The 144,179-nt window shown below is 42.0% G+C and overlaps 2 protein-coding genes and 1 pseudogene across 3 annotated transcripts; 2 read left to right on the top strand and 1 right to left on the bottom strand.

Moving 5' to 3' along the window:
- Nucleotides 1-18,259: 18,259 nt before the first annotated feature.
- Nucleotides 18,260-20,091, top strand: LOC147460763 (SKP1-interacting partner 15-like). Of its 2 annotated transcripts, none has more exons than XM_086508466.1 (2): nucleotides 18,260-18,418; nucleotides 18,523-20,091. In XM_086508466.1, exon 2 carries the CDS (start codon nucleotides 18,723-18,725, stop codon nucleotides 19,806-19,808), a length of 1,086 nt encoding a protein of 361 aa, XP_086364592.1. In that variant the 5' UTR covers nucleotides 18,260-18,418; nucleotides 18,523-18,722; the 3' UTR covers nucleotides 19,809-20,091. The 2 variants fall into 2 exon arrangements, with proteins under 2 accessions (XP_086364592.1, XP_086364593.1); XM_086508467.1 differs by having other exon boundaries at nucleotides 18,262-18,418; nucleotides 18,528-20,091.
- A 26,772-nt stretch (nucleotides 20,092-46,863) lies between these two features.
- On the top strand, nucleotides 46,864-113,439 carry LOC147460761 (Zincin-like metalloproteases family protein). The gene is made up of 20 exons (XM_086508465.1): nucleotides 46,864-47,083; nucleotides 47,979-48,103; nucleotides 88,198-88,361; nucleotides 89,003-89,093; nucleotides 89,702-89,881; nucleotides 89,966-90,046; nucleotides 90,274-90,354; nucleotides 90,469-90,561; nucleotides 92,245-92,325; nucleotides 92,409-92,571; nucleotides 110,099-110,219; nucleotides 110,342-110,414; nucleotides 110,502-110,609; nucleotides 110,684-110,781; nucleotides 110,865-110,910; nucleotides 111,005-111,104; nucleotides 111,302-111,375; nucleotides 111,556-111,663; nucleotides 111,750-111,830; nucleotides 112,767-113,439. Exons 1-20 carry the CDS (start codon nucleotides 46,960-46,962, stop codon nucleotides 112,884-112,886), a joined length of 2,112 nt encoding a protein of 703 aa, XP_086364591.1. The 5' UTR covers nucleotides 46,864-46,959; the 3' UTR covers nucleotides 112,887-113,439.
- Nucleotides 67,584-68,515, bottom strand: LOC147460762 (uncharacterized; annotated as a pseudogene).
- Nucleotides 113,440-144,179: the final 30,740 nt, after the last annotated feature.

Raw genomic sequence — 144,179 nt, 5'->3', positions numbered from 1 at the left:
CATGGCCGTAGTGCCAACATGTCAGTCGTGATATTGAACGAGAACCGCCTCTAACCTGAAGTGTCTCCATGCCAAAACTATGGCAAACAATGCTCGAGATCACAAGACTCTCCCACCCGAGAGCAAACCACTGTCTCAAGCAAAGAAGGATACACAACTCCTCATCTTGGGAGAGTGGATACAAGAACACCAAACTGTGTCCAAACTAACAAAACCTGTCAAAGTGAGAGTAAACACTCGATCACAAACTATGGCGAGAATCTGAGAAAAATCCGGCAGAGTTTCCCCTGAAAACTGAGCAAAAAACTCAAGTACAATCTCTACCATAAACCATAACACTACTCAATGCCCATGAGTAGAAATGCCAAAATGGCTCCACATTTTCACATACAATGGCAATCCGCACTCAACGTACATCAACGGAGTGACCGCGCATAAGCAAGCGCCAAAAGAGTTGCAATCGGGAAACTTGATCAATGCGAAAACAATGCTCCCAAGAGAGCTCACCGGCACTTGAAAGTGCTCGCCAAAATGCATGTATAATGGGCATCAACCATGCGCCATAACCATATGCAAACCATCCGCAAAGACTATGAATCCAAGCACAAAATCACTGCCAAAGTATCTTGTGAAAACGAGTGAAAGAAGCTCCACCTATGTACTCCAAAAAAAAATTGTGTCTCTCAAGAGACCGCTTTGGTGGTGTGTAAACGCCTCCGTACTTCGTTGCCCAAGTCTACCAAAAAACCCTCAAACTACAAGCTTAACACAAGCTGCAATTGCATCTTCAGCTCAGAATTTATGCACTCAACTTCAAGCATCTTCCGTGCTTCCAAAAGTGTATCAAACTTGCACACAATGCGACAACAGAAAATCTAGAATTTCTGTATGTAGTCAGTCTGAGCTAAATATCAACAAAACGGTGAGGAATTTGCAAAACATTTCTTCTGCAAAGTTGTAGAACACGTCGAAACGGATGGGCATGATAGAATTCCCAGATCTGCATTCTACAAGGAGAAAAAAAAATCTTAAAACAGTGCTGTTGCGCACACAGTTTTTAGGGCAGCACCTTCACTTACACACAATCTTCCACACTCCTTTCTGAGCTTCCACAAGAGCATACATCACTCTCAACTGAGCTCACAAGCTCCCATTGCATTCTCACAAAGCTTCCAAGCTTTCTTAATCTCTCCACCGCTGAGAGCAAGCGAGCTATCGCCTTGAAGCTCTCAAAGCCATCGTGCTCTCCGCGGTCACCATAGCTCTGATACCAATTGTGAGTGTGCAGATTCGGTGCGTGTGCGGAGAGTAAGGAGGAGAGAGAGGGAGACAGAGAGCAAGACATAGGATGTGGGGTGGAGCTCCCAAATCTCACTTTGTGAGAATCATGTGAGAATGTGAGTGAGAGCTCCTTATTCTTTGTATGTATAAAGAATAAGGAGATAAATGTGGGCAATTGGACACTAGCCGACGGACATGGGCAAAGCACGGTGAGGCACACCGCCTTTACCTAACAATACCTTTTTGGGAGGTTGTCTGGATCCACATACATGTCTCTTCTGATAAAAGATATGCAGATATGGTAAAGTATTGGTTTCTCGCTTCGATCGATACTGCTATTATCCTTTGGTATCTCCAGTTATAGGAAGATAAATAACATTATGGTATATCTTCTGGAATCGGTTTTTGGATTGGATTATGTACAATGAGATGGGAAGGTAGTGAATAAATTCAAGGCTACCTTACCCAACTTTATTAGCTTGGAATTAACTTATCTGTGTTCAAGGCTAGCAAGAACAGATGCATAGCTGTAAACAGTGTAGAAGAAGGATGCAATACGAATTACTACACATACTAGAAAAAACCAATTCTCTTAAATTGTACTTCTATGCAGGAGCTTACTTTTGATTCATGTAAGTATATAGTGGTGAATTCACAGAGCTGTTTGATGCTATCCTTTCTTGATGGATAAATGCAATATTTTTGAAACGAAGGATTGTAATTTTCTTTGAAATTAATCTGCACACATTGTTAAAAGAGCCTTAATCCTCAAGTGAGGGTCTTAGAGGAGATGGCATTAGATTGGACTTTTGAAAATTGATCCAATTTACAAAGGAGATGCTGTTCGATTTTTTTTGGAATTAAAACATTAAAATGTTGTTATTTAAAATATTATTTAATACAATTGTCTAAGTATGGTTCAATTATGAGGGGAATTTTCATATTTAAACACACACACACACACACACATTTTCCTTACTAGTCTTTGGTCGGACTAGTGCCATGCTTAGCAATTGGAATTAGATAATATATCAGATAATAATATAGCTACTCCAATTCATCCATGACTTCAATCAAACAATTTTTGTCAGAATATGGGTATTTATACCTTAAGAATTGGTTTGCCTACTCTTTAATACAAGTTACATTATTATTAGCTTGATCCACCCTATCCAGCTCTCAGGTCCTAAATTGGTCAAGCATCTACATGTTTACATATAATCCATATACTGTAATTGTTGACCACCCTCGAGCAGGTGTGGATTTTCAAGTTATCTTCCAGGATCGGAGTATTGTATAGTAACCAACATCACGACATAATCCACAAATTTGGAGTGACATCATCCAAATCATGAGATATCAGGTATGTAGATTTCATAATACCTGACTCTCCTCCTTGGAGGACCCCTTTATCATACAACAATTGGGTGTACTTACATCTAAGTTCTATTCAAACACATTACAAATGAGTAATCTCGCATCTAAACCTTTTTAACACCGTACAAGTGATTGAGCTATACAACATGGAAATTTTTAGGAAGCAATTACTACAATTGGTGGGGGATTGGTCCACTTGGTGGACCATCCTCCACCAAGTGGATCTCTCCTTGGGATGGGGGAGGGCCACACACACACACACACACTTATCTAGCTGACAAGTTGTTGGCTAACCCTTGGAGCGGACAGCTTCCCCTTTTGGTGTGCTAACCTAGAGCTGCTACTCTCTAGAAAATTTTCACCAAGTCTCTAGAGAAGACCACATGTAATTGCTCATGGTACCAAATCTCTACCAGATGTATACCACACCCACACACACCCTTGCTTATTAAATATAGATACTATTCTCTATTTCGGCCCTTCTCTAGCCTTGTTGTCTCACTCTACGCACTGATAGTGTCGATTCCTATATCTACGCTATGATGGCATTCTGGAAGTCCTTGTGGGATCCCTTAGCTTGGCGATACATCCTGGTGTTGCCCGCCCTTCTCAATGGTGTGCAGTACACACACAAAGTCAGTAAATTTTTGAGCACTCACTCACTCGAGGAAAGGTGGTAGCCTTTAAGGTATTTATCTTCTTTATCATAAACTGAGGGTCGTGATCATACTTGGCTGGCTTGAGTAGTTGGTTTCCAACTTAAATATAGCGTAATGTGTTTAAGGCTACCCATTTGTTTAAGGCTACCCATTATCTTATCTGCACCTACCTCACCTACCTTCCTTTCAATCCCAGTAGTCAAAGGCTTTTTGGCAAAAAAACAAGGGTTCATTTGCTTTTTATAGTGCATATATCTAAACACACATATCCTCCACATGGCTTGCAATAAGGAGATTTAAAGGGATTGAACTTGCACACATGTCAACCTTTCATTTGAATAGCTTATCCGATGATTGTTCTTATGCTTTAAAAAGTGCAGTATTGTGTGAACTGCCCATCCTAGTGCAAACGAAGCTCTGTGCTAGTTTCCTGAACCTCTGAACACCATATCCCTCAGTCTGCTCCTTGCAACAGTTGGTATACATGTTCACACACACACACACACACACAGGTGCTTGAATATTTGCAACTTATGATCTCTTCCTTGGTGACGCTATCTACAGAGTATATGCTCTCTCTCTCTCTCTCTCTCTCTCTCTCTCTCTCTCTCTCTCTCTCTCTCTCTCTCTCTCTCTCTCTCTCTCTCTCTCTCTCTCTCTCTCTCTCTCTCTCTCTCTCTCTCTCTCTCTCACACACACACACACACACACACACACATATTTGGTCACTGCATTTGACCAGGGTAGCTATTTGTAGTTACATTAACTCTACCTATTGGTAGAAATCCCTAAAAATATTTTTTTCAACCCATAAATGCTAGGCTTCCTTCTTGGTTACGCGCTGCATGACTGAGTTATTATACTTTGTCGGGGCAAGACTCTTCCCCTTCCACTCATAGTGCTTCATGATACATCTCGATCTGATGATGGGTGGCTTGACACGACCCTGGGCCATTCACTGCTTGGTATGATTCTAAACAGTAAAAGTATCCTACCCTCCTATGCTAGGCGGGTGCGGCACCTCCATAACTGAAGATTTTTTGGGATTTTTCCTTGTCTCGGGTTTCAGATTGTAGCCAACATATTTTGAGTGACTTCTTACCAAACGACTACCTCTATAAAAAGGTGAGGGATTTCTTCTCCTCCCTCACTTAGACTTGGTGTAGAGAAGAATGTGCAAGTATGGTGGATCCTTGGCTCTGCAGTAATCCATAATCCGTTGCTACTATGATGATTATTAGGATGGCTTCCACTTCAAAGGTTTTTTATTCACCATGTTTAGTGTGTACAATACATTTTTACCACACTGGCTTTTTACCACTAATCTAAGTTTGACAAAACCTTGTGCTTATGATGTATAAATGTTGGTTATTGAATGGTTGATATTTTGATGAAGCAGGTTAAGGCAGTAACTCACTCAAATGATAAATTTGCAAGTTTTATCTGGTTATAATACATCCATTTTATAGATAGTACCATAATGATTATCTGGCTTAATATTTCTACTTAGGTGGGTTAAATAATGAACACTGGCTTATATTCTGGAATATTATGTGATGATTCATATTCCTTCAGTGAGTATTCTGGAGGATGATATGGTGGTTCATAATCCGTCAGTGAGTTACATTGGGATTTTTTGAGAAATGATTTTGGCTTACTAGTTTTTACAAAACCATGAGAGTTGATTTATCGATGAAATCTGAGTTTGGAAACTGCAGGTTCTAAACTAGTTATGATAACATAACTAGTGTATGTATCATAACTAGTTTACCTACACTGCTTGCTTGCTTGCTTTGATTACCTACACCTTGTTTGTTGATTACTGGTTGCCTTTTTGGCTCTTGGATATCTGGCTTAGTCCTGAACTTTTTTCTACTACAACTAGCTCACACTGGTTTGTATTTCGGTCACAAAAATCCTTAGGTCAAATCTGACCTACAGCATGTTGCTTGGATAGCTCCCTTAGATTTGGTTTTTATTAACCTTATTCATACATATTTTACTGCAGCTAGTTCTTGGTGGTGATGTTGCCATAAAATATATGTAAAACCTTATACATATTCTGGTTTTGATATTGATCTGGTTTTGATACTTAAACATATATGTACTAATCTGGTTTTTTTGGTGCTTTACTACCTGGTTTTGGTGCACAGAGGAGTTGAAGTTTTTCTTGAAATTTTTTAGATCTAGGCAGATCTGCTCACTGGGTCTCTATGGTTTAGAATTAATAGGTTGAAATTTTTTGGCTAAATATGGTATCATTTTGGATAGTTGTACTTCTGGCCTGCTCACCGAGCTTGAGAAAATACTATCTAAAAACTTTGGTTGTAATCTCAATAATATCTTATTGATGGATCATTTTGGCACTGATTAAGGGGAGACTTGAGTGTATTTTTTCCATAAAAAACTAGCTCGATTTTTTGTGGCTCTGGCTGATACTTCCCTAGGTAGATAATCCACCTGCTATTTTGATACCAAAGAAAGTCTCTTTATGGTACTTAATGTGTGCTAATAGGTGAACATGCCTATTGCAAATTCAAAGATTACTCATTAAACTCAGGTTCTTGATGGATGACCTAAACTTGGGTTTCTTCATACAATCTTTAGCTAAAGAAATACATAGAATGATATGGAGTAGTCGACTTTTTCCATAGTAAATGGTTATTATAAAGAAGAAGTTCTTTTATAACATATGGAGCAATTCTGGTAGGATTACTTTGTATGTAAACTTTGAGATATTATCTGCTTTAATGTATAGAACATTAGCTAGTCTAATAATTTTTAAGTTTGACATGGATAACAACTGTTAGGTTCTTTGAAGCCTGCCATACATAGCCAAGTCTAACATATCGGTTGTCTGGACTATATGGATGCAGGTGAGAATTCTATCTTGGCTTAAAAAGGTTTAGCTTGCTGCATTCCGACTTTGAAAACACTTGATGATTCAATTGGGATAGTTTGATACCTTTCTATAAACTCATTTGGAATGATACTTCATTCTTATTATGTTGTACAGTTATGAATCAAAGACTGAGATGTTTATGTACTTATCTTTGCCTAGACATCTTTAGCCAGTCGTCTTTTTGAACATCTTGTTCATTGGTGTGTATTTATTATAATTAAAATAGCCACACACACACACACACACGCACACACACACACAAACACAGAGGTATAGACCAACAAATGGAAGAAAACCAAAAAATGATCGTAATTGTTAGCGCCTCCTCTGTGTTTCAGGTAATAGCAATAGAAGTTTTTCCAATGCTGTGTTGATAAATCAATGGTTTTATAACCATATGTGTGAACACACACAAGCAAGCTTAATACATTACATTATGAAAGGTTTTTGATGATGACAAACAATATTAGAACTTCCTCTTCTTTCTAGGTAATGGTAGTCAATAGTTTTTTTCAATCTTGTGTGGATAAATTCAACATGATACTTTATATTATAAGGTCACACACACACACACACACACACACACACACACATAGACACACAGAAAGACAAAAAGTCCTTGCCTATTACATATGAGCTCGTTAGGTCTTGATTGCTCCCTAACTCAATCATGTATTCACACGAGGGCACTTAGTTGCATATGGTGGAAGTTTTCTCTCTCTCTCTCTCTCTCTCTCTCTCTCTCTCTCTCTCTCTCTCTCTCTCTCTCTCTCTCTCTCTCTCTCACACACACACACACACACACACACAGCCTCGCCTATAAGCGTCACGGGATAAACTCAAGGGATCTACGGTGGATGTTCAATCCACCGTTGATCCCATCTTTGGATATCAAAAAATTTAGGCCCGCATCACGACTTGACCTCACCACCTCTCGCTCTATACACACACTACCTATCCAACCCGCCTGTTGCGATTGCTTGAAACGTAAGCAACCATAGTACTATATAAGTTCTAGCCCCCACTGCTGCGTCGATCTTACGGCCCAAAGCCCTCCCCGCCCCGCCAATAACGTGCCAGCCATAGATCCCTTGAGTTAGACCCCGTGTCATTTATAGATGAGGCGCGCACACACACGCACACACACACAGAGACGATGTAAGATCCCCCATATTTTGGGTCTCTTTTGAAATTTTAAAAAAAAAAGATTCTAATTCCTGTTCTGTTAAATTTTAATTTAAGATGCTTGATTGACAGTATTGTAAGGTTCTAAAGTAAAAAGCAAGGTCGTTTCCATGTTCCAATAGATCAGACGGATGTTTGGTTCAGTTTGGAGAAAATCCGCTATTTATAGTTTTTTCATGTTTTTTATTGTTTTAGGTGTTTTTTTTGCAAAAAGCAGGGTCGGATCCTTAACCTACATGTTTTGGGGAAGCAATTTTGTAAAAATCTGCTTTTCGAGTGCTTTTCACACTATTTTTAGCTTTTCATGATTTTTTAGTGCTTTTTAGTGAAAAGCGAGTCCGCTTTCTTATTCTAGTGGATAAGGGGAACCCATAGTTCAATTTTAGAAATTTTTGTTTTTGTTTTTTTTGTCTTTGTACGTTACTTTTAGCTTCTTGTGCTTTTTAGAGTTTTTGAAAAGCAATGTACTTTTTAAGATGACCATAAAAATATTAATTTTAGTCTCCGTCGAATTTAAAAATGACCACTCGAAGGAAAAACGGGATTAAACGAGATTTTTACGGGAATTATTTTTATAAAAAGCAGTGTCATAAATATGTTGTGCAGTCTTGGAAAGTCATAATTATGTGGGGACATCACGGTGCGGCATAGTCTAGCCAAGGTTCCATTAGTTGGGCGGATATTGTTCGATTGATCAATTTTATTGTAAAAATTGGATGGTAAGTGTGAGAGTTGACCACCAAATGCCAATCCATGTTTTTAGAAAAGTTTCCCAAAGCTTGCATCTATTCCCGACTCAAAATCTAGCACTAGTTTTTTGCTTGGGGCTCACTCCGGTCTTGCATAGTGCTTATAAATTCACTTGAGTGCTCAGTTTCAGTGTTGTCTGTTGCGTCTACTACCGCAAGGCAATACTTACCTGTTATACGGAGTGGTGCAATCTCTTCATCACCATTTCCATAAGATCTTCTCTCTCATTTACGGGAAGAAGAAGAATGAGAAGAAGAAGGATATTCTCTCTCTACTTGCTCACTATCTTCTCTCTCGTCTCATAGTGTACACGCTCTCCGAAACCTCTCGTGGTGAACATCTCTACGTAGCTCTCATCACCGCTCTCTTGTGGCAATGTAAGAAGCCTTTTGACAGCCCTTAATCAAATCTAAATCACGGTGAGAATCTCTAAACTCCATGGCCATCGTCATCTTTCTCTCTATGTCATTTTTCTGAGTAGTCACCCTCTCGGTGATTGTTTTTTCATATACGAGTGCATGTATGGATTTTTTGAGTATGTATGAAGTTTCCCCATGATTATTTCATTATGTTTAACATGCTGATTTATGCACACGATGTGTTTATATTACGTGAGTGCATAAAAAGCGCTTTTTGTTTCACGTCATAGAAGCGGTAGAAACACTATTGTGGTCATAACTCACAAAACATTATGGGTCAGCCCAAACCCTTTATACCAGAGATAAAATACATCATTTAGAACATTTTCTTTCTTCGGTGTCATGTCAAAATCACGCATGAGCTAAAAGATATGGTCAAAAAACAGCTTGCTGCCCATTGCACGATCAAAATGGCTCATTGGAGAACCACCATATAGATTCACCAGATGGGAAAACCCACTTAATTAATTGAAAATATTGACTAAATGTGATGATAAATGTATTTAGGTTTCCGTTATCACCTTGGGTATGTGAGCTATTAATCATTCCATAATCGGTTCTACCTACACGTGTAGGGGTGCTACCGAGGGGGAGTACCATATGACATCGTGAGTTAACTAAGCCGCTTATGTATGATTTTTGGTTTATTTTGGTGAGTTGATTTCAGTTATTAAATGTCCATAAACTCATGTGAGGGTATATGGTTAGTCATCTCGAACCGCATAGGCAAATATGAATAATGTGGCTTTCTTTTCTGGTTACCGTTTGTTGTGTGAGTATCATATGGGTAAAGTGATAAGGTAGGGTGTTAGTCTATATTATGGAGCTGATCTTGATGCATTGGTTTGAGTTCAAACACTTTCATTTGTATGTTATGCATACTCTCGAAAATGACAAAAAGTTGTTTTTGCATATGTGTGAAGTTGTGGTTTATGGTCGACCTAAAGATCGGAGCTGTTTTGCATCATCTTTATGGTGATGGAATGTTATCATATGATGTATGGAACCTTATGGGTTGATGTGGATGTCTCATGTTCATGGGTATGATTGCTTTCCACCTTTCTAGGTCAAAAACTAGCTCTCTGTGCTAGAGAGGTGAAGTGCACATATGGTGCATCAACTTTGCATGGTTGGATGTTGTCAAAATTTGATTTTTATATCATGTTTAGTTGCTGGTCGGACTTATTTTATGCATGAAAAGCTCATGTCTAAAGAGTCATGTGTGTGGACTTCGATTGACTGCAGTGGATATGTCAAACTCCAAGTGTGGGAGTTGGTTCAGTGTGAATATGGATTTTGGTTAAGGGATGAGATTCCCTCATGGATTATAATTGTGATTTTATGGTGGAAGCCGGTGTGGCTCTTGGTTCTATTTTTGAATATGGTTATGCTGTCGAAGTATGTTATGTTCTAAAGTGGTTATGCAGGATTGGTTGTGCCTCATGCGAGTTGGGTGGAGTGCTCACCCATGTGAAGTGGTTGGATTATGGTTTATGGCTTTGGGATTAGATCATAAAGTGGTTTGGTTGGTTTATGGTAGACGTGTAAGGGTAGAGACCCTGTATAGTCTAACTGCTTGGAAAAGATTGTTTGTGCATATGGAAGGTGCTATTGTGATTGGACTCATGTGTTATGTTTCTCATGGAAGCGTCGATATAAGACTAGGATCACCTACATCACTTAGCCTTTAATAAAAGGGTCATTGACCTGGGGCTTTGCTGGATCGAGGGTGTTGCCTATGTCTTCTTCTTTTTGTTAGGCTTATCTACATGGTTAGTGCGTAGGGGGTTGAATGACCTACACGGCTAATGTGTTGGGAATTTTTCCTTGGCTTTGCTAAACACGCGGTGTTGGGTATTGAAGAGGCATGGCGCATGAACTGATATGTTTGGTGTTGATACCCTACCACCTAATGGTACTTGGGATCCTTTTAGAGCTCCGGTTCATAGAAGGAGGCAAAGCGGCCTCAACTTATGTCTAGCTCAGGTAGGTTGGAGGTATTATGGGTCGCTCCTGAGGGCGAAGTGAAATTCTCTCTGTCTATAGTAGAGCGAAAGTGGATGGTTGGACTGATTGATCCCTACACAAGGTCCGATGCTCTTATCAAAATCACCATCATTTACACACATTACTCAATGTTATAAGATCATGCGCTTGGTAAGTGTGGAAAAATTTCTAGGCTTTTGAATTAAATAAGTTTGTTGTGGATGTTACACCACAATTTTGTATTGTAGTAATTAGGGGAAAATGTCTTGCCTTTTGAATTAAATACGTTTGTTCAAGATGTTACACTACACAATAGATAATTTTGCAGATGTGGACTTGTTTCTTATAAGAAGACTGGTATCAATGTAAGAGATCTTAATTAGGTCCCAAAACCTTGGGTTTTGCTAGGTTTGATGGTGATGTGACAGGGATAACAACCAGAGTTTTGCTTTGACAGTTGTCTTCCCATATCCAAGTAAGCTAAGTACTAACTTCTTACTTGTGTGGATGGTGGTAGGTAACAACTCGACTCTCTCGCTTGCTGAAGAATCAGTAAACACCTTACTCAAAGGACAATTGGATAATGGGATGTATCTACAATAACCTTTGTATTGATGGATATCCAGAAATGAAATTGATGTACATATAAACATTTACCTGTATAATGTAATGTCATGTGCATATCAAAATCCATGTATAAGCTTAATTCAATGTAGTTTTTTCCAAATGTATTATTTAAATGCAATCATACTTGTATGGTTCTTTTATGAGGGTATTTTCAAACTTAAACACACACTATTGTTTCCCTACTAGTCTTTGGTTGGATTGGTGCCATACAAGTTATAGTCGAACAATTAAATAAGACTTACTCTATATAGTCAAATAAGCAATCCACTAATAGGGTCAATATTCTCAATTATCCAAGAAATCAAACCATTGTTAATGATTGAATTGCATCCATGTTGACATTAGAAGCAGAATTCTTCAAAAACAAGAAGTTGAACGTCCTTTGCACTTAGAGGAGTGCTTCCATAAACCCAACATGTCTTTCGTTGCAACAAAAATCTACAAAGTCCTAAAGAGAAAGAAGTTGAACATCATTTTCACTCAAAGGAATGCAACCCTTCACTACTATCTTCTTCATGTCTACGAGCCATGATGAGATACGCTTAATCATTGTATGGCTATTAGGACTCTTTGAGTCCTTGGCAAAATCTATAAAAATGTCTTCCTTCTTCAAATGCACATAGGTCTTTTGGAGTGAAAAGTACATATCATGTACACTCTTTTTTTGCATGTAGACCAACATGATGGTTTCCATATCTTGCTCATTATATGAATGCACCTATGCCAACAAATATACAATTATTATAAGACGGACCTTTAATTTTAGTGACATTAAGTGTAAAAAAAGAAAAAAAAACACCTACGTGCAGATGGAGGGGGAGAGTACATGTCACACAATTTTGATGATTACTTATGCGAACAAGGCATAAGAAGACAGATTACTTGCAGATACACACCACAACAAAATGGAGTTGTTGAGAGAAAGAATAGAGTCATAGCAGAGATTGCAAGAGCCATGATGAATGAGATGAATATGCCATTAACATATTGGGCTGAAGCAAGTTCATACAGTTGTACACATTATGAATCGAACAGCAACAGTTACCATTCATGAAATTTCACCTTATGAGAGACTTTATGGGATCAAGCCAACAGTTTCCTACATGAAAGTTTTTGGATGTGCTTGCTATGTTCATGTGCCAAATGAAGCAAGAAAGAAGATGGATCCAAAGGCAGCGAAGTGTATATTCTTGGGCTATCCAATTAAAAAGGTTACAAGTGCTATAATCCTACGACAAGACAAGTTTATGTCAGTAGAGATGTCAGATTTTGCAAGCATGAACCATGGTATAAACCAAAGCCAGTGATGATAGAAGATGAGTATGAAGAGCAAGAGAATGTGTGTCATGTTGTTGATAAGCCAGGACCATCAACAAGAACTATTTCAGGACCACATATGGTAGAGGAGAGTACAGGAAGTGTCAACCCATGGAGCGGTCGTTTGCGAGATAAGAAGCAAGACGAGAAAGGAAAGAAGAAAGTGGTTGAGGAGAGTTCTGCAGATGAAAGCTTTGATGAAGAGCATGGTTTACCACATTTGAGGACACCTGGCAATAAGCATGCTGAGAAATATGTACCCCCATATGCAAGAGTTGAAGAGAAGAGTGCACCACAGTTGTGAAGATCAGAGAGGGTGCGTTATCCAGTTGATAGTTTGACATACAACGGTTACATGCGTACACATTATGCATACATGGTTTCACGTGCAACATAAAGAGCCTACATGTTTTCAAGAGGCAATTGGAAAATCAGAATGGGAGTTAGCTATGGATGATGAGATGGATGCTCTTGTGAAGAATGACACTTGGGATTTGGTTTGCTTGCCAAGTGGAAAGAAAGCAATTGGTTCAAAATGGGTATACAGAGTCAAGTGCAAGTCAGATGGTAGTGTGGAAAGATACAAAGCGAGGCTTGTTGCTAAAGGTTATGGACAAGCAAAAGGTCTTGATTATGATGAGACATTTAGTCCAGTTGCAAAGATGACAACAGTCAAATTGGTGATAGCAATGGCAAGTATGTTCGGTTGGAAGTTACGACAAATGGATGTCGATAATGCATTCTTGAATGGTGACTTGGAAGAATAAGTTTATATGATACTGCCAAAGGGTTATCAACATCTAGAGTTTCCATATTATGTATGTAAGTTGAAGAAATCATTGTATGGTTTGAAGCAAGCATCTAGAGCTTGGTGTGAAAAGATAACTAGATTCTTGAAGAAGATCGAATTTAAACAGTCTACTGCTAATCACTCATTGTTTTTAAAGCATGTTGATAGAGAGATCGTCGTTATTGTCATCTATGCTTGATTCTCACTGGAAGTCATGATGAGCAAATTTTTCATGTCAAGAAGAGTTTGTTGATAGAATTCAACATGAAGGACCTTGGTGAGTTGAGATATTTTTTGGGAATTGAAATTGTCGACACTTTATCAGGAATTTGGATGATACTGGATATGCTTGAGAAGTATGGAATGACAGCGTGCAAACCGTTTGATACACCTCTTGATCAAAATGTGAAGTTGATTGATGATGGACATTACATTGAGGATGTCACTATGTATTGCAAGATGGTTGGAAGTCTTATTTACTTGACAATAACAAGGCCAGATTTGAGTTATGCAGTGGGTGTTGTGAGTCAATTCATGCAAAATCCATGTAAAGGTCATCTTGATGTAGTGAGACGGATTATGAGATATGTGAAAGCCACTGTCAGTTATGGAATGTTTTATGAAAAGAATGGGAAGCTTTGTCTTTATGGTTACACAAATGCAGATTGGCCAGGAGATTTTATGGATAGAAGATATACAAGTGGTTATGCATTTTCCAATCGCAATGGTATGATAAGTTGGAGTAGCAAGAAGCAATTAACTGTAGCATTATCAAGTACAGAAGCTGAATATCGTGGAGCAGCTTTGGCAGCATGTGAAGAGTCATGGTTGAGAGTACTAATGGTAGACTTTGGTTTTGACAATCTTGACAGTGTCATTATATATTGTGACAATATTAGCGCATGTTGGCAAAGAATCCAGTTTACCATGCTCGCACCAAACACATTGAAGTACATTGTGAAGACAAATGATCAAGTTGCGGATATATTTACAAAAGCTCTTGGAAAGGAGAAGTTTGTAACATATTTGTGTGAGCATTCATGTCTCCAAAGACAATGACTTCACCATGGTCTTTGTAACGAGCAATGTCTTCCTCTAGTTCAACAAAGGGCTAATCTCTATCCATATCCAAGCGAGCATAAAAGTTGAAGTCATAGTGAGGAATGTAGCAACTAGCCACAAACATGAGTTGACCATTTGGTGGACTGATTTTCAGCCATAAGTAGCATTTATACTTATCTTTGACAATGGAAACATCTTTCAAACCCTTTTTGATCATACATGCTACGCCTCCTTGGCCTCTATGTTGCTTTGCATTTTTGGCCCACATCAAAGAATGCACATCATATTTGTCAAATCCAAGAATTTGTTGCGTCTCGTGTTTTGACAAGAAGTATCACATCGGAGTCATCGGTAAGCTCATCAATGCCAATTCTCGCATTCCATGGATACCCGTTACAATTCTAAAAGCTTATTTGCAAGCGTGAGTTGGTCTCATAGATCATGTGTCCCTATTTGTTGGGTGGACTTGCATTCTCCTCAAGTGACTTTTCTTCTTGAGATGACACCTTAACCTTCATGCTTCTTTCCTCATATGCTTTGCGACGTGCATTTTGTTGCATAAGAGTGCGATCCTCATATACATTACAACCCGTTCCTTTGAGGTAGATCCAACTATTGTCAAGGAAGATCTTTCTCTTTACCTCATCAGCCATGGTACATACAATAGGTCTTTCGCTCGAGCGAGGGACTCCTAGTTTTCCAACTCGATGTGCACCATAATCCATGATTCCAGACATGCCAAAGTATGTAGCAAAAAACTCTTCAATAGCAACAGCAAGAGATTGGGGTGTTTCCATGCGTTCCTCCTTGATTCCACGAATGGCAATGTTCTTTGAGTGTTTTTGCCGTTCATGCAATTCTTGAGTGTCCACATTGTCTACATTCTTTGCTTGGACAACGGCTTGTGTGATAGGAGATGTAGAAACCACATTATTCTTACATATATCATCCCATGATTTGGATGCATTTCTCATCTCACATACATCATGTTGTATTGTATCTATCGTTTCCTCTTTCAATACATGATCACTTTCAACTTTGTTCAAGTGCTCTTTCAATACATTCATGTCAACAAGAGAGCGCTTACATTCTTGAACTTCATTCTCAAGATGCATCAAGCATGTTGTTTGCATTTCAAGAACCTTCTTGAGGTGCTCATTCTCCACAATAAGAACTCTTAAAGTGTCGTTCTCCATTGCAAGTGCGTGCAACTCTTCACCTTGCTTGTTGACGGTTTCTTGTAATGAGACCAAGTAAGCCATGATCATTGCTTCCGTTATAGACGATGTAGTTTGGATTAGCATCCAAATTCCTTGGAGATTTTGCATCATTCTCCATGACGAGTGTGGATTTTCCACCTTTGCGAGTTTTGTCTGACATTGCCTTCAAGTCAGCAACAAAAACGCAAAGTTTTGACAGTTTTTTCAATTCTGAGATGTTGTTACAGCAAAGCCTTCATTGCTCAGAAAAATCTTGTCTTTACATCAATGTGTAGAGAGAGAGAGAGAGAGAGAGAGAGAGAGAGAGAGAGAGAGGTAGAGGGAGACAGAAGGGGAGAGAGAGAGAGAGAGAGAGAGAGAGAGGTAGAGGGAGACAGAAGAGAGTGAGAGAGAGGGGAGAGAGAGAGAGAGAGAGAGAGAGAGAGAGAGAGGAAAAAGCTTCCTCAAAACTCTCTGTTTGGATCAAGCTTTCAAAGCGAGATTTTTTACTAGATTTGATTAATAGAGCAATATATGAAAAAAGCACGCTCCAAACCTCTACTCATAATGTCACGTCACCTATAGCATCAGGACCACAGAGGCAAAAAGGAGGGGAGTGTCCAAAAGGGCAAAGAAAAGAAGTTTCTAGGATGAGGAGTCCATGGAGAAAGACTTACTATAAGGCATATGCAATATGACAAGCTATATGCTCTTTTTAGTCTTGGAGAATTTTTTTAATTGCATGTGTTGACAATCATGAAGTAACGCCAAGAATGGTGGATACACAATTGTTGTACTACTAGTCACCTTGGCATATGAGATTATGAGCTGTCGCTAAGGATGTACGTGGACATGGGCAAGGAAAAGAAGTTTCGACTAGGATGAGGAGTCCATGGAGAAAGACTTACTATAAGGCATATACAATATGACAAGCTATATGCTCTTTTTAGTCTTGGAGAAATTGTTTAATTGCATGTGCTGACAAACATGAAGGAACGCCAAGAATGGTGGATACACAATTGTTGTTCTACTAGTCACCTAAACTTGGCATATGAGAATATGAGTTGTCGCTAAGGATGTATGTGTGCATGCATGATTATGATACTATGCTCTTAGCACATCTCAAAATCACATGGATTGTACAATGAAGATGCCAAGAGCAGTGATTACACAATTGTTGTACTAGCTATGCATGATTTTGATATTGTTCTCTTGGCACATCTCTCTCAAAACTAACAGAATCACATGGATTGTACAATAAGGATAGACAAAAAAGGACAATGTTTCACCACATGTGTTGGGGGGATGATGGATATGGAGAAAGGGATGTAGAGAGAGAGAGAGAGAGAGGGGGGGGGGGGGGGGGGGGGGGGGGGGGGGGGGCGCAGGGGAGTTTCGTGATGTCTCTCAAAACTAATGACATGGATTGCACAATGAATAAGACAATGTTTCACCATATATGTTGTGGAGAGAGAGAGAGAGAGACCGTGGGGGGGAGAAGTTTTTAACATCGCAAGAATTACCCCAAGAGGTCTGTAGCCCAACACATAAAGGCTTGGGTCATGTCCAACCAAGTATGAACAGACAAGGCCTCTTCTATTTATGCATGGGACTCCTACGGTTGGGTGGACAGTTTTAGGTAGTGCCCCAAGGTAGAGAGCTCTTCCAAGGGATTTTTGCTACAAAGTACTAAAGAAACCCCTTTCAAGACTGCTAGTTAGGCCAAAGCATTTCAAGCAATGGAAGACTTAATCTTCTAAAGGATGTGGTGATGTTATTCAAAATACGAATAAAAATACCTAATGCACTTTTGATACTTACCATCTACTATATTCCCGTGAAAATCCAATAGAGTTTGGCCCACCATTTAATGGCCATTACCAAAAGGGGGGGAGTGTCCAAAAGGGCAAGATGTCCTTTCCTTTTGGCAAGGGCCACTATTTTGGAAGCCTTTGGATACTAGCAAAAAGGAAAAGAAGTTTCTAGGATGAGGAGTCCATGGAGAAAGACTTACTATAAGGTATATGCAATATGACAAGCTATATGCTCTTTTTAGTCTTGGAGAAATTTTTTAATTGCATGAGTTGACAAACATGAAGAGACGCCAAGAATGGTGGATACACAATTGTTGTACTACTAGTCACCTAGACTTGGCATATGAGAATATGAGTTGTCGCTAAGGATGCATGCATGTATGCATGATTATGATACTCTGCTCCTGGCACATCTCTCTCAAAATTAACAGAATCACATGGATTGTACAATGAAGATGCCAAGAGCGGTGATTACACAATTGTTGTACTAGCTATGCGTGATTTTGATATTGTTCTCTTGGCACATCTCTCTCAAAACTAACAGAATCACATGGATTGTACAATGAGGATGGAAGAAATAGGACATGTTTCACCACGTGTTGGGGGGACTAGAGAGAGAGAGAGAGAGAGAGAGAGAGAGAGAGAGAGAGAAGTTAACTTATGACATGGATTGCACATTGAATAAGACAATATTTCACCACATATGTTGGAGAGAGAGAGAGAGAGAGAGAGAGAGAGAGAGAGAGAGAGAGAGAAGTTAAAAAAAATAGCAGGAATAAGTCTTGAACCCAAGATGTATCCCACAAATGTTGAATTCTTCTTCAAAGAGGGTAAGTGTGTGGGCGAGAAAGAGGAGAAACAGTTTCATGGAATCAAACGCGTGAGGGGGCAATTTTGCGTGCCTGGCTGAAAAAGGAGTGTGTGTCGTTTTGAAAGAAATGGACCGCACGGGTAAAAAGAGCAGGGACTCGCGTAGTTGCGACTCCGTAGAGAGCTTGTACGCTTCTGCAGCTGTGGAGTCCGCCATTGCCCCTACCTCTTCTTTTCCAGGTGTGTTTCTTTTTTTCGCTGTAAAGGTACAACAAGCCTCATGTTGAAGTAAAGCCGCCGCTCATCATCATTCTCTTCTCTGCCTTGTCTTCTCGTTTCAACAGAACAGATAATATAATGGTTTTTCTGCTCTGTTCTTGCGGAACTCCAAGAAAGGCCCTTTCTTGCCGACCATCCAGGGCTTGATACCTGTCAGTGTCATTTGCTTCTGGTGATCTGAATCATCTATCCGATAAGCAATCTTTTCATGCATTCCCGCACACTTTGAGCCGCAGATTACAGACGTGCAAGATAGCCAAACAAAATGCAAATGCCTAGGGACCTGCTTGAGTTCATCTTCCTGCGTCTCTCAGTGGTGGATGCTGCTCGTGCTCGCATGGTATGCAGATTGTGGCGACATGTGCTTTGCTCTCAGGATTTCTTGTTAAGATTTGGAATGTTGAGGCGGGAAAAGTGGGTTGCTCTATTTGACGAGAGGGGGCTAAACAAGGAGAGAATGCTGGTTCTATACAATGCCACTCTATGCACATGGCATTGCATCTCACTCAATTTTCTGCCTCCAGATTTTACTGATGCCATAGCAGCAGTTGGTGGTTTGCTGTGTGTAGCAGGCCAAGTCAATGGGAGGAATGTCATTTGTGTGTGTAACCCTTTTACTAGAACCTACAAGATTTTGCCTTACGTGGATGAAGAGCCATCTATGCCTGTAGCAGTTATGGTGGGAAGGGATGAGAAGGGAGGCAGCCATGAAAGCTTCTATCAAGTAGTAGTCCTTCGAGGGGATGCAGTTGCTCTTTATTCCTCAACATGTTACACCTGGAGGAACTTTGAAACAGGGCTTCCTTACAGGCCTCGAAGCCCGGTCGTCTGTGATGGTGTTGTGTATGGATTGCAAAACATGGGTTCACCATGGAAATCAAGCTGGAGGCTCGTGTATGCTAAGCTAGATGAGATCTACTGCAAAGAGGTATGGTGTCCGCTCTATCGACCAGAGTGGGGAGAAATCTTGGACATTTTGCATCAGCCGCGCCTTTTGGAGTCAAATGGTGGCCTTTTCTTGACAGGCGGCCTCAAGCATTCACTGGCAAGCAATTCCTGCTCGACATTCATCATTTTGAAACTTGATCTTACAACCTTAGAATGGAGCGAAGCTGCAAGAATGCCCCTGGCATTTTTTCGACATTTTGATTGTATTGCGGACTTCAAGATTTTTGGTGGTGGAGGAAGTGTCTATTTTTCCAGCAAAGTAACTTCAAGGCTTGTAGTATGTGACTTTTCCAATGGAGAAGGCGTTTGGCGCTGGGTAGGTGATTGCCCAATTTACAAATATCAGAAAATGTTCCTTTGCAAAGGGTTCCCTTTTGAACCCCGATTAGATTGCCGTCCTTAGGTTTAGTGCAACTAACTATACTTGTAGATCAGGAAACTGCCCCTTTTGCCATTGTAGATCACGAAGAGGGCATCCTGCATTAGGCTAGTTACAAAACGTCTTGTACATAGCCAAGTTTACTGTGCTGAGCCCTAATGTGTCTATGTATCCATGCTTTGGAAAGTCTTTTGGTATTATTTGTCCTGTGCCTCTTGCTGTCCCTGAGTATGTTGAAGATAAGCCGTCTCTAACCCAATAGCTCCTTTGTTTATTGAGCAGTTTATTAATGCACTTTTTGCAGGAAGTGTCTCGCTTTTGCCGTTATGTATATGACTCTCAGTCGATGAAAATCCTCATGTTGCATGCCTATATCTAAGTTGCTTTGAGGTGCCTGAGAAAGTGGCAGGATATATGTTTATACCATATGATTGGAGTTCTACCGTATGATTGGTTGTAACTGCTGGCTCTTAACTTACTCTTTCATTAGAAAGGGTGATTGTGCACAGTGCTGGCGAAATTGTGCATGTAAAAACATGAATTGAATACCTCTGGCTTTTGTGTCATCTTATGCAAACAGGGTTGAAGCCTAGTCCCTGTAGGTTGTGATTACTGAGAACTGATAATCATCGATTAAACCTACCTCTGCCACTTTCCATCTGCCTCCCAGCTTAATGGATCAGAAGAAATCAATTAGTTTCTTGCTGTACTGAGGAATTTTTAGCAAAGTAAGGCTTTCTTTATGAATTTGATATCTGTTGTGATTCAGGTGGGAAGGGGCAAGGGTTGAAGCAATTGCCATGGAAGCGACTAGCGACCCAGTAAGGTTGAGAAGTGGCTCAAAAATTTAGTTTCGAAAGTGCGAATGTAAAATGAGTGCATCTATTAAGGTGATGATGGGCATTGGGCTCTTTGAAAGGAAATGACACCAAGCAATTCCACATTGTTGAATGTTGAAGATGTGTAGGAACTTGATTGCTGTAAGTAAGAACTTGAGATTACTATTATGTAACGACTTGAAATTATGGGTAAGATTTTGCAAAAGAGGTAACTCGAAATTTTTTTGTTGAAAGCATAAAGAAACGTTTTATAAAAATTAGGATCAATCAGGACAAACCAGTTCCCAAGATTTAATGCTGGGTATGGGAGATTTTTATTCAACGCCGTCATAATCATCATATTAGTGAATACTGTGTATTTGTTTACTTGCTCAATAGAAAGAATGGAGTTTCAGGACGAATTGATGGGCTCTTAAGATGGAAGTAGTCGAAAAATGAGTACCTTCAAAATTGGGTAAACCTGGAATTTGAATCTTTTGTCAGATTGATTTCATGGGAGTGAATTTCGTGGCTGGTTCATGCTGTGGCCACTATATCATTACACAAAACCAACTATCCATAGCTCAAACCTTTAAGAACTCAACCTTACATGCGTTGAAGCTAAATTGTGACAGTACGCTTCTAATGTCGTCCCTTGGTGATGATTTGGGTCAGGTAAGAATATTTCTCTTTTAAGTACCTAGACTAAAAACCATGTCACATGTATGAATCAGATGAGTGAGTTACAAGATGGAAGTGCATTACAAAAGCCTTCATTATCGTGATCTTTCAACTTGCATTGCTATGGAGTGTAAGTTGTGCAAAATTATGCCAAATATCAGGTAATTAGCTTGAAGCTTGCTTGTACCATGCTTATGTGTATCTTTCATCTTTGTGTTCAAGGATAAAATGTATGCAAGGGCGACGGATGTATTTCTCTAACAACACCGTCTAAGCATTCAAGGAGTGGATTGGCCATCCATCAGAGGTCCTGATACACCTTTTAGCTTGATTGATTTCAGTTTCATATTCATGGACAAGGTTTTGTTCTTGAGCTAATCCATCTAAAAACATTAGAGTAAAAAGCTTCCATGTGCTGGTTTATTGTCTTAGAAGTCGTATAAATGTTTTGTGTAAAATGATTAATGGAGCTATTGTAAATCTGTTGTCGGCCTTTGCCTACATGTATACCAAGATTTGAGGAAGGCTTAGCCCTATGCTTGCATAAATGTGTGCTATGTGGTGCCTTTTTTTTCCATAAATATGGATGATTAGAAGGGAGCAAAGTGCTCCATGAGGAAAACACATATCCACTATCCACTAGTGCAACTAGAATGACACATCATTGTATACCTTGTACATATATTGGAGAAACCATGACAAGGGTCCCTAGTCCCAAAGACATGGTTATACACACACACATTCCGAAGTCGTCTTTTCATGAGCATGACTCTATCATAACAAGTGAAATGCCTCTGCTGCTTTCTCATTGTGATGAAAAGCATACAAAACAATGCTCATTAAAGGTATCATAACAAGAAGCAAAGAGTATAGCAATCAATTATTTAATTTTTCAGCTAATGTTGCAATGGCTTGGCTACTTGGTTAATGGAGGGGTGAAGACTCTCCCTCTAATCATGGGCTCAAATCCTATCTCGAGCAACAAAAGTGATACATTTTTGAAAAGGTTTTAATTGTTCATTACATTGTAAATTGTCTTGCCCCTTGTAGAGGACATGTGCACTCCTCATGAAGTACCTCACTCCCTTTTAGTGGCCACACTTTGAATTTAAAAATTGGGAAAATAACTAAAATACCTCTCAATTTTCAAAAATTCCCAAGATGTCATTGTATTAGTTTTGGATGGAAGTTCCAAGATTGACACACCTCTGAGTGCCTCAGACAAAAATTTTACCCATAATAGAGGTATGTGTGTCTACAAGTAATGAGATGCTTCATCTTGAAAGCACAAAATATAACCTATAATATGTGCTATGTCATCTTCTATAGAATCTTCCTAGAAGCTGTCAAAATAATGTCTTTGAAGATGTTTGGGATATTAGCAAGGGTTATTTAGGTCATTTCTGAAATTTGTAGGGCACTTTAGAAATTTTGCAAAACTTGCAAAATATGAGGGGCATTTTGGGAATTTTCTAGATTTGAGGGTTTTTTCGAGAATTTTCAAAATTGTTGAGGGCATTTTGAAAAAAAAATGAACTTTTGAGCGAGCAAGGGATGCCGATCAACTTGGGACAGCAATATGAGCAAGAAGAAACATAATGTCAAGGAAGCTACCAATAAATGTCATTAATGTCAATGAAGCTGGTGGCAAATGCCAAAATTGTGATCGCTATTGTGTGGATGAACTTTTCACTAGAAACTTGGAAAACCTCCATATTTAAGCTTTGGTGGTACAAAAAGGATTTTCCTTGACACCACTTTGCCTTGGTGTTTCATGTGTGTAAAAACATGGGTTTTCATTGAAATTGAGGCAGGAAAGAAACTCTTTTTTTTTAAAGGCATTTCAAAAGTGAAACAGACATCATTCCGGAGACGTGGAGGGCGAGGCCAAGCCGGAATAGGCTGGAGGGTAGTTTTGCAATTGAGACCCCCCCCCCCCCCCCTCTCTCTCTCTCTCTCTCTCTCTCACACACACACACACACACACACACACACACACAGAGTTTCCAATCAGCCTTGTAGCAACGAGGAAGCTCCAAATACACTGCACTCTCTCTCTCTCTCTCTCTCTCTCTCTCACACACACACACACACACACGCACACACACACACACACACACACACACACACACACACACACACACACACACACAGTCCGTGTGTCCACCTGGCCCCTAGCAAGAAAGCTCCATAGCCACAACTCTCTCTCTCTCTCTCTCTCTCTCTCTCTCTCTCTCTCTCTCTCTCTGGCAATGGACAATACTGCAAGAGAATATAGCTCGGTTGACTCACAGGTACTCTTTATCGATGTGGTGGGAGGCGATCCGAACATACACAAATACATTCCATCCGTAGTTCCATTAAGACAAGTCCCACTAATCAAACTATCCTTTTGTAATTTTTGGGATGCAAAGAAACAAGAACAGAGAAGCAAAGAAAGCCATCCCTCTTTTGCGCATGGATTATGAGTAGCCAAGTCAAGGAAGAACATTTGCGTAGCTATGGCACGGTGTTAGTGCAAGCAAACTCAAGGCTAGCAATGAACAAACAAAAGGAACTATTTCAGCAACTCCTAAACCATCAAACATTTTTCAAGCTGCAAAATTCAAATTTCAACAAAGTCGAAGACACCATTCTCTTGGGTGTATGCAACACTTTGACTCAACTTAAAGTCCCTCACTCTTTAAGTGAGATTTTTGTGAAGAGGACCTCTTTGACAATGATCTTGAACAATATCGTAGGCATAACCATTCTCTTGGGTGTATGCAACACTTTGACTCAACTTAAAGTCCCTCACTCTTTAAGTGAGCTTTTTGTGAAGAGGACCTCTTTGACAATGATCTTGAACAATAACGTAGGCATAACATCAGCGAACTAATCTAGAATTGCTAATGTCTTGGGTATCCATCAAAGGAAGATAGCAGTTGTGAGTTCTCGGTCAGAGAATAAAGATGAGGATGAAGTCTTGCCACTGAGTGCTTGTTAGGAGATAATTGCCTCAAGGTAGCATCATCACCAATGAAACCAAAGATTTGGTGTATGCTTTTTGGACATCAAAGACTAGAGTTTCACCTAACAATAAGGACATATGCAAGAATAGAATCGGAAGGAAATGTGTTATTAAAAATCATGTGTATCTACTTGGATGACTCTCATGTAATAACTACTCTTTGCAATTGTAAATTTTTTGGTTCTTAAGGTCGATTTGATAGAGACAATTGCAAATTCGATACTCTTTATATGGTAGTAGGTTTGTACAACTCCTTACAAAAGTTCTATACAATACCAAGCCATTCCTTTTTAGTACCAAAGTTATTTTGTATACAACCAAAGCCCTTGTGCGGTACCAAATTTGTGGTTCAATTGGATACTAGTGATTTTAAAGCCTATCTATAGAGTATCAAAGCCTCTATATAGTATCTTTTCCTTCCTGCTTAACACCAAATCCCCATATAGAACCAAAGCCTCACTCTTTAATGCCAAAGCCTCATGTAGAGAACGTCTTTGTACAATTTCAAAACTGGTTTCTCCATATAGTACCAAAGCATTCCTATATATCACCAAAGCCTTTGCAAAGTACCATTTCGGTTTTGTGTTTCCAAGCCCTAGTCATTAGTCTAGTCACCCGTGGAAACATTATCCTGAGCCATGTAGTTACACACCACTTCTAAGTGGAGTTTTCATGAGAAGGTTCAGTTGAATATATATATGAAGTGTTTAATCAATCATAATATAGCGTTTTTTAAAAATAATGTGTCAAATCTCTCTCTCTCTCTCTCTCTCTCTCTCTCTCTCTCTCTCTCTCTCTCTCTCAATCTTTGTTGCTCGCTTTCTCTCTTGCCATGGCTTCTGCACACCACCATCCACCCTAGCATCCCCATCAACTGGTATCAGAGCTCGCATTTTGATAGGTAGGTGGAGCTTCATTTGCCACATCTCAAAACGCTGCTCCCAAGAGGCGACGTTGAGCAACGTTTGGTGGCCGCTTCGTGCACACAGAGCGTCATGATCTCTAAGGCACCCATTTTGGTGTTGGGTTCCAAGCCCTAGTCATTAGTCTGGTCACCCATTGGAACATTATCTTGAGCCATGCAGTTACACACCACTTCTAAGTGGATTTTTCATGAGAAGGTTTAGTTGAATATATATATATGAAGTGTTTAATCAATCATAATATAGCTTTTTTTTAAAGAATGTGTCGAATCTCTCTCTCTCTCTCTCTCTCTCTCTCTCTCTCTCTCTCTCTCTCTCTCTCTCTCTCTCTCTCTCTGCAGCCGTTTTTTGACCTAGTAGACAGCAGTCCACTCTTTTGATCATAACTTCTTCATCCGAACTCCGATTTGGGTGATCTATAGCCTCAATCGAAGAGCACGAAGTCCTCTACGCATTGATGTAAAGACAGAAATTTTCAGAGTTATGGAAGGCGTTTCTATAGCAGCATTTCCGAAGTGAACAGGTTCAACAAAATTGATTCTCATCTCCTATTTTACATACAATGTCTTCCGGCGCTCGCAAGGGTTCTTCTTCTTCAACAAGGTCCACAACCATTGTGGAAAATGATCCAAAATCTCCTAAGTGTGGAGATAGCAACACAACCACCCAACCAACGACATCGGAAACCATGATCATGGCGTACTTGGTATCATTGCAAGAGACCGTAAACAAACAAGGCGAAGACTTACGAGCACTTGCAATGGAGAATGGCACACTAAGGGTACTTGTGGTTGAGAATGAGAATCTCAAGAGGACACTTGAGATGCAAACAACACGTTTGATGCAACTTGAAGAGGAAGTCAAGGAATGTAAACGCTCTCTTGTGGACTTGAATGCTTTGAAGGAGCGGATGAGCAAAGTAGAGCATGACCATGTATTGAAAGAGGAGAAATTTGACACAATGAGCCGGGATATATGCGACATGAAAAATGTATGCACAAACAAGTCTTGGGCTGATGTATGTGGTAGCAATGTGGTTTCTAATTCCTCACTCATGCAAGCTATGGTTCAAACAAAGAATGTTGAGAATGTAGATGTGGAGGAGTTGAAGGAACGGGAGCGACGTTCCAAGAACATTGTTATTCGTGGAATTCCCGAAGAGAAGTTAGAGACACCTCCTTCTCTTGCCATTGTTATTGAAGATTTCTTCAAAACCCACTTTGGCATGTCCGGAGTTATGGTCTATGGAGCACATAGAGTGGGGAAGCAAGGAGCTCCTCGCTCGGGAGAACGGCCAATTGTATGCACCATGCCGGATGAGACCAAGCGAAAGATTATCCTTGATAATAGTTGGATCTATTTGAGGAATACAAAATGTTTTGTATGTGAAGATCGCACTATTAAGCAACAAAATATGCGTCGCAAGGCATATGAGGAAAAGAATAATAAAAACAAGGAAATCTCTCATGAAGAAAATGTGCCCAAGGAGGAGGCAAGTCTCTCAAGCAAATAGGGATGCGTGACCTATGAGACCGAGTTACAATTGAAAATATGCTTTTGGAATTGTAATGGATACCCATGGAATGCGGGGGTTGGCATTGATGAACTAACAAGCAAAGCCGATGTTGTACTTCTTGTTGAAACTTGGGAGCATGATACACAAAGGATTAACGGCTTGGAGGATTACAATGTACATTCATTGATGTGGTCAAAGAATCTCAAGCAACGAAGAGGACAAGGAGGGTTAGCATGTATGGTTAAGAAAGGATTGGAAGATTTTGTATCAATTGTGAAAGATGACAAGTACAAACGTTATGTATGGCTGAAAATTATGACACCAAAAAGAGCACCCATTTTTGTAGCCGGTTGCTACATTCCTCATCATGATTCTCCCTTTTATGCTTGCATGGATAGAGATCAACCATTTTCTGATTTGGAAGAGGACATTGCTTATTTCAAAGGTGAAGGTGATGTTATTGTATTTGGGGATATGAATGCTCGCACAAAAACATTGCAACATGATACTCAACAATTTGATATGCTATACATTTCAAGGGAGTTGGAGGAAGTTCACTTGTATGATCGTACTTCAATGGATGAGAAAGAGCCGGATCACTATGGAAAGTTACTTTTACACATGTGTAATAGCACGGGTATGCTCATTGCCAATGGTGTATCTTTGTGGAGTGGAACCAATGGATTTACATGTAGAAGACATAATGGGGATAGTGTGATTGACTATATGCTACTCTCTGAAGCCATCATGTATCGCATAAAGAGTTTTATGTTTGGTCAATGGACCCCGGAATCCGACCATCGCACCTTATGTATTGACCTTTCATGTGGAGAAGCAACTAAGCATGATAATCTCAGCCAAAGGAAAGAGAAGTTATCACTATGTATGGATTTCAAACGGGCACCAATGTACATTGAAATGGTTGAGCAAAAATTATGGATGACAAAGCTTCAATGTGATGCACCATTGGAAACTAAATGGGAAGCTTTCAAGAAAGCTATTTGTTCTTGTGCGGAAGAATGCTTTGCCATAAAGCATCTCCATGGTATCAACAAAGATAGATCACGCAAAAGGTGGTTTGATAAAGAATGTCAAGATGCTCGAAAGTCCTTGATAAAGCTTGATGCAACTATGGACAAAGACAACTATCAAAGTCATTTGCATACATACAAGGCATTGATTCAAAAGAAGAGAAGAAGATGGTAAGTAAAGCAACAAGAATTTCAAGTCCAAGAAAAGGCACATGCATGTGGAAGATTTTGGAGAAACTTGAGAGGCAAGCGGGTTGAGAATTTTGGTAACTTGAGTCTAGTGGATATGTACACACATTGTAGGCAATTATATGAGCAAGAAAATACTGAAAAAATGCCATTTTATGGTTCACTCCCATGTATGCCGTCTTTTTTTACTATTGAGGATGTATGCGGTGGGCTTGAAAAGTTGGCCACTCGCAAAGCGGGAGATCTTCAAGGTATCAAGCCAGAGATGATCAAATGGACGGGAGATTTTACCCATGAGTGGATGTGTGATATGTTCAACCTTGCACTTCAACATGGTATGCCTTATGATTGGAGTACTAATTCGGTTAAGCCTTTGCATAAAGGAGGGGATGTAAAGAATGTAAGCAACTACCGGACTATAATGATTGGGTCTCTTATGGCAAAGTTATTTGGGTGCATAATGGAGATGAAATTGAGTGATTGGGCTGAAGAGAATGACAAGCGTGCAAAGGGACAAGCGGGTTTTCGTCGATGCCATAGCACCATTGATCATCTTGTCACTCTTCGTGTTCTCATGGAGGAAAGTCTGTTGAAAGGCAAGCGATTGTATTGTTGTTTTGTGGACTTTAAGAAAGCCTTTGATATGATTCCACGTAACAATTTGTGGAGAAGGATGGAAGAACTCCAAGTGCCAAGTGATTTTATGCTTGCGGTTTCTCGAATCTATGAGAAGGTGATTTGTCAATTGCGCATGGGAAGAGAAATTTCAGAAATTTTTTTAAGCACTATTGGGGTTAAACAAGGATGTCCATTGTCACCAACTCTCTTTGGTCTATGCATCGATCAATTGGAACAAATGGTACTTGACTTTATGCAAGAAGAAGGCATTGAAGAGGTCACTATTTGCAATGCGGTAATCATGCTTTTGTTGTATGCGGATGATGTAGTGCTTCTAGCACATACTTTAGAAGATGCACAAAAGCTTATGGTTGTCCTTGAGAACTTTTGCTTGCATAGTGGGCTGATTGTAAATGAATCCAAAACAAAGGTTATGCTTGTGAAAACCAACCATAAGGAGAAGCCATGCATTGTGTACAACAACGAGACACTTGAAGTTGTTGAGAGCTTTAAGTACCTTGGCCTTGAGGTTCCATCCAATCACAAGTGGCATGAATGTGCTATGCGTCGTTTGGAAGCGGGAAAGAGAGCATATTATGCATTTGAGAACATGTGTAATGCGGAAAACATCAAGTGTTGGGTTCTCAAGAAGTATCTTTTTGATGCATTGGTGACACCGGTTCTTCTTTATGGAGTTGAAGTGTGGGGTGGGAGCATCTCAAAGTCTACTTGGAAAGAGTTTGAGAATGTCCAAAAGCGTTTTCTTACAAACTTTCTCCAAGTTAAGACACAAACACCATATATGCTCCTACTTCTTGAGTCGGGATCTCTTCCAATTGAGGTTATGGGCATGGAAAGGGTTGTGGAGTACATGATAAAGATGCGTCAAAACCCCTCACATCGACTTCCTACAATTGCATGGGAAGCAAGCAAAAAAGTTCAAAAGACGCATAAAAGCAAGATCTTGAGCACGGGATGGATGCAAGACATAAAGAAGTGGTTTGGGAGATGGGATGCATTACACTTGCTACATGATGCTTCAATTGACTCTCAAGTGAATGAAGCTTTTCTACAACGCCAATGTATTACGGCTTGGGAGAAATCCGGTGGGTCACGCTTCATACATTACACCACCTATATTGCCCCTAACTACAAAACCATGTTCTTCACTGAGAGAGGAAACCGTACTCACACTTACATGCTTGAGCCTATTCCCTTGTCCGCGATACGCACTATCGCAGCAATTCGGCTTAGCTCCCATTTCCTTCGATGCGAGATAGGGCGTTGGGGCAATGGAGAAGAGTCAAATCGATTGTGCACATTATGCTCACTGCAAGTTCGAGAGTCTGAGTACCACACACTACTAGAGTGCTCAGCTTTTGATCACATCCGAACTTGCTTCTCTCACATTTTCAGCCATAACTTAGACCTACACACTTTCCTCTCCCAGCCAAAGTGTGGGCTCTCCATTGCGACTCTCATCACTACAATTTTGGAGCATTGAGAGTCACTCATCAGCCGTACACATACTACATCACATGTAACTTTGGTCCCATAGGTCATATTTGACCTCCGAGGACGATAATAAAATCTATCTATCTATCTATCTATCTCTCTCTCACACACACATTCAATCTTTGCTGCTCGCTTCCTCTCTTGCCTTGGCTTTTGCACGCCACCATCCACCCTAGCATCCCCATCAACTAGTATCAGAGCTCGCGTTTTGATAGGTAGGTGGAGCTTCATTTGCCGCATCTCAAAACGTTGCTCCCAAGAGGCGACGTTGAGCAATGTTTGGGGCCGCTTGGTGCACACAGTGTCACGATCTCTAAGGCACTGCCTATAGCGTTTTGATACGCTGCGACAAGTCCAGGTGAGGGCGTAGAGGTCAAGGCGACGTACACTGCATCTTGGAACGCTATCTAGGAGCTTGTGAGAACGCCATCCCCTACAACTGCAGAACTTGTGGCGTTTTGAAACGCTGCCTGCCAAGGTTTGAAGTCGGTGAGGGTAAAATCTACAGCTTATTGAAAATCTTGTGCAAAGATTAAGCTGCTGCAAATGGGCTATTAAACTAAATTTGTTGATTGTTTTCAACTATTGCCTACTCTTCGAAGGACAAATCAAGTTTGAAACTTATCGACGATAATAGTTGTAGCGAGAAACAAGCATTTGACTTCAACGACAATGATCATAGCAGAAATTTTATCAAGCATGGCATCGAAAGTGGATAAATTCAACGGATCCAGCTTCCACACTTGGCAAATCAAAGTGAAGGGATATTTGATGCGAAAGAATCTTTGGAGCGTAGTCAAGCCTCTATCAACAGATGAAGTGGGCACATCCACTGTTGTTACGAGAGAGCTATCTGTCGAGCAACAACGCAAGGACGAGCAAGCATTAGGTATTATTCTGATATCTTTAGAAGATGATTTTATTCATTATCTGGATGACGTATAATCGTCAAATGCTGCTTGGGTGGAATTAGAAAAAGTATTTGGTCCTAAAGCCAAGTGCTCAAAAATGAGCCTTAAAATGGAGTTGTATTCTCTTTTTTATGTGTGATGACAAGAATATTGCAGGTTTAGCTAACAAATTGAAAAGCATCCACACTCAACTAATTTATGTTGAATCCCCTATCCCTAATGAAGATCTTATAGCTGTTTTTTTTAATAGCCTACCTGCAAAATTTCATCAAATTGTAACTATTTTAAAGGACAAGGATCCGCTGCCTTCTTTGGATGGTATTGTTAATTCATTGCAAGAAGAAGAAAAATGAGTACCATGTGTTAGTTTTGCCATACCTAGTGCATATGTAGCCCGTGGTTGCATTTCGACTGCAACTTCAACCAGACCTACTACCAACACTCGACCTTGTGCGATATGTGGCCGCAACAATCATCAAACCAAGGACTGTTTCAACAAAAATCCTTGCATCCATTGTGGAAAGACCAATCATCCTTCGGATAAGTGTTTTAAGAAGAATAAACGACAGATCAACATTGTTGAAAGTGATGAAGATGGTGAAGCACTAATGCTTCTCATAGATAGTGATGTCTTGTAGTTTCAGTTTGTTTTATGTTTCCTTTTATGTCGGTCATTTGTCAATAAAATGTACGGGTTATAGACACTGCCACACATCAGTGGTAAGACCGCCCTTTTATGTTTGGTTCTGAGTTTTGGTTTGTCTCACACTGATGGTTGTTTGAGAGAAGTGCACACACACACCTATGTTGTTGTCAAGGGGGGGATTTCTACTCGTAGTTTCAGGTGATTGAACTCTTCCATGGTCTGTATCAAGTCCATAGTCAATGGTTTGGGCTTGGAGGGGGGGGGGGGGGGGGGGGGGGGGGGGTGTTGTTGGGTTTCCAAGCCCTAGTCATTAGTTTGGTCACCCGTGGGAACATTTCTTGAGCCATGCAGTTACACACCACTTCTAAGTGGAGTTTGCATGAGAAGGTTCAGTTGAATATACATATGAAGTGTTTAATCAATCATAATATAGCGTTTTTTTAATACTATGTTGAATCTCTCTCTCTCTCTCTCTCTCTCTCTCTCTCTCTCTCTCTCTCTCTCTCTCTCTCTCTCTCTCTATCGCTCGCTTCCTCTCTTGCCATGGCTTCTACATGCCACCATCTACCCTAGCATCCCCATCATTCGGTACTCTTCTCCATGGCATCGATTCTAGATACTCTTCTACAAACAAAATGCATTTTGAAATTGATGAAACAAGGTGTATGTGAGGTGGTGAGAGTGAAGCAAGTCGGGAGCTCCATTAAGGGTATAGTGAGGCCATGCCTACTTGCTATTCACAGAAACCATCTTTTGTATTGCCAGCACCTTGTGCACAAAAATTGCCCCCAATGTAGTCATACACAATAATCACTAGAAAATACACGAGCCTCGACTCTTCTTGAACATAGTAGCTGATGTTATAGAGCGGAAGCGTAAACCATGCTTTAGTGGAATGAGTCCACGATACTGGCAAGCTATGCATGCATATTAGAAAAATAGTGTGATAAGTCCTAGTGTAAGACTCTGGGGAACTACACATGCAACTCTCCACCCAATCTCGCATTATATAGACTCAGAGTCTACTAAAAATATATAGACTGGTAGTATTGAGTGTCCCACCGTTTACAGACAGTCCTCCAAAGTGACTGGTAAATAGGGATCACACCCCTTGCAACATTACTGATTAATCAGCATTGTTAAGAACAACCATCTTGGTTAACTTTAGTGAACTAATCTACAAGAACCCAAACCGAGCCATGACCTCTATTGGTGATTGGCAGATCTACAATGAATCTCATAGAGATATTACACATATAGTGAAAAATTCTTTAGAAGCTACTAATGACATGAATGTGCATGCCACTCTAAATCAGCCTTTGCTAAACACTAGGGCCCATAACACCTAGTGTGCATGCATTTAGTATAAAAACTAATTTGAACCTACATTTTCATGATTGTAATTGCCAATGCATATGGCAAATGTGATGCTCATGAAACATAAATCACATCTAGGTACAAACAATGAAACATTTTTAGTAACAATACATAGCCTTGCTATAGGCATAAACAACCATCCATTAATGTTGTTTAGTGGCACTTGTAATCTTAACAAGCCGTTTAAGTATCCAACATTTTTTGGCCACTGAAATTGTTCCTGTTGATACCACGTACTGAAAATGTTTTGGAAAACGGATTGACCAACCCTTAGGGACTCTATCCTGACACATAATTGAGATAACAGGCACCAATGTCAATCCGAGAGATTTATATTCTCCATATGTGGAATACGTCTCAGATTATGAGGTCGCAAAAAATGACATCCTTCAAGTACGAGGTGTACTTGTGTGTAGAGGTAATTGTAAACACTCCATGAGATCATAGACCGAGTTTCTCCCCTTGTGACGACATGTGCCAAACGAACCCTGCCATGTAGGTCTATCACGACAAGATGCAGAAATGTATCGAGTACACTACTATTCCAAAAAATTTGCTCCAAGATGACCATGTCATGTGTCTTAAGAGAACAATGGATAAAAGCATTCTAGCAAAGTCATCCCTACAAACCAAAACATAGGCTTACTTGGAGAATTAAGATAACATCCTCTTACCCCGAGCTAAGTGCACTAGCCAAACCTTAAAAGTATAACTTGAAAAGTACATCATGTAACTGATAACCTTGGGTGCTGACTTGACAATCCAAACCCCTTGATTACATTTTTCATGTAAACTATTGAACGATGATCAACTTAATCTATCGTGTCCAATAAAGATTGTAATCAACTCAAAAAGTTGAGCTTTATCAACTACTCCTTGCTTTTGGACTTTTTTCCTTGAAAGTGTAAATGTGAAGATATCAATCAATGACCATTAACACACATGGAGTGATTTGGTATTAGCTAAGTCATACCCCTAGAAATACCACTCATATAGCCACAATTGGTGCTATATATTCAACAACATATCTTTGTAAGTGGGAATTGTATACACAAGTAGAGCTTGAAATAATTATATCTCTCCATGAGTAGAAAAGAAAGATTCTCAACACCCCAAACAAGATAGTCATACTGAAGCTTCTTGGGTGTTCGAACAAGAGATCACCTGCTTTGAGGCTCTACTAGTCGACTCATGTTGTCCCATTAACTATTTGTTTGATAGTGAGGCCATGCCTACTTGCTATCCATAGAAACCATCTTCTATATTGCCAGCACCTCGTGCACATAAATTGCCCGCCGTTGTAGTCATACACAATGATCACAAGCAAATATACCAACCTCAACTCTTCTTGAACAGAGTAGGTGTTGTCATAGAGAAAGCGAAAACCATGCTTTAGTGGAATGAGTCTACAATACTGGCATGACATGCGTGAATATTAGAAAATAGTGTGATTAGCCCTAGTTTAACACTCTGGGGAACTGCGCATGCAACTCTCCACCCAACCTCGTTATATATAGGCTCATAGTCTGCTAAAAATATAGCACCCCTTGACTACATGTGAGTTCTGGCACTTGGCCTGACATGACTCCCCCCTTGAAGAAGCGTTTTCGTTTTCAAAGACAAAAGTGATAATATCTTCGTAAGAAGACTAATGTTTTTGACAATGGCATCCTTTATGGATCTAGTTGTCCCTTTAATCGAAACACGATTCAGGAGGAGGTTCAATGAAATAAAGAAGAGCATTTTGATTTTCCACATTGTTGTCCTTTTGTAGCCGTCTTGTGTCACTGGCCCATATCCAGCATAGCGTTTAGACTCCATTCAAAACTCACTTGATTATGCTAAACGAGTTATCACAACTAAGAGGTGTGTAAAATAATACCTCTTCTCATTTTCCATGAAAGTATAGGAGGTTGACATAACTCATCAGCAAAGGATAAATCCTTGACATGTTATCATTCTTCATCAGTAGAAAACCCCACCATAATTGATGTTCAAGGTTAGGAACCTGACCGAAACATGAAGGGATTAAACTTAGTCGCAACATGTTCTGCCTCACAGTGAGAAAACTTGAACTAGAGAGATAACCTTTTCCAATTGGATTGCTTGGTGCTAACATAAGCGCTTAGCATATCCTTTAGCACTAGATTAACACTTGTAATTTGCCTAACCTCTATGAATGATTGGCAATATGGAGAGTCCCACCGTTTACAGGTAGTCCTCCAAAGTGGCTGGTAAACAGAGATCACAATTCCTTGCAACATTGCTGGTTAATCAAGAATGTCAGAACCAACCATCTTGGTTAACTTTAGTGAACTAATCTACAAGCACCCAAACCAAGCCATGACCTTTATTGGTGATTGGCAGCTTTGCAATTAATCTATTAGAGATATTTTGCAAAACGCTTTAAAAGCTACTAATGTCATGAATGTGCTAACCATTCCAAATCAGCCTTTGCTAAACATTAGGGCCCATAACACCTAGTGTGCATACATTTAGCAAAAACTAATCCAAATCTGTATTTTCATTATTATAATTGCCAATGCATATGGCAAATGTGATGCTCATAGCATACATGAAAGAGGAGGAAAAATAGTTCTGAGAAGAAATTAAATACTTCCTACTGCAATCACTTGTAAGCTTTTCTAAAACATTTAAATCATAATAGAATGTGAAACATAAATCACATCTAGGTACAAACAATGAAACATATTTAGTAACAATACAAAGTCTTATATAGAAATAAAAAGGTATCCATTAATGTTGTTTAACAGCACTTGTAACCTTAACAAGTCATTTAAGTATCCGAAATTGGTGACTGAAATTGTTCCTGATACCACATGTTGGAAATGTTCTGCAAAACAAATTTGACCAGCACTTAGGGACTCTATCGTGACACATAATCAAAATAATAGGCGCCATCGTCAGTTTCAGAGACTCATATTCTCCACATGGAGGAGGTTCGAAAAAATGGCATCCTTCAAGTACGAGATGTACTTGTGCATGTATTTCAAATGAAATGTTAAAGACAAAAAAACAAGTATAACTTGAAATTGGCTAACCTTGTTGCCCCTCTGAGAGCAATTACCTTCGCTTGAATCTGGCTCATAGCTATGTTTATTGAGAAATTTAGATCTATCAAATGTACCTTGCATGCTATCGTGGCTTGCTTCATAGCGACCTTCAACAAAAAATCAGGTAGAAATGTTGCCAAGTTTCCCCAAGTTCGTATGATAATAGCATATAATTCCAAAATTTGAAAGCTTCTTGCTCTAAAATTAAGCCTTGCTTTGTATAAGTCCATTAAAAAAATGAGATAGAATGCAACGAGTGCTCATAGCTAACAACTTCTCCTGCTGACAAACATATGTCAATGCAAAAGAAAATCAACCTTGTCGAGCTATCATAGAGAATCAGCCTTGCCAAAGCGTATATCTTATTGAGAGTACTTAAATTGGCGAGTCTAGAAATATATAGCTCATGAAATAGAGCTATCCAACGTCATCTAATTGCCAAATTTTTCTTGACCAAAGCAATGTTTGCTTGTCAAGTTGGCATTGTTAAAAAAATCAGCAATACTGAACAAGTTCAAAATTTGAAACTTAAATGGAACATACTTATGAATTTTTTGGAATCATCACCCTTGGCATTGGAAGTCGTAGTGCCTCTAGTAGCATGGTTGTTGATATTGGATTCAAATCTTCGAGAGTAGAGACGTCCTTTTATTGGCCTACCATGAAAGTGGACATACAAGAGTATGTTTCAAAATGTGTGGTATGCCAAAAGACCAAGTATGATAGAGGGAAGAAACCTGGATTACTCCAGCCATTGCCAATTCCTAATTCACCATGGGAGAGTATATCCATGGATTTTTTCTTTGGATTACCCAAGTCTATCCATGGGAATACGGGAATATGGACAATAGTCGACAGGTTTAGCAAGCAAGCACACTTTATTCCTGTCAAGAAGACTATTAAGGCACACCAAATGGCAACTCTCTTCATATCACAGATTTTCGAACACCATGGATTGCCAACATCCATCATGTCAGATAGTGATCCTAGAATGACCAGTAATTTCTGAAAAGATCTCTTCAAAAATCTAGGTACAAGATTGAATTTCTCTTCGGCCTATCACCCACAAACGGATGGCCAAAGTGAGATAGCCAATCTTACGATTCTTGATCTACTGAAGACCTATGTTACAGAAGTAGATCAACGCTCACAATGGGAAAAGTACTTACTTCTTGTAGAGTATGTGTATAATAATACTATCCATACTTCTACGGGAAAAGCACCTTTTGAAATCATAGAGGGAAGACCTAAAAGTCCCTTGCTACTTAAAGTACATGGGAAGATCTTCGCTGCCGATGAGTATAGCCGTGACCTGCAAGCATCTTTTCAAAACATTAAGGAGGCTATATCCATTTTCCCAACTAAGGCAAAAAGTTGATGCTGACAAGCACAGAAGGGCCTTAACGTTCAAAGAAAATGATTGCGTCTTACTTAAGTTTCCTAAGGCTCGATTGAGGAAAACGACGGGCAAAAATCCTACGGGCCATCAAAAGTATTATGCTAAACTAGCAAAAAGCTACCATGGTCCTTTTCAAATTTTGAAGCCAATCAATGAGGTGGCTTATCAACTCAAGTTGCCTAACCATTGGCTCATACACAATACTTTTCATCTGAGCCTACTTAAGCCCTACAAAGGAGAGCCTCCAAATGAACCAATCATTGAAGACCCTCCCGAAATCAAAGACGAAGAAGAGGTGCTACAACCCGAAGCTATCCTTCGGCATGAAGACAAGTGTACTACGACATGGTAAGATTATCCAATGGCATCTTATTATGTTTAAAAATTATCCTTTTGAAGATGCTAGATGGATGCAAGGAATCCAACTTAAGGATAGTCTGAACCTTGTCAACGCTTACAATGCTACATTAGAGTAAGAAAATGTACATGTTTCTTTTAAATGATCAATATTTTTGTCTTATAAGACTAATTCTCTCTTTATTGTGCACAAATTTAAGTAGTATGCATAGTAAGAATCATGTTTGGGATGACGACGTCTCTCAAACACCATGTAGAATTTGTCACTCTACTTGGGAGGATGAAATGGACTAAAGAGCAGACATGCTTGCGGCAGCTATGTTTCCCAAGCACCAAATGGATTAGTCATCCATCTTCGAATGATGTCGTAGGGTAAAAAGAGATCTTCTACCCGCTAAGACAAATTGACTAATGACTATGGCTTTATCGCTTTTACCTCATAGTCGAGGATGACTATGATTTCAAGAGAGATGTAATGTCATTAAATCTAATATCTAACCAACCCAAATGATTTTCTCATATTAAACTGATCATTTAATGTGGGATAATACACAGGAACAAGGGTTAGAATATAGACATGTGCTTTCAATCTATCTCAACACGGGGCCAATGGTAAAGGGGCCCAAATGAGAGATGGTCTATCAAAGAGCAAGGTTAACTAATGGAGCTTAAAATACCTTAGGGTTAGCTTCATTAAAGACCTCCAATGGTTGGTGTTAAAAGTCCTTTGACCTTAGGCAAGCTAGGGCCGAGCTTGAGGTGGGAACCCAACCTAAACTTACCTTTGACATTAGGCAAGCTAGGGCTAAGCTTGAGGTGGGAACGCGACCTAAACTTGCCTTTAACCTTGGGCAAGCTAGGGCTGAGCTTGAGGTAAGAACTCCACCTAAGGTGCTTGTCATGCTTGGTGACTAAGGTACTTGAGGTACTTGTCATACTTAATGAGGAAGGTGCTTGAGAAGCTTCCTATGCATTGGGAGGTAAGGTGCTTGAGTCAAAAAGAGACCCTACAAACTTAATGAGGGAGTTGCTTGAAAAGCTTCCTATGCATGAAAGTCCCAAAGTTAGGGGAATCTTTGACCTAACCTTCCACTCACCCAAAGGGCACCCCTTTTCTAAAATGGCACATGGGACACATGTCAAACTCTTACTAAGCTTAACCACATGGTGTGCTTGAATGCTATTGGTTGGGCTAAAGAGGGGTCCAATGAGCTTCTAGTTCCATCCAAAAAATATCTAGATACTTTTAAGCTCTATATCTCTCTCTCTAAGGCGTTAGGAGGACACTTGTCAAAAGACTACCCATGTACTTGGTTGCATGCTGCATGTGATTGGCTAGGGGGAGAGGGGTCCACTGAGCTTGCAGCATGTGGAAAAGTTGCAACTCACCCCAAGCAAGCAAGGGGGGTGCTAGGGGGATATACACCACACACACACACTCACTTTGGGGAACCATTCTCACTTGGTGAAAGTTGAGGAACACCACCTCCTTCTCCAAGCTTGTGAGAAGTGAGAAGTGAGAGCCTACATCAACACTCTTGGCTTTGGAATGCAAATCCAACCAGGAGCCATGCTTCAATGCTTAAACTTGCCATCTTCTCCATCTTCATTACTATGCTATTATGTATACTAGAAAGAAGAGTAATGATAAGTGAGGAACTATTTCTTTCTCCTATGGAATGTTTCTTCTTTCTCTTCCCTATCCTCATTCCCCGCTAGCTCTCTCCACCTTCGAAGGTGTTTGAGGCCTTGGGACTGAGGCTTGGGATAGTTGATGCTTTCTACAAAGTTTATGTTATGCTTGTGATGCATGAAGCTTTCCATCTTCATTGCATCACCTAGGTCACAAGGAACACAAAGATTGTATTGTACCAAGTCTCTCTTGATGGGAGAAACTATAATACAAATGCCTATTGGAGGGGAGACCGGATCCATATGAATCCGGTCCTCAACTATTGTCATGTTCTCTAAACTCTCTCTTTTGCAAAAGTATTGTGCATACCAAGTTAACTAAGTACCATGTTTATGTTGCTACCATCATTTAAGTTCACCGCTATGCTCACAAAGTAATCTCTCAAAAGTGCTTCACCTAATTTCCTAATTCCGCTACTTTCAAAGTTCATAGGCCATTTCCATTACAGCAAGTAGGCATGACCTTGCTACCAAGCAAATAATTCATGGGATGACATGAGTATACTAAGAGAGCCTCAAAGCAAGTGATCTCTTGTCTGAACACCCAAGAAACTTTAGTATGACTACCTTGTTTGGGGTGTTGAAATTTTGTCTCTTCTGTTCATGGATAGATATGATTCCTTCAGACTCTAGTTGTGAATACGATTCCAACTTGCAAAAATCTATTGTTTAATATATAGCATTACTTGTGGCTATATGAGTGGTCTTTTAATGGGTATGACCCAACTAATACCAAACCACTCCATCAGTGTCGATGGTCATTGATTGATCTCTTCACAATGTACTTTCAAGTAAAGAAGTCCAAAATCTGCCAAGGGAAGTCTATAAGTTCAACTTTACAAGTTGATTACAATCTTTATTGGACACGGTAGATTGAGTTGGTCATCGTTACATTGGTTTATATGCAAAATCTAACCAAGTTGGGTTTCCAAGGCAACACCCAGGTTTATTAGTTACATGTTGTACATTTCAGGTTATACCTTTTAGGTTTGACTAGTGCACTTAACTCTAGGTAAGTGGGTGCTATCATTATTCTCTACGTAAGCCTATGTTTTTGTTTCATTTCATTCCTGCATATGATTTGATTAAGGTTTCTAAGTGGGATGAATATGCTATAATGCTTTCATCCACATAACAAGGTCATGTAGGAGCAAGGATTATGGGACAGTAGTGTACTTGGTACATTTCGGCATCCTGTAGTTATAGACCTACATGGTAGGGTTTTGTTTTGGCACATGTTTTCACAACGGATGCAACATGGTCTAAGAACTTGTGGAGTTTAGTTTAGCCAATGTGGAGAAAAGTTTTTTAGGGTTCCTCTCACTCATGTGGCTAAGTGTTTACAATGACCTCCACACACAAGTACATTTTGTACTTGATGGATGTCATACTTTTTGACGTCATTATACGAGACATATTTCACATGTGGAGAATATGAGTCTCAAGAACTGACATTGGCGCTGGTTATTTCAAGTATGTGTCGCGATAGAGTCCCTAAGTACTGGTCAAATCCGTTTTGCAGGCCATTTTGAGCACGTAGTATCAAGAACAATTTCAACGGCCCAAAATTGTCGGGTACATAGCACAACTTGTTAAGGTTACAAATGATGCTAAACAACATTAACGGATGGTTGTTTATGCATATAGCAAAGCTATGTATTGTTAATGAAAATGTTTCATTGTTTGTACCTAGATGTGATTTATGTTTCACATTCTATTATGGTTCAAACGTTTTAGCAAGGCTTGCAAGTGATTGTAGTAGGAAGTGTTTAGTTTCTTCTCCAAACTATTTACTCTCCTCTTTGATGTGTGCTATAAGCATCACATTTGCCATACGTATTAGCAATTATAGTCATGAAAATGCAAGTTTGGATTAGTTTTTGCTAGAGGCATGCACACTAGGTGTTATGGGCCCTATGCAAAGTCTCTACGAGCTTACTTGTGGGTTTACCAACCCCCAATAGAGTTCATCACTCGGTTTGGGTGTTGGTAGATCAATGCACACTAGGTGTTATGGGCCCTATACAATATCTCTACGAGCTTAGTTGTGGGTTTACCAATCCCCAATAGAGCTCATGGCTCGGTTTGGGTGTTGGTAGATCAATGACTAGACTTTGTACAATTAACCAAGTTGGGTATTCATAACATTGTTGATAACTCAACAATGTTTCACAAAATTGTAAGCCACTTTTACCAGTCATTTTTGGAGACTGTCTGTAAACAATTGGGAAACACAGCTCAGTACTTTCAATACATCCAAAGGTGGATAGGCAATTTACAAGTGTTAATGTCGTGCTAAAAGATATACTGCGAGCATACGTTAGCAACAAGCAATCCGATTAGAAAGATTATCTCTCTAGTTAGAGTTTTCTTATCATGAGGCAAAGCATGTTGCGACTAAGTTTAGTCTCTTTGTGTTTAAATTAGGTTCTCAACCTCGATCGGCAGTTTTGGTGGGGTTGTTTACTGATGAAGAATAATAACAGGTCGACTTAATCTTTCTTGATGAGTTATGTCAGTATATTACTTTTATGAAAAGTGAGAAGAGATTTATTTTTATACACCTCTTAGTTGTGGTAACTCGTTTAGCATACTATAGTGAGTTATAAATGGACTTTCACATTATGCTAAATATAGACCAGTTATACAACACGGTTAAAGGGACAATAATGTGGAAAATCAAGATGTTCTTCTTGATTTCATTGAACCTCCTATTGAACCATGTTTTGGTTAAAGGGATAGCTAGATCCACGAAGGATGCCACTATGGAAAACATTATTGTCCTTTACGAAGATATTATCACTTTTGTTTTTGAGGACGAAAACGCTTCTCCAAGGCGGGAGTAATGTCACGCCAAGGGCCAGAACTCACATGTGATTAAGGGGTACTATATTTTTAGCAAGCTATGAGTCTATATATAGCGAGGTTGGGTGGAGAGTTGCATATGCTGTTTCACGCGATCTTCAATTGGCACTCTGGGAATCTGAGCTCAAGGGCCCCTTTTTCTTGGCCTCTAGTGTTCCCCAAATCAAGAGGAAACATAGTATCCTTGAAACCCTTGCATAAGAGCTCAAACAATTGCCTTAGTAGACCATTAGAAGTATGAAGCAAATGGAATTATAACCCTAAAAAAATCTCATGACAGCTAGGCCGTGTTGGACCTTGCCGAACACCATGGTCGTGGCTTAGAGACTACTAAACCGGTCTTGCCAACACAATTTTACCAAGGCCTTACCTTAGAATTGACAAGTCGATGCCTTGCATGGATTTCCAAAATAAACTTGCAATCGCTTTCTGCATAATCGAAAAAGATACGGCTAAAACTGTGTAAAATTGGGAAACAATTGCTCACTGCTTTTGTTTTGTCTGCCTAACCTGCAGAATGCCTAATCTGTGAAGCTTCAAGGGCTTCACATTGACTCGAGCAGATTGTGCTAAATCTACTAGCCTCTTCTGTGGGCTAGGGCGCCCAACTTAGGGTGCCCAATTGATACTTTTTTAATAAAATAATGAAGCTATCTAGCTATGGCCGGGTGCGCCAGCAAGAAAGGGCGTTCCAACGTGCTCTGCAAACCGTTTTTTACCATGCTGCTTTGACGAACCTTGCTCCCCATCGGATGGCGATCCCATCAAGTCCTAGAGTGCATAGTTTCTTGCACGCCATGAAACTCTCCTCCTTGTGTATAAGGCCACGTGCCCGCATTGCTAGGCATGGCGAAGTTACTCATCCTTGCAAGCAGGGACTACCACAACCCTGTTTCTTGTCGGGTCTTGACTTGATCCTCTTCTTCAGTACTGAGCGTGAAAAGCATGCAAGCAGGCCTTCTTCCAGGCATGAGATTGAGAGAGAGAGAGAGAGAGAGAGAGAGAGAGAGAGAGAGAGAGAGAGAGAACACATTTTCCATGCAAAGCTCATGCACCCCGACCCTTCTCCATCGCTCTGATACCAGTGTAAGACTCTGGGGAGTTGCACATGCAATTCTCCACCCAACCTTGCTATATATAGACTCATAGTTTGCTGAAAATATAGCAACCCTTGACCGCATGTGAGTTCTAGCCCTTGGCCTAACATTATTGCTGTTCAATTTGTCACTGGTGCTCGAGCAAGGGGGGCCATGTCGTAGTTGTAAGATCTGGAAAACGATTGATTTCTTCTCACACTCCAAAGAGTCGTCACAAAGAGTCGTCACAAAGCCCAAGCTATACACCAAATTTTGCAAATGGAATCTCCGAAGTCAGCACCACAAAGTCACAAAGACGGTCAGTGGGGGTCAACCTTACTGCCCAAAGGGCACTCACAACCCTTAGCCAACAATGTTTCAAAATGCTATGGGCGTGGTGGGGACTTTGTGTCGTCGCCAAGTGGTGTCGTCGTCAAAGGGGCGCTGCAAATCGTTCCAAAATTCAAGGGTTTAGTGGGAGGGTCCGTCACCTTGCTGCTTGCCAATGGCGTCCTTAGATGCCATTGTCAGCACTATAGAGGGAGCATTTTAAAACGTAGCTGGTAGCACAAGCGCAACTTACACTCGGTGGGTAGCATCGCTCGAAGGTGGGCCACAAAACACAGTAGCGTTTCAAAACGCAATATGCAGAGCAGGGATGGCTCCGACAGACGACGTTTTAGAACGTTGATTATAAAGGGGGAAGTGGATGGTACTGTTGGCAAAAGACAGACATCTTCGCATCTTCTCAACGATGCTTTTCCTCCACCAAGGCTCTGATACCATGTCAAAGTTGACGATGCAGAAGTGTCCGAACCAATGAGAGAGAGAGAGAGAGAGAGAGAGAGAGAGAGAGAGAGAGAGAGAGAGAGAGAGAGAGAGAGAGAGAGAGAGAGAGAGAGAGAGAGAGAGAGAGAGAGAGAGATCTAAACCAACCAACCTTGAAAATGAGTAGCCGATAATAATACAATGGGGCCTTAGTGTGCCCACCTCAGTAAATTGCCCTACCAAGACTTTGACAAATATCTAAAGCCCAAAAAAAAAGGGATCGCATTGGGCTATTCACGTGAGATGCTACTAGCTTTAATAGATCCCCCCCCACCACTTTGTGAGATTTGCCTTTCAATCCCTTCTTCCTCTGTTTGAACCTCTGTGACCCAAAAGTACCTACAGTGCCTTGATGATCTGCAACACAAACTTCGCTTACAACCAAAACGATTAAAAGTACTTAAGGAATTTTTAAGGCTATGTTTAATGCCTGCAATTCAAGCTTTGCATGCCATTTCTCTCTGCACACAAAGCCCAAGCAATGTATACATTACACTAATTTTGTCATCAAATCGACTAATCCTACCTAGATGCAACAATTTGCCACACACATCTATTAGGTTAACCAATGTGTCTTGCAAATTTACTAAACATAATGATCGGAGATTGCTTAATAAACCTACTAATAGTTGTAAAATATAAAAGTTTTCTACAAACTAGCTTGCAGAGCCAATTTAATCATTAGATGGAGAAAATAATGATACATCTAATTTTTTGTGAGTCAAAATTGGCTTTGATACTAGTGTAATGCAAAAGCAAAGAAAATTTCCTCATAAGATAGATTATGCTCTAAGATCACTCTAGACATGCAAGAGCCACGGGCGAAGGATGAATAGAGCCATCGCATTAAAGCTACAAGAGATTAAATGACATGGACAAAATAGGTCATGCCACAAAACTGATAATATTTTAATGCACAAAACTAAAATTGTATTATCTCAATAGAGATATCAATCATACAATAAATGGAGGATCTAACCCTTTTCTTCATAATCTAAGTTGTGAAAACTTTGCCTCTCTTATCTATCCTAGATATTGGAGAGCAAGCACCCAATAAAATATCTTGAATTTAACCCATTTCTACCGGGATTAAGATTTTAACTAGAGGGATAGCCTCTAATATATGTTTAGGGTGCCAAGGGGCTAGACATGATCCCCTTCACTTATTCCAACACTGTCCAACCACGAAAAGCCTAGCGGGCATATTAATGGATACAAAAGATCTAGTTTTTCAAGAACAACCTACTCTTGAGAGGTAAGATTTAAAAGAACCAAGCTATCCTAATCTGGACATAAATTGTTTGCTTCCACTTCTTCATGCAAACTCGAAAAGCTAGGAACCGGCGTACCTGTGAAAAAGACCACTCAATGGCTAGCTTCAAAAAGATTATTCAAGAAAGCAGGAAGTTTGAAGACTGGAATCAAGCAATCAAAGCCCTCTCGGGTTTGGTATCTACCAATCACCAAAGTATTCTTGTCTATCAAGGAATGTGTAGCCCCGAATTGTGTATTATAAAAGGCACTTAACATGCGTGAGGATATTTGTACCTTCCTTTCTAGGTTAATATAACTCATCCACTCACAATTGTGAGTATGGCCAAAAAGGATATCTTGAATTTAACCTATCGTGACTTGCAATATCTTGTGTCGATAACAAAGTTCCCAGCTCTTATCTCAAAGACAATAAATTCTCACTTGCCTGCAATAAAGATATGTCTATTGAATCTTGCTTTACAACCGGTGAGCACTCTTCACTATTAGAAATATAGATGCAAGAATGCACGCAAAGAAGGAGAAGATGAAGGGGAAGCTCAAGAGCAAACAACACAAGAAGTAGTATTAATAAGTGTGCCAATACAAAGATAAGGCATGCCCTAGAGTGATGGACATATATACAAGCCGGGGGAAAGAAACCTCTTAAAGAGGGTATAAAGTGCCCCGATGGTCCTAAGTGTGTTCACACAAATCACTAACATATATGGCAATAAACCTTCCCTAAGAGCAATGTACTGAACATGAATTAACACTCATGTATAGGGAAGTGCAAGATCCTATGTGATCAATCCACAAAGGGGACTAAGCCCAAAGATTTGCGGAAAGCATCAGTCTCCTCACAAGGCAAATGTTTGGTGAAATATTAGTTAAGGACTGTCCTACGTAGGCACACGAGCCAAGCTGGTCTCTCCTACAGATAGCCTCTCCCTGACATAGTGATAATGCACCTTTATGTGCTTCATGCGAGCATGGCACACTGGGTTCCTCACAATTGCAAAAGCACTCTAGCTATGAGTAAAGATGGTGGCGGCAGCTTGCTATCCAACAACGCCAAAGGCTCAAGAATAGTTGTGAAAGCTGCTCTATACTCAGCCTCACAACTACAAGTGGCCAATGTAGGCCGCTTCTTGCTCAACCAACATATGCAAGAGGTGTCGAGCACTAAACAAAAACCTGATATACTCTCTCTATTGGCTATGGAGAGAGAGAGAGAGAGAGGAGAGTATAGCCAATAGAGAGAGCATTTTTGACAATTTTTGGATAGTCCTATTAAAGTAAGCATTTACAATGCAAGACATGTTCTTCCAGGTCCCCTGGCGGCAAAATTGAAGGGGGGAGAGAGAGAGAGAGAGAGAGAGAGAGAGAGAGAGAGAGATGGCAACGAAGGGAGGCAGGCAGCGGCAGCAGCAGCAGCAGGTTATTCAATACGCAGGTGCTGCTATCGGTGTCTTGATCGCAGGAAGACTGTTTATGCGTATCTTTAAAGCCATTGTTGGAGGTAAGCCTCTCATTACGCACATCCCTGAACACACACACACACACACACACACACACACACACACACACACACACATACAGAGAGAGACAGAGACAGAGAGAGAGAGAGAGAGAGAGAGAGAGAGAGAGAGAGAGAGAGAGAGAGAGAGAGAGAGAGAGAGAGAGAGAGAGAGAGAGAGAGAGAGAGAGAGATATTGAGATTTTCTTCTTACAGGATACCTCAACACAATTGAAATTTCAGGCTTGCTTTTTGCTTCGTATATCTGCAGATACTTCGTAATTTAGATCCTACGTGCATTTGCACTCTATTATTTCATCACCTTTGAAAGAGGATTTGTACTGAACATTTGTGCTCTCTCATCAAATGGAAACGTTAAGATTTTAAGCTACATTGAGGTTCCAGCTAATTTTTATCCCTTGCTGGGATTGTTCATGATTCGAGTTAATCTGTCAAGACTCCTTAAAACACATGAAATGGCTGTGCTTGTTGAAAGGTTTTTGTAGTATAAGCTTTTGGGACAATGTTTGCTTGCTTGGAGATTGGATGGATCAGTCATTGATATTATTCCATGAAGTTTTCTAGTTAGGTGTTGTGAATTCTTTGAAGATGATTATGTGCTAGTTTATGGAAGCACTTTCACAAGTTTGATTCATTTGCCCTTCTCTTTGGATCATTATCCTTTTTAAAGCAAAAAGGAAAGCAGGAAGTAAATTGTATCTTCTTCTTTTGTTCATTGTGTTGCGGGAGGAATGTTGTATCCTGTTACTTTCTTGATTCAAATCCATAGGTGTTATCTTCTTCGAGAAGCTGAAAATAAACTAAGGGTTTTGCTTTGTAGACTTGAACTCATATCGGACTTATCTTTTTTATGAGGTATGTTTCAAATTTGTCCCAGGCAACTCAAGCGAGTTCAAGTTTGTTCTTGGCTTGGAACCCTCACAAATTGTAAAGCTTGCAGAGGAGGTAATTGACAAGTCACAAAGAGTATACGATCAAGTAGCAAGTGTGCCCTTGCAAAAGGTAAACTTGTTGAAGACCACATCACATAGGACAGGCGTGGACTATTTTTAATTATTCTAATTCTTCATCATGTGGTCCTTTACACTATGAATTGAAAGTGTAATTATATTATCTTGATAATATCTACTGGCTACATTCATGGTTTTCCATAGTAATGTTAGAAGGTCTCATCATTTCATGGTTTTGGTGTTTATGCAAGTTAGAGACATGGGTTACACACAGGCAAATATGCACATGCATCAATGCTGTGGTAGAGTTTGGAGGGTCATCTCCAAGGTTCCCCCATCGTCTAGGGTTTGAGAGACTCTGTGGCTATGCAATGCTTCATAAGGTTGTCCTTCTGTGATGGCAGAGGCATGGGCCTAGTGTTTGTTAGGTTGGGCCAGATTTGGGTCCATTCACTAGGACACCCACTTTTATTGCAGACGACTCTACACATTCCTTGTCTTTTTACTTTTGAAATTTGAGTTGTGGGGCACATGTGGGGGAGTCTAGTAGCCACTATTCACTCCTTTGTGTGGGGGGGGGGGGCGAGAGAATGGTGCACCTTCGATCACCATTTTGGTCCACTTATATGCACTCTTGTGAATAGGCTCCCAGCAATGCTCTCTCTCATGTGCCAATAGAAAAGAACAGACTGAATAGACTTTTAGCACTTCAATACCAACTGAGCTGAGAGAGAGAGAGAGAGAGAGAGAGAGAGAGAGAGAGAGAGAGAGAGAGAGAGAGAGAGAGAGAGAGAGAGAGAGAGAGAGAGTCCTTATATTACATCAACACAGTACAAGCCGATACTCCAGACTCTGCACCTTCTCCAGGAAGCATGCTAAAGAATGAGCCCTAACCTCATATTTAAAGGCCCTTGGCCTGAAAAGCAATTACAGTAAAAAGCCTTTAAAACTTAAAAGCTTTTGGTCCCAAAGCAATGCCAAAAAGCTGCCAGCGCAGTTTACGAAAATCCGTACAGCCTTCCACGTCATCAACCAACGCAAAACGCGGAAATCCATACAACATGCCACGTCATCAGTCAACGTCGCAATTCTTGTGTGTGTGTGTCAGTCCTGCTTTATTTTATTACTTTATGTCACCTGGGGCCCCATCGGACGGGGTCCCCGTAAGTTGGTAGGACTTCTTCTCCTGTTACTTGTTCTACTTAGGGTTTAGGCCTCTCGGCCGGCATCTGTAAGTTGGCTCTATTCTTTAGTCTTTGACACGTCGGTAGTTTGTGAGAGTGAGCGCCTGTCTGCACTCTTGTACTCTGAATACATATTAATACATAAAGAAATACCGAAAGGGGCGCCAATCTTTGGGGCCAATATCTCTAGGCACGGAACTTCGGCGGGCCAATGTCGAATCAATTGTGATTCTCGACTTGGAGTGTCCAAGTCTGTTACAATGGTATCAGAGCACGGCCGATTTCTCTTCCGAGGGAAATCTAATCCCTAATTTTTTTTCCGCGGCACCTATGGCTTCAGGCAAAGATCAGTCAACTCCCTCTGCATCCGGAGATGCGGGAAGGGATCACAACGAAGATTCACGCGAGGAGTATGGCCCGCCTCAGCCTACTCAGGTGGAGCGTCAAGAGATGGAGCGCCGACAATTGATCGGCGATGCAACAAAGATGATGCTTAATTTTGCCAAGGATCCAAAATTGGCAAAATATATGAGCCAGACTTCTCTAGATGAGGTGCACACGCAGACAGAAAACCACAAAACCACCCCGCAAACCCGCTCTCAAGAAACCTCCTACTCCTAAGAAGTATACAGAGAAAGAATTAGAAGAGGTGGTTGATGCACGAATTGCTCAGCTTTTTGACGCGCAGAACAAAGTTAAAAAGCACAACAAAAAGCAGAAGAAAGGCACTGACTTCCCGGGTTATTTGGATCGTCAGTCTACATTCGAAAAGGCAAAGAAACAGAAGAAGCGTGTTCGATTTGAAAGAGTACCCAGTTCTCTTCTTCATCTTCTTCTTCTTCTTCTTTCTTCTTCTTCTTTAAGCACAACAAAAAGCAGAAGAAAGGCACTGACTTCCCGGGTTATTTGGATCGTCAGTCTACATTCGAAAAGGCAAAGAAACAGAAGAAGCGTGTTCGATTTGAAAGAGTACCCAGTTCTTCTTCTTCTTCTTCTTCTTCTTCTTATAGTTCTTCTAGCTCATCTGACTTGAGCGAAGAAGACAGAAAAGGCAAAAAGCGAAGCAAAAAGCAACGCTTCGGAAAGGGCAAGAAAAAGTCTAAATCTCACCCCGTGATTGACAGTTCTACTGAGGACTCTTCTACAGATAGTTCGGACTTTGATGACAGCAGCTTTTATGCAAAGAAGAAGAATTTTTACAAAGTCAACCAATATGACTTTATGGAAGACAAAAGCAAGAAAGTTCGAGAGTTTAAGGAAGGTGGGCAATCAATTAAATTTGACACGTTTTCTGGTTATAGAGATGCTTTAAAGGCTTTGTCTTTTGTACAACAGTTTGACATCACTTTCGCGGGAGGGCGTTACTCAGAGCACTCTAAGATTCGGAGAGTTGCCTCTTACTTTAAGTGGAATGCTCGAACTTGGTGGTCCACGCTTCTATTAAATAAGACTGCGCCAGTTAAATGGCTGAAATTCAAAAGGCTTTTTATTTCTTCATGGCTGACTTGAGAGTATGAACGCGATATACGAACTGCTTGGAACCATCTTCGGATGACCAAGAAGGATACAGTGGACGCTTATCGCGCGAGATTCTGGAGCTCTTTTCTACCTGCCTCTTCATTTAAGAAGATCTCGTTCAAGGAACAGATTGAGCGGTTTACCTTGGGTCTTCCTACAGAGATTCGAGATCACTGCTTGGAACAAAAGTCAGCTTTCATTCAGGAGTTGATGAGGCATGCGAAACAGGGTTTTAACTTTTGCCATTCACTCAAGCAGTTTGACCTACCCCACCATGAGATCATGACACAAAGAGCCGAACAAACTTCGACAAATGAAAGTAGAAAGAGGAAGAGCAACCCAGAAAAGAAGGATGCACGACCCAAGCTTACTCCTCAAGAGAGGGCTCTCTACATAAAGGAGGGGAAGTGCTTTGAATGCGGGGAAACTGGGCATATCTCTGCGAAGTGCCCTAAAAAGGCATCGAATGAACATGATGAAGAAAGGCCAGAAAGTTCTAAAGCAGCTAAGGGATGTGGCAGAAAAGGCAGATAAAAAGCAACACTCATATCACATTGCGTGGGACCCAAACCGAATTAAGTAAATGAAAGTACAACTTTCCCGTTTTTAGGGCAAAAGGAAAGATCAGGAAGCTCTTTTGAAGGAGCCAAGGCCAACTTGTTTGTGAATTGGCGGCTCGATTTGGAATTACGCTCGACAAGCTGAGGCCACAGGTGGAGGTAGTTCGAGTGGCACCCGACCGGGATGTTGCCATTACACCGAGCATCGACAAACTTCGTTTGCAATGACAGGGGTGTTTGGGGCACGCGGAGTTTTACGTAATTGCCTTGGAAGGTTGAGACGTTCTACTCGAAATCCCTTGGTACCACAAGAACAACGCCGTGGTTGACTACCGAGCCGAGAATGCGACTTTGACAATTGAAGGGCTCAGAGATTGTACTTGATGAACTTCAGTTTCTTCACTCTTTTTTTTTTTGGGAGAGAATTGAACGATGGATGAAGGTCGAATATGTTTTGACCTGAACAAAAGAACGCCAAGATTTTCTCCACACTCATGCCGATTGCTTTTCAGAGGGCCTGCCAGGCGAGTTACTACCTTCTCATCCTGAAGATCATACCATTGATTGGATTCCTGGAAGCACACCACCGAATCGGCCACCTTACCGTGTAAGTCGAGCACAGAACGAAGAGATTATCAACCAAGTGAAAGACCTCTTGGAAAAGAGTCTTGTCCAGCCTAGTACTTCACCGTATTGCCTCCAATGTTGTTGGTTTTAAAGAAAGACGGATCTTGGAGAATGTGCATCAATTATAGAGCTCTCAACAAAATCAGCATCAAGAACAGATTTCCGATTCCTAGGATCGATGATATACTTGACAGATTACAGGGATCCTCGTGCTTTAGCAAGATCGATTTGAAGAGTGGATATCATCAAATCCGAATCGCACCGGGAGACGTCTACAAGACAGCCTTTCGGACGACTTTTGGGTTATTTGAGTTTTTGGTGATGCCTTTTGGCTTAACCAATGCTCCTGCGACATTTAACCGGATGATGGACAAGATTTTTCGAGAGTACAGGCTATTTGTTGGCACTTCTTTGACGATATCATTGTTATCTCCAAGAATGAGGCATAACATAGAGATCATCTGCTTCAGGTCTTTCAGGCATTACGAGATCACAAGTTAGTGATTAATGCAAAGAAAAGTGAAATTTTCTTACCAGAGATACACTTTTTGGGACAAATTGTGTCAGCAGCAGGAGTGCAAATGGATCCGGCCAAGATAGAGACTATCCATGATTGGCCCGATTTGAAGAATGTCCATTGTGAAGTTAGAAGCTTCTTGGGATTGTGTTCGTACTATAGGCGGTTCATTCGAAAGTTTGCAATGGTTGCTTCCCCTTTGCATATCTTGACATAGAAAGGAGTCCCTTTCTCGTGGGGACCCACATAGGTGACTGCCTTTCAGATTTTGAAAGAGAAATTGACTACGGGACCAATTTGACTTTGCCGGACTTGCAGAAGTCGTTTGAAGTATATTGTGATACTTGTGGTCGTAGTCTGGATGCGGTCTTTATGCAAGAAGGCCAATGTCATTGCCTACGAGAGCCGATTGTTCTCAAGGCCAGAATTGACAGCACAGATTTGTGAGAAAGAGCTTTTGACGGCTATCCATGCTCTTATTCAGTGGCGACATTACCTACTTGGAGCCGATTTTACGGTTTTCACAGATGATGGGAGGTTACGCTACTTCTTGTCACGGAAGCAGCTATCGGAAAAAGCAGATGCGATGGGTAAAATTTCTTGTCACAGTTTACTTCCGGATTGTCCATGTGCAGAGACAGAAGAAATTGGTGGCAAATACTTTGTTCCGAAAGCCGTTGGTCCTGGCTATGTTCACGATACATCATAGAAACTTCGAGGATATGGTCAATCAGTACGCCACAGAACAGATTTTGCAGATGTATTAGTTGAATACAGGAAAGGGGGGATGGTAGCGGACTATTCTATTCGCGATGGCTACTTGATGAAGAAAACCATGTTGTGCGTTACCCAGCCGTTGAGGGAAAAGGTTCTAGTAGAATGCCACTGTTTGCCTTTTACGGGTCACCGCGGCATTGCTACCACCTTGGAAGGGGTAGAGAGAGACTTCTATTGGCCGAGACTCAAGAAGGACGAGGATGCGTTTGTGCGTAGTTGCTTGGTTTTTTGTTTTGTTTTCGGAGTCAGATAGGGCACGCGCGGTCGCTCTCCTCATACACCAGAAAAGTGCACAAGAAGAACGACCAAGACTATACACCCAGAATCCGAAGGCAGACGATTTTGTCACTAGTTTCCTCTGGACTACGAGAGGCCAGAATTATCTACACTCTTAAGGCCATGACTATTCCCTTGAGAGAACCATTTCACCAACTTGATTTGGGCGTGACAACGACCAAGTACCTCTGTTCAGAGGCCCAGGTACTGCGGGACTTGCTTCGGTCTTCCCTTTGGAGTTGCCTCCTCCAGGTAACTTATCGCTCACCTCACTAAACTGCCTTTGTAACCCGACAGTTTTCCCCTAGGAAATGCTATATCCGCTTGGCAGGGCGTCGGCTCACAGGTGGCGTCCGTTGAGGTTGGTGGTGTCTCCCTTTTGCACCTCCCAACCCCTTTTAGGTGAAGTTGACCCCCCGGGGGGGAATGGCACTTGGGTGCTCTTGTAGCTCATCTGGCTTCGCTTGGGGAGAATTACGTCATTTCCCCCGGAAGGGATTGGATTCAAAATAACAGCATAGGAAGGGGAGCATTATCTCCCCATCCGCCTATGCTGAGTACCCAAGTATTGGGGTACTTCTTCGCCACAAGTACGTGCCCTGCGGTTCCATCCCTCAAGTGCAGATCACGATGTACCCAGAAGGTCCTATGAGCCTCCCCACCAAGGAGGATAACGGTCCTTTCTTCAGGGTCGATTGCGTTGAGGTGGAGTTGAATCGGTTTAGCCATCTCTCCCTAGAGTCATCAGCCGCCGCCGAACAGTTCATTAGCAAATGCGAAAGCGAATGACCCTCTAATTGGGAGCACATCGTGCAAATGCTGTGTCCGCGCATGTTAGGTGCAGTGGAATGATTGTTTGCGCTTTGCTCAAGATGAGTGCTCCGAAATCTGCTCAAGGTTCCTTTTAGTTCTTATGGAAGGAAGAGCCTTCCGTTCTTAATGGAAAGTACTATGATCACAAACAAAGTGAATGGACACTGTGCGTGCAAGTGTATGAGACTGAGAGATAGAGAGAGAAGAGAGATACGACACTCGAGACGTAAAACCCTCCTCCGAAGGCCCCACTCTCGTCGGCGAGAGTGGTCTACTTTTTGATTGCACAAAGTGGTACAATGCGTATGCAATGGACTGATGCAACTTGGACTATGCCGATGACGACGACGACTTGATGGCTGAAATCTGAGATCTTCTAACTGCTGAATTTCGGGACTGTTTCGGTGGCTGAAAATGACTGTTTTGGCTGCGTTTTTATGGCTGAAAATGAAGGAACTTCTACAACCAACTTGGGGTTGATCTGCTGCTGTCCTTTAGGGCTGAAAACGCCGTGGTTCTGATGCGGGCTGGGCTGAAAACCAAAAACGCTGAGGCACTCTGCTGCTAGCCAAAAACGCTAGGCTGATCTGGGACAGAAATCCAAAAACGCTGATGGGGCTGATTTGGGAAAACGCTAGCAAAGCTGATGAATCTGTTGGCGATGGTAGTAATCTGCAAACGCTAGGGTGCTGGTGGTGTTGACGATCCAGGCAATGCTGAAAACGCCAGATCTTGGAGGTACTGCTGAGAAGTTGCCTGTTGAGCGGGAAGCTCTTGCTGCCTCTTCTGCCAGAAAGTGCTAACTTGGGTTTGCTTATATATTAACTTAGCAAAATTGCCCTACCTACTTTTGTTGGAAAGTCACTTAAAAATAATAAGTGAAAATAACCAAAAGTAGGGAAAATAGGCTAAATGCACTGGAAAATTCTCCTAACTGAATCTGATGGATTCTGAAGGGAATACCGATGATCATGCTGTGTGCAACCAGAGGATATGCATCTATGCTAAGTGACTGGGCATGCACGGTCTATGAATAGACTCACAAAAGTGCCAGATTACTAGACTGACTTGACTTACTGAACCCTGATCATGCTGTAGCTTGTCCACGGACACGTAGGGTTGGGATGTGTCACGTGACAGCGCATGTAACTATCAGCCAGTTTGAGCCCACCTACTCTCACGAGAGCCAACATTCTCTCCTCCTTCCTATTCACTATAGTGCTCTTATTGAGCTGCAGCAGGTATCCATGAGTTTGTTCATAGCCGGCCGTCTTATAGGGCTCCAACGCCAAGCCCGAATTCCTCTCGTCCCACTTGTCCCATGCGTGGTAGCGAATTGAGCTAAAGTCAGCCGCCGCTGGGATATACTTATTCATCCAGTTCTTGGTTTTTGTCGTCCAAGTCCACTTCTTGAATGGTTGGTTCTTAGGCTTCTTGTTTACCAAGGAGCCTATCCAGGTAGATGAAACCGAGCGATACTTGTCAAAAGCCCTTGCTCGTTGTCCCCCACAAAAGGCAGGTACGGGTGGGATGTTAAACTCGTGATGGAGAGTTGTCGTCCCTGCTGAGGTTGACCTTGCTTCCTTTCCGAGTAACATTCGCATCCCAGTGTCGACGAGGCGCTGCAGAGAGTGAAGGACACGTTGATCGTGGGCACCCATAATTTCCGCGCCATAGCATAGTTGCTTGGTATGCCAGAAGGTCGAGTTTGACAGGCATAAAGCACAGGGATTGTTACAACTTTTACCCATACCCACCCGCCCTGGGAAAGTATTGCAATGGAATTCATCTCCTGAGAACACAACGTGGGCACGATTGTTTATTGCCCAGGTCTTCAGATTACATGGCATGCCTGAGACAATTGTCTCCGACAGGCCCCAGGTTCACGAGTTTGTTTTGAACGGCTATTTGGGAGAACATAGGCATGCGATTGCAGTTCTCGTTTCACCCGCAGACTGACGGGCAATCAGAGATTGCTAATTCAATGGTACTCGATTTGTCGAAGTCTTCTTGGTTGGATCAGAAGACTACTTGGGAAAGGTTTTTACCTTTGGTGGAATATGCCAACAAAAACACGTTTGACTCTTTGATGGGAAAGATGCCATTTGAGATTTTTGAATTTGCTACAAAGGTTCTACCCTTAGCGCGAAAGATAAGATTTTTCTTTGAAGCCGACCAGTTCACGAGGGACTTTGTCCGGAAGGCTTTGCAGAATTTTCAGGAAAGACAGAAAAAAGCAGCAGATCGCCATTGGCACGATTTGAAATTGAAGGAGAAGGATTGGGTGCTCTTACATTATGGGAAGGCACGACCGAGAAAGAAAACAAAAGGGAAAGGAGTGGCTTCTTTGTAAGCTTAGCATGACATAGTGTGGACCTTTCCAGGTTTTCCGAAAAGATAAATGATATCTCCTTTGGACTGAAGCTACCAGAATACTTGGAGGATTCACAATGTTTTTTTTTGTGAGTCTCTTGAAGCCTTTTGAAGGCGATGTGCATGTTGATGAACAACTCGAATTGGACGAAAACGAGCAGATACTCGTTCCATAACAAAAATTGGCACGAAAAGAAAGAAAGAAGGTAAAGCGAATTGACGGTTCTTGGTTAAATTCAAGACCTACTTCGCAATGGACGCGAAGCGAATGGAGGAGGAAGACCTAGCAGATATTCCTCGGAATGTGAATCTTTACTTTGAAGCTTTTTGGTTTAGCATAGTCTATTCTAAATGGAGCCCAGAATTCAGCTTGGCCGGAGATCTGGTGCACTGGGTTTGCACAAGAGGGGAGTTACTCTGCTCCTTTGTCAACAGATGCCTCGATTTTTGAATACTAGAGTCATTGATGTCTCTTTGAGCTTCAGGGATACTGAGAGTTGACAGTATTCTGTTGGATGACTTTATGAAATGGAATTCCGGAATATGAAATTGATTTGTTCTTGACTTGTTTTTAAGTGTAGGAATTGATAGATGAAATGACTGCAGCATTTTGGTCTAATTGATATGGAATAGACATGGCTGCAATAGGGGTTAGTCAATCGGGCATCTATGAGGTCCCAATTGGATCTAGATGCGATTGCTAACTACATCTCTCGTTATCGCTCTAGAAGGGAATCCATTATCCAGGTGGCTCCCTTTTTGGAATTCTTGTAGGAATTCTCATGTTTGGTGGAGATATCTGTGGTGCTTCATTGACCAAATATCCATGTCTTTCTAGTGCATTGTGTGGCTTTGTGTCAAAGTGTGGATAGATTTGCATTTTAGTACTTCTAGCGTGGCTTGGCATACATCTGGTCATATCTACAAAAGGATTGGTAGATTGGCTTTCCATCCTGTTGATTTTAGCTTTCTTAATGTTAGACCACTCAATACTCTCAAGATAGTCCTTAATAAGTACCTTTGGCCCTTGATCAGGTCTCTAAAAGTCAAGAATTTGCGACTCTTTTGGTCTCTAGAAACTAGATCTGAGTACCCTAAAAGTTTGGATATAGGAAACCTAGGAAAATTCAGCTCTAAAACCAAAACCAGGTCTTGGTGTATCCTATTGCCCGCAAGCTTTCTTCCTAGCTATACGTGACTCAATTTGGAGTTGTCTATCAAAAGTTAGAGCAGTTTTGGTGAACTACACTTGAAATAGCACTCATAACAGTTTCAGGATCAAGGATTTCTGTCTGTATCTTGACCAAATGTGACCCAAATTTGTTGAAACTTGGTCACTAGGCTTCTTTTATAGTGCTTATTGTGAGTTTTCACCTCCAAATTAGGATTAGAGACATCATACGTGTATGAAGTCTATGTGCTCAAAATTTGACAAAATTTGGTATGTGAGCTCTCCTTGATGTCCACTACCGATTGCAAGTTTCAGTTTTTGAATTGACATTTATTTTGACACTTCAAACTTTATACGCGTATAAAGTCTTTTGTGGCAGAATGAGATGACTTTTGTTCCATTGATTCCTTATCACTCAAGCAACTCTCAACAAGTTCCAAAATTCAATTTGGACATTTTTTGAGCAAATTAAGACCAATACAAGCCTGAATCTGCAATTTTTTGTCTTTTGCTCTTTTCAAGTCCAAATGAGCTCCAAATTTTATGAAATTTTGGCTAGGGACTTCTTTTATCCTCTAGGACACTACGATATACTCAAATGTTTGTTTTGACCCAAGTCTGGTCTATGAGACTTTATACGCGTATAAAGTCTTTTGGCTCAAAATTTGCTCAGATTTCTACTTAAGGTACTCCTTGATGCATATAACAAGAATATGTGATTACAACAAATTTTGGATGTCAAAATTGCTCAAAATCACCACTTTTTCACCTTTACAATCTTGTATCTGCAAAGTCTCTCTACATGCAAAAGTAGGTGTTCAAATGAGATGAAATTTTGCAAGCAAGCTTAACACATCATTTCCAAACCCCCTACGTGGTCAAAAGTGAAATTTGACTCTCAAATATGGCCTTGAGACTTCATACGCATATGAAGTTTTTTGCTCAGATTTTAGTTATGTTTCTACCAGAGGTGCTCCTTAGTGTGTGGAACAAGAATATGTGCTCACAAGAAATTTTGGATGTCAAAATTGCTCAAAATCAGCACTTTTACAAGGAATGCTCTGAAAGAGTAAAATCCCCTTAACTCTCAATCTATATGTCCAAATGACATGAAACTTGGTGTATGTACTCAACACAACATGCAGAAGATGGATATAATGTCAAAAGTTCAAAATTACTGCCAGAATCACCCTTGACACATCATACGCGTATGATGTCTGTTGATGAATTTTTGGATAGAATTCATTCATAAGCATCCCCAAGTATCTAGCACTGGTTTTTAAGCACTTCTACCAATTTTCATGCAAAAATGTGCTCAAAATCACAAGTTTTCCTTTTTTTCGTTTCAGACACTCCGTCTTTTTCCTTTTGGGTGTTAAGAGTTGGTCAAAACTTTAGTTTCAATGTATACCTATGGTAAAGCGCCCCTTCAGAATGCACTGGTGCAGTCAGATTTTTGAAATTTGGTTTCCAGATGCCCCTTGAGACTTTATATGCGTATAAAGTCTAAGTTTACAGAATTACAGTTTTTCAGCACAGAATCCTTGCACATGCCCTCTTATATACTCGATAGATTTGGTGCCAAGGTGTAACCCACCAAACAGACCTTCCTACAGGGTTAGTGCGGCTCAACAGAAAGAGATCATGGGCAAGGTTGAGGAGCTTTTAGAGAAGGAGCTGATTCAGCCTAGTTCTTCACCGTTTTGCTCCCCAGTCCTCCTGGTGCAGAAGAAGGATGGCTCTTGGCGCATGTGTATTGACTACTGTGCGTTGAATAAGAATACCATCAAGAATAGGTTTCCTATCCCAAGGATTGATGATATTCTTGACCGTTTAGAGGGTGCTGCAATTTTCAGTAGGATAGACCTTAAGAGAGGATACCATTAGATTCGTATAAGGCTAGGGGATATGCGCAAGACTGCGTTTAGGACGACATTTGGTCTCTGTGAGTTCTTAGTGATGCCATTTGGTCCTACAAATGCTCCTGCTACTTTCAATAGGATGGACCGGATTTTTCGTCCGCATCAAAAGTTTGTTGGCACATTCTTTGATGACATGATAGTCTATTCGAAGAATGAAGAGGAGCATAGGCGTCACTTGATCATTGTGTTGGAAGAGCTCCGCAGTCACATGTTACTTGTCAATCCTAAGAAAAGTGAATTCTTCTTGGAAGAGATCCACTCTCTAGGCCACATAGTGTCAAAGGATGGTGTTCGAATGGATCCCGAAAAGCTTGTAGCTATTAAGACATGGCCAGACTTAAAGACTGTGCACGATGTCCGAAGCTTCTTGGGATTGTGCTCATACTATAGAAGGTTTATCAGGAATTTTGCAGAGACAGCTTCACCTCTTCACGCTTTGCAAAAGAAAGAGGTCAATTTCGGATGGACCCAAAAAGAGATTTCAACTTTCAGTCTCTTAAAGAAAAAGTTGACTTCAGATCCCGTGATTGTTTTACTAGGTCTTAGGAAATCATTTGTTGTCCAGTGTGACGCTTGTGGCAATAGCATCAGAGCAATGCTAATGCAAGATGGTTAGGTAGTAGCTTACGAGAGCAGAATCTTGCAAGGGCTAGAAAAGACTATGCAAATTTATGAGAAAGAGCATTGGCCGTCATTCATGTGCTGAAAGCACTACCTGTTAGGTGCTGATTTTGTTGTCCTTACAGGTCATTAGACCCTGCGATACTTCTTGACACAATCAAAGTTATCCGAAAAGCATATGTGATGGGCAAACATTCTTTCTATGTTCCACTTTCAGATTATGCATGTGGAAGGCAAGAAGAATGTTGTGGCTGATGCATTATCAAGGAAGCCACAAATTTCAGCTGTGTCAATTTCTTATCGTCATGAGCTCGATGACATGAAGGAATAGTATGCTATCGATGAAGATTTTGCAAGGATCTTTGAACAGTTGCAAGATGGGCAATGTCATGAGCACTACGTGCTCAGAGACGGTTTTATGATGACGCATGGCAGACTTTGTGTTTTTTGGGTCATCAGTCGACTTTTGACAAGGCAAAAAAAACAGAAGAAGCGTGTTCGATTTGAAGGAGTACCCAGTTCTTCTTCTTCTTCTCCTTCTGGCAGTTCTTCTAGCCCCTCAGATTCGAGCGAAGAAGACAGAAAAGGTAAAGAGCGAAGCAAGAAGCAACGCTTCCGAAAGGGCAAGAGAAAGGCAAAGAAGGCTAAATCTCGCCTAGAGACTGACAGTTCTACTAAGGACTCGTCTACAGACAGCTCAGATTCCGATGACGGAACCTTTTATGCGAACAAGAAGAATTTTTACAAAGCTAACCAGTATGACTTTCTTGAAGATAAAAGCAAGAAAGTCCGAGAGTTTAAGGAAGGTGGCCACTCGATCAAGTTTGATACTTTTTCAGGATACTCAGATGCTTTGAAGGCTTTGTTTTATACAACAGTTTGACATCGCTTTCACGGGAGGACGCTATTCAAAGCACTCCAAGATTCGGAGAGCTACCTCTTACCTTAAGGGGAATGCTCGTACTTGGTGGTCCACGTTTCTTTTAAACAAGACTGCGCCAATTAAATGGTTGAAATTTAAAAAGCTTTTTATTTCTTCTTGGTTGACGCAAGAATACGAACGGGATATACGAGCTGCTTGGAACCATCTTCGGATGACCAAGAAGGATACAATCAATGCTTATTGTGAAAGATTCTGGAGCTCTTTTCTACCCGCCTCTTCATTCAAGAAGATCTCGTTCAGAGAACAGATTGAGCGGTTCACCTTGGGTCTACCTACAGAGGTCCGAGATCACTGCTTGGAACAGAAGTCAGCTTTTATTCAGGAGTTGATGAGTCATGCAAAGCGGGGCTTTGCCATTCTCTCTGGCAGTCTGACGTTCTACTCAGGATCCCTTGGTACCACAAGAACTACGTCGTGGTTGACTACCGGGCCGAGAAAGCGACTTTGATAAATGAAGGGCTTAGAGATTGTACGTGATGAACTTCAGTTTCTTTACTCATTCTTTTGGGAGAGAATTGAACGATTGTAAAGGTTGAATATGTTTTGACCTGCTCAAAAGAACGCCAAGATTTTTCTCCACACTCATGCCGATTGCTTTTCAGAGGGCCTGAAGATCAAACCATTGATCTGATACCTGGAAGTACCGAACTGGCCACCTTACCGTGTGAGCCGAGCACAGAATGAAGAGATTATGAACCCAGTGAAAGACCTCTTGGAAAAGGGTCTTGTCCAGCGTAGTATTTCACTGTATTGCTCTCCACTGTTGTTGGATTTGAAGAAAGACGGATCTTGGAGAATGTGCATCGATTATAGAGCTCTCAACAAAATCACCATCAAGAACATATTTCCGATTCCTAGGATCGATGATATACTCGACAAGTTACAGGGGATCCTCGTGCTCTAGCAAGATTTACTTGAAGAGTGGATATCATCAAATCATGATAGCACCGGGAGACGTCTACAAGACCGCTTTTCAGACAACTTTTGGGTTATTTGCGTTTTTGGTGATGCCTTTTGGCTTCACCAATGCTCCTGCAACATTTAACCGGATGATGGAAGGATTTTTCGAGAGTACATGCTATTTGTTGGCACTTTCTTTGACGACATCATGGTTTTCTCCAAGAATGAGGCAGAACACAGAGATCATCTGCTTCAGGTCTTTCAGGCATAACGAGATCACAAGTTAGTGATTAATGCAAAGAAAAGTGAATTTTTCCTCTCCTAGATACACTTTTTGGGACACATTGTCTCAGCAGCAGGAGTGCAAATGGATCTGGCTAAGATAGAGACTATCTGAGATTGGCCCGATTTGAAGAATGTCCATGAAGTTGGAAGCTTCTTGGGACGGTGTTCGTACTACAAACAATTCATACGAAAGTTTGCAGAGGTTGCTTCCCCTTTGCATATCTTGACACAAAAAGGAGTCCCTTTCTCGTGGGGATCCACAGAGGTGACTGCCTTTCAGACCTTGAAAGAGAAATTGACTACAGGACCTGTTTTGACTTTGCCGGACCTGCATAAGTCATTTGAAGTATATTGTGATGCTTGTGGTCGTAGTCTGGGTGCGGTCTTGATGCAAGAAGGCCATGTCATAGCTTATGAGAGCCGATTGTTCTCTAGGTCGGAGATGACAGCACAGATATATGAGCAAGAGATTTTGGCGGTTATCCATGCTCTTACTCAGTGGCGCATTACCTACTCGGAGCGGATTTTACTGACTTTACAGACCATCAGAGTTTACGCTACTTCTTGTCACAGAAGCAGCTTTCGGAAAAGCAGATGCGGTGGACGAACATCTTGTCACAGTTTCACTTCCAGATTGTCCATGTGCATGGACAAAAGAATGTGGTGGCAGATGCTTTGTCTCGGAAGCCGTTGGTTCTGGCTATTTCCGCGATACATCATAGGAGCTTCGAGGATATGGTCGATCAGTATGCCACAGATACAGATTTTGCAGATATTTCCGGATACGGGATGGATACTCCCTTCGGGAAGGCTACTTGATGAGAAAGACTATGTTGTGCGTTACACAACCGTTGCGGGAAAAGGTTATGACTGAATGCCACTGTTCACCTTTTACGGGTCACCGCAGCATTGCTACCACCATGAAGGGGTAGAGAGATACTTCTTTTGGCCGAGAAGACTCAAAAAGGATGTGGAAGAGTTTGTGCGCAGTATGTGGAAGGTCAAGTTTGACAGGCATAAGGCACAGGAATTGTTACAGCCTTTACCTATACCCACCCGCCCCTGGGAAAATATTGAAATGGATTTCATTTTTGATCTCCCGAGAACACAGAATGATCACGATGATTTTCCGATTACATGGCACGTTTGAGACGATTTTCTCCGACAGAGACCCCAGATTTATGAGTTTGTTTTGGAAGGCAATTTGGGAGAACATTGGCATGCAGTTGCAGTTCTCGTCATCAATCCACTTGCAGACTGACGGGCAATTTGAGATTGCCAATTCAGTGATTTTAGATTTATTGAAGTCTTGTATCTCGGATCAGAAGACTCAATGGGAAAAGAACTTACCTTTGGTGGAATTTGCCTACAATAACACGATACACTCTTCGACGGGGAAGACGCCATTTGAGATTGTTGAAAGTGCTGCGAAGGTTCCATCCTTCCTGAGCACGAAAGATTAGATATTTGAAGCGGATGAATATTCACGAGATTTGGATACGGCTTTTGCCAAGGTTTGCGAGACTTTGTAAGAGTCTCAAGAACGACAGAAAAAGGCAGCGGATCGCCATCGTTGCGACTTGAAATTGAAGGAGGATGATTGGGTGCTCTTACCTTTTGAGAAGGCACGCCTAAGAAAGAAAAAGGGAAAGGAGAGGCTTTTTTCAAAGCTTAGTACCTTTCCAGATTACTGAAAAGATAAATAATGTCTCCTTCCAATTGAAACTGCCAGATACTTGGAGGATTCACAATGCATTGCATGTGAGTCTCTTGAAACCTGTTGAGGGTGATGTGCCTGATGATGGGGAGCTTGATGAGCAACCCGCAGTGGAAGAAAACGAGGAGACCCTTGTTCCTGAACAGATTTTGGCACATACGGATACGAAGAAAGGTAAAGTCCGAAGGCGGTTCTTGGTTAAGTTCAAGAACTTTCCTGCATTTGATGCGAAGTGGATGGAGGAGGAGAACCTAGCAGATGCTCCTCGGATTGTGAAACTTTACCTCAATGTTTTGGTTTAGCATAGTCTACTCCAAACGGAACCCAGAATTCAGCTTGGCCGGAGATCTGGTGCAGTGGGATGCACAAGAGGGGAGTCACTCGGCTCCCTTGTCACCAGATGCCTCGATTTTGATACTAAAGTCACTGATGTCTCTTTGAGCTTCAGGGATATTGATAGCTGACAGTATTCTACTGGATGACTTTATGAAATGGAATTCTTGATACTCATACTGATTTGTTCTTGACTTCTTGTGAGTGCATGAACTGATAGCCGAAATGACTGCAGCATTTTGTTCTGATTCATCTCGAATAGACATGGTTGCAATAGGGGTTAGTCAATCGGACATCGATGAGGTCCCGATTGGACCTAGATGTGATTGCTAGCTACATCGCCGATAAATCATGGTCTAAGATCCGAATGAATGTTGAATGTCATGTGATGTCTGGTGATGTCCTGAGATGTGATTGTCGATTTTGTACATGTGCTAGATGTGTGTTCCTAGTACGTAGGTACTAACAGTCAGTGTCTGCTAAGACGGTTTATGGCTTTTGTCGATTTTGCAGGCGTAATCGCAGTCGATTACAATGCTTTCAAGAGGGGGGTATGCCACAAAGTGATGACGTGGCGGACAACAGAAACCCTAAAATTCCGAAAACCCTAATTTCCGAAAATTGCGGAGGTGAATTTTTTTTTTTTGAATATTTTTGAGCGACGCAAATCTCAGCTTTTGGCCAGAAAAGCATAATTGCCTTTTATTGCTCTCATTGAGAGAGAGAGAGAGAGAGAGAGAGAGAGAGAGAGAGAGAGAATTTGCTTTTGCTTTTAGAAACTCTCTGTGAGAGAGGGAAAAGAGCTTTTGCTTTTAGGGCTTTTGATTTTGAAGCTTTTGGGGCTTTGCTTTTGAGCATCCCTTGTAACCTTTAAATAAGTGGTGAGGGCTTCACTTCTGAGGGCATCTGGACGTAGAGTCTGAGAGTGAATCCCGACCCACTCTCTTGTACTTTGAACTGATTAATATAAAAAGAAATACCGAAAGGGGCGCCAGTCTTTGGGGCCAATATCTCTAGGCACGGAACTCCGCCTGACCAGTGCAAATCTATTGTGATCTGTGAATTGTTTTGAAGTGGTTATTTGGTGCTGTCGCGGTTGATTCTTGACTTGGAGTGTCCAAGTCTGTTACAATTACAGCCATTGTCGATTCCGGATAAGCCATGGGAAAGCATTGCTATGGATTTTATCTTTGATCTTCCAAGAACGCCGACAAGGAATGATGGTATATGGACCATTATTTGCAGGTTCAGCAAGCAGACCCATTTTATTCTTGTCAGGAAGAAGAAAAAATTTGACCAGATGGTACGGTTGTTTATGTACAATGTGTTTAAGTACCATGGTATGCCACAATCTATTGTTAGTGATGGTGATCCTCGCATGACGAGTTTGTTTTTGAGAGGATTATTTGAGAACATGGACACTACACTCAAGTCCTCCTCTTCGTTTCATCCACAAACTGATGGATAGTCAGAAGAGGCTAATTCTACGGTTTTGGATCTGTTGAAATGTTATGTGTGAGATAATAAGAGCAAGTGGGAACAGTATTTGCCTATGCTCGAGTATGTGTACAACAATACGGTGCATTCGTTCACAAGCAAGGCACCTTTTGAGATTCTTGAAGGTGGCAAAAATGTTCCTCCCATTTTGCATACAAAGGACAAGATCTTTGAGGCAGATTGATATATTGAGAACATGGATGAAATGTATAGAAAGATTAAGCTTGCCTTGGAGAAGACTCGGGCAAAGCAGAAAAGGGCTGCTGATCGTCGCCGTCGTGAATTGTTGTTTTCACTTGGTGATTGGGTACTTTTACAGTTTGAAAAGGCAAGATTAAAGAAGATGAAGGGCAAGGAAAGGTTGTTTTCAAAGCTCAACATGCGTTACTATGGGCCTTTTCAAGTGCTTGATAAGATCAGCGATGTTGCTTATAGGCTGACATTGCCTGACACTTGGAAGATTCATAATGCGTTTCACGTGAGTCTTCTAAGACCCTTTGTGGGTGATGTGCCAGAAGATGATCAGCCAGAAGTCGATGAACTTGATGAGATCTTGGTATCTGAGCAGATTTTGGCACATAAAGAAAGAGAAGTTAAGGGACAAGTTGCAAGATGCTATTTGGTGAAGTTCAAGAACTATTCACCTATGGATGCAGAGTCACCAAATGTATTGCAGCTTTACCTTGAGCTTAGTCTTTGGGTTACAACCTACGTATGCCTAACCCCTTAGGCCCCTCGGTCCATCTTTTGGGTTTAGTCTTGACACTAAATCTTGTTACAATCAAATTCTTATTCTTTCTTTTCACATTTAATCAAGCAAACTATGTCCATGACCATCCCCACAAGACAGTGCATTAGATAGCATGCAGTCCACAAATCACACACTTAGTTCACATTGAACATTGTTTAAATGATTCAATCTAGCCATCTCATCCAATCTAGAAGTCTTTATGCACCTAGATCACTGTGCAGTCATTTCATCCTTTCGGAACTCTTGATGCACAACAATATCCAGTCATTCACGCGGATAAAAATTGTAATGCACTGAAATCTCATTTAGTTCTCATTCACTTAGCCATCACATCCAGATCTCGCTGATCTCTAACAAATGTCTAGATCCACTAAGTTCAAATCATTCATCAGACAAAATGCTGCAATCATTTCATCTTTCTCTACATGTCTCTAACAATACACACATGAAAGGCAATAGTCATCCAATATGTCTTTCTTAGTCATTCTTAGATGATGCCAAGCCGTGATGATATCTTCTCCATATTCTTTCGTTATCGAGGCATAAGTAAAACTTTTTTGAAATTTATCCACCTCTTAATTGCTTCTCTGCGCAACAACGGAGTAGATCACCATGTTTGTGTATGCCACCCTTTCACCTTGGAGTGTTCTGAGAAACGACCTCCCTAGAAGGCGACATGATACCTTGAATCAAAGCCCTTAGATTTTACTAAACGAAACAATTGGCTATTCTATTTGCTTTTGCAAACTATTTGTTCTCATGCTTTGTAATTGATTCTTTCTTCTGCGTCTTTGCAAGATATTCCTTTTGAAGCTCTGTATAATTGAGCTCACCTGTTGCATAAATAAACTTTTAATGTTAAGAAGAGATTAAAAGAATTCGTTACAAACACACAAAGAGCATATCCAAAACATACTCTCATTGATCAAGCGCACAATCAAGTGAGAGGATTCATACGGCACTCCGAGAATCTCCTCTTTATCTAATTTGGAAATTGCCTTTGTACCCTTTGGAGAGTTTAAAGCAGACAATCCAAGATGTACACTATCTTCAACGTGTAAGATAGCTCTACAAAAAAAAGGTATGCAGACGATTAGTGTGAACAATAAGTAACTAATTGAATTTCTAATCTACCTTACCTCCATGTGCTTCATCGATTTCAGCCCGATTCAAAACCAAGTCTCTTCGAAGGTTCTTCAAAGAGACTTGGCCCGCAACCAATTGCCCATTATCGATCACTTCTAACAAGCAACTCGTGTATAGCTTTTGATGACCTCGATCAATCACAAAGTGCTCATAAAGAGATCAAATAGACCTGAAGTTTCGATGCATGCATCCACCAGTGACAAGATCCCCTCCAAGAAGTTGAGGTGTATAAAAATCTGTGTTGATTTCATCTGCGGGCCGTGGGCTCATTGTTCAATGTGATATTTACATTTTCCATCTAAGCTTGTGTGGACTTGGTTAATGCAATCCAATATAAAACCTACAACATATTTAAAAGAAGACAAAAAATATAGCTTAGACATACAAAAGTAAGCGCAACCTATATTAAAAATTTAAAGAGAGAAAAAATAAGTAAATACAAAGGCATAAATATTTGCAACCTGTTTGAGAGATATAGGGTGCTTTAGGCAGCCCCTCACTCCTTGAGAAATATCCAACTCACAAAGATCCATTGAGCACACAAATCCATGTGGCCTCAACGGTGGTTAAAATACTTATCACTTCTTCTAATTGAGGATAGAATCGTAAATGTGTAGCCATGTACTGACCAATTTGCGTCACAAAATGCTTGACTCGCTTATGCAATGAGGCCTCAAAATTACTTACATTGTCAATGTTGACAATTTTTGATAATGAAGATAAGAGGCCATCTTTATTGATTTATTGGAGAACTTCAATCCCATTGTAACATGAAATTGCCCTAGGTAATCTAAATTCGTATGATAAACATGATGTGTTCCGATCATTCAATTTCATAATCAAAAGGCATATAGTCTTGAGAGGCGTCGAGTGCGCAAGGAAGCAAGACTCTCTTGCGCACTCGGCGTCCCTCATGACTATCTATCTTTTGAATATGAAATTGAATGATCAGAATGCATCATGTTTACTGTTCGAGTTTAAATTACCTAGGGCAATTCCATGTTACAATGGGATTGAAGCTCTCCAATACATCAATAAGGATGGCCTCTTGCCTTCATTATAAAAAAATGTCAACCTTGACAATGTAAGTAATTTTGAGACCTCGTTGCATAGGCGAGTCAAGCATTATGTGACGCAAATTGGTCAGTACATGGTTGCACATTTACGATTGTATCTTCAATTAGAGGAAGTGATAGGTATTTAAACCACCGTTGAGGCCACATGGATTTGTGTGCTCAATGGACCTTTGTGAGTTGGGTATTTCTTAAGGAGTGAAGGGGTTGCCTAAAGCACCCTATATCTTTCAAACAGGTTTTAAATATTTATGCCTTTGGTATATACTTTATATTTTCTTTCTTTAAATATTTAATATAGGTTGCTCTTATTTTTGTATTTGTAAGCAATATTTTTTTGTCTTCTTTTAAATATGTTGTAGGTTTTATATTGGACTGCAACTAAGTCCACACAAGCTTGGATGGAAAATGTAAATATCACATCGAACATGAGCCCACGGCCCGCAGATGTAATGAACACGGATGTTTATACACCTCAACTTCCTAGAGGGGGTGTTGTAACTGATGGACGAATGCATCGGAACTTCAGCTCTATTGCATCTCTTTATGAGCATCTTGTGATTGATCGAGGTCATCAAAAGCTACTTACGAGTCGCTTGCTAGGAGCGATCGATAATGGGCAATTGGTTGCAGGCCAAGTTTCTGTGGAGGACTCCGAAGAGACTTGGTTATCTAACCAAAGAAATCCGTTGATTTTCTCTTCTTCCAAGAGTACTCTTAACCCTTTCATTAATTGGTTCATCTTCTTTCCAAGAACTTTGTTAAACTCTTTCTGTGAGTACAATTTCCGCTTGCTTGCAATCAACTTTGTGTTCTACTTCTTTACCGTCTTGAGAGGAGAATCCACGACCTCTTGCCATCTAGAGTGAATCTCATCAAGCAGGTAATCCTTCAGGTGATCACATATTTCGTGTCTTCGGAGTACTTGATCCATTTTCACACACGTGCCAATTTGCAGTTGATCTTTGCAATCAGCTCTGTCGAGATTTCCTGCCGGAAATTTGCCAAGATCTCCGTTGGTTTCTTATGTTCTTAGCTTTTCTTCATCTCCCCGGCGACCAACAGTCGGAGGGGTGTCGTCTCTGTCAGATTCTCCACGAGAACCCATGTGTGTTGCTAAAGGGATCAGATTCTTTGTAGAAGAAGAATTGTTCTGAGCTTTGATACCAGCGTTAAAGGCTTGGACACTCCAAGCAAGAAATCCAGAGCAACACACGAACAAATTATGCAAATAATTGAACTTTAAGAGAGAGAAGAGGAGAGTCGACACGGCACGGCAAAGTTTCGAGCCAAGACGTACTGGCTCTAAAGATTGGTGCCTCTTTTGGTGTTTCTTTATTATTACTCTTCGCAAAGTACAACACCTGAGAGTCCGACTCTTTTCGAGAGTGTCACAAAGTGATAACGTGGCATGACCTAAAGGACGGACTTCGGACAGAGAGGGATCAAATCCTTAGTGAAAGATGTATAGAAGTTTTACTAACGTTCAGGTCTTGTCGAGTGGCTTAATTTTAGAACTTCAGTTTCTATGAACTTATGGGGCCTTGTCTGATGGAGTTGAGCGGACACAAAGGGATAAAAGAATCGTGTAGAGGGTTGATGATGTGGTAGCTCTACGAACGTTCGTGAACCACACTGATGACGTGGCAATTGTACGCATTTCCGCGTTTTACGTTGCTGACATGGCAGACCGTATGGATTTCCACAAATCGTGCTGGCAGTCCCTAACACTAACTTTTGGGCCTTGATGCTTTTAGACTTGAAGCTTTTTCATATATATTGCTTTTGGAAGGCCCATAGCCTATAAATTAATTGCTAGGGCCTTAGTCTCAGGCAGATTAGCTTGGGAGCTCTCTTGAGACGAGGACCCTTAGTAATTGTACTTTGGAAGCATTAATAATAAACAAATACCGAAAGGGGCACTAGGCTTTGGGGCTAGTCTCTTTGAGCGCGGAACTTAGTCGTGCTATGTCATCTCTCTCTTAGTTTTGTTCAGTTCTTTCAGTTTTCTCACGTGTGATGTGGTAGATTCTTGACTTGGAGTGTCCAAGTCTGTTACAATGCTATCAAAGCTCAGTCGATTCTTCTTCTACAAAGGATCTGATCCCTTTACTCGCAACACACATGGAATCAATTGATGAATCTCGCCAGGAGGAAATTGTGACACCTGACCACTCCGGTTGGAGAGAAAATAACAAAGATTGTTACGGACATTGACCATTCCCAAAAGATTTTGAAGAGTAAGGATCCTTGGAAGATTTTGAAGAGTATAGGCCATCTCCACCTACTAAGGATGAACAAATGGAGATGCAACGTCAATGACAGGTTGATGCTTGTGCTCAACAGATGCTTCAGTATTCCAAGGATCCTCAGTATGTGAAATTTCAAGCACCCGCTTGACGAGATGCACTTTAGACGGTGCACCGCCATTAGTTTACCTCTGAAGTCAGCCTTGAAGAAGGCGACTACACCAAGGACTCCTGCTCAAAATGTGTACTCAGAGGATGAATTTGATGAAGTAGAGTGGCGAGTCAACAGGCTCATGAAGACCAAGAAGTGCCAAGGAAACTAAGTCGAGTAGTAGACTCCAGGCTACTTGGGTCGGAGATCGACTTTTGAGAATGCCAAGAAGGCAAAGAAACGTGTGAGGTTCGAGGATGTCTCGAGTTTATCATCATCCTCTTTTGATAGCTCGGAAAGTTCTACCTCTGAGTCCAAAAGAAAGACCTAGAGATACAGCAAAGGCAAGAAGAAGGCGAAGAAGAGCCGATCCCATAGTGTAACAAACTTGGATGCTCTAAGTAAGGATTCTACCGCGACACAACAGAGATTCAATTCAAAACAGTTCACAGTCCGCAATTGATTCGACACGGCACGGCGGAGTTCCGTGCCTAGAGATATTGGCCCCATAGACTGCGCCCCTGTCACGTGACACATCCAACCCTATGTGTCCGTGGACAAGCTACATCATGATCAGGATTCAGGTAGTCCAGTCAGTCTAGATTAGAAGTGATCTGGCACTTTTGTGAGTCTATTCGTAGACCGTGCATGCCCAGTCACTTAGTGTAGATGCATATCCTCTGGTTGCACACAACATGATCATAAGTATTCCCATCAGAATCCATCAGAATCCTTCAGGGGAATTTTCTAGCGCATTTAGCCTATGTTACCTATTTTTGACATTTTTCACTTATTATTTTTAAGTGACTTGTTGGAAAGTAGGTAGGGCAATTTTGCTAAGTTTGTATATAAGCAAACTAGAGCTAGCATTATTTGGCAGAAGAGGCAACAGGAGCCAAGCTCAGCAGGCAACTTCTCAACAAGACCACTTGGTGGATTCCCTCCAAGCAAGAAGCAGAACCTCCCCTAGCGTTTTTGAAGACCCCTTGCCTGGTGTTTTGTGCATCAGCAGTCATCGCCATACCTCCCAGCCACGAGCGTTTTGCACCATCATCCATCACCAGACGAAGCAAACAAGCTAGCGTTTTTGACATCAGCAGCCCTAGCGTTTTTGAAGATCTCCGCATTTGCAGATTTCAGCCTTCGCCGGTTTTCAGCAATAGAAGAGTAGCAGATTCAGCCCGCGTCAAAGACCCACCGAAAACAGCCCCCAAATCAGTGTTTTTGGACTAGTCGCAGATTTCAGCCCATAGCGTTTTTGGACAGCAGTAGAAAGATTGCAGATTTCAGCCCTTAGGTCGGTCTCGTCCTCACCGTCGTCATCGCCGACATAGCCTAGACTTGCATCAGTCTCATGCATACCGTTTGTACCAGTTTGTGCAATCAATAGTAGACCACTCTCGCCGACTAGAGTGGGGCCTTTGGAGGAGGGTTTTACAACGTCTGGTGTCGTATCTTTCTTTTCTCTCTATCTCTCAGTCTCATACACTTGCACGCACAGTGTCCATTCACTTGTTTGTGATCATAGCATTCTCTCACTAAGAACGGAAGGCTCTCCCTTCCATAAGAACAAAAGGAACCTTGAGCACAGTTCGGAGCACTCATCTTGAGCAAAGCGCAAACATTCATTCCACGGCACCTAACATTGGTATCAGAGCTTTGACAATGTTATGTATCACTCAAGGAAAGAGCTACAAGAATCGCGAGAAATTTTTTTTTGCTTGTTGTGGTCGCACGAATCTAATTTCACTTGGGCATGTCGATTCCTAATCGTGTTTTTGAAGAGTGACAGGAATCCCAGGAAAGAAGGGCTTGTCCAGCCTCCCCTTGTGCCTCTTTTCACTCATTGAGAGCGGACTGTGCACTTAGCGGCCGGCCAATCGACGTTCGGTGGGAAAAAGCAACCTTGGTGTGAGCGCAAGGCCGCTAAGGGGTGCGCCCGCAGAAAGGAGTAGAACTCGGGTGAAGAGAAGATCCTTTTCAAACACGGTTTGCAAGTGAAAGAAAACCTCAAGAACCTCAAGAACTCAAGACCCGCAAGAACCCAAGTTCCTCGTGAACTTAAGAACCCAAGACTACAAGAACCCACAAGAACCCACGACTTCAGAATGGTCATCGCTCGAAGCGGAATGGATACTTCGCTTGGAGGTGATGAGCATGAGAGGGGCGAAGAAGAATTTTCCCCACGAGGAGGTTTTTCTGACCCTTCCCCATCTACATCAAGGATTGCACTAACTCCTATGGAGGCTTTAGACCATATGTTTCTGGAAAGGAAGTTAGAACACGAAGAAAGAAGGGCAGCCATAGATCGTGACTACGAAGAAAGATGGGCAGCCATAGATCGTGAATACGATGCAAGAATGGAAACCATAGACCGTCAGTACGATTTGGAAGAAAAAGAAAGTCAAGCCAAATTTGATCGTGAGAACAAAGCAAGACAAACAGAATTTGATCGCGCGAACAAAGCCATCAACGAACAGAGCGACCTACAAAACAAAGAGTTCTGGCGACTCTTTTTCTCAAGTTCAAGCATAGATGCAAGAGATTTGGGGAAAGGAGACTGTCTCAGTCTCTTCTTCTCCCAAGCATGACACACAGGATTTGCATGATTGTGAGAAGCATGATGATTTGAATGATGATGATAAGCATGATGATTTGAATGATATTGATAAGCATGATGATTTGGATGCCAATGACAAGCATGATGATTTGCACGATCAAGATGTGACTTCTTACGAGCATGATGATTTGCATGATCAAGATGCGATTTCTCACAAGCATGATGGTTTGCATGATCAAGATGTGATTTTTCACAAGCATGATGAGTTGCATGAAGAAGATGTCATTGTTCACAAGAAGGATGATGTATTAGTTGATACTTTCTCTAGCGAAGCTAACCTCATTGCAGATTCGATTAGTCATGAAGGTTCGATCTTGGCTTTCGAGTCGAGGTCCAAAGAACCCCCACAGGACGATTCGATCATTCAAGAAGAACCGATCTTGGCTCTCGAGCCTAGGTCCAAAGAACCCTCACAGGAAGTATTATGTGTTCGCATGATTGATATGCACGCATTGTACGAGTGTTTCATTCGTGATCATTTCCTGTATTTTAGTCAGCGTCTTTATGCGATCCCTTTTCCTAGGCATGACATATTGTACGTTGAGCACGTTTCACTCATGAATGAGCACAAATGTATGCGGATTTTTCATGAAAAGCTGAAGAGTATGCATTCAAGGAAGTCACATTCCGTGTCTCTTCCTTGGCATGACACAATTGTAGAAAGAGCACATGAAATTATGAGCAACAAGCATGGGCATTTCCGTTGTGAATTGCCACAGTGATTGCTCTAGATCAAAAGAGAAAGATTCGATCTCATTCTTTGCATATGTTTGGTCAACGGTTTGTCACTCCGTCTCTATGTTCATCTACATTGCATACACAGTCTTTAGAGCAGACAATATTTTTTCCATTCACTTTACATGGAATAGGTATGTTCATGGTTTTGTGTTGGAAATGGTTTCAGGAATTTTCAGCCATGGAGATTCTTGAAGAAGAAAGAAGCATGACTCTAGACGAAGTTGAAGCATTGAAGGAGCCACAAAAGACTTGTCGCTTTCGGCGCGGCCCAAAGAAGCAAGCGTTGTAGACCTTTATGACGTTCAAGTACCGCACGACCCACATATCAGAGTGGGCCGGCGAAGAGTCCCTTCCAGGATTCCGGATGTTATTGGCGATCTCCCTTGACGCCATACAGTTCGGTACTAGTACCTCACTTTGAAAAGGAGGGGATGTCACTTGACACATCCAACCCTATGTGTCCGTGGACAAGCTATAGCATGATCAAGGTTCAGTTAATCTAGTCAGTCTAGATTAGAAGTGATATGACACTTTTGTGAGTCTATTCGTAGACCGTGCATGCCCAGTCACTTAGTGTGATGCATATCCTCTTGTTGCACACAACATGATCATAAGCATTCCCATCAGAATCCATTAGAATCCTTCAGGGAAATTTTCGAGTGCATTTAGCCTATTTTACCTATTTTGACATTTTTCACTTATTATTTTTAAGTGACTTTTGTTGGAAAGTAGGTAGGGCAATTTTGTTAAGTTTGTATATAAGCAAACCAGAGCTAGCACTATTTGGCAGAAGAGGCAACATGAGCCAAGCTCAGTATGCAACTTCTGTCACGTGACACATCCCAACCCTATGTGTCCGTGGACAAGCTACACCACAGCAGGGTTCAGTGAGTCCAGTCAAGTCTAGATTAGCAGTGATCTAGCACTTTTGTGAGTCTATTCGTAGACCGTGCATGCCCAGTCACTGAGTGTAGATACATATCCTCTGGTTGCACACAGCATGATCATCAGTATTCCCTTCAGAATCCATCAGATTTAGTCAGGGAAATTTTCCAGTGCATTTAGCCTATTTTCCTATTTTTGGTTATTTTCACTTATTATTTTTAAGTGACTTTTCAACAAAAGTAGGTAGGGCAATTTTGCCGAGTTAATATATAAGCCAACCCAAGTTAGCACTAAATGGCAGAAGAGGCAGCAGGAGCACATGCTCAACAGGCACCTTCTCAGCAGAACCCACCAAGAACCTTGGCGTTTTCCATTGTCGTCATCGCCAACACCCCTCAGCACTCACCCTAGCCCTAGCATTTTGGGTTTCCCCCCAGATCTCTGGCGTTTCCATGGCGTTCCCATCCCTTGCATGATCGCCATCATCATCAGCATCCTAGTGTTTGCAGATTCCTCCCATCACCAGAAGCATCAGTTTGCTAGCGTTTTCCAATCTCAACCCATCAGCGTTTTTGGAGTTCATCAAGCCTAGCGTTTTTGCTAAGGACACAAGTCAGCCAACGTTTTTGATTTTCAGCCTTAGCGACAACAGAATAACAGCGTTTTTCAGCAGTCTCTATAGCAGCAGATTCATCCCTAGGTGGATGTAGAAGATCCCCCATTTCCACCCTCGAAAACGCAGCCAAAACAGTCAATTTCAGCCACCCAAAACAACCCAAAGATTTGCAGATTTTCAGCAGATAGAAGACCACAGATTTCAGCCCTAAAGTCGTCGTCATCATCACCGTCGTCGTCATCGGCATAGTCCCAGATTGCATTAGTCCATTGCATCGTCATTGTACCACTTTGTGCAATCAATAGTAGACCACTCTCGCCGACAAGAGTGGGGCCTTCGGAGGAGGGTTTTACAACGTCTCTGATGTTGTATCTCTCTTCTCTCTCTATCTCTTAGTCTCATACACTTGCACGCACAGTGTTCATTCACTTTGTTTGTGATCATAGCACTCTCTCATTAAGAACGGAAGGCTCTGCCTTCCATAAGAACAAAAGGAACCTTGAGCACAGTTCGGAGCACTCATCTTGAGCAAAGCGCAAACATTCATTCCGCTGCACCTAACAACTTCTCAACAAGATCACTTGGTGGATTCCCTCCAAGCAAGAAGCAGAACCTCTCCTAGCGTTTTTGAAGACCCCTTGCCTGGCGTTTTGTGCATCAGCAGTCATCGCCATACCTCCCGGCCACTAGCGTTTTGCACCATCATCCATCGCCAGATGAAGCAGACAAGCTAGCGTTTTTGACATTAGTAGCCCTAGCGTTTTTGAAGATCTCCGCATTTGCAGATTTCAGCCTTCGTCGGTTTTCAGCAATAGAAGAGTAGCATATTCAGCCCATAAAGAAGTAGCAGATTCAGTCCGCGTTAAAGACCCACCGAAAACAGCCCCCAAATCAGCGTTTTTGGACTAGTCGCAGATTTCAGCCCATAGCGTTTTTAGACCGCAGTAGAAAGATTGCAGATTTCAGCCCTTAGGTCGGTCTCGTCCTCACCGTCGTCATCGCCGACATAGCCTAGACTTGCATCAGTCTCATGCATACTGTTTGTACCGGTTTGTGCAATCAATAGTAGACCACTCTCACCGACGAGAGTGGGGCCTTTGGAGGAGGGTTTTACGTCGTCTTTGGTGTTGTATCTCTCTTCTCTCTCTATCTCTCAGTCTCTGTCACAAACGGGAGCGCATAACAATATAAAATATACTCAGATAAATAGAATTTATCTCTTATTATTGAAGCCAAAGGATATAGAGAAAAATAGATAGAGAGAGAGAGAGAGAGAGAGAGAGAGAGAGAGAGAGAGAGAGAGAGAGAGAGAGTGAGAAGATCGACACAGTACTGGGGACCAGAAGATGGGCTGGTCCCCTCCCTTAAAGAGAATTCTTTATTAGGGAGAATCTTTTTACAAGCACAAGAACCGGAGAAAACCCCTCCGTTCTAAATCTCTGACTCGATGGTCGTTCCTTCCCGTAAGGGAAATCCGAGAGACAAGCTCTCAATCCTTTTTCCGTCTGTACTCGGAGTTGAGACTCCGCAGACAATTTCCGAATTCCGTTTCTGGAATTCCCAAGCGTAGGCCGAAGCCTTCTCGCTTCTTCTTCGCGATGAAGTACCTGCAAACACACACGCAAACACACGACAACAATTCGTATGGCGAATCCACAATAGGTACCTGTCGCTGTTGCGCGAGAAAAGCGACTTCCGTGCTTCGTAGTCTCGCGATCTCTCGCGTCTTCTGGCGGCAGAGTCTTCTCTTGCTGGCGTTGGCAACCTTCTTTCGGTGAGGGCATGTGGTGCTTTTATAGCTCCTTCACCACGGCACGAATAGCTGCTCGCGGAGAGATCGCGGCCATTTTTTTTTTTTTTTCTCCTGTTCTACTCGAAATAGGGAGAGAGAATTCGCTGGCTGGTTTTGTTGCTTTATTTTCTAAGTGGCTGTCCACTTATTAAGTGGACGACCGGCATATTTTTAAAATTGGTCTGAACCTGTCCAAAAACTCATTAAAACCTTATAAGTTAAAATCAATGCTTTCACAGCACTTCCCAGGCGTCCCTGGATGCAACCACATGCACGAATGCAATGCAAACATAGATTCCTCGCGGGAAAGCGTTTGCTCTTCCCGGAAAACTCGTTCAAATTTTCCGCTTTTTAAGAAAAGCTTCTCAGAACCCATCTTTATTCTTGTGCTTGCGTCTTTACGCGTATTCCTCTTTCCAGTTCGGATTTCCTCTCGACTATGGATATCCCCTTTCCGATGCACCCGTCACCCACCTTGTGACGCATCAGGAATACCCATCACCTAGTCCTTTCCTACCGAACTTACGGTACAATCCCCTTCACGATGCTCTATGTCACCCATCCTATGACGCATCAGAGATGTCCGTTCCCGGATGGTCGGATACTTCTTCTCGATGCTCCTTGTCACCCATCCGATGTGACGCATTAGAAGTACCCGTTCTTGGTGACCTTACAGATATTCTCGTTCACAGTGCTATCGTCATTACTTTGAATGACGCACTAGGAATACTCTGTACTCGAATGTCTCCAGTGAGAAAAACCCTCACTTAAAATTCCAATAATTCATTTAGAATTATTCTTCCTTGATGTTCCAAGCGAGAAAACCCTCTCACTTATAAATCCAATAATTCATTTACAATTATTTTTCTGTCAGATAAAGCCAATTTAGCAACAGTCTCATACACTTGCACGCACAGTGTCCATTCACTTTAAGGAGAAGGGAGACGACCAACCTTCGGTGTTGAAGGAGCTCGAGGACATGAAGGATCAGATGAAAGCTCTACGGGAAGGAGATGAATAGAAATCGAAAACAACATCTTCATGGGCGGAACGTCTTGTTAAGACACAAGAAAAGGTTGATGAAGCAGAGAAATGGATTGAGGATGCGAAGAAAGGAAAGGCCCAGATGCCTGAGACCACACCTACCTCGACCATTATTAATATGACCATTGAGGAAGATCAGAAAAGGAAGAGTCGGGCTCTGCATGTGCGGGTCAGAGGAGTCAAAGACAAAGAGAATGTAGATGAATAAGTGAGGGAACTGCTACAACGCATGGGCATCACAGAGCGTACTCACACAAGTGCATGGAGAGTAGGCAAGAAAGGAATCGACGAGAAGGGAAACGTAAAGGATAGGGCACTTATTCTCCGCTTCCCGAATATAGAAATAAGGAAAGAATTTCTAAAGAAGAGGCCAACTCTTAAGATATTTTCCTGGGAGATGACCTTACATTGGCACAAGTGGCACACATGCAAGAGTTGATGCCAGAGATCAGGGCAGCAAGAGAAAAGGGAAAAATCACCTTTTATAGAGGAGGGAAAGTAGTGGTTCTGGAAAAGCGCTCATCATGACGGGGCGAGACCTATGGGGCGATGCTCCGGATTTGAAGACAGTTTTAGGGACAGAGACATAGTTTTCTACTCAGAGACACCAGATACCGGGACAGCTTATGCCACATGTGAAGGGGTATTTATGGGAAACAACTAGTCGACCAGACAAGAGATCTCTGCGAGGTAGCCGGGGTTCAGGAGGAGTAGCAGTCTTATTTAAAGAGGAGCTGAAACCACTATTACAGATTATCAGGAAAGATGAATAAGCAAGGTATATGTGGGTGAGAATGAGAGCCGAGACAGGTAGATTTCTATATATCGCTATATGCTACTTCCCTCCAAGTACATCAGTCTACTCCTCACCTAAAGGACAGTCCCCTTTCTCCATATTGAATAATGACATATGGGAGTTCTCTAGAGATGGAGACATCGTTCTCTTAGGAGACTTTAATGCCAGAACGGCCAACTCTCAAACAGTATTCTATGATACTTCTGAGGAAATGCTCAGAGAAGTGGATTTATCAAAGGAGGGGCTTACTAGAAACTCACAGGATAAAGAACACATTGAATATGGGAGACATCTCATGGAAATGGCAACTACACATGGTTTGGCCATACTTAATGGTCTAGAGAATTTCCCTTTATCTGGGGGATTCACATGCTTCCCGCACAGGCATGGGGCCAGTACAGTGGATTATGTCATGACTTCACCAAGCTTTATTTCTAGTATCCAGGACTTTAAGGTGGGACCCAGACCGGTTGGGATTGCAGTGGATCATGCTCTCTTGACCTTATCAATCTCCTTCCAATACAATGCCTCTCAAGTACAAACGAAGAAGACACACACAAGATATACTTTCACGCAAGAGATTGATTCAATCTATGTGGAAAAGATCTATAATAGGATGTGGGCAGCCGAGCCAGTATATACTGTAGAGGAGATTACTTCTCAGCTAACAGAGATACTACATGGAGGAGCACAAGAGGCATACCCACATTGTCATAAAATCTAATATCTAACCAACCCAAATGATTTTCTCATATTAAATTGATCACTTAATGTGGGAGACTAAATGGGAACAAGTGTTAAGATATAGATATGTTCTTATAGATCTATCTCAACACGGGGCCAATAGTAAAGGGGCCGAAATGGGAGATGGTCTATCAAGAGCAAGGCTAACCAATGGAGCATAAGACCTTAGGGTTAGCTTCATTGAAAACCTCCAATAATGTGTGTAAAAGTCCTTTGACCTTAGGTAAGCTAGGGCTGAGCTTGAGGTGGTGTAACAAACTGCTGACGTGTCGACCTACTGAAGAACGGAGCTATCGGTCGAGGGGCCTAAACCCTAAGAAGAACAAGCAACAGAAGAAGTGTCACAGAGTGATGACGTGGTTGCTCGAGAGCAGAAACCCTAACTGCTGAAACCCTAATTCTAGAAACCCTAACCCTAAAACCTGCAAACCCTAATTTCTGCCAGAAACCCTAACTGCTGAAACCCTAATTCTGGAAACCCTAACCCTAAAACCTGCAAACCCTAATTTCTGCTGCCAGAAACCCTAAAACTGCAGAAACCCTAACCCTAACCCTAAGGACAGATTTCTGCGTTTTGCGACGTGGCAGGCTGTACGGATTTCCATGATTTACGTTGGCAGCTTTTTGGCTTTTCTTTTGAACCAGAAGCTTTTGAGTTTTAAAGGCTTTTTACTATAACTGCTTTTCAGGCCAAGGGCCTTTAAATATGAGGCTAGGGCTCATTCTCTGGCATGCTTCAGTACGAAGGTGCAGAGTCTGGAGTACCGGCTTGTACTGTGTTGATGCAATATAAAGAAATACCGAAAGGGGTGCCAAGGTTTGGGGCCAATACTCTCTGGGGTGGAATTCCGCCACTCTGTGTCGCGTGTCGTCTCTCTCTCTCTCTCCATTTCAGTTCAGTTGTTATTTGAAGTGCTTAAAGTTGTTCAGTCTGTTCTTTTCTATTGGCACGTGGTGCCCGCCTTGTGACAGTGGTATCGGAGCATCAGGCGTGTGCTTTTGTGAAAGCATACCGGTCCCACAAAAGAGCAGACAAGCTTTATTCAAGGATATCTTCGCCCTCGAACTTGGACTTATTAGCCACTCCCACCCTTACTTGATCGCGCATCGGGCGCGCTCCCGTCTTCACCGCAGTGTCTTACAGGGCATAAGCCAATTAAGATCACTTGCAAGAGAATGATCCAGATTTGTTTCAAGTCACTGTTTTTCTCAGAAGTAGTGTCATGCAGATGTTGATGTCTACAGAAACCAAGCAGCATACTCCAAGTACTTGGCAAGCTTTCAAGAAAAAAAAAAAAACTTGCCCGAAGTTATATGGTTTCTAACATCCTCCTTCGGAGTGCAACTTCTGGCAGAGTGGGGTATCCTGAAATGCTTGCCATAGAAACCCTAGCAGATTATAACTTGGAATTTCTCGATATCTCCCAGTAGATGTCTCTTCACAAGCAAGAGATCCAGTGTGATTGCTATCTTGGGACTACCATCGCCGCCAAAGTTATGGTGTTTAACACCACACCGCAGTGGGGTAGGAGATCGGCACCTACATTTACATATGGCCAGGATACAGTAGAGTACACAGATGCATACACATACCTTGGGGTGGTATTTGCAGGACGGAAGTTTACTCTTAAGAAAGCAGCAGATGCTAGATTATCCAGAGCCTCTGCGGCCTTGGGAGGGTTGGAGAGGATGTGTTCACAAGTGCAGTTTCAAGAACCACGAACAAAACTATGGCTCTTTGATACTGTGGTGGCTTCGGCTATGCTTTATGGGGTCCAGATTTGGGGACCATTTGTGGATCAGGATAATTGGAAGTCAATGGAGAGACCTTTGGTATCTATGATTTCCCGAATGATTAGAGCCAAGGCCTCCGTACCACACGTGATTACCCGAGCGGAACTAGCTGTCCCTCCGATAGAAATTGAAGCTCTTACCAGATCAGTGTCCTTTATACATGGTTTATGGGATACAAATAATTGCCGATATACTAGATTGACCCTCGAATCCTCTCGACAATTAGCAATGAAAGGGGATACATCATGCTGGTATGCGCAACTGTCCTCGTGGTTTCAGAGACACGGGTTCAGTATGGAAAGATTACCCCCCTTCGAATACTCTCTTGAGGCTCCATCACTGGCAATCACACGAACGGAGATTAATAAAATCATCCGCCAGGATCTTATACAATTAGACACTAAGAGGACATGGGTAGACCCTACACAAGAATTGGGCACGAAGATGGCCGAATACAAAGAAAACTTCCTACAGCTATTTGAAGATGGTTTTGTGATTCGCCCGAGCTACATGGATACCCACCTCTCTCATGGTTTGAGATGTGCTATTGGTCAGATTCGTACATCCTCACACCAATTGGAAATTGAATTTGGCAGATTTAGGGGAATCCCGCCTGAGAGCATAATTTGCAAGTTATGCGGAATGGAGCCGGAGGCAGAACTACACTACATATGCCATTGCACCGTATACTATGAGATACGTGGGCGTTTCCATTGCCTATTCAAAGAAGGTTTTGGACCTCTAGATAGAGTCATGCAATACCAAGATCAAAGGTGCTTAGGCCTGTACCTACTGGAACTACATCGGCACAGGGATAATCTAATGAGAAGACAAAGAGCACTACAGCCTCAGAGGCAGATCACAGATTTCTTCGGATCGAGAGAAGCAGGAATGGAAGGAGAAGCAAGAGGCCAGCAACGAGCACAAAGGAGTACCCACATTCATACCAAAGGCACCCTCATTGACAGGGCGATTGAGCTTAGGAAATCGAGACGACCACGACCGAGATGCAGAAGCACACTTCACCGGAGGTGACTACAACAAAGGATTAGAAGCATTCTAGCCAGACACCCAGAATGCTCCTAAGAAGTCTATCTATTACTTTGTATTTAGTTTTTTGCATTTATTTTTACACTTTCACACTTTTCAGACATTGTAACAGATTCACCACTTTTGTATCAGTTTGGTCTCATAGGTCACTCTGGCCTTTTTGAAGACGTTAATATAACATTTCATTTCATTTCATTTCTCTCTCTCTCTCTCTCTCTCTCTCTCTCTCTGTGAGATAGGGTTCAGATTTGGGATCCGCAGTGGACCACCATGGCAGATCTGGTAGCATTGATGAATGGAGATGTATGGAGAGGCCTCTAGTCTCTGTGATCTCTCGGTTGATTCGGGCTAAGGCCTCAATGCCACATGAGATTATTTGAGCCGAGCTAGCTGCTCCCCCTCTCGTAGTCGAGGCCCTTCGATTGTATCAGTTTGGTCACATAGTTCCTTTTGGCCTTTTGAAGATGTTTATTATAACATTTCATTTCATTTCTCTCTCTCTCAGACGTTAATATAACATTTCATTTCATTTCATTTCATCATCTCTCTCTCTCTCTCTCTCTCTCTCTCTCTCTCTCTCTCTCCCTCTCTCCCGATAGCTTTCATCCGGGTTGCCTTGGCACCAGCCCCGCCCATGTACCACATCTTACATCCCCCATTAGTACAGGATGGAGCTAGATAGCTTGATGCATTCTCATGATTGTACTACCTTGAGCATATAGACATGCATATACCCCTAGAGATAGAGCTCCATCCCTCCTCAGATACTCCACTACCTACATTCAGTTCAGTTTTGTATCAATTTTGTTTCATTTGTCTTTCCGATAGACGGATGACATACACACCATGTACATTTGATTTGTCTCATAGTCCGATTTCGGCCTGACATAGACGTTAAAAATCTTTCTTTCTTTCTTTTCTTTCTCTCTCTCACGAAGATGGCTTTGTATAGAGAGCATCTTCTCACCTCACAAGAGATGGGTTTGTGATTCGACCCAGCTACATGGATACACATACGTCTCATGGTTTGCGGTGTGCCATTGGTCAGATACGCACATCCTCACATCAGCTGGAGATTGAGACTGGTAGATTCAGACGGATACCAGCAGACAGCAGGATATGCCTCTTATGCCAACTAGAGGCAGAGACAGAGCTACATTATATATGTCATTGCACAGTGTACTATGAGATTCAGGGCCGTTTCCACTGCTTGTTCAGAGAGGGTTTCGGTCCTCTCTCTAGGGTTATGATTTATGAGGATTAGAGATGTCTTAGGCTATATCTACTTGAGTTACAGATATAGAGACACTTTACTGGGGAGAGCTAAATAGAGACAGTCCAGAGACGGATTACAGATTTCTTTTCACTAGATATGGGACAGCCAGAGGAGCAGCCATCATTGCAGAGCTCAGCGCACACTCATTCGACCACCACCGACACTCTCATCGACCGAGCATTGGAGCTACAGAGATCTAGACGGTCATGATTGAGGAGAGGGGCTGCACAACATCAACGGAGACTACAGCAGAAGATTCGAGCCATACTCTCTCGACATCCAAAGTGCAGATGAGGATGGATTCTAGTAGTAGTAGTATTTTTGTATTTTTGTTCTAGTCTTTTTGTACCCAGACATGGTATCAGATTCACAATTTTGTAACAATTTGGTCTCATAGGTCATTTTTGGCCTTTTGAAGACGTTAATATAACCTTTTATTTCATCTCTCTCTCTCTCTCTCTCTCTCTCTCTCTCTCGTATTAGATTCACTATTTTGTAACTGATTGGTCTCATAGGTCATTTTGGCCTTTTGAAGACGTTAATATAACATTTCATTTCATTTCATTTCTCTCCCCTTCTCGGGTGTGTTTGTGTGTGCTAATAAGAAGAGGAAAATAGTATAATCTTTCTATCACCCAAGTGTGGTAGATTGGTTATGCCATTTCCCTCTTGAATAACATGTCTTGAGTTCAACTCTCCCCGTCGGATAGATCTTTAAGGTCTTGTGCGATAGTTTCCTACGACGTTAAAATTCTCTTCTTCTTCTTCTTCTTCTTCTCTCTCTCTCTCTCTCTCTGGCATGGAGGGAGGTCAATAGACTTTTGCATTTCAGCTGGTACCTAGAGGACATGGATATAGCCTTTATAGGAGATGGGCACGATGTAAGGTGCAGCGGAATGAATGTTGTATTTTCCTCAAGATTAGTGATCTATATTTGCTCAAGGTTCCTTTTAGTCCTTATGGAAGGGAGAGCCTTCCGTTTTTATGGAGAGTGCTATGATCACGAACAAAGTGAGTGGATATTGTGCGTGCAAGTGTATGAGACTGAGAGAAAGAGAGAAGAGAGATACGACACCAGAGACGTTGTAAAACCCTCCTCCGAAGGCCCCACTCTCGTTGGTGAGAGTGGTCTACGATTGATTGCACAAGGTGGTACAATGATGATGCATGGAAAACTGATGCACTTGGGACTAAGTCGGTGACGACGATGGTGATGGCGACGACGACCTAGGGCTGGAATCTGCAACTTTCTGACTGCTGAAAAACCTGCTGATTGGGGGCTGTTGTGGCGGCTGAAAAACGCTGTTATTCTTTCTGAAAAAACGCTGATCTGCTGCTTTTCTTTATGCTGAAAAACGCTGAATAAAACGCTGGAATCTACTGTGCTAGGGCTGCGTTTTTACTGCTGAATTCAATGCTGGAGTCGGTGAATATCTGCTGCAACAGAGGGCTGAAAACGCTGTTCACAAATGCTGAAACTGCAGCCTTTGATGGCGATCCAAAAGCTAGGAAATGGGGGACTGCTGAAGGTATGGAAAAACGCTAAGGGCTGGCCTCTGTGGCGATGGGGCAGCTTGTGGAAATGCCAAGTGGAAGAGAGGATGGTGCCACAAAACGCTGGCTGAATGGGGAGGGCTCGCCAAGTGATGCTTGGGGAGGGTCTTGCTGAGAGAGGGGGAGTACCTGCTGCCTGGGGGCCTGTTGTGCTCCTTGCTCATCTGCCCAAAAGTGCTAACTTGGGTTTGCTTATATATTAACTTATCCAATTTGCCCTACTCAGTTCCCAACAAAAGTCACTCAATAAAGAAGTGAAAAAATGTCAAAAATAGGGAAAATAGGATAAAGTCACTGGAAAAATCCCCAAACTGACTCTGATGGAATTTGATGGAAATGCTTATGCTTATGCGGTGTGCAACCAGAGGATATGCATCTACCAAGTGACTGGGCATGCACGGTCTACGAATAGACTCACAAAAGTGCCAGATCACTTCTAATCTAGACTGACCGGACTGACGGGAACCCTGCTATGGTGTAGCTTGTCCACGAACACATAGGGTTGGATGTGTCACGTGACACACCAAGATGACTATATACAAAGAGCATTTGTGGGTCCTTATGTAGGCTTGCCTACATGGACACTCACTTGTCTCAAGGCTTATGATGTGCTATTGGATAGATTTAAACATAATGGGATGGTTGATTTCGAGGCATCTCAACTGAGGCCAGGTTGTGCTAGTTGTGTCTGAGAGATTCAGAGACAAATCTTCACTATATATGCAGTACATCATATTGTGAGATATGTGGCCGCTTTTGCTGCCTCTTTAGAGAGGGTTTTGGGGCTGTATCTAGATTTATGAGATACCAAGATTAGAGATGTCTTGGACTCATATATTGGAGATTCATCGACATGGAGTAGGGTTGCAGAGAGAGAGAGGCTCATACACGGGGAGACTCACCCAAAAGCATATCACAGTGTATTCCATCCAAAGATTGAGGAGAGACAGGAGAAGCTAGAGAGGAGGGATACAAGGCATATCACTAGCAGAGGTATACTGAATGATCGAGCAACAGAGTTGGGGAGATCCAGGAGGCCCAAGATGAGGGGATGCTCCGAGGACATTGATACTATCGTTCATCGACCAAAGCGAGCCATCTCCGGATTTTCATACACATATCCACCAGCTTTAAACACTTTCCAAGTCTTGATGGTTGAGATGAGAGCTTTTTATACCTCCACCAATTTGTAGCTGTATCTTTTCCAAAAAACATACTTGCACAAGGAAGCATGGATTTGTCGGCGATGATTTCATTGCCAAAAGCAATCTCAAACTTAGCAACAACTACGAACACTTTGCTTGCATCATACTCACCATAGAATGCATTGAACTTCGTAGATTTTATACCCATCCTTCAAGTTTTTGGGCTCCATGGATTTGTGTGCATCATCTGGGGGTTGCAAATTCTTCCAATCAAGAGAGGTGAGCAACACGCAATGCCCTAAGTGGATTTAGAAAGGAGATCTTTAGATGCATAAATTTTGTATGCATTTGTTTTTTAACTCGCATACACACAATTACATTCACATTTTAAGAGCAGAAACTTATATCTTTATGAGATCGAGTGGGCATATTGCATGCCCCACGCATGCGCACACGTGACATATATATGTAGATTTTGTGCTTGTGCAAAAAAATTAAAAATAAATAAATAAATAAATAAATAAATAAATATATATGTGTGTGTGTGTATGTGTGTATATATATATATATATATATATATATATTACATGTATAGATATGTAAATATGCATTCACTTGTTTGGATTGTTTGGTTTGCTGGTCTGAAATATTGAGAAAGACAAGTAACAATCGACCACTCTTTCTGCAGGTGTCTTACTCAAATGTTATTGCTCCTTTGGCAAAGCTTGAGGCAGAGGAGTTTGCATTGATGCAGTCATGCAAACTTCCACGGCTTGTGTCCATTTCAAAGGAGGCTCGACAAGCGAGTTCAGATGCTGAGAAGATGCTTGATGCACACAAGTTAAAAAGCAGGTTTCGCTCTTATGTGCTTGTGTGACATGTCCTATACTGGTTAATATTCACTCTGCATGGCTGAATATGATTTGCTTGATCATTTGAATCACACAATTGCTACAAAATTAAAGTTGAAAATCTCATTGTCTTTTTTCGAGGAAAAAAAGCAAGGCTGGTTGTTTGGTATCATAACTCATTCTCTCCTCTTAGTACTTCTAATTTCTTAATTAGTAATTTGTCCATGGCATGCTCTTTCACCATTCGCATGTGATGATTTGTAAGCTCAGATTTTTTAAACATTACAAAGGTATAGATAGCTTTTGCTCTTCTTGGATGTTGCCTGAGATTTTGCATAATGCTTGCTTCATTTTGGATGCTATTTGTGGATTCATAAGCTATTGTAAATGCCGAATCCCAGGATGATTTTCCTCGATATTTTTTGGTTCAATACCTTTTCTTCTACTTTAGAACAGCAAATGTACTTGCCCATATACCTTGAAGAATCATCTCATGCCACATTTAGCCTATGGCTCTTGGAGTTGCGTGCTTGGATGTGTTTAATCCTCTCTCTGTCTGGTTGCTGCTTGATTACTACACAAACATTGTTTCAACTTTTTGTTGTCTGAATTGTACTTGTCTTTTGGTGTATATTTCTGCAGTATGCGGGAAGATGTATATCTTGTTGTGAAAGCCTTCATTGACAAAAAGATTACGCTGCAGCCTGAGGCACAGCGCTATGTTGAACGGTTGGTAAGATGTTTTGTTCGATTCAGTTTGGTGGAAGGAAATACTTTTTGAGATGCTTGTGTACCCTGTGCAAATCTTCATTCCTTGTATTGATTTATCGATTTCATTTGTATATACAGTGCCTTCCTGGCTCTAATATTTTGGGTCTATTATTACTAGAAGTCTACTGCTATATGTTGGCTATTGTTATTTGAACCGAAGCTAGTTTATATTAGTATTAAAAAAAGTTGCATGTTCAAAGCTCAGGATGAATAGCACTATTTTGCCCACCGTCTAGTTATAAGTTTAGGTCCTTTATTGAAGGTACAGATATGTATGTTAGAGCCATGATAAGTGGGGAAACTTCTGTAGTTGCTTATCGCAAGTAACTACTAACAAACATGGCAAGGGTGCCCAAGATTATTCTTTTTCCACAAGTAGAAGACAACTTCAAGTTCCAACTCATGTTTGTGTGCTTGGTTTATGCGCAGTCATATTTAACTTTAGTGAAAATGGTTGAGCTGTCAAACTAAGTAGCTTGGGAACAGTTCTTCAAACAGACTGGACGCCTTAGTTGTTAAAGAGTTCAAGTGTTTTCCTGCTATATTAGTAGCCCTCATTGTACCTCTCAGGTTAAAGACTGTGAACGAAAAGGCTTAAAAATGCGATCAGAGATGCGGGAGGAAGCAGAGAGGCTGAATGCGAGGATAGGAGAGCTGTGCAATGTGTTTCAAAACAACGTGAACGAGGACGATTCTATTCTCTCTTTTTCTGTTGGAGAGTTGGCTGGGATGCATCCTGATTTTTTAAAAGTGAGACTCTTAAACTTTCTCGTACTTCGTTCTTTGGTCTTCATAGTCGAGTGAGTCAAGTAACTGTAAGTTCATTGAAGGCAGAGTCTAAATACAGGTGATGATGGAAAGCTGAAGGTTACGCTCAAACCATTTCACTACTTTCCAATTATGGAGCATTGTAAGGTAATTTTCATGCTCAATAAGTGCTCTCTTTCTTGAAGGATCATTCTCATTTTCAAACTCTCATCTTGTGGGCTATTGTTTGCATAAGAGCGTCATATGTCAAATGGACTGTTCTCTATCATATTTTTAAAATCTTTGAAAGCAAGCTCTGGTTTTTCTGAATGTTGTTTTATGATCTTCTACAGTGACTTTTTTTTAATGGTGTGAATATGCTTATGCATGGCCAGGTAAGATCAACTAGGTCAGCTATCGCTACCGCTCGCTATCAAAGATGCATAAAGGAGAACACGCCTATTTTAGAGAAAGTGGTAATGGGTTGCAGCGGAGATTTTGTTTATATGGCAATGTTTCTATGAAGTAAAACTATAAGTATATGTGAATGTCATTAATTATTTGTAAGTAAAATTTTAACATGTTTGTAGTTGGATCTGAGACACAAATTAGCGCATCTACTGGGATACAAGAATTGGGCTGAATATTCTCTGGAGTTACGCATGGCCAAGAAACCCGAAAAGGTTACTCTCTCTTCTTCAACTTTATGTGGTTCTTGTTTGGGCAGCATCCTTGGTATTTTCTCCATGACCAAATAGGGTCTATCATGGGATAAGGATGTTCTCATGCATAACAGTTGTCATGATGAGCATCACAATATACATCAAATGACTTCTGCAAGTCCGGCAAAGTCAAAACTGGTTTCTCTTTTAGAGTCTGGAAGGCAGTCACCTCTGTGTGTCCCCACGAGAAAGGGACTCCTTTCTGTGTCAGGATATGCAAAGGGGAAGCAACCTCTAGAAACTTTTGAATGAACCGACTTTAGATTCCGCTATTTATTCGCTTTAATGAAGTTCTTTTACATCAACCCTCTGAACATGCAAGATAATTTTGTTTCTATTGCTACTGCATATCCTTCAATGCCACCATTACTTTCATTGACTGTAAAATGTTAGCTATTGGCACATACACAATACCATAGATTGAAACCCTTGATGTTCTTCACGTTATGTTTTCTTGTGAATCTTAGTTTGTGAAGGACCGAAGAAATTCTTGGTTTGTATGCTCTTGTAAATGCAAAGTTATTTCTTGACCTCATTCCTAGCAAGCCGGTTATGCTCCATACTGTCCAAATTAGAGTTTCACCTCCTATTTGTGTTGGTATCTCCAAGGAGTGGTCTGCTAGATTGACTATGACCAAGTCCATCAGCGAAGTGATTGCCCAAGCCCAACTGTAACTACTAATTGCTTGTCTAGTGCATGTGAGCAGTAGCCCAGCTACATTGTTGTCAAAGAAAATCAATGCCTCTGGATCTTGTACTATTTGCAGAGCTCAATACTCTTATCCTCTTGATGCTGTGGTATCCCCATGAAATGAGATCAAATCCTGCTTTAGTCCCTCCCTTCTTTGTGTCACAAAGTGATGACGTGGCAAGCTTGATTGGCTGGTAGGAGAAAGTAGAGAGAGAACAGGACGTACGGCCACCAGGAAAACGTGTTAGGAATCGTTCCACGAATGGCTTGCTGAGGAGTCTACACGACGTGGCAACTTTTCGGTATCAATCATGGAAGCTGTTGATTGTGAGACCTTCTGGGGGGCCATGTTTTTAGCAATCGAAGCTCTTAACTGCGCGTGCTTTTGTAATGGCTGTTTTTATCATGGAGCCTTTATTAGTGAGGCTTGGGGGTCATTTCTTTCAGATCAGTGCATGGTTGCACATATGCAGAGCGAAGTCCCCGGCAGTTGTACTTTGTGAATTATAAATATAAAAAGTAGTGAAAGGGGTGCTAGACTTTGGGGCTAGTGCATCTGGAAGTGGAACTCTGCACTTTGTTTGTCATCTATTTTTACTTTGTTCACTTTGGGGACGACTCCTATTGATGAGGAAAAGTGCCACTTTCTATATTTGACCCGATACTGACTTTTTTGGACTTTGTGGAGACTCAGGATTGTTGTCAATTTGAGTATTCTAGCTTGTTGCTTTTATTTTCTTAAGGTGTGGTGGCTCTTTGGATCGTGTGCTGGGTGAACTGCTGAGATTTTTTGTTTGCAAATGTATTTTTGTGAAAGTAGGACCGTTAAAAATAGCAACCTCACCACCTATCTACTGAAAATTTAAGTAGATACGATTGTACTATTTTTTTTTGGATAAAATTACTGTATGCATATGAACATTTCTGCTAAGAGAGTTTTTGTATACTGGCAGGTGAAAGAGTTTCAAGAAAGAATGGTGCAGCACTTAACACCTACTGCCCTTAAAGAGTTAAAGTTGCTTCAAGACTTAAAGGTTAAGAGTCTCTTGACCTATTCAGAAAGACATCAAAGGGGTCCGTTTACACACCTTTAGCGTTTTGCCTCTTGCTTTTGCAGGAGGAGGAGGAGGGAGATTCTGTGGTTGGACTTGAAGATGTACTTTACTACATTCAGAAAGCAGAGAGAAGAATGCTGAATTTGGATATTAATGATCTGAGTCAATATTTTCCTGTTGACACTGTGACATCTGGAATCTTGAGAATATATGAGCATCTCTATGGTAAAAAGAAGTTGTGGTTCATTGTTTCAGTTTGTGTCTTATTACTGTTAAAAAAGTTGAGAAATAGGCTTAGTTGTGTACAGGTCATTGCATGTGTAACATTCATGCTTAACTGTTCGTTTTCATTGCCAGTAGTCTTAATCGGTGGTTATGCAGCTTGAATAGGCTTTACATACAAGTTTGTGAATTCTGATCTTTGGGAAAGGGATTTTCGTTGGAAGAATGATGCCAATCAGGGAGATGGCTCAACTCAGAGGTCTTGATACTCGCTCACCTTAAGATGTTGGGGTATAGAGGGCTGGAGCAAGTCGAAACATCTTACCTCAACCTCCATCTTAACATGTGGACCTAAAGAATGTTTGAAGAAGTGGTGCAAAACTGCAAGATGAATCACCATAGGCTAGACCAGAGGTCTCTGTCCTTAAGGTTATATGGTTTGAATGGTAGACCATTTGGGAAAACAGGAAGGTCATGATCCTAGTCTTTTCGCCTCACATAAACAGCATGTATCAAAAGAAAGTGTGACACGATCGTTGACCTTCCCAATAATTGGCATGCCAAAATTTCACTTCAATCGCTTTGTCAAAAAGTTGACAAAGATGGGGCCAAGGGGAAATGTTGGAAGGAGCAATGTATCAAAAGAAACAGCATGTATCAAAAGAAAGTTCGACAAGATCGTCGACCTTCCCACTAATTGGCATGCCAAAATTTCACTTCAATCGCTTTGTCAAAAAGTTGACAAAGATGGGGCCAAGGGGAAATGTTGGAAATCACGTTGACAGGCTGATGTGGCAGAACGTACGGAATTCCGCTTTTCGCGTTGACGGCTGTACGGAAATTGCATTGATTGCTTTTCTTGCAGTTTTTGGACCAAGATGCTTTTGGAATACTTTGCTTTTGAGTTTATGGCTTTTGGGGCTCTGCTTTCAGCATCCCTTTTTAAGTTTATAAGGAGCCCAAGGGCCTCACTTCTCAGGGCATTTGGACGTAGAGTCTGAGAGCTGAGGACCCGTGGGAGTTGTACTTTCTTTTTCCGAGAAAAAGATCCTTCTATTAGTTAATGAAACTGCCCACAGGGCTACAACCACCTCTTCGAGAGAGGGCTACAACAACCATGAAGGGGAGACTCTCCCAATGAAAAAACAGCATATGTACAATGAGGCTAAATCAAGAAATGGGAGGAGGGAAAAGCCACACAGGTGGACGGTAGTGCCATCTGAGTACACCGTGGACCCTGGTGAAAAAAGGCCCAGGACGCTAGAGTCGAAGGAAGACCTCTCTATGCTCCCGCATGCGGTCAGAGCTGCCTTGGAGTCTCTCGAGCTGTCCTCTAAGAGTGGAGCAGCTCTAGCCAAAGATCGCGAACAGTCTCTGCTGGTGGTACAGGGCGAGCCTCAAAGATGCGGAAACAGCGGGTCCGCTAGATGAACCAGAGTGTTAGGCCACTGATGAGCTCCCAGCACTCCTCTCTCTCACTGCACCACTCTTGTGGAGTAAGCTCTGTGGCAGGCTGGACTGTAGGTCGCTCCCCCTGCATCACTATCATCCTGCTGGTGGAAGATAGCTCAAACTGAAGTGCCGGGCCCGTGAGAGTGGACCAAGCCGCTGCCCCCCCAAGTGTACTGCCGAGCCGTGGAAAGAGCAGGCATAAGCCGAAGAACACGAAGCCACACCTGCTGTGCCAAAGGACATTCCCAAAGACGACGACGTTGACTCTCCACAAGGTGGCCACAAGCTGCACATGCGGTCGAGAGACCGCTATGCACCAGCCAACTCCCAACTGCTGTAGCTTTGTGTGCGACCAGCCATTGAAACAAAGTGACTCGCCTCGGCTGTCTGGAGTCGCACAACCTCTCCCAAAAAGTTGCCAAGAACTCAGCTGTGAGACCCTCCTCCTGCCAATGAGGTGCTGCAGTGGGACGAGCCTCTCTCTGTGCTGCCAGTATTTGACGTCCCAGTCGAACAGTGTACTGAAAGAAAGGGACGCCTAGGTGGTCTGCAGAACAGAAAGGGTCCCTCCAGAGCCACTCTCCAGGGTCCCACTATACTCGTGCCAGTGGACAACACTCCCAGGCCCACAGCCTCCAATGTCCAGTCTTAAGAGCTGCTGGGTCAGGATCGATGACGCAAGTCCTCCCACAGATGCCCACCACTCGGATCCTCTGCAAACAGCACTCTGCCACCTGTGGGGCCTCTACTGCAATTTCGTTGTAAGCGTCCCTCACCCTGTAGCTCGAAAAACAGGGAGGGAACAGTCTCTGAGCAAGCCCGAACAGAGATGAGAACCTTCAGTCGCGTGAAGGCTCCCATCCATCTGGGCGCTGCTGACTCGAGAGGTGTGAGCCACTCAGCTGGTACTGCCTCTGAGATGTCCTGACACATGCTCTGCACCCCTCTCATGCCCTGTAGTTGAAAGCCCTGTAGCTCCTGTGACAAGCCTGAAAACTGTAACCAGTCACCTAAAGAGCGTGCTGGACCCGCTGCCATGGAACCCCAGGAAACATGAGGCTGACTACCAACCAAGTGCCCTCTCTGAGTGCTAACCATGGGGTTCCAAACAAGTAGCTGTCGCGCAGGCGCTCCTCCGTGCAAGTAGGATGGCGCTGCTCCAGGCCTCGTCGTAGCTCCCAAGATCGAAGCAACCCCACAGCAAAGGGATCCTCTAGTCTCCTGCTCAAACCAACTCTACGCATCTCTGTGAAGATCCATCTGGTGGAAGGTTGCCAGGGGCCTGTGTTAGGGAATAAAGGCCTAAGTGCCTTGTACTTATTAACTTATAAGTTAAAAAACTTATAAGTGAGGGGGCCCAAGTGTGAATGGCCCCCTAGTCACTTACTCATATACTCAAATGTGAAGCCCAAAAGAAAATAGAGTGACTCCTCACAGATTTTTGACGATTTCTCTCTCTCTCACGTTTTTCCCTGCGCAAGCTTCTTCTGCGCCACTCTCCCCTTCTCCTTCACTCTCATTGCATAGGACAGCAAGTGGGCTCTCTCTCCTGCTCCCCCACACATGGTATCAGAGCTTTAGGGTTTCCAAGAGAGCCATTTTCGCAACACAGATCAGAATTCTGTTCTTGCTCGCTGCGGGAAGGATATTCAACCGTTTTCGATCAACTCTGTCGCGAAGGGATCCTCTCACCGTGTAGAATCGACCTCCGGTGACAGTTTCCCCAAAATTAGGGTTTGAAAAACTGGCGAACAGTAGCCTATTTCTGCTGAAATTGACCAATTTCGGGGTCAATTTGATGCAATTTCATTAGGGCAAGTCTCACAGGTCAATCTTACAGGTGTTTCCACCAACGAGGTTCTGAAAATTCAGCAAAACAGGTTTTTACAGGTCTGATTTTTCAGAACCTCGTTGGTGGAAACACCTGTAAGATTGACCTGTGAGACTTGCCCTAATGAAATTGCATCAAATTGACCCCGAGGTCAATCTTACAGGTGTTTCCACCAACGAGGTTCTGAAAATTCAGCAAAACAGGTGTTTACAGGTCTGATTTTTGCCCTAAAACAGGGAATTTCAGCAAGCAAATGATGTATACACCTTGTGGAAACCTTTGGTAAAGGTTTGGCAGTGAATGTACGCCGTTTTGGGGTGATTTCGCGTGAAATTTGCTCGTTGTTTTTTTGTAACAGCAAGCTGTTTTTTGCCCGATTGCGCACATTTGGGCGTGTTTAGGTCGGCAAAACAGGGTTTCAGTGTTTGCAATCACTCAGAATGGCTTCTAGCAGTGAAAGTGGCAATTTGTTGCACATTCGCAAGCTTGAGGGTGCCCATAACTTTGCTATATGGAAGAAGCAATGTTATAATGTGATGTTGCAGAAGAAACAGACGAAACCTATTAAGTTACAGGGTGTGAAACCGGTTGATATGGAGGTTGAAGAATGGGAAGAAGTGGACGAGTTGGCTCGCTCCACGATCATGCTTTCGGTGTCTGACAATTTACTCTTCAATGTAGAGAATGAGCAGACAGCATGGGGCATGTGGAAGCGCTTAGACGAGTTGTATGCACAGCAGAGTGCTGCCAGTAAAGTGTATTGGCTTAAGAAGCTTATGGATCTCCGCATGAAGGAGGGCACGCACATGTCAGTGCACCTCAATGAATTCAATTCTATTTTCAGCCAACTGACAGAGCTGAAATTCACGATTGATGAGGAGTTCAAAGCTACTTGTCTGCTATGCACATTGCCCGAGAGTTGGGATGTATTCCGGACAGCTCTTAGTAACTCAAGTGCTTCACTTAAGTATGCAGATGTAGAGAGTTCTCTCTTGATGGAAGAGATGAACAGGAAGAACACCACAGGTGGGTCTTCTAATGCATTGCACTTGAGAGGCAGGTCTCAACAGAGGGAGAAATCTGACAGTAAGGACAGGGCACGCAGCAAATCTCGTAGGAAAGATGTTGTGTGTCATCATTGTGGAAAGAAAGGGCATTATAAACGGGAATGCTATGAGTGGAAGAAAGAGAAGAACAAGGGTGCTGAAACTGATGCAAAGAACAAGGGAAATGCCAAGAAGAGCACTGTGTTGATTGAGGAAATCAATGTTGCTAGTAGTTGTGACAGTGACAGCAGCACTGATGTACTCAATGCCTCTTCTGTGGATGCACATACCCTTGCTATGGGTTCTGATGTGGACATGCATACTTGGATTCTTGATTCAGGTGCCTCCTTTCATGTAACACCTCATAGGGATTGGTTTACACAGTACTCAGGTGAGGTGCAGGGCACTGTTTATTTGGGAGATAACTATGCATGTGACATTGCAGGTATTGGCAGTGTCCAGTTTTCCTTTGTTGATGGTATGACTTTTGTTTTGCACAAAGTGCGCCATGTGCCACAACTCAAGAAGAGTTTGATTAGTACAGGGCAGCTAGATGATGCAGGCTATCACACCACTTTTGGTGATAGCAAGTGGAAAATTTGTAAAGGGGCTCGTATTGTAGCCAAGGGTTGTAAATCGGACACTTTGTATCCTTTGCATGTATCTAGTGTGCGTGACCATGTTGTCGCCGTAACCGAGCAGCCAAGTGTTTCTTTGTGGCATGGCCGGTTGGGACACATGAGTAAAAGAGGAATGGAAACTTTGTCTCGTTGTGGTTATTTGCCGTGTTTGAGGTATACTGATTTTTCTCATTGTGAGCACTGTATTTATGGTAAGCACAGTCAAACACCGCACAAAAGGTCTCTTTCTTTGAAGTCTGACAGGTTAGACTTAGTGCATTCCGATGTATGTGAAATGCCACAGTTGTCCTTAGGGGGAAAGAAATATTTTGTCTCGTTTATCGATGATGCTACACGTAAGGTGTGGGTGTATCCAATACGTGCTAAAAGCGATGTTTTGGATACTTTCAAGAAGTTTCTTGCGTTTGTTGAGAATCAAACTGACAAGAAGCTTAGGTCTTTGCGCTCAGACAATGGGGGGGAGTATGTATCAAAAGCATTTATTGACTTTTGTGCTACTAAAGGTATTAAAAGAGAGCTCACGGCTCCTTTTAATCCCTCTCAGAATGGAGTTGCAGAGAGATTGAACCGGACTATCCAAGAGAAAGTTCGGAGTATGCTGTCACATGCTGCATTACCTCATGGTTTTTGAGCAGAAGCTGTGCAAACAGCTATTCACTTGATTAATCGCTCACCTAGCAAGGCTTTGAATGGAAAGGTGCCTGAGGAGGTGCGGTCTGGCAAGCCACCCTCATATGCACATTTAAGAGTGTTTGGTTGTGAGGCCTATGTTCACATCCGGAGTGAACTGCGCACCAAACTAGAACCAAAGTCTCATAAATGCATTTTCCTAGGATATGGTGAGAATGGTGAAATGGGGTATAGATTATGGGATCCCGCATTACGGAAAATCATACGCAGCAATGATGTCATCTTCAATGAGAATTGCATGCACAAACAGCCCACAAAGGTCGAGGAAGTGCGCCGGGTTGTTTTTCGTGAAGATGTTACATATGGACAGCCAAGAAGGCCCAATGTTCAGCAGCCTTTACATGCTGAAAATGGTGCTGAAAATCAGCCATTAGCTGCTGAAAATCAGCCCCAACAAGTTGCCATTGATGCACCACAGGTAGGGGAACAGGTTGATGCTCCTAGACCGCCCGTTGTTGCGATGCAACCGGCTGAACAGCCTGCTGTTTTTGATGGTTTACAGGCTGAAAATCCACCTGTTATGGATCATTGGGTGCGTAGATCTACTCGGGTGACAAGGCCCCCCGATAGATATGAACCGTCTTTGGACTATGTCATGCTTACTGATTGTGGTGAGCCGTCTTGCTATAAAGAGGCTATGCAACGTGAAGACAGTAAGAAATGGTTCAAAGCAATGGTTTCGGAAATGCAGTCTTTGGAGAAAAACCATACATGGGACTTGGTTGATTTGCCTAAAGGGCATAAGGCTCTGCCATGTAAATGGGTTTACAAGACCAAGGTCACATCTGATGCTTCTTCTAAGTACAAGGCACGTTTGGTTGCTAAAGGGTACAAGCAAAAGCATGGTGTTGATTTTGATGAGATTTTTTCTCCTGTTGTAAAGCTTGCCACATTACGTCTTGTTTTAGGCTTGGTTGCTTCTGAAGATATGGAGTTAAAGCAAATGGATGTCAAAACAACGTTTTTGCATGGCTATTTGCTTGAGATGATCTATATGATGCAGCCAGAAGGTTTTGTGTCAAAGGGGCAAGAGAAGAAAGTATGTAGACTCTTGAAGAGCTTGTATGGTTTGAAACAGTCTCCCCGTGCATGGTATCACAAGTTTGATACATTCATGAGGTCTCAAGGATACAAAAGAAGTAATTCTGATCACTGTTTGTATATCAAAACGGCAAGTGATGGATCTCTTCTATTGCTGATTTTGTATGTTGATGACATGCTTATTGCGGGTAAAAATGTCACGGAGTTGGATGCATTACAGCAAAGCTTAAAGAATCGCTTTGACATGAAGGATCTTGGTAATGCTAATCATATTTTGGGCATGCGTATCTCTCGAGATAGACTCAACAGGCGTCTGTATCTATCTCAACGAGATTATGTTAATAAGGTGCTACATCGTTTTCATATGGATGGGGGAAAGGATCTTGGTACTCCGCTGCCTCCATATGTAAAAATGACTGCACATGACTGTCCAAACACAGATGATATGCGGGCTGAAATGGCCAAGATTCCGTATGCATTAGCCGTTGGCAGTTTGATGTATGCTATGGTTGCTACACGTCCGGACATTGCATTTGCGGTGGGAGTGGTAAGCAGGTACATGAGCAATCCTGGCAAAAAGTGAAGAAACTTGGAGGGCCTTAGATGGTTAAGTGTAGGGGCTTGAGTTTTAGTAAAGCTCAAACATTGTAACGTGAGTAGCTAGAACACTCATTACAAGAGCAAACAACCCAAATCCCAAATGCAAGTTTCAAAGGAGCCAGACCAGTGGGCGTACCAATGGATCATGCTCTTTCGACATTGTCCATTTCATTTCAGTATAGTACAACCCAAACATCAGGAGGCAGGTCACATACACATTATACATTTACACCATAGACTGACTTGGTTTATACAGAGGAGATCTATAGTCCTCTATGCATAGCTGGTCCTGGCCTCTCAGTGGAGGAGTGCACCACTTTATTGACTGAGACACTGCATAGTGCAACATCAGAGGCATATCCAACACTCAGCCGGCGGGTCGGAGGCGACATTTTGGGAGCATGCCCCATAATAGTTGGTATGATGAGGAGTGCAGAGAGATGAGAGCCCGGCTTCAGAGGGATCTTCTTTTAGGGGTCATCACTTACATACAGACTGTCTTGGATTGCTTCCCGGCTCCTTGTGCGACGGAAGAAACGAGCTTACTTGGCCCAGATGGAGTGAGACTTGTATCAGCTGTTCTTGAGTAGAGACTGAGGAGAGCCATGGCGATTCTTTCATGAGCACTCCCCTCCCCCATGATTACTTCTCCTGATGTGTGGGGCCAGTATGCGACATCGTTATATAGGGTTCTTGGACAGGACCCCCTTTCAGATCCTACAGAGCCATGCCCACCTACCATCACTCTCTTTACCACTGAAATGGTAAAGAGAGCCATTGACAAGATGAGGACCATCAGGGCATATGATCATGATGGTCTAGTAGCAAAGCACTCATGCTCTGATATACTCGTAGAGGTTCTTGCAATGTTGTTCAATCATGCCTTAGATGAGCGGTTACCTGAGACTTGGAGGTTGTCTACTATTGTGCCTATCTTCAAGGCAGGTGATCCTACAGAGCCTGGGAATTACCGCGCTATTATGGTTGGACACACATTGGCACGGTTGTATGCATCCATTCTTGAGTAGTAGTTGAGTAATTGGGCAGAGGGCCAGAGGTAGGAGAGGTTTCTCCACTCTTAATCATATTTTGACACTTCAGAGCCATCATTGAGGAGGGCAAGTCACATGGGAGACAGATTTATTGTAGCTTTGCGGATTTTTGCAAAGCATTTGACATGGTACCGAGAGCTCGATTGATGTGCAGAATGGAGATGGGGGTGCCCACAGTGTTGATTTGGGGGATTATGGCTCTATACAGATCAGTGACCCCGGAGGGGATATCTGATTTAGTTCACTCCACCATTGGGGTGAAACAAGGTTGCCTATTGTCTCCTACTCTATTTGGTATGTCTGATGATGAGGTGTCTGCTCTATACAGACAGTGACCCCGGAGGGGATATTTGATTTAGTTCACTCCACCATTGGGGTGAAACAAGGTTTCCTATTGTCTCCTACTCTATTTGGTATGTATGATGATGAGGTGTCTGATTACATTGACAGAGAGGGTGATAGAGGTGCCCAGCTGGCAGGGACGTGGATCCCATTGTTGTTATATGCTGATGATATTGTGTTGATCTCTGACTCACCAGAGGGTATGTAGCGATAGTTGGACGCATTACATAGTTTTGCAGAGGATAGTGGATTGTCTGTAAACCTTGGTAAAACCAAGGTTATATAGTGTTTAACACCACACCACAGTGGATCAGGAGGTCAGCACCGACTTTCACATATGGTCAGGAGATTGTAGAGTATACAGATGCATACACTTACCTTGGGGTTGTCTTCATTGGGCCGAGGTTTTCTTTGGAGAGAGCAGCAGAGACTAGACTGACTAGAGCTTATCCGGCCTTGGGAGGCTTGGAGAGGACGTGTTCGTAGGTTCAGTTCCACGAACCTTGGACAAAGTTATGGCTTTTTGATACTTTAGTAGCCTAAGCTATGATGTATGGGGTGCATATATAGGGACCTTCTGTAGGCCAAGACGGTTGGAGACGTATGGAGAGGCTCTTGGTACCTATGATCTCTCGACTAATCAGAGCCTAGGCCTCCGTACCCCACGCTATCATTCGAGCAGAGCTAGCTGCCCCTCCTATGGAGATTGAGGCACTTACCAGATCAGTCTCCTTTGTGCACAACTTGTGGGATACTACTAGAGACAGGTATGCTTGAGTCTTCCAGACAGTTAGCTCTTCAGGGGGATATTGTTGCTTTGTGGCCTTCCGCAAAGCCTTCGATACAGTGCTAGAGCTAGATTGATGCACAGAATGCAAGAGATGGGGGTTCCAAAAGAGTTGATTTGGTGGATCATGGCTCTTTACAAGTCAGCAGTGGGACATGTACGCACTCGAGAGGGGATTTTTGATTTGATTCACTCCATTATTGGGGTGAAACAAGGCTACTTGCTATCTCCTACACTATTTGGCATGTATGTGGATGAGGTTGCTGACTACATTAGAGGGATGGTGATAGAGGAGCATAGTTGGCAGGGACATGGATTTCACTACTATTATATGCTGATGATATTGTGCTGATTTCCGACTCTCCGGAGGGGATGCAACGTCATTTGAATGCCTTGTACACGTTTGCCCACGATAGTGGATTGTCTGTTAACCTAGGGAAAACCTAGGTTATCGTGTTTAACACCACACCACAATGGGTCAGGAGGTCAGCACCTACTTTTACATATGGCCAAGAGACGGTGGAGTATACAGATGCATACACCCATCTTGGGGTAGTCTTCAATGGACCGGCTTTTTCATTGAGGAGAGCATCAAAGATTAGATTGACGAGAGCTTATGCAGCTTTGGGAGGTTTGGAGAAGATGTGTTCGTAGGTTCAGTTTCAGGAACCTCGAACAAAGCTGTGGCTTTTTGACACTCTAGTGGCTTCAGCTATGCTCTATGGGGTTCAGATTTGGGGGCCCTCAGTGGACCACTAGGGCACATCTGGTAGCACTGATGGATGGAGATGTATGGAGAGGCCTCTAGTCTCTATGCTCTCTTAGATGATTCGGGCTAAGGCCTCAGTGCCACATGAGATTATTTGGGCTGAGCTAGCTGCCCCTCCCTCGTAGTTGAGGCCCTTACTAAATCAGTCTCCTTCAGGCATAATTTATGGGACCTTCATAGAGACAGATATGCTCGGCTAGCACTTGAGTCATCCCGACAGCTAGCGCTACAAGGGGACACAATATGGTGGTATGGGCAGATGATATCATGGTTTCAATCACACGGCTTCAACATGGATAGATTGCCTCCATTCTAGTACTCCTTGGATGCACCCTCCCTTTCTCTCACACGGATGGAGACCACTAGACTTATACGTCCGGATTTGATTCAACTAGATACCAGAAGCACATGGATACAGCCAGTGCAAGAGTTGGGCACAATGATGGCTTTCTATAGAGTGCATCTCCTCCAGCTAATAGAGGATGGATATATGATCAGACCGGCCTATATGGACACTCATTTATCCTATGGGATACAATGTGCTATTGGTCAGATGCGCACATCATCGCATCAGCTAGAGATTGAGACTGGCAGATTTAGGAGAGTACCGACTGAAGTCAGGATATGCCAGTTATGTCATATAGAGCCAGAGACAGAGTTACATCGCATTTGTCATTGTGCGGTATAATATGAGATACGAGGCCGCTTTCACTGTCTATTCAAAGAGGGCTTTGGACCGTCTGCTAGAGTCATGAGATATCAGGATCAGAGATGCCTCGGGCTAGAGCATCTCAGACACAGGGAAAGTCTCTTGAGGAGATCAAGTAGTGGGAGACATTCACTGAGGGAGATCACTGACTTCTTTAGAGCAAGGACTAAGCAGCAGACTCCAGAGCCCACTTCTACTAGGTATATTAGTGGACAGAGCCACTGGGCAGAGCCACTGAGCTCGGGAGACCTAGACGCCCACGTCTACGGGGGAGACCACGACATCGACAGAGGCTCCACCAGAGAATCAGGACTATTCTAGCACGACATGGGAGATGCCCAGTACGATTATTTATAGAGGCGGACATTGACGAAGCTCTTCAATGACCGATGCAATACTTTCTCGGACAACGCCGGATGCCGGGCATCCTCGGGTATGGATAATGATGATGATGATGATGATGATGATTTTCAGGCTGATGATTTGAGTCTTTTAGTTTTAGTCTTTCACTTCACTTCATTTTATTTTTGTACCCAGATATTGGATTAGATCCATAACGATTGTATCAGTTTGGTCTCATAGGTCATTTCGGTCTTTTGAAGACGTCTATTATAACATTTCATTTCATTTCTCTCTCTCTCTCTCTCTCTCTCTCTCTCTCTCTCTCTCTCTCTCTCTCTCTCTCTCTCGCGCAGGTGGCTGATGTCGTCCTCCTCTTAGCAGCACACACTGGTGTAGAGTCACAGTAGGCAGCGCGCGCGGTTTGGGGAGGGAGCAATACAGCAGGACGTCCACGCAGGCAGCCCCATGGCGAGGAGCTACTGCAGCCCCATTGCGAGGACTCTCTCTCTCTCTCTCTCTCTCTCTCTCTCTCTCTCTCTCTCTCTCTCTCTCTCTCTCAGTGAGGCAGTGAGGCAGCGGGTTCACGCAGGAGACGCGGTACTCGCAGACACTGGGCGCGTGCAGTCCGTGACTCCCTACGCGTAGAAGGTCCTCGGCACCCCTCCTTTACCTACGCGTAGCAGGTCTTCCATTTTCTACGTTAAAGTTTAAAGGTTTTCTAAGCCTTGAAATAAACTTTTAAAGTTTAAAGGCTTATAAGCTTTAAAATAAACTTTTAAAGTTTGCCTTATTCTCAGTCCCTTACCTTAGTACCCTACCCCACATTTGCGGGGCGGGTTCGATGGATCCGCTTACCGAAGGAAAAGGGCCGGGTGTAGATAGCTACACCACCCCAAAAAAAACAACAGCCACATTTAAGCGGAGAAATAGAGATACTGTACTATCACCAGGATCATTACGAGTGGGGAAAACATCCAAGGTACATGATGAACTAATGATGGAGAAGGTCCAGATGATGCTCAAATCAGAGCTAAACTACATGAGAGATGACATCAGGAAGGAAAGGCACGCGAGCGCGGAGAGCTACAGGAACTCCATGTATGGAGACATGATGAGAGAACTAAGGGGAGAGACCCGGGGGATACAAAATGAGGAGATTCAGATCTTGAAAACAGAACTACGAAACCTAATCAAGGCCGAAGTAAATGTAACAGAATGCGTTATGCAAAAGAAACTCGATGAGGCAGTAGCAAGTTTCGAAGCATGGAGAACAAATATGGAAAAGCACATGAGGGAAAAAGATGCAATAATCGAGGAGCTAAAAGGAGAACTTGCGGCCTGCAAATCTGCAACTAAGGAGAAGGGAGACGACCAACCTTCGGTGCTCAAGGAGCTTGAGGACATGAAGGATCAAATGAAAGCTCTACGGGAAGAAGATGAACAGAAATCGAAAACGGCATCCTCATGGGCGGAACGTCTTTTTAAGACATAAGAAAAGGTTGATGAAGCAGAGAAATGGATTGAGGATGCGAAGAAAGGGAAGGCCCAGATGCTCGAGACCACACCTACTTCTACCATTATTAATATGACAATTGAGGAAGAGCAGAAAAGAAAGAATCGGGCTCTACATGTGCGGGTAACAGGACTAAAAGACAAAGAGAATGTAGATGAAGAAGTGAAGGAACTGCTACAACGCATGGGCATCACAGAGCCTACTCACAGAAGTGCATGGAGAGTGGGCAAGAAAGGAATCGATGAGAAGGGAAACGTAAAGGATAGGGCACTTATTCTCCGCTTCCCGAATATAGAAATAAGGAAGGAATTCTTAAAGAAGAGGCCAACTCTTAAGAAAACCGGTATCTTCCTGGGAGATGATCTTACATTGGCACAAGTGGCACACATGCAAGAGTTGATGCCAGAGATCAAGGTAGCAAGAGAAAAGGGAAAAATCGCCTTTTATAGAGGAGGGAAAGTAGTGGTTGTGGAAAAGCTCTCAGCATGACGGTGCGAGACCTATGGGGCGACGCTACAGATAGCGGCGTGGAATTGTAATGGATCATATAGGCTAGATGTAGGTGCCTTTGACGATAGCTTTAGGGACAGAGACATAGTTTTCTACTCAGAGACACACCAGATACCGGGACAGCGTATGCCACATGTGAAGGGTTATTTATGGGAAACAGCTAGTCGACCAGACAAGAGATCTCTACAGAGTAGTCGGGGTTCAGGAGGTGTAGCAATTTTATTTAAAGAGGAGCTGAAGCCACTACTACAGATTATCAGGAAAGATGAGCAAGCAAGGTATATGTGGGTGAGAATGAGAGCCGAGACAGGTAGATTTCTATATATCGCTATATGCTACTTCCCTCCAAGTACCTCAGTCTACTCCTCACCTAAAGGACAGTCCCCTTTCTCCATATTGAATAATGACATATGGGAGTTCTCTAGAGATGGAGACATCGTTCTCTTAGGAGACTTTAATGCCAGAACGGCCAACTCTCAAGCAATATTCTATAATACTTCTGAAGAAATGCTCAGAGAAGTGGATTTATCACGGAGGGGGCTTACTAGAAACTCACAAGATAAAGAACACACTGAATATGGGAGACATCTCATGGAGATGGCAACCATACATGGTTTGGCCATACTTAATGGTCTAGAGAATTTCCCGTTGTCTGGGGGATTCACATGCTTCCCACATAGGCATGGGGCCAGTACAGTGGACTATGTCATGACTTCACCAAGCTTTATTTCTAGTATCAAGGAATTTAAGCGGGGACCCAAACCGGTTGGGATTGCAGTGGATCATGCTCTCTTGACCTTATCAATCTCCTTCCAATACAATGCCTCTCAAGTACAAAGGAAGAAGACACACACAAGATATACTTTCACACCAGAAACTGACTCAGTCTATGTGGAAAAGATCTATAATAGGATGTGGGCAGCCGAGCCAGTATATACTGTAGAGGAGATTACTTCTCAGTTAACAGAGATACTACATGGAGTAGCACAAGAGGCATACCCACATACTCAACCTGCTCAGAAGAGAGGAGCTGGGAACATGCCTCAAAACAGCTGGTATGACGAGGAATGCAGAGAGACGAGAACCCAGGTCCAGAAAGAGCTTACACTTGGGATCATCACATATAAGCAGTCTCGGATTGCTCTTCGACGTATAGTACGTCGCAAGAAAAGGGCATTTTTAGCCAAACTGGAGAAGGATTTATATCAGCTCTTCTTGAGTCAGGACTCACATGAAGCATGTCACTTATTTCGAGAGCACTCAACGCCTCCGACGATTACTTCTCCTGAGATCTGGGGTCAATATGTAACATCACCAGATCCGCTAGAGCCATGCCCTACTACTAGTACTTTCTTTACTACGGAAATGGTGGAAAAATCCATTGATAAGATGAAGACAAGAAGAGCATATGATCATGATGGTTTAGTAGCAGAACATCTGATCCATGCCAGGGATCTACTTTTAGAAGTCCTTGCTCGTCTGTTTAATCGGGTCATGTGTGAAGGATTACCTGAATCTTGGAAATTATCTACTATTGTACCTATTTTCAAGTCAGGGGATCCTATGATACCCGGGAACTACCGTACCATTATGGTAGGTCACACTTTGACCCGATTGTACGCATCCAGTCTTGAACAAAAATTGAGTAGATGGGCGGAGAATGAGGGCATAAGAGCAACAGGACAAGCTGGATTCAGAAGGGGTTATTCCACTTTAGATCATATTCTTATGCTCAGAGCCATTATTGAGGAAGGAAGAGCAAACGGGAGAAGGATGTATTGTTGCTTTGTGGATTTTCGGAAAGCTTTTGATACAGTACCAAGGGCCAGATTGATGCTCAGGATGCAAGAGTTAGGAGTCCCCAAAGAGATTATATGGGGGATCATGGCTTTATACGGGTCAGTAATGGGGTATGTACGTACTCCAGAAGGGGATTCCGACATTGTTGATTCCACCGTTGGAGTAAAGCAGGGATGCCCATTGTCCCCTACTTTATTTGTTATGTACATAGATGAGGTATCAGATTACATTGATAGAGAGGGTGACAGAGGGGCTCAACTTGCAGGGTCATGGATCCCTTTGTTGTTGTATGCAGATGATATTGTACTGATAGCAGAATCACCAGATGGAATGCAGAGGCAACTAAATGCATTACATAAATTCGCGGAGGACAGTGGACTGTCGGTAAACTTGGGTAAAACCAAAGTTATGGTGTTTAACACCACACCGCAGTGGGTTAGGAGATCGGCACCTACATTTACATATGGCCAGGATACAGTAGAGTACACAGATGCATACACATACCTTGGGGTGGTATTTGGAGGACGGAAGTTTACTCTTAAGAAAGCAGCGGATGCTAGATTATCCAGAGCCTCTGCGGCCTTGGGAGGGTTGGAGAGGATGTGTTCACAAGTGCAGTTTCAAGAACCACGAACAAAACTATGGCTCTTTGATACTGTGGTGGCTTCGGCTATGCTTTATGGGGTCCAGATTTGGGGACCATCTGTGGATCAGGATAATTGGAAGTCAATGGGGAGACCTTTGGTATCTATGATTTCCCGAATGATTAGAGCCAAGGCCTCCGTACCACACGCGATTACCCGAGCGGAACTAGCTGTCCCTCCGATAGAAATTGAAGCTCTTAGCAGATCAGTGTCCTTTATAGATGGTTTATGGGATACAAATAATTGCCGATATACTAGATTGACCCTCGAATCCTCTCGACAATTAGCAATGAAAAGGGATACATCATGCTGGTATGCGCAACTGTCCTCGTGGTTTCAGAGACATGGGTTCAGTATGGAAAGATTACCCCCCTTCCAATACTCTCTTGAGGCTCCATCACTGGCAATTACACGAACAGAGATTAATAAAATCATCCGACAGGATCTTATACAATTGGATACTAAGAGGACATGGGTAGACCCTACACAAGAACTAGGTACGAAGATGGCCGAATACAAAGAAAACTTCCTACAACTATCTGAAGATGGATTTGTGATTCGCCCGAGTTACATGGATACCCACATGTCTCATGGTTTGAGATGTGCTATTGGTCAGATTCGCACATCCTCACACCAGTTGGAAATTGAATTTGGCAGATTTAGGGGAATCCCACCCGAGAGCAGAATTTGCAAGTTGTGCGGGATGGAGCCGGAGACAGAATTACACTTTATATGCCATTGCACAGTATACTATGAGATACGGGGCGTTTTCATTGCCTCTTTAAAGAAGGCTTTGGACCTCTAGATAGAATCATGCAATACCAAGATCAAAGATGCTTAGGCTTGTACCTACTGGAACTACATCGGCACAGGGATAATCTAATGAGAAGACAAAGAGCACTACAGCGTTAGAGGCAGATCACAGATTTCTTCGGATCGAGAGAAGCAGGAGTGGACGGAGAAACAAGAGGCCAACAGCCAGCACAAAGGAGTACCAATATTCATACCAAAGGCACCCTAATTGACAGAGCGACTGAGCTTAGGAAATCGAGACGACCACAACCAAGATGGAGAAGCACACTCCATCGGAGGAGACTACAACAAAGGATTAGAAGCATTCTAGCCAGACACCTAGAATGCTCCTAAGAAGTCTATTTACTACTTTGTATTTAGTTTTTCACATTTAGTTTCACACTTTCACACTTTTCACACTTAATACTTTAGTACTAAGGTACCCAGACATTGTAACAGATTCACCACTTTTGTATCAGTTTGGTCTCATAGGTCATTCTGGCCTTTTGAAGACGTTTAATATAACATTTCATTTCATTTCATTTCTCTCTCTCTCTCTCTCTCTCTCTCTCTCTCTCTCTTTTTCATGATGGCTTAGTGGCTGAGCACTTCATGCAATAAAACCTTTCATTTCATTTCTCTCTCTCTCTCTCTCTCTCTCTCTCTCTCTCTCTCTCTCTCTCTCTCTCTCTCTCACTCAGTTCAGTTGTTTTGAAGTGCTAAATGTCTGTTCCAGTCTGTTCTTTTCAGTTGGCACCTTCCCCCCCCCCCGCCCCCCCCCCCCCCCCCCCCCCTCTCTCTCTCTCTCTCTCTCTCAGTTCAGTTGTTTTGAAGTGCTAAAAGTCTGTTCCAGTCTGTTCTTTTCAGTTGGCACCTTCCCAATATAGCACAAGGTTTCAGTTTGCGTTTTATAAATTTTAACAAACAAGTGACTTTCAACTCTGTTCTGATGCTATAAATTTTGGTCAGGTCTCAAATTTCAGGAGATCAGAAAGAAGTATGTTTGGGCTGAAGATGTAAGGGAATATGCGGTTCTTGATGCAGAGAGTCGGAAGTCTTTGGGATTTGTATATCTGGATCTTTTTACTCGGTACGGTGTGAAGTGTTTGCCTTTATCGGTTTATATTGTTCAAACTTCATGCAGTTCTAATGAAGGTGAAAGTGTGCTTTGTGGTACAAAATTTCATCGAACTTTTTCTTAAATATGTTCAGTGAGGGTAAATACAGCCATGCATGTGTAGTCCCCCTTCAACCTGGTTGCGACCTTGGGAATCGCAAGAGCCAGGTACGTAAACTAATGCTAGAAGTGTTGTGTTCATTATATACCAATGATGATACCTGGGCAGTGTGTATCTTACATTCACTTTCATAGGTACCGGTGGCTGCTCTCCTAATGAACCTCACCAAGTCTGTTTCCAATGTCCCAACACTGCTCAAACATTCAGAACTCGTCACTTATTTTCATGAATTTGGTCACGTGGTATATCTTTATCTAAATAGTCCCTCATTTACCTTTAACATATTGGGGTTACTTATATGAATATGGATGGGCAGATGCATCATGTCTGCAGCCGTGCCTCTTTTGCAAGATTTTCTGGCCTCCAAGTTGAAAGTGATTTTCGAGAAGCCCCAAGCCATATGCTTGAGAACTGGTAAGATGCCCATTACCAACCATCAGCTAAAGCTATCTCTGCCTCAATGTTTTATGACATCAAGAGTCTTTGGAAACTTCCAGGTGCTATGAGAGAGAATCATTGAAATTGATGAGTGCCCACTGGAAGGCAAGTGCTTGAATGATCTTTCTGCTTGAATTAATACACATATTCTCTTCAAGAGATAATCAGGCTGTACACCAATGCTTAAAGTTTGTCTCAGGACCCAAAGGCAGAGATTACGGATAGCCTTTGCAATTTATTGAAATCAAAGAGGAGATCTTTTCCTGCCCTAAGGGCACTAAGAAATCATCTTTTTATAGGTATTATAGACACGAATATTCACATATACTTTTAGATATTAAAATGAGTATGATTGGGACATTTGTGGATCACGTGTGAGATGGTTTATAGGTTTTCAAGACATGAATTTTCAGGCATCCGTTTTTGTATGTTAAATGACTTGTACCCAATCAACACACGAAGGAACAATGTGTATATTTTATCTGTGTTTTGGCAGGTTCACTTGATTTGATTCTACATACGGAGGAGAGAGTAGATACGGAACTAGTCATTAGAAAGCTGTATCCTGAGGTACCTTGCTCTTTCAAGAGTTCTGGTGTTTGTGATCATGCTCTCATCTTAGCTGTTACTGGAAGGCTTTAGCTATACAGAAATTAGGTTTGAATGCAGGCTGAGCTCCTGTTTGTTTATCATCTGAATATAGCAACATAAGCAGTTGTAAGCTAATATTCAACGTTTGTTGAGTTCAAGGTTGTTTTGGGTATGCCAATGCTGGAAGGGACAAACCTTGCAGCATCAACATTACATCTCATGTCAGGAGGCTGTGATGCATCCTGTTATGCCTATTTATGGAGTGAGGTATCGGTTTGTGTAACGTCTGGTTTTGTTTTAGAATAAAAGTGAGTTCACCTTTTAACAGTATTTTGGTCACATTTCTGACACAGGTCTTTGCAGCGGACATGTTCGAAACAAAATTCAAAGGAAATATAATGAACAACATTGTGGGCATGGAATTTAGAAACAAGGTTTGTGTGAAAAAAATCTGTGAGAGTAGGCGGAGAGAGTAATTGCTATCTCCTCATACTAATTATCGTTAAATTTAATATGAGAATCACGGTCAGTTGGTCCCTTAGTGCAAGCCCCTGAGGTCCAGGTAGTCTGCCCTGCATCTCCAGAGTTATGACAAAAATACAGTACGCAGATCTTTGTATCGATGTATGCTCGTGCGTGTGGGTGTGCCGGCGCATATATTAAGACCTAGTTCTACACCCACTGTTGCTATTGTGGATGCCATAGTACTTAGTCACTTCTATGCATGATGGAGCTGATGGTTATATTGTCTCGCGGACTACCATGAGTCTATACCTTGCACTTCCCTGTAAAGGTGAATCTGGGCTTATTCATCTAGGTATAGATGGTGTTGACATGATGTTATGCGTGTTATGAGATATAATGTCAGCAGTGGCTATTCCTGTGGCTAAAGCATCGTAGCTTTTATTGCTATAAATATACGGAAAGCATGATTTGTAGGTATCCATGGCCAGCCTAGAGACATTGAAAGGTGCAGGATTTCAGATAGAATATGACAGCCTTCCGCAATGCTACGATGAGTGATGTATGGCAATGGCCTGCCTCAACCTCTTCTGGTATCTGGTCAAGATATCCTCAATCTGTCTGTGCTCTGGAAGAGATAGGAATCAAATCATAGGATTGCTCTTTCATTGCTGACAATCTTTGCTGCGTATATGTACGTGTTAGTCATGACCACTGCTTAACAATTACCGCCTCCTAGTGAATTTTTGTTAAGGTTGGAAATTATTTAGGATAATGGTCATTAGAAGGTATTCTGTTTTGCGGGCATTGTCTGGGTTGCCTTTAATGAATCCAATAAAAGTCGGATGGGTTGTCATGTATGGGTGCACAGGCATCTGGGGCTTATGTGTTGATATGTATGGGTGCAGGTATTGGTTCCGGGGGCAACCAAGGATGCCATTCAAATCCTGACAGATTTTTTGGGCCGAGACCCCTCGGTGGATGCTTATTTGCGGATGAATGTGTTAAACCAATTTGATGATTTGTAATATGCTCAGCTGTCCATTGCCCAGCTAAATCTTGTAAGGTGTGCACGTTATTCACATTACCGCAAAGGTGTAACGTGGGCTTGTCGGAGAGGTTCTACTTCAGCTTACAAAGCCAGGCGATGCTGGGAAAGCCCTTCAAAATCTCCAAAGGAGTTAACTTCTGTGGGCTTTCTGAGAAACAGAGGTGGCTATGGCAGAGCTTATTTGTTCTGTCCCACTGGAGCTCCATGTTGTAACGCAATTGTAAGGTGCAACAAACCAGTTGCTGCAATTCATTGTCATGTGGCATGTGGATTGCTAGCCTATGCCCAGGGTTACAGATGGTTGGGCAGGTCATTATGTACATGCAAACACCCATTTACGAGCACACATCTCATTATGTGACTAAACCTGCGCATCATACTCAGGAATGTTAGTCGGAGGCATCTTCCGGATGTAATGCAATGTCATTGGCTTGCTTACTCTGGTTTCTCGGTAAAGTGTCAAAAATGTTTACTATCGTGAAATGCTATGTCTAATTAAAGTTTTAGAAGTAGGAAAAATTAGTAGTTTGTGGTTTGTGAGGTAGTGGCTCTCCCTTTAATTCTGATTGTAAATGCCAGATATTAAAGATACTGGCTATAATTGGTTGAAAGTCTTTAAGGAAAGGGAAATCTCTCCTAAAGGTATCAATCAAAGGAAAGAGAGGCTTATTGAGGTAGGTGCGACTTTCTTGAAAGCAGAAATTGGGAGTTTGTCTGCATGTTCTCCTCTGTTGACATTACTGATCATACTTCTTTATTATTGAGGCTAGAAAGGACATTTTACCTTGTGCATGCCATCCTTGGGGTGTGCAAATGGTTAACTATATTTTGGCCTTCGAGACCCAACGACCTATTACAACTGTTGTAGAGGTCTCCCAACTAGAACTAAAGTATGCTTTCAAATGTAGGAGGTAATTATGCAATGTGCTCACTACAAATAGATGAGGGGATTGCCACATAAATTCATGTAAATTAAATGTTGTAAAAAAGAGGAGAGGGCTTGCAAATTGCATAGTGGTTGTTCATGATGGCCGTATCTCCATGGAAGTAAGAAGTCTGGGGACATCGAGTGAATGATAGCAATGCTCTGTAGGGCTCTCTCTACCTTACATCACTGTTGTACAGCTTGTGTTAAAGTGGGCACGGGGTAGATATGTTGCTAAACCCTGAAATGGCTGAAATTTCAAGTTGAACGTCTAATGGTGGCTTCCTAGCTTCAACAAAGAAAGTCCAAGGAATCTCGGTTCCTTTAAGTCGTGAGCTGCACATAACATCCTTCGCAAATGCAACTAACTCCAAGAAGGATTTTCATATATGAGCATGAAGCTGAGTAGTGTATCAAACCTTTGCTTAGACCATTGCCCTGTTTGTGGTCCTTGAAGCTAGATGAAAAGTTTATCCTTGTGGTATGACCCAGCTACACAGCTCCATGCTATGTTCAAGGCCCAGTTTTTTAATCTCAAGGGAGTTGCACACTGCAAGGGTCATTAGTTGAGCTCGTCTTGAGTGCACAATCTAGGTGGTTGGTAATCTTTCATTATGGGTTTATTGAATAGACAACAGAACTAAAGGTGCCCCAAACAAGTGCGATACTTCAACCAAGACCATGAGCACCATTTCTTACGTGAAGCAATCCACCAATTCCCTAAATAGAGTGATAAGATTACGAATTGCATCTGGCTTGAGATGGACGAGAACCATCAGCTTATGCTCGTTTCTTGTGATTGATATAGCTGGAAGTCGAGACAAGTCGCACAAGAGACAAGTATGAGTTTTGTGTCCACCCTAATTAGCTTTATTGTGTATCTTATGTGGTTGTGGCCTCCCATTGTAGCATTGAATTGGAGTTGTAGATCTGCAAGTCATCCAACATGGTATTGTTATGAAGAATTGAAGAGTTATACGATTATCAATATACAGTATTTGAATAGATCATATAATTAGGCGGGTATTCCTTGCGTTAATTTCTAGAGCTCGTGGAGGAAATTGGATGAAAGTAAAGCTAATTGGATGTGATAAACAGGAGAAATTCAGAGAACCAAAGAAAGATTAGCACGTATCGCCAACTAGAAAGAAATTCAAGTATGCATGATCTCTTGCAAAGCTTTTGCATCACCTATCAAGTGGATGAGCTTATGCGTTAATGCATTCTTATGGTTTTAATTTATTGTCTTTGGCGCTTATGGCATTCGTATTCTGGTACAGTTTTCAGTGGGAAACCCAAGACGAGCACTCCTTAAGCAAGGAGGTGGAACATGTTTTTTTGGAGGAACCCGTAAGTCAAGTTGAGTCTCAACGATCCGGAAAAGCATTTATCCCAAATATAGACATAAGAGACGAAGTGTGAGAGACGGAAAAAAGAGACTAGAAGATTGCATGAAACTCTTCAATAACTTGTTATTGACTTATATAATCACTTTGAGGCGCTCTCCTTGGTTGCTTTGGGTCCATCTTCTCAAAAGTGTTCAAATGTTTTCTTGTATATCCTCTTGTTGTCAAAGTCTACTGTGATGCGGAAGGATACAGAAGAAGAAGAAAAAGAAGAAGAAGAGAATTTTAACGTCGTCCGAAACTATCTTTTGAGAGAGAGAGAGAGAGAGAGAGAGAGAGAGAGAGAGATGAAATGCTAATATACGTTTTCAAGAGGCCAAAGTGACCTATGAGACCAAAAAGTTACAATTGGTGAATCTGATACAATGAGTATAGAAAGTACAAAGAATTGAAAAACTAAAACTGAAATGAAAACGATGGGGAGGGGTGATGGGATTAGGGTTGATATAATGGGTTAGCTAATACAAAGCTAATAAAAAGATAAATATAAGTCACTAGTGATACAAATGAGATACAAATCATCAGAGGTAGGCAGACAGAGCCTCCCCCCCCCCCCCTGCCCCCCCTCCCCTTCCTCGGCTACCCCTCCTTTGTGGTCGTGGACGCCTAGATTTGCCTAGCTCAATGGCTCGATCAATCGGCGTACCTCTGATGGGTGGGATTTGAGATTTGTTGTGTTGACCGCTCCTCAGGGTGAAAAAAGTCTGTGATCTCTCTCTGAGACTAGCTCTCCCGTGATGTCCTCAACAAGCTCTCTCTATGTTTGCGCAACTCTAGTAGGAAAAAATCCAAGACATCTATGATCCTCGCATTTCATAACTCTAGAAAATGGTCCAAAACTCTCATTAAATAGACACTAGAAGCAGGCTTGTATCTCAATAGTACATTGGGTAGTGACGTGTAGTGCAGCTTTGTCTCTGGCTCTAGGCGACATTAATGACATATCCTAGCCTCTGTTGGTACCCTATACAAAAGAATCCAAGATTTCTCAAGCAATCGGATTTCTTAAGGATAATGCTATGCAGTGGTGAAGTTCAATCGCAACACAACCGCATGCTCCACGGACATGGGAAGCTTTCAAGACAAAATTTTGGATGCAATTACACGACTTCCCTTTTCAAATTCAAGGTCCTGTCAAAATGGGGCAACATGAAAATGCTTGCCACAAACACTATGGAAGACTATAACTAAAGGTTTTCGAATGTCTATCTTTCGGTGTCTTTCTTCAAGTTGATGCCCTTGCAGGACTACTACGCTCATACACTGTTGGATTGCCATCATCCTTACAAGAATATTTTCTCTCCAAACAAGTCTCAACCATGCAAGAGCTTATGGACCATGTAGTGATCGTATACAAGCTTCTGAAAGGAAATTTAGGGTTTACCACAGAACAAATTCCGGCAAGAAACGAGAATCCTCGATCATACGCACTACTCCTTGAGATTCTTGTGAAGTCAAAGGCCTTGTTTGATGCCTCAACAATGTGATACTTTGCTACAAGAAATCCTATGTTTTGGATGCATTCAATCATGGCTTAATTATTTTAGTTGTCCCGTACGGACTGACAAACCGTCAAGGTCGCTGGTCAACGGGCAGTGCATCCTGGCCCTTCATCAACTGTCAATTCTGGAGCGGAATCTTTGCTGCAGCCGACGGATTGACGACAGGTCAGCAGCTGTAATAATCGAACTGCATCTCTCAATCATTGCGAATGATTGCCAGCCCCGTCAGCAGTTGTAATTAATGGATCAAGCTCTTTTCAATGATTGCCACTGATTTTAAGCCACATCAGCACCCATAATTCACCCCTATCCCCATCACCCTCATCAACGCGTGTTCTCTGCTGAACTGTACCTCTACTTCTCTTGTTGTAGGTTTTTACCCGACATGCAAGGCGAATTCTCAGGTGCAGCAGCAGCCCGGCTAGAACATCGACTGTGTAACATGCGACGATCATGGCCCGCCTCCCAGCAACCCTTGACGGGCGAGAATGGACACTTAGTGTCCATTCTCTCATAATACCTACTCCCCCATCAAAGCTGACGCCTGCGTCGACTCTCTCTCTCTCTCTCTTTATGTGTGTGTGTGCGCGCGCGCGCGCGCCAAACGCTCAGCCAAACCCTAAGACGTTTCTGTGCGAACCCTGTCTCCCCTTGGTGAGGCCCGTCCTGTGGGGGGGGGTGTCAAGTAACGAGCCCTACCCAATCCGCAGAACTTGCTACCTTACCCTTGCGTGAGTTACTCGCCACCAGCGGTGCTCAAGGTGCCTCATGCTCGCAGCGCATCATCTGCCGATTGTCGACTGCCGAGTTTTCACAGAGCTTAACTTACATAAGCTTTTAAACCTTACACCTTTTCACTTTAAGCCTTTGATCTCACCAGTGTCAAATAGTTGGACAATGTTTCAAGTTAAATGGGCATTCTCAAGTATCACAACCTTTGAGAAGATGTTAACAGTTTGGCACCGATGCCTTCCTTTGGAACTCCCACTTCACGGAAGAGCTTTCTTGTGGTGGCAGCAGCACCAAGGAAGGACCCCATCGCCCGCCAAGAAGCAAGGATCAAATCCTTGAGGCTCAAATCTAGGAACTCATCAAGGAGGAATGAGGGACTCAAACAACATTGAAGAGGGGAAATGGGAACACACCCGGGACACACACATGCCTCTCTATAGCCCAGAGTACTCACAACACCCCCATCCAGTAGAAATCCCCATCCACTACAAATCACCATAAGAACTTCACACTTTTGCAAGCAAACCATAGCTTGCACACATACCAACGCACACACGCTTTGCACAATCACCAGACATGTCATAAAATTTAATATCTAACTAACCCAAATCATTTTCTCATATTAAAATGTTCACTTAATGTGGGAGAATAAAAGGGAACAAGAGTTAGAATATTGACATGTGCTTATGGATCTACCTCAGCACGGGACCAAAATCAATGGGTCCAAATGAGAGATGGTTTGTCAATGAGCAATGCTAGCTAATAGAGCTTGAAATACCTTAGGGTTAGATTCATTAAAGACATCCAAAGGTTAGTGTTAAAAGTCCTTAGACCTAGGACCTTAGGCAAGCTAGGCCTGTGCTTCAGGTGGGAACTTGGCCCAAGGTTGAGGTGCTTGTCGTGCTTGCTGACTAAGGTGCTCGAGGTGCTGGTTGTGCTTGCCGGCTAAGGTGCTTGTCCTGCTTGATGATTAAGGTGCTTGAGATGCTTAAGGTACTTGAGGGCTAAGGTGCTTGGGGTACTTGAAGTCAAAGCAAGGCCCTACAAAAGAGGGGGCGAGCCATGAGAGTAGGGGATGGGGTTGAGTGACCACTCCTCATCCAAAGGGCACCTCTTACTCAAAGAGGCAAAAGGGACACATGTGCCCTGATGGTGTGCCTAAAGCCTATTGGTTGACCCTTAGAGAGGTCCAATGAGAATTTAGGTAATTCAGTTAATTGTTTAAAAATTTACAAGTCCTCTCTCTCTAAAGGAAAAGGAGGACCCTTGTCCAAGGACTACCTCTATTGCTAGTTGTGACCAAAGCTTGTGATTGACTAGGCTTGGGAGATCAAATGAGATTCAATCAAGGGAAAAAAGTGAAGGAGTACGAGCGGAAGTGCGACGCGAGAGAGAGTGCGAGAAGAAGAGCACTACGATATGGTGAACTCGCTCTACTGTAATGTGTAGAGCATAGTGAGTTCTTATTAGGATTTTACAAAAGAATATGTGTACATACCTGGCGGCCCGCCCACTTACCTGGGCGACCACATTGGGCTTTATACCCCAACAACCTCCCACTTAAAGTCCAATGTGGTACTTTAAGTGTGAGAGAAGCTACTATACAAGCTAATATACAAGAGATGTAGAGAAGTGATGTACTACCCTACACCTAACTGCTTGCGAAAATGCGCAAAGCTCTCTGAGGAAAGTCCTTTTGTAAGTAGATCAACAGGATTTTCTGTGGTGTGAACTTTGACAAGCTGAAGTTGCTTATCCTCGAGCATTTCCCTGATGAAATGATACTTCACATCCACATGCTTTGTCTTTGAGTGATAAACTGGATTGCGAGCCAATTGTATAGCACTTTGACTATCACAATATAACACAGGCATCTCTTCTTTGATTCCCAAATCTGTTACTAGTCGATTAAGCCAAATTGATTCTTTGCATGCCTCTGATGCTGCAACATATTCAGCCTCTGTAGTAGACTGAATAACACAATCTTGTAATCTAGAACGCCATGATACTGCTCCACCAGCCAATGTAAAGACATACCCTGACGTAGACCTTCGGTTGTCTAAGTCACCTGCATAATCTGAGTATGTAAAACCCTTTACACTTAGCTCCTGACTCCCATAGCATATACGCATACTCTTTGTAGCTTTCAGGTATCTCAATATTCCTTTCACTGCCTCCCAATGTTTCTTGCCTGGGTTTGACATGTATCGACTTACTACTCCCACTGCAAATGCAATGTCTGGGCGAGTAGCAATCATTGCATACATCAAACTACCCACTGCAGACGCATATGGAATCTTATCCATTTCAGCCTGTTCTTCCTCAGACACAGGACAATCTTGTTCGCTAAGTTTCACATATGGTGGCAATGGAACACTCAGTGCCTTTCCCTTCTCCATATTGAAATGTTGCAAAACCTTGTCAATATACTCTGTTTGAGATAACCAAATCAACTTCTTTGATCTGTCTCTCTCAATGCACATACCAAGTATATGACTTGCCTCACCCATGTCTTTCATGTCAAACGATTTTGCCATCTTTGACTTCAAAGCTGAAATTTCTTCCAAGTGCTTGCCAGCAATCAACATGTCATCCACATACAAAATAAGGATCAGCCAACTACCATCCTTAGCCTTCTTTGTATATAGATAGTGATCGAACTCACTACGTTTGTAGCCTTGAGAAAGCCTAAACTTGTGGAATTTATGGTACCATGCCCTCGGTGATTGTTTTAAGCCATAAAGACTCTTTAACAACTGGCATACCCAATCTTCCTTGCCTTTCTCAACAAACCCTTCTGGCTGCTGCATGTAAATTTCCACATCTAAATCACCATGCAAGAACGCTGTCTTGACATCCATTTGGTGCAACACCAAATCTAATATGGCAACCAATGCAAGAAAGCATCTCAATGTAGTCATCTTGACCACCGGAGAGAAGACTTCATCAAAGTCAATGCCTTGTTCTTGCTTAAAGCCCTTGGCAACAAACCTTGCTTTGTACTTTGGCTGACTATCATGAGCGGTGATCTTATACCTGTAAACCCATTTACAAGGTAGAGCCTTTTTGCCCTGTGGTAATTTAACTAGCTTCCATGTCTTGTTTTTATGCAGAGCTGTCATCTCTGACTGCATGGCCAATTTGCCAATTCCCGGAGTCCTTCATTTGCCTTGCTTCCTTGTAACATGAAGGCTCATTGCAATCAGTCAACATGACATAGTTCATAGATGGAACAAACCTATCAGGAGGTCGCGTGACACGTCCATATCTACGCACAATAGGTGGCTCAGGCTCAGCCACAACCTGTGGTTCCACTCTATCCTGTCCTTGCTCCTCTTGAGCCTTGACATTTTGTCTTGCACGTGCAGGTCCATCTTGTTGGAAGACAACTCTTCTAATCTCCTCAACCCTCTCTGGTTTAGAATGATATTTGGATTCCTTAAAGTGAACATCATTGCTGTGGACAACCTTTCTGGATTCGGGATCCCAAAGTCTGTACCCCATCTCACCAGAATTACCATAGCCTAGAAAGATGCACTTTCTACTCTTTGGCTCAAGTTTGTTCCTAAATTCTTTTGGAACGTGAGTATATGCCTCACAGCCAAAGACTCTGAGATGCTTGTATGAGGGCATTTTGCCTGACCATACCATCTCTGGCACTGAATCCTTCTGCAAAACCTTGCTAGGAGATCTATTTACAAGATGGACAACTGTTGATACAGCTTCAGCCCAAAACCCATTTGGCAGCTGTGCATTAGACAACATACTTCTGACCTTCTCTTGTATGGTCCTATTCATCCTCTCAACAACACCATTTTGAGGAGGATTGTAAGGAGCAGTAAGTTCACGTTTTATACCTTTTGACTCACGAAAGTCCTGAAAGGCCTTTGAAACATACTCTCCACCATTGTTAGTGTGTAAGCATTTAAGCTTCTTGCCACTCTGATTCTCCACAAGTGTCACAAACGTTTTGAAAACACTAAACGCTTCATCCTTGTGCTTGAGAAAGTAAACCCATACTTTCCTCGAGTAATCATCTATAAATGTCATAAAGTAAGAAGCTCCCCCTAGAGATAGGTTAGGCATAGGTCCACACAAATCACTATGAACAAGTGCCAACTGTGTATCTCTTCTATTGCTTCTATGCTTATGTGGTTGCTGTGTTTGCTTACCATATAGACAATGTTCACAGAATTCAAAATCATTAAATGAAAAGCCAGGCAAATAACCAGAACGAGACAAGATTTCCATTCCCTTCTTGGACATATGTCCTAACCGGCTATGCCACAAAGAAACGTTCGGCTGCTCGGTTACATTGATTACATTTTTAGAGACATTTGATACATAAATCATGTAAAGTCCTCCAGACTTTACTCCATGTGCTACTGTCATAGAACCCTTGGATATCTTCCACATGTTCTGTCCAAAAGTGGTGACGTAGCCAGCATCATCAAGTAAACCTGTGCTGATCAAGCTCTTGGTAATTGCGGGAACATGTCTCACATTCTTTAGCGTGAAAGAAGAGCCATTCTGAAACTTCAATTGAACATCTCCAACACCTAAGATCTCACATGTCTGCCCATTGCCTAGCCGAACATGATCTTTAGTGGTCACATAAGAGGTAAACCACTCCTTGTTTGGAGACACATGAAGTGATGTCCCTGAGTCTATAATCCAGTCACTCAGTGCATTTCCATCAGATGCTGTAAGAAGAGCTGAGTCCATTGTATTCTTCAAGAAGTAGATGTCTCTTGACACTAGACTGTCATCCTCTGCAACAGTGTTTGTCACATTTATTTCTTGAATCTTCACTGAGGACTTGTTCTTCTCACCATGGTCTTCAACTTTCTCTTTGCCTTTTTCTACTTTCCATTCTCTGCAGTCTCTTTTCATGTGACCCTTCTTGCCACAATGGTAGCATTCTATGTCACTCTTGCCTTTAGCATTGCGGGACTTGCTACGAGACTGATTCCTCTTTCCACCTTTGTACTTTTCTTTGGTCCTTCCCCTGACAACTAAGGCTGTTCCTTTGCCTTTGTCCATTGTCTTTCTATTGGTTTCTTCAGTAAGCAGACTTTCTTCTACACCTGCTATGTTCAAACCATCTGGAGGTGCATAATTACTCAAAGCTGTGCGAAAAGTGTCCCAACTTTCCGGCAATGTCATCAACAGGAACATAGCTCTAACAGGTTCATCAAACTTGACACCTTGAGCTGACAACTGACTATAGATTGTGTTGAATTCATTCAGATGATTGGACATAGGTGTCCCTTCTTTCATCTTCAAGTCAACAAGCTTCTTAAGCCAATATACCTGTGAAGCTGCACTCTGCTTCTCATAAAGATCACTCAGCTTTAACCATGCTTGATAAGCCGACATCTCGTCTGCTACATTGAAGTAAACGCTTTCTGCCAAAGTCAGCATAATGGTAGAAAGTGCCAATTCATCCATTTCGCTCCATTCATCTTCGTCCATATCTTCTGGTTTTATCCCCTTGAGCTTTATAGGTTTTATCTGCTTCTTTTGTACCAACACGTGCCAAATCTGCTTCTTCCACAATGGGAAATTGGTTCCATCCAGCTTCTTGATATTGTAAAGAGCAGTGTCCTGTGATCCAGCCATAGCTACGCTTCACAGTAGTTTACTTTCCTGGGAAAAATTCAGCAGAGTTTCCCCTGTAAACTGACCTCTGAACCAATATCAACCTGTCAAATGAACCAAGAAAGCTTCAGATTCTGCATAAATTTTGGCAGAGTCTCCTTTGTAAAATGGCTCTGGTGTATTAAAAAACAGACCAAAAAACAGCTCAAAAAACCACTGTCTCTCTAACACTGTAAGCTTTGGGTAAACCTGTCCTGCACCTGTACTGTCTCTGACTGTCGTGTCACTGTCCTGTCACTGTCCTGTAAGCATAGACTGCGACAATGCCTCAACGGCAGTAAAGCAAGATGCAATCCCAACTGTCTAACTCACAGTCAATACATCCTAGCTGCCTGTCTAAGGGTGCTCGAGGGATTGCACTTCCTGTCAAAAAGACTATTAAGACACACCAAATGCCAACCCTCTTCATATCACAAATTTTCAAACACAATGGATTGCGAATATCCATCTTGTCAGATAGGGATCATAGAATGATCAGTAACTTTTGGAAGGGTCTCTTTGAAAATCTAGGAACAAGATTGATTTTCTCTTCGGCCTATCACCCACAAATGGATGGCCAAAGTGAGATAGCCAATCTTACAATTCTTGATCTACTAAAGGCTTATATTACAGAAGTAGATCAATGCTCACAATAGGAGAAGTACTTACCCCTTGTAGAGTATGCATACAATAATACTGTCCATACTACTAAGGGAAAGGCACCTTTTGAGATCATAAAGGGAAGACCAAAAAATCCCTTGCTAATTAAAGTACATGGGAAGGTCTTTGCTACCAATGAGTATAGCCATGACCTACAAGAATCTTTCCAAAAGATCAAGGAGGCTATATCCGTCTCTCAACAAAGGCAAAAACCTGTTGTTGATAGGCACAAAAGGGCCTTAACGTTCAAAGAAAATGATTGGGTCTTCCTCAAGTTTCCCAAGGCTCGATTGAGACAAACGACGGGCAAAAATCCTACGGGCCATCAAAAGTATTATGCTAAACTAGCAAAAAGATACTATGGTCCCTTTCAAATTTTGAAGCCAATCAATGACAGGGCTTATAAACTCAAGTGTCCTGACCATTGGCTCATACACAATTCTTTTCGTGTGAGCCTACTCAAGCCTTACAAAGGAGAGCCACCAGCAAACCAATTATTGAAGACCCCCCAGAAATCAAAGATCAAGAAGAGATGCTACAACCCGAAGCTATCCTTCAACATGAAGAAAAGGTACTACAACATGGTAAGATTAACCGATGGTATCTTACTAAGTTTAAAAATTATCCTTTTGAAGATGCTAGATGGATGCAAGGAATACAACTTAAGGATAGTATGAACCTTGTCAATGCTTACAAAATGATCAATGTTTTTGTGTTATAAGATAATTCTTTTTTTATTGTGCACAAATTTAAGTAGTATGCATGCTTAGAATCATGTTTGTGATGACGACGTCTCTCAAACACCAAGTAGAATATGTCACTCTACTTCGGGAGAATGAAATGGACTCAAGAGCAGACATGCTTATGGCAGCTAAGTCTCCCAAGTTCCAAATGGATTAGTCAACCATCTTGGAATGATGTCATAGGATAAAAAGGGATCCTCTACCCACCAAGAAACATAGACTAATGAATAAGGCTTTCTTTCCTCTACCTCATAGTCGAGGACGACTATGATTTCAAGAGAGAGGTAATGTCATAAAATCTAATATCTAGCTAACCCAAATGATTTTCTCATATTAAACTGATCACTTAATGTGGGAGAATAAATGGGAACAAGAGTTAGAATATAGACATGTGCTTATGGATCTATCTCAGCACGAGACCAAAGTCAAAGGGTCCAAATGAGAGATGGTCTGTCAAAGAGCAATGCTAGCTAATGGAGCTTGAAAGACCTTAGAATTAGCTTCATTATATACCTCCAAAGGTTATTGTTAAAAGTCCTTGGACCTAGGACCTTAGGCAAGCTAGAGATTCTTCTTGAGGTGGCAACCCAGCCCAAGCTTGAGGTGCTTGTTGTGCTTGCTGACTAAGGTGCTTGAGGTGCTTATCGTGCTTGTTGACTAAGGTGCTTAAGGTGCTTGTCATGTTTGATGATTAAGGTGATATTGCGGGAGCGAATCACACTACCTATAAAGTGCATGCAACACAATCTAGATCAACGTAATACAATCAAGGACACAAATGTCACACCACCCATAAAGTGCATGCAACACAACCTAGATCAACATAATGTCAATCAATGACATAGATGACACGATAGGAGCACCGAGGAAATCTCTTTACCTTGTTAGGCTGAGACCATCCCACACATACAACACTCTGGAAGGGTAACTAAACCACAATCTAGAATCTCACCGCTCTCAACTACACCACTCAACCCGCACATACACAAACGGAAGGAAACTCACTAAATCATACTAGAATCGCGCGAAACTTAAGGAACACCGTGCCTCACTAGGATACATCTGTCCCAAAGGCTATATACTCAAAACCCTCACTCTAAACCCATCTGCAAAAACGTGTATGAAGACATAGCCAGATTTTGAAAGTGCCCGAAATTGAAATCTACGAGTACTTATGCGTAGCTTATGTTGCCACGATTCTAATGAATACTTGTAGGCAAAATCAGACATTGTTTGATACACTTACGACCATGAATAGCTCGTAGATGCGTCAGCGGTGTGCTCCGTTCCGCATGGAATGCTTCGCGTTGTCGTGTAGTTCTCACCAAGCCTAGCGCAATGGTGAAGTCGAATCTCCAATGTGATAAGCGAGCGGGGAGTAGCACTAGGATGAAGCTCTCTCTCTCTCTCTCTCTTTCTCTCTCTCACACAGTTAATAGCATCTTAAAACTTGGATTATGATAAAGTTCTCTTTACAAAATGACCTAGGTACCTTATATACTAAGGCTACCACATAGGTTATACCTAAAATAGAGTTCAGATGGTTAAATAGCTTTGTATGTACAATCTGGAAGTGCCATTGCACCCCGGCTTTTGCAACTATACTAGCTACTTATTAAAAATGATGTTTCTAGGCATAATCCGTAGCATTTCATAACTCTCAAAAAATAAGACTTTGTTGAGTTATGTCGTGTTGTTGACCCAGCGGTCAACACTCCCCCCCTCCGAATTGATGTCGTCCTTGACATAACTTGGTTGTCGATGTCGGTGCGCTCTTTGTTGTCGCTTTGATGATGTAAAGAAAGTATAGGCTGTAGCCTTTGCATAAGCTTGTCATGTTTGTTCAATTGGATGTCCATAATCTTCACATGATTCAAGAAAATCATATTGATGACAAACATCTGCCAATTTTGTGTCGTTCTCATTTTCAGAAACAACTTCTACAATCTGTAGAATTGAATGATTGGCTTTCAGATCTTGTGAGCCAATGGAAACTTTGTAAGGATTTGTAGAAATTGTGTGGCTAAACCTTCAACTTCATTTGGTCAAGTTGCACTGCAATACCAAGTCTGTCTGTTAGGCCTACCCAACTATGCTAGAAGTTGTGATCCTACTACAATAGTGGAATCAAACTCTTCTAATGGGGTTCTTGTCACATCTTTGTAACTATGGTCCTTAAGATTTATTCTTCTTGTTGTTTCCATATGTCTCAGGTAGATATGGTCATAACCCCAATCCTAGACCATTTTCAATTGTTGCATGAATGGTCTTCCTAGAATGATGTCATAGTTGTTCTTCTTGCCAAAGTCAACAATAGCAAAGGTTTTCTCATATTCAATGCCACAAGAAGTAACAAATGCTTTTTCTAGCAGCCCTATGGGCCTTTCCATGTGTTCATCTGTAAGATGCAGTTTCATCCTTGTAGCCCTCACTGCTGGTTTTTCCCATTTTTTCTAGACCTCTTTTGTTGTGATGGCAACACCAGCTCCGCTGTCAAGGATTGCCATGGTTTTTACACCTTAGAATTCCACAGAAAGAGTGGTGTTCCCATCTTCTTCCTCATAGTACTTGCCTACCTTGTTTAGTGGCATTGACCAAGTGTTTAGCTGAGGCATTTCCAGCTCTTTGATCCCTTCCTCAATTTGAGTCATTGGTTTTTTAACACCAAATTTCTCTAGGAATTTTTCCCACATTAGCCCACATGTTTGGTCGTATTTTGAGAAACTCGGCTAATGTTATCGTAAAATTGACTGGTGTCGATAGAATGTCTATCAATCCTTTTGAATCAATGACCTTGTTGGAAGACAGTCTCTGTGATGGGACTGCAAAAACCTCTTACTTGGCCTCGTACTCGCCTGTGTAGGACAGTAGTGTTCTTAGCAAATGGGGTTGGCTGTCCATAAATTGTATAGATCCTTTGTCTCCTCAATACGATTCCACTTCTAGATTCATTTGAGATCCAACCTTAAATTCCTCCATTGGTGGAAGAGACACTCCTCTTCCATCACCGGTTTGGTCTACTCGTCTGCTTATCTCACTTGCTTCATTGGCCTCTCTGACTTGTTTCCACAATTTGTCAAGACCATCTATCTCTTTACAGCTGTCAGGTATAGCTATGTGAAATCCCTCTAAAGGGCTATCGATAGTATTCAACACTATCCTTGGTTCTGATGCAGGGTTCTTGAGATTTGGTTCATGCTCGTGACTAGAATCTGGCTCTTTTTGTTCCTAGCTTGGCTAGATTACTGGTGTAGGTGGGACAAAGATCACAACCTCAGTTTTTCCAACTGGTGGTTCTAGTAAAGCTTGAGCTGTTTTAATCATTTTCTGGCACATTTAGTTCTACATATAGATATGTCATCCACCTCTGTTCTTGGATCTGGTTGTTTTTAGATCGTGCTTCATAGACTTTCAAGAGGGCATCTAATGGCTCATTAACCTTTTCTACCAATACCAATCTTCCCGAACTAGGACTTCTTGGTTTCTCCTCTGTGGATGGTTCTTCTGGAGGTTGAGACGTTTGCGTAAGAGAAGGTGCAACAATTTCCTCATGTTATCTTATCTTCTCTTTAGCTTGGGTAAGCTTCTCAAATAGGGATTTTTGCTCTTGTTCCCTACGTGATTTCATCCTAGCCTTTCTAGCTTTCCAACTCTTGGTTTTTTGACTAGGTGTGTTGGTTTTTAGCTCACCCGTCTCTGGACTTGCATCAATTTCCTGTTTCTTTGTCTCTGGGGTCTCAACAGCTTCCTTTTGAGCTTGTGCTCTTGTAACTACTTGAACTGGTACGACGTTTTCATTTTTCAAGCTACTGAATAGCTGAAAAATTCCTGAGACATTCGCTGTGATCTTTCTAACTCAGTTTGGGTTTTTTGGATAGTTGGGGATCAAGTGAATGACACCACAGTCAAGAAACTAGGAATTCAACTTTAGTGATCTCCGTCTAAGGACATTGTTTGACCAAGTGGTTGTCACAGCTTTTGTGACAATCTATCTCTGGTTGAGGAGTTTCTTCTTGCATTCCCTGTTGGCTATAAACAGGCTTTGACCTAGCTAAGCTTCTATTCACAATGAATAGAAATGTCCTTTTGTCCATCTCGTACCTTCTCTCGTCAGGTGAAAATGCAAGAGGTGGAGGTTTTACCGGCCTCACCATTTCATGTGTTTCTCTCATCTTCTATCGCTTTGAAGGGCAATACCCGCTTTGGTTATTTTAGCTGGTACTAGCGCTTGTTTGTTAGATGCTTCCATCATCAACGTATATCTCATGTCTATAGGCATTCTAGCACCTGGCAATTTTCCTAAGATTGGATGTGGCCTTGAAACTCCTATTGGACCTGGCACATTTTCCATAGCGTTTCTAGGTAGGAGTGCTATTGGATTAGGTTGTATATACCTCTCCCTAGCATATTCCATGCCATAGTAACACTCTTCTCTTGTATGGTTTGTTCATTTTCTCTCAATTTTACACCACTTAAGCTCCCTCGGATCAAAATTTACAAGGGGAGCTAACCTCTTGACCATCTCTTTGATAAACTTTTCTTGATCGACAGGTGCCACTGGTTTCTCAATGGACTCATTCATCTATGAATCATTGTGCTGAGAGGACGTGTCGTCCTCTTGACTCTTATGATCATTTTCTTTATATTTCTCACAATTATCCACCAGATAAAGAAATTATTTGATCAATTTGTTTAACGTCAGGCTCCTTATTATATGCAAATCATTTTGAAGACCCGCATGTCTCATTCCCTCGATAAAGATCAACATTAATTGTGCTTGCATAGGAAGTTCAGCTCTTGGATAGAACTTAGCATATCTCTTGATCCATAATGCCGCTTTTCGTATTGATTCATCCTCTTTCTGTTTGAATCTGTGAATTTGCGAGACTGTATTGTGAGCTATGCCTTTGCGCGAGAATTCTTTGATGAATTCCTCAAACAACTCATCTAGAGTCCCAAAATCACATCTTTCCAGTGAGTCGAACCATGTAGCCGCGTCATCTTCCAGAGTCAGTCCAAATCCCGCAAACTGTGTTGCAAAAACTGAAACTTCCTCTGCTCTAATTACTCTTCTGAAAGCTGCTACATGATCTCTCAAATCTTTATCTCCGTCATATTTCCTGTTTACCCATTTTTGGATTTGGGATGGTCTAACTCGCCAATTGTCTACAAGTCTAACCATAGACTCTCCCAATCCTTCTCTCGCTTTAGGTCTTCTACTATGCTTAATTAACAAGTCTAACCATAGACTCTCCCAATCCTTCTCTCGCTTCAAGTCTTCTACTATGCTTACGTTCTTCTTTGAAGGGATTAGTCATTCTGTTGGAGAATGGTCCTTGAGAAGGCATGTCTGCCATCTCTGTGATCGCTTCATCTCTCGTTATCACTCTAGAAGGGAATCCAGGTGGCTCTTTTTTTGGAATTCTCGTGTTTGGCGGAGGTATCTGTGGTCCTTCATTGACCAAATATCCTCCTATTCATAATGCAGTCCATAGATTTGTGCTTTCTATAGCTCCTCTCGTCCATACTTGTCAACAACTATAGACTTCCATTGAAAGTCGACTCCATATGTATAGACATATAAGAGCTTGTAATTTGTCGTCTTCGGGGTATGGCTCTGAGCACCTATATAGGTTGATCTCACTGTCATCAATATATCTATATACTCCTTCACTCTTATGATCTCTTATCCAAACTCTTTCAACAAGCTTGGTCTTTATCAATTGCAAGTTTGGAAGATCCATTGTGGGTAGATGCTTTTCTACTGCTGGGATCCCGAAGCTTATGTAAGCTGAGTTTGACTCTAAACAAAACACTATCTCTAGGATTTATAGTTCTACCTTGATGTAAGAAGACTTGGACCAATGTGTTCAAGTGCTTTGGTTAGGGAAAAGTCGAAACTATGTCCAAAACCGCGATCGTTTTCCCACAATTCTCTCAAACTATTAGTTTTAGACACCTACAACTTTCGGATGAATTTTGAGGCCTTAAACAATGTTTTTTTGGACATTGTTTAGGGATGACAATAAATCTTGTAGATCTACTCTAGGGCTTCGTTTTGATAAAAATAGTTTTTGAATCTGATATCTGTAGCTCAAGTTATCGCCAAAACAGTCAATCTGTGCCTGTAGACTTCATATGCGTATGATGTCCATTGGCTCAGAATTGCTCCAAAATTTAACTGTAGACTCTCCTTGATGTACTCTATCAACTGTCAGTCTCAGTTTGTGATTCTGACACTTTTAGATAGGTCTATCCGTCCTTTTTCTGTTAGGTTTCCTGTAACTTCTCGGGAAAATTAATAAAGCCAAAAGTGATCCAATTTGAATGAAACTTGGTCTCTAGGCTTATTTTATGATGGCAAACACTTTTGTAAACTCATATGCAAGTTTTGACTTCTAATTTGGCACTTGAGACATCATACATGTATGATATCTTTTGTGGCAGAATGAAGTGACTTTTGTTTCAGACACTCTTTATCACTCAAGCAGCTCTCAACAACTTTCAAAATTCAATTTGAACACTTTTTGTGCAAGTTATAATCAATATAAGCATGAACCTTGTTCGATTTTTGTCTTTTGGCGTTTGCAAGCTCAATTGTGCTCCAAATTCAATGAAATTTTGGCTAGGGTCTTCTTTTATGGTCTAGGACACTAGGGTATACTCAAATGTCTAATTTGACCCAAATCTGGCCTCTAAGACATCATACACATATGATATCTTTTTGCTCAGATTTCACTTAGATTTCTACCCAAGGTACTCCTTGATGCATACAACAAGAATATGTGATCACAACAAATTTCGGATAACAAAATTGTTCAAATCACTACTTCTTTTATCTTTACCTTCTTGTATATGTAAAGATCTATTTAAATAAAAAAGTATGTGTCCAAATGAGATGAAATTTTGCAAGCAAGCTTAACACATCACTCCCAAACCCCTATGTGGTCAAAAGTGCAATTTGACTGTCAGATCTGTCCTTGAGACATCATACGCATATGATGTCTATGTGCTCAGAATTGGCCCAAATTTGGTATGTAAGCTTTTCTTGTGATGCTTAACACCTTGGTATGCTCAGATTTCAAGTTTGGTCCCTAAAAGTGTCCTTTAGACATTATACACGTATGATGTCTAATTGTTCAATTTGAAGCGAATTTCACTCCAGAGGTTCCTCACTACACTGGCAACCCACAACTAGTTTTGGAATTGAATTTGACCACTTTTTGTGCCAGATATGATCAATTCAAGCCTTTACTTTGCCTAGATGTGTCTTGTGGTCTTTGCAAGTCCTAAAATGCTTCAAATTCAATGAAATTTGGCTTATATGCTTCCTAAATGTTGTAGATCACAAGGGTGCACTCACTTGTAACTTTTGACCTCAGATATGGCCTCTAAGATGTCGTATGCATATGATGTCCAAGTGGTCAGAATTCAGTTCTGTTTCTACCGCATTTTCCCCTTGGTGTGTACAACAAGAACATGTGTTGACAACAAATCTTGGAACTAAAAAATGCACAAAATCACCACTTTTGACAAGGAAATTCCCTGAAAGAGTAAAATCCCCCCAATTTTCAATTTATAAGCCCAATTGATATGAAATTGGTGTATGTGCTTTACACAACATGCAAAAGATGGGTATCATGTTAAAAGTTCATTTTTGCTACCAGAATCACCCCTCAGACATCATACGCATATGATGTATGCTAATAAATTTTTGGACAGAATTCATTCTCAAGCACTGGTTTTCAAGCACTTCTACCAATTTTCATGCAAAAAAGTGCTCAGAATCACAAGTTTTTTCCCTCCGTTTTTGTCATTCTGTCTTTTGTCTTTTGGGTGTCAAGAGTTGGTCCAAACTCTAGTCTCAATGTGTACTTATTATAAAACCCCCCTTTTGAACACTCTGGTGCAGTCAAGTTTTTCAAATGTGGTCTCCAAATTTCCCTTGAGACATCATACGCGTATGTCCAAGTTTACAGAATAACAATTTTTGTACACAGAACTCTTGCACATGCTCTCTTATATGCTCAACACCAATTAGTCATGCAAATATATATATAAAAAAGCTGTTTATTGCATTTTTCCTCAAAAGAAGACTTTTCAGAGATCATGAATGCAAACAAGCACTGTAGCAAATAAATCAGTGATGAATAGCTCTAGATCAAAATAAGATCACTTACCTACAGATACTCCTACACATTATATGGGGTTTTGCATCTATGAGTAGAAAAGGGCTTCAATGCCACACACGGACTAGCAAACACTTTTATCACCTCACAAATCACTCGACCACCAACAACTACTCTAATCTACAAATCCTAACTAGATCTACCTAGTCGCAGATCCTCGGCAAGACACATGCTTCCTGGCTATCCACTTGATCTCGAAATAACCTCTTCCGGATCCACTTAAGAAAAATGCTTTCTTTAGCCTAAACTAAAGCAAACAACCATCACACGAGTGCCAGTAGGAATACGTACCTAAGTCCTTGTGTCCCCGGAAGTGGCGCCAATGTTGCGGGAGCGAATCACACCACCCATAAAGTGCATGCAACACAACCTAGATCAACATAATGTCAATCGAGAACACATATGAGATAGGCACACGGAGGTAATCTCTTTAGCTTGTCAGGCTGAGACCATCCCACACATACAACACTCTGGAAGGCTAACTAAACCACAATCTAGAATCTCACTGCTCTCAACTACACCACTCGACCCGCATACACACAAACGGAAGGAAGCTCACTAAATCATTCCAGAATTACAAAAAACTTAAGGAACACCATCCCCTCACTAGGATACATATGTCCCAAAGCCTCTACACTCAAAACCCTCACTCTAGACCCATTTACAGAAAACACGTATGAAGACAGAGCCAGATTTTGGAAGTGCCCAAAATTGAAATCTATGAGTACCTATGCGTAGCTTATGTTGCCACTATTTTAATGACTATTTGTAGGCAGAAAATAGACATCATTTGATACACTTACGACCACGAACAGCTCGTAAATGTGCCAATGGCGTGCTCCGTTCCGTGTGGAATGCTTGGTGTTCTCACGTAAATCTCACCGAGTGTAGCACAATGGTGCAATACGATCTCTAATGTGATAAACGAGCGGGGAGTAGCGTCAAGATGAAGCTCACACTCTCTCTCTCTTCCTCTCTCTCACATAGCCAACGACAGCTTAAAATTTAGATTATGATGAAGTTCTCTTTACAAAATGACCTAGGTACCTTATATACTAAGGCTACCATAGGTTAAACCTAAAAGAGAGTTCAAGGGGTAAAATAGCTTTGTAAGTCCAATCTAGAAGTGCCATTGCACCCGGGCTTTTGCAACTAGACTAGAGTGAAGCTATGTCCCCAATAGTCTCATGTCATAAGATGCATTTGAGGTTCATTTGGAAGGAGGCTTGTGTGATTTTTGTATGCAACATGACAATGCAAAACACATCACAATGGCGACCATCTTGAGGCAAGATAAAAATCAACCATGGTTTCATGTTATATCACATGATATTCTCCATGAATTTACTAACTCACAATAGACATAGCTATCCCCTTACAATCCACAACAGTTGCTTAGGGGTCTAGCCTTAGAGATAAAATGTTTCTCCTTATCTACCATGAATCATTAAGAAAACCGACTACAAATAAATACAAACATACACATAAATGCTTTTTGAAAGCTATTTTTGAGCCTTTGTTTTACTTGAATTTCATTTTTATGCTCTCTTTTTGTTGATTATTAGTTTTTGTTTTGACAATCAAATAAAAGGTAGAAGCACTCATTTAAACCAAGTCTAACTCTAGCAATTCTTTGAGTCTCTCCCTCCTTAGAAGTAAAAAGAGACGTATCTTGTTTTTCAATGACTTTGCAATATTGAGCTGATCTTAGTTAATCTTCTCTCCTCTTCAAGCGGCGAGCCTCAACTTGCCTCGGCTATATCTAACACGGGCATGGGAGATGGGATCAAAGGCTCCCATCACTTTTGGGCCCCGACATTAGGCACGCGTTGTAGATCTTGTCATATAAATAAACTCGGGTACTCGAGTTTACAAAAATACCCGAGTTTACTTTTTCTCGCCCCGATACTTTTGCACATCAAAACTCCATGGAAACGTGTACATTCCACAGGTGATGTGCACGGGCGAGATGGGTAGGCTACATGGCCCTCAAACCCCAGGTTGTGGGTTCAATCCCGAGGGGCACGGGGAAGGGGCGAAGTAAACTCGGGTACCCGAGTTTACATTTTTCCCGAGTTTACATTGCCCAAGATCTACGATCCTCAATCATCCCACCGTAGATCCCATCTCCTCCCATGCCCGTGTGAGATATAGGCGAGGCTATGCGGAGCCAATACATGTGCACACAATTCTAGAATCCCTTGAAAAACACCCTTATATATAGATCCTATTGAGGGTCAAAGCCTCTACCTATAGGAAAGAGGTAGACCTACATCAAGGCAGTGCACGTTTATGATGGGTGACAACAAATGGAGAGGGCCCTAGTGTCATAATAATCAATATCTAATTCTCCTAAATGATTTTCTCATATTAAACTGATCATTTAAAGTGGGGAAGTGCCAAGGGAGAAAAAGCTAGAATAATGGTTAAGCTAGCAGACCGGCCACAGTAGGGATCCAAAGGGGGGGCCATCTGCAAAAGAGCCATGTGCAACAATGGGCTAAAAAGACCCTAAGGTTCAGCCCATTAAGACTTCCAAAATGCTAAGGTTCCAAAATTCAAAGGTTGTGTCCAAAGGTCAACCCTAGGGAAAATTGGATGCTTTGTGTGTGCCCCAAAAGTCTTTGCACATCCCTACATGGGAGGGGGCGAGCCCCAAAGGTAGGGGATGAGAGAGAAAGCCACACACACACACAGGCTCCCTTTACACAAAGGGAATGAGGGACACATGTCAGCTCCCTAGGCCAGATGCCCACAAGGTGTGCCCAATTCCTATTGGAAGACCCTTGAAGTGGACCAATGAGAATTAAGCTAGAGTAAATGTAGTTTAATTAATTTAAAAACATTTAATAAAAGAAACCAATGAGAATTAAGTCTCCTAAAAGACTATTGGGCTGTCTCCCAAAGGGTCCAATGAGCATTCAGAAGCCCCATGGCTTGCCTGATTTCTATTGGCCAGGAGACAAAGGGGTCCAATGAGAGTTTAGTTTAATTATTTAATTACCTAAAGCTCTCACAAAAGGGGAAAGGGGGACACATGTCAGAAGGCTATCACTTATGCTGCTTAATACCTATTGGCTTGACTTGGGGAGGTCCAATGAAGCAAAAGCCAGACCAAGTTAGCAGCTAGGGCTCGTCCAAGAGAGAGAGGGGGCTGATTTTTGATTGGTATTGACACACACACACTCACACTTGACCATGTGTGAAGGAAGAATACTCTATCTCCTCCCAAGCTTTAATGGAGAGCTCATCACCTACTCCAAGCTTGTGAGATAGAAGCCTACATCAACACTCTCTTGGCATGTGGATGCAAATCCAACCAAGAGCCAAGCTTCAATGCATGCTCATCTCCTCTACCAAGCTAATTACTAAGCTAAGCTATGCTAATATGAGTGATTATGTGAGGAGATGTACATCTTTCTCGTAAGATACTCCTTCTTCCTCTCAATCTACTCTCATACCCTGCTAGCTCTCACCATCTTCGAAGGTGTGTGAGGTCTTGGGTTTGAGAACGGGGATAATTCAAGTTGTGTTTGATTAAGTGTTTTGCTTGGTGTATGAAGCTTCCATCTTCATTGCACTAGCTAGTCTTGAAGGAACACAAAGAATTGTATTGTACAATGTCTCTCTTGATGGGAGAAACAATAATACAAAGCCTTTTGGAGGGGGGACCGGCTCCATGCAAATCCGGTCCTCAACTGTTGTCAATAGCTTAATTTCTCTCTCTTTTGAAAGTATTGTCGATGCTATCTAACTAGGTGTTATGCTTCTTGTTGCTCTCTCCACCCAAGCACTCTTGTACTTCTCATTAGGAATCTATTCTAATGAAATGCCCACTATGTTCATGCTAATTTCCGCTACACATAAGTTATTAGGCCATTAAATGTTACATTGGTATCAGAGCTCAAGGTTTCTCTTTTCTTGCTCAAGAAGGGAGGTCCTCAAGCTAGCTACAAATGGTTGGTATTATTAATTGCCTGTGAGTAAGTAGAATAGGGAATTTTCAGCCTTGCAGTGCGCCTGCCTTTGTGCAGTTAACGGGGCATCACCGTCGAGAGCTATGGTCTTAATAGTGGAGTCCTACGGGGCTTGCCTACGGCTTAACCACTATTGAGCTATTAGAAGCTTGACAGGAGCCGGTGCTGTTTTGGTGTCGAAAGACCCTCTCTTCTATTCCTTGCAATTAATGGTATTCGAGCCGCGGGTACAGTAGCTTGAGTGCTTTTTCTAAAGGGGTAAAGAGGAGTAGCAACTAGGGCTTGAAGTGCCAAAGTATACCTAAAAAGTTTACACCTAAAAGTTGTTAGAATGACTGACAATAGTAAAGAGAGTGAAATTAATGTTGATAACTTTGATTTTGCTCATGAGCAAGCTACTAATGATGCTTCAATGCTTGTTAACTATCTTGTTTCTAGGCTTCAACAAGCCATGGGCAATCCATCTCTCCAAAGTGAAGTGCAACGGCAGCTCCGTGCTCACGGGATTCTTCAAGCTCATCACCATGACGAGAGAACACCTAGGAAGCCTCCTTGTGAGACTACCAAAAGAGGTCTCTCTCCGATTCGGGAAGAAGAAGAGAATCCATATGAAGGGCTCAAGAATTTACTTCTTGATGATGCATCTCCTTCCCAAAGGAGAACTCAAGAGCCTCCACCGAAGGAACGAGAAAGAAGCGAGTCTCCCGCCACCTCGGCGGAGATGGCTCCACGAAGACGGCGGGCTAAACGCTCTCCATCACCACCAAAGCGGAGAAGACCATCGTATTCTTCTCCTCACCACAATTCAAAGAGGGATGATAAAAAGCAAGAGAAGAAAAAGGCGAGAAAGAGGACACCCTCTTCTCCATCTTCTTCATCCTCTTCCTCTTATGAAAGCTATGGTGAAGACGACAAAGATCAAGACAAGAAAAAGGCGAGAAAGAGGTCACCCTCTTCTCCACCTTCTTCAAATTCTTCACCTTCTGAAGAAAGTGATGGTGCAACTTTTGAACCATCAAAAAGAAGAGGCCATAGGAAATCCTATGCCGCATGGAAGAGGTCGTCCAAGCTGAAGAAATTCAAAGAGGGAGGGAAGAGCATCTCTTTCCTTACCTATGATGGCACCTTCGGTGCTACGGACAAAGTCTTGGCCTTTATCCAGCAATTCGATGCGGCGTTTGGAGATGAGGGCTTCACGGAGTCCTCTAAGCTACGCCATGTAGCTATGCACTTTTAAAAGTCCGCCAGACAATGGTGGTCTAGCCTATGAGCCAATGGTGAAGCTCCACGAACATGGAAGGCTTTAAGAGCTTCCATTATGAAGCAGTTTTTGGCCACCGATGCCAAAGACAAAGTACTCACCGAATGGCGAAGCTTAAAGCTCTCTCCCAATGAATCCATTCACAAATATGTAGACAAGTTTTGGGACCTACAACTCAAAGCCATTGTCTTCAAAAAGTTGGATTTTGGAGAGCAAAAGCAACAATTTTGTGCGGGCTTAACCGAAGAAATGGCGGAGTATGTCAACTCCCAAAGGCCACGTACCATATCGGCGGTAATACACCATACTATGGTGGCCTTTCGAATCAATTTCCAAACGGGGGGTAAAAGAAATAATAAGCCCCCGGAAAACAAGGGTTCCAATGAGCCTAAGGGGAAGGACAATGTCCAAAAGTCTCCTAAGGGCAATTCCAACAAAGCTAAAGAGAAGGGAGTTTACAAAGGAAAGAATAAACTCTCTCCTGAAGAGCTCGAGCGTTATCGTAAGGATAACCGGTGTTTCAAGTGCGGTGAACAAGGGCATGCGTACCGCGCCTGTCCCCAAAAGAACAACCGCCAAGATCCTCCTAGAGCTTTTTTGGTTGAAATCCAAGAGGAGGAGGTTCACCAAACTCACCACAAAGGATCTCCTCTATGCCATGCTTGGGGAAAGGTAAGAGAACATGATGCTTTTATTCTCTTTGACCCTGGTTCTACCCACAATTTCATATCTATGGAGTTAGCCACCAAGCTAGGCATACAATCCTACGAGATGGGAGATATCCTATCCGCAGACAATGCCTTCAAGGGGCAAGAAGCTTCAGTCACTCCCTTAATCGGGAAATTGAGGCTTCATGTCCAAGGCTATGTGGACAAAGAGGACTTCTTTATCTCTCCTCTCAAGCATGAGGATGTAATCCTAGGGGCACCATGGTTTGACCGCCTGGCTGCCGATGTTAAATTTCCTGAAAGGAGAATCTCCTTTAAGTTCAGGGAAAAAGACATGTATATAGATGCTAAGGAGATGGGTAACACCATCCCCATTGTACATACACCAGCTTTCAACAAGTCAATAAAGAGCTCTATTTCGGTGTACATGATTTTTGTTAAAGATTCTCAAAATGAACCTAATGCTTTAGCAAAAGAAAATAAAAGCAACCAAAAGGAATTAGAGTTATCCAATTTTCTCAAGGGGTTTCAAGATGTTTTTATTGACGACATCCCTTGTGAGCTACCTCCTAAACGAGGTAATGATGACCATGCAATTGAACTTCTTCCAGGAAGTTCACCGCCTAACAAACCTCCTTATAGAGTTTCTCAAGCTCAACAAGAGGAGATTATGCGGCAAGTGCATGAGTTAGTTGAGAAGGGCATGGTTAGGCCTAGCTCATCTCCATTTTGCTCACCTGTGCTATTAGTGCAAAAGAAAGACGGCACATATCGTATGTGTGTCGACTATAGAGCACTAAATAGGATCACTATCAAGAATAGGTTTCCCGTTCCACGGGTAGAAGACCTATTTGATAAGCTACAAGGATCGACCTACTTCAATAGGATTGACCTAAAAAGTGGCTATCATCAAATAAGGATAGTTGATCAAGACATTGTAAAGACCGCATTTCGTACTACATTTGGTCTTTACGAATACATTGTCATGCCTTTTGGCTTGACCAATGCACCAGCCACATTCAACCGCTTGATGGAGAAGCTGTTCAGGCCTCATCGAACCTTCACTGGAGTGTTCTTTGATGATATTATCATCTACTCTAATTCATTGGAGGAACACAAGCAACACCTCGAGGTAATATTTCAAGTTTTAAGAGAGAATAAACTTTATGTTAATCGCAAGAAAAGTGAATTTTTCTTGCAAGAGATTCAATATTTAGGTCACATTATCTCTCAAGATGGCATCCAAATGGATCCATCCAAGTTAGAGGTAATAAAAGAATGGCCTAAACCAAGGAATCTTCATGAACTAAGAAGCTTTATAGGTATGTGTGCATACTATAGACGCTTCATAGAAAAGTTCTCACAAATTGCGGGACCATTACATGACCTAACAAAAAAAAGTGTTAGGTATACATGGTCTGCTAAGGAGAACAATGCTTTCGAAAAGCTTATCTCTCAACCTGTGCTTACACTACCGGATCTCTCAAAACCATTTGAGGTCCAATGTGATGCTTGTGGTGATTGTCTTGGGGCTGTTTTGCTCCAAGAAGGGCACACCATAGGCTATGAGAGTCGAAGGCTCGACCCTGTTGAGCAAGCTCTAGGCATATACGAAAAAGAACTCCTTGCAGTTCTACATGCCTTAGACTCATGGAAGCACTATTTATTGGGGATTCCTTTCATTCTGCGAACGGATCACCAAAGTCTTAAGTACTTCATGACGCAGACCAAGCTCTCCGACAAACAAATGAGGTGGGCAAATTTCCTTTCGCAATTTCATTTTCATATTGCTCACATTGCTGGCAAGCATAATCAAGTAGCCGATGCACTCTCAAGACGACCGAGAGTGAATGCGGTTTCCATAGCAACTCACAATGATCTATCTTCAATGATAGATGAGTATGCTATTGATTCCGATTTTAGAGATGTGATTTCAGCCCTTGCATTAGGGAAGAAAGAAGAACCATTTACTTTACAATATGGTTATCTTCTCTATGGCAATAGACTATGCGTTACTACCTCACTACGTGAGAAAGTAAAGTATGAATCTCATGCTCCCCCATATGCGGGGCATAGAGGGATTCAGTCTACCTTAAAAGGAATTGAAACATATTTCTATTGGCCTACCATGAAAGTGAACATACAAGAGTATGTTTCCAAATGTGTGGTATGTCAAAAGACAAAATTTGATAGAGGGAAGCAACCTGGATTGCTTCAACCCTTGCCAATCCCTAATTCACCTTGGGAGAGCATATCCATGGATTTTATCTTTGGATTGCCTAAGTCTATCCATGGGAATACGGGAATATGGACGATAGTAGACAGGTTCAGTAAACAAGCTCATTTTATACCTGTCAAAAAGACTATCAAAGCCCATCAAATGGCAACCCTCTTCATTTCACAAATTTTCAAGTACCATGGCTTGCCAATGTCCATAGTGTCGGATAGAGATCCTAGAATGACCAGTAATTTCTGGAAGGGTCTCTTTGAGAATTTAGGAACAAGGCTAAACTTCTCTTCGGCCTATCATCCACAAACTGATGGTCAAAGTGAAATAGCTAACCTAACCATTCTCGATCTACTAAAAGCCTATGTAACGGAAGTAGATCAAAGATCCCAATGGGAGAAGTACTTTCCCTTAGTAGAGTATGCTTACAATAACACTGTACATACTTCCACAGGAAAAGCACCTTTCGAGGTAATTGAGGGAAGATCAAAAAGTCCCTTGCTAATTAAGGTACATGGGAAGATCTTCGCTGCAGATGAGTATAGCCGAGACCTACAAGAATCTTTCCAAAAGATTAAGGATGCTATCTCTATCTCACAGCAAAGGCAAAAGGCTGCTGCTGACAAGCACAGAAGAGACCAAGCCTTTAAAGAAAACAATTGGGTCTTGTTAAAGTTTCCTAAGGCTCGATTAAGGCACACGACGGGCAAGAATCCTACGGGCCACCAAAAGTACTATGCTAAACTAGCAAAAAGGTACTATGGTCCCTTCCAGATTCTTAGGCCAATCAATGAGATGGCCTATCAACTTAAGTTGCCCAATCATTGGCTCATACACAATGCTTTTCATGTGAGCCTATTAAAGCCTTACAAAGGAGAGCCACCTCAAGAACCAACTATTGAAGACCCACCGGAGATCGAGGACCAAGAGGAGGTGCTGCAGCCCGAGTCCATTCTCCGACATGAAGACAAGGTATTAAGAGGCGGTAAGACTATCCAACGATCTCTTATTAAGTTTAAGAATTATCCTTTTGAAGATGCTAGATGGATGCAAGGCATACAATTAAAGGATAACCTAAACCTTGTCAATGCTTACAATGCTTCCCAAGAGTAAGCAAATGTACAAAATGTTAAAAATGAACAAAATTTTTGTCTTATAAGACTCTGTTTTTCTTTATTTGTGCACAAAAATGAAGTAGTATGCATGCTTAGATCAAGTTTGCGGAGACGACGTCTCCCAAACACCAAGTAGAGCTTGTCACTCTACTATGGAAGACTGATAGGACTAATGTACAGACATGCTTGCGGCAGCCTCAGGCTCTCAAGCGCCAAATGGACTAGTCATCCATTATGGAATGATGTCGTAGGGTAACATAGGGATCCTCTACCCGCTAAGAAAAGGACTCATGAATATGCTTTATCTTCTCTACACCATAGTCGAGGATGACTATGATTTCAAGAGAGAGGTAAGAAGATTGTAACATTTAATGGCCTAATAACTTATGTGTAGCGGAAATTAGCATGAACATAGTGGGCATTTCATTAGAATAGATTCCAAATGAGAATTACAAGAGTGCTTGGGTGGAGAGAGCAACAAGAAGCATAACACCTAGTTAGATAGCATCGACAATACTTTCAAAAGAGAGAGAAATTAAGCTATTGACAACAGTTGAGGACCGGATTTGCATGGAGCCGGTCCCCCCTCCAAAAGGCTTTGTATTATTGTTTCTCCCATCAAGAGAGACATTGTACAATACAATTCTTTGTGTTCCTTCAAGACTAGCTAGTGCAATGAAGATGGAAGCTTCATACACCAAGCAAAACACTTAATCAAACACAACTTGAATTATCCCCGTTCTCAGACCCAAGACCTCACACACCTTCGAAGATGGTGAGAGCTAGCAGGGTATGAGAGTAGATTGAGAGGAAGAAGGAGTATCTTACGAGAAAGATGTACATCTCCTCACATAATCACTCATATTAGCATAGCTTAGCTTAGTAATTAGCTTGGTAGAGGAGATGAGCATGCATTGAAGCTTGGATCTTGGTTGGATTTGCATCCACATGCCAAGAGAGTGTTGATGTAAGCTTCTATCTCACAAGCTTGGAGTAGGTGATGAGCTCTCCATTAAAGCTTGGGAGGAGATAGAGTATTCTTCCTTCACACATGGTCAAGTTTGAGTGTGTGTGTGTCAATACCAAGCAGAAATCAGCCCCCTCTCTCTCTTGGGCGAGCCCTAGCTGCTAACTTGGTCTGGATTTTGCTTCATTGGACCTCCCCAAGTCAAGCCAATAGGTATTAAGCAGCATAAGTGATAGCCTTCTGACATGTGTCCCCCTTTCCCCTTTTGTGAGAGCTTTAGGTAATTAAATAATTAAACTAAACTCTCATTGGACCCCTTTGTCTCCTGGCCAATAGAAATCAGGCAAGCCATGGGGCTTCTGAATGCTCATTGGACCCTTTGAGAGACTGCCCAATAGTCTTCTAGGAGACTTAATTCTCATTGGTTTCTTTTATTAAATGTTTTTAAATTAATTAAACTACATTTACTCTAGCTTAATTCTCATTGGTCCACTTCAAGGGTCTTCCAATAGGAATTGGGCACACCTTGTGGGCATCTGGCCTAGGGAGCTGACATGTGTCCCTCATTCCCTTTGTGTAAAGGGAGCCTGTGTGTGTGTGTGTGGCTTTCTCTCTCATCCCCTACCTTTGGGGCTCGCCCCCTCCCATGTAGGGATGTGCAAAGACTTTTGGGGCACACACAAAGCATCCAATTTTCCCTAGGGTTGACCTTTGGACACAACCTTTGAATTTTGGAACCTTAGCATTTTGGAGGTTTTAATGGGCTGAACCTTAGGGTCTTTTTAGCCCATTGTTGCACATGGCTCTTTTGCAGGTGGCCCCCCCTTTGAATCCCTATTTTCCCTCCTTTGGATCCCTACTGTGGCCGGTCTGCTAGCTTAACCAATATTCTAGCTTTTTCTCCCTTGGCACTTCCCCACATTAAATGATCAGTTTAATATGAGAAAATCATTTAGGAGAATTAGATATTGATTATTATGACACCTAGTATTGATGGCCTCCTAGATGAAAGGAGTTAAGTCATCATAGCCAAATGGGAGTGAGAGTAGAAATGAGAGCATATAGATCCGTAAGAAACAAAAGCGAGAGTCTCAAGGTCTGTCTGCCCTTCGAAAAAGGAGGCTTACAGAGGGGGAGGGGGGGGGGGGGGGGGGGGGGGGGCTCCAATGCTCACAATTAAGGTTGTGACACCTTGTAAAGATTCATCATGCCAAACCACAAGGACGACATCAAGACAATTCCTACCAGAAACCATAAC

The sequence above is a fragment of the Adiantum capillus-veneris genome, chromosome 3 (assembly GCF_014529385.1).
Source record: "Adiantum capillus-veneris isolate H3 chromosome 3, ASM1452938v2, whole genome shotgun sequence".
In the NCBI taxonomy this organism is placed as follows: Eukaryota; Viridiplantae; Streptophyta; class Polypodiopsida; order Polypodiales; family Pteridaceae; genus Adiantum; species Adiantum capillus-veneris.
Note: the sequence above shows the minus strand (reverse complement) of the source record. Positions and strands in the feature narration are given on the sequence as shown.

Coding starts and splice junctions, on each gene's coding strand:
- LOC147460763 (XM_086508466.1), top strand. CDS start 18,723: ATGCAAATGCCTAGGGACCTGCTTGAGTTCATCTTCCTGCGTCTCTCA.
- LOC147460761 (XM_086508465.1), top strand. CDS start 46,960: ATGGCAACGAAGGGAGGCAGGCAGCGGCAGCAGCAGCAGCAGGTTATT. Junction 89,094..89,701: donor AGCGCTATGTTGAACGGTTG/GTAAGATGTTTT, acceptor TGTACCTCTCAG/GTTAAAGACTGTGAACGAAA. Junction 111,831..112,766: donor GCATGGAATTTAGAAACAAG/GTTTGTGTGAAA, acceptor GTATGGGTGCAG/GTATTGGTTCCGGGGGCAAC.